This window comes from Akebia trifoliata, chromosome 12 (genome assembly GCF_017979445.1).
Source record: "Akebia trifoliata isolate Shusen 1 chromosome 12, ASM1797944v1, whole genome shotgun sequence".
Lineage (NCBI taxonomy): Eukaryota > Viridiplantae > Streptophyta > Magnoliopsida > Ranunculales > Lardizabalaceae > Akebia > Akebia trifoliata.
In genome coordinates, this window is record NC_141386.1 from 36,174,157 (window position 1) to 36,303,159 (window position 129,003).

Consider the following 129,003-nt stretch of genomic DNA (forward strand, 5'->3'; position numbering starts at 1 on the left):
ATCCATCATGGAATTCACTAAGTTTGCTGGCCCACATACTGCACCTGTTTGATGGTCACAATCACAATCACAATAACCATGATCGATCGATCAATCATTAATAGGATATATTTTTATATTATCGACACACTGTCGATCATGTACAATTATGGATATCATTTTAAATAGAAGCTTCATGCAATTTAATAAGATATTTTATATAAATGGGGCATAACTTCTTATCCGGTCTAGAATTAGATCCAAATAAATAATTTATTTCACCGAAAAAAAAAAAAAATTTTAAGATAAAATCATTTAATCTGTTTATTTTGCTTGATCACCAATAAAATGAATTAGACCAACTTAGTAAGGGAAATTTAAAAAGCCTCATTAACCATCAAAAACAAAATCTCAAAACACTCTCCATTAGATTACAATTGGCATTTTTTTGAAGGGGTGTTTCAAATTTTGCAGAAATCAAAATGCCACGTGTCTTCTAATGAAGAGGGGTTACTTCAAAATTTTCCTACGGTGTCTATTCTTCAATAAATTCTAGTCAAAGGCGATGGCTGAAAATGAGAGGAGAAGAATCTCTGGGAACCTTTTGTTTTTTCCTCCCATATTATTGTTCGTTTGAGGATAAAAAGGTCCTTCGGGCCCACATGGATGGATTCAAATCTATGAGGGAAAAACTCATTAAATCCAAATAATACCGTGACTTCTAAAAGCCATTACTCGTGTCTGGTAGTATTAATGGTGGGCCAGGCCCATGATCCACGAGGAAGATACGAATCCTTCATCAGATCTGATGACACTCCCATCCATATTCGACATATTTTTTTGTGGCTTTGTTTTGTTTCTATCTTAATTAGCCTACCACGTGCGACATAAATTTCAGGTCATTTCAGATCTTACTTGACACGTGTGCGAAAAAGAGGGGTATTCACTAATAATCAGTGCACGTGAACATACCTGCGATGATGTCTGCTCCACCGCTGATATATTTAGAGATACTATGGATCACGACATCTGCGCCGAGGCGTGCGGGAGACAACACCATGGGAGCGAACGTATTGTCCACCACAACCTTCACTCCCTTATCGTGCGCTATCCTGGACAACTCGGGCACGTTGGCAACCGTTAGTGTAGGGTTTGACATTGACTCCACGTACAACACCTTCGTCTTTCCCTCCACGATCGACTCCTTCACCATCTCGAGATCTCTAACGTCCACAAACGTTGTCGTTATGTTACAAACCCTTGGAAGAAAATGGGACAGCAAAGCATGGGTCCCACCATACAAGGTCCGTGATGCAACCACGTGTCCACCGCTGCTACACAATTGCATCAACACAGATGATATGGCGGACATCCCACTGGCTGTGCAATAGGCGGCCTCTGTACCCTCCAAGGCAGCCATCTGACGGCTGAGATTTAACACAGTAGGATTAAAGTGACGGCTGTAGATGAAGAAGTCTCGATCGGGACCCAACTCGCCGGAGAACATACGACGCATAGTTTCCGGCTCCATAACGGTGAACGTGGCGGAAGCTTCGATCGACATGTTGACTCCACCATGTTCACCAAACTCGTGACGCGAAGTCGCTAGAGCCGCCGCTGGATCATCCCAAACCCACAGGGCCGCCGCCGCCGATTTCTTGGTCACAATGTGATTTTCTCGCTCAAAATCTTCTGTTCCGCTTCTCTTCTTGCCCAAAAGAAGCGTGTTTCTTTGCTCTGTTTCGGTCATTTTGTTGGAGAGGAAGATGTGGTTTTCTTTCTATAAAAGCTAAAGAGCTTCTTTATATGTATAAGAGAGAGAGAGAGAGAGAGAGAGAGAGAGAGAGAGAGAGAGAGAAAGGAGATGGGGACGGAGATGTTGTGGTGTTTTTTTCCCAACTGAAAGAGCTTCTTTATATAGAAATAAAGAGAGATGGTGGGGAAATTGGTTAAAGAGGGTCTCGAACGTATTTAGGACAGAGTATACGTTTTCGATGGCATGAGTAAGCTATTACGTGTCAAATAGACCTCCATAGGTACAGTGAATCTGGTCCTTTTCTTAATTGGACTTTTCTAATCAGACGGACGATTGAGATGAGAGGAAATTACAAAAAAATTCCTAATATCACCGGACAACCTACATTAAAACTAAATATAACCCGATATATGTTCGGTATACAAACACATCATCTGTTGATCAAGACAGGCCACATTCATATCTCGATGAACGTGGCCTCATTTGTGAATGTGTTACATGGCATGTGGTCTAGGGGGTTAGAAAACAAGTTTTTATCCCAATATATATGTATAATGTTATTGTTAATTTTATATTATTTTAAAATACAAGAATTAAAATAGGCTCCAAACAGGAATACAAGTTACCAAATAAGTGTATATGTCGAGTCTATGTAGTTAAAAAAATAGAATAAAAAGGAAACTTTATCATTCCTTAACATTGGTTCAATGTATCTTATAAATAAAATAAGAGTCATTGTTAGTGAAAGATTTGACAAATTGTAAAATTTATTAGAAATCTTATGAAATTAATGTATCAAATCTGTTGTTTCTAATTTTAGTAACAAATCTTTTGTTTTTTTTTTCTTTTTTCATATAAACCAACCCCAAACAACTTTTTAGTTTAGGAACACGTGAAAATAAAGACTATGCTTATCTTTGAGATCAAATTTTGAGATAGGTCCAACTTGAATCCCAAGGTTGATCCAACATGTGTCATGAGTTTAAGATATAACACAAAACTACCAAATGTGCATGATCAAAGAAATAAATTAGACTTAGTTTTCTTTCATATTTGGAAATACCAATTCAATATGGAACAAAGATTTAATGTTTTGAATTTTATGTGCTAAGTTGATGAGCCATTGACAATCTGCCACGCCACGTGTATTGGAAAGAAAAAAAGTGATAGTGATTGGTTAGTGGAGAGAGAATTTTGGAAGAAAATTTCTTAGTATATAATTTTATATTTTTCAATACATATGACGGGGTGCCATTGTGTAACGGCCACATCATCTGTCACCTAGACTTAGGTGTAAGCTCGCCCCGGAGCTACCCGGGAGCACCCATGTAATACTATGTAAGGCTCGTTATGAAGCCATGTCAGCCCCCGTACCAGGGCATATCTGTTAGCTTAGGGTACGTGTCAGCCCCGTGCCAGGGCACACTTGTTAGCTTAGTAGCATTTTCGTAATAAGGGAATATGACCGGCCTCTACTTTTGATGTTTCCTTCTGGAAACCTAGTAAAGACTTAGCATACACTTTGTAAGAAGGGTGTCAGTGCTATCCCAATCCCCGGCCTACACCCACGTTGTTGAAGCCCTTGAAGCCCAGCTCCGTGGAAGTCCCGCGTGTCATAGGATCATCATTTGCTTGTAACGCATATATTGCTTTTGTAACGCGTTGCACCGTGTAATTTAATATTATATCAACAAAGTTGCCTCCGGGCTTTATCTCGTGTTGCCTTGTTTACTTGTTTGCTAGCTACGTGTGTGTGGTGTACGATCATTTTACAAGCTTGCAAGTGGATTTGACCCCCTTGCGCCGCACGACCCCGCTTCGAAAGAATAGGGCCATGACAGTTGGTATCAGAGCAGCAGTTGTTTGAGCACAGTTGATATTCCCCCTAGCTATTCTCCCGAGATTTCATTTAGTTCACGCGAACGATGGTAAGAGGAACTACTAGTACCGCAGACCAACCCGCTCCAAACACACCACCACCACGTACAAACAAGGAACGCATTGAGGTATTGGAGGAAAAGATAGGTATGCTATCCGGTATTGTTGATGGTATTGCGCGAATAGATGATCGCCAGAGCACGCTGGAGGAAAGATCCAAGACATTCAGAGCTAGAGTGACAGCCCTTGAGGAAGATACCCGAGACAACCTAGCCGTCTTACAGGAACAGATTACGGAGCTCACTACGAATGTAGGTCTCCTAGTCCGTGCCGTCGGTAACGAACGGCCTACCAGTAGTGATGCTTCTCCCTCGCGTTTGCGAGTACCCGATCCACGTACCTTCGATGGTGTTCGCGATGCGAAAGAGCTCGAGAATTTCCTGTTCGACATGGAGCAGTACTTCCGTGCAGCTCGTCCGGATTCCGAAGAGGTAAAAGTAACAACTGCTTTTATGTATCTTGCAGGTGACGCCAAGCTATGGTGGCGGACAAAGCACACCGAGATGGAAAGTGGCAAATGTTCCATCGATACATGGGAGGACCTCAAGAAAGAATTGAAGCAGCAGTTCTTACAATAGAACGTGGAGTTCATTGCCCGCAGAAAGTTGAGGCAACTCTAACATACAGGTACAGTTCACGAGTACGTCAAGCAGTTTTTCGCCTTGATGCTTGATATCCGTGACATGTCAGAGAAAGACAAGTTGTTCTCGTTCCAAGAAGGACTCAAGCCTTGGGTTCAAACAGAGCTCCAACGGCAACGTGTGGAAGATCTCGCGTCTGTAATTGCAGCAGCCGAGCGGTTGACTGATTATACTCCCGCGGGAGGGAGCCAACAGTATGTACATCCTCAGTCGAAGGGTTACTACCAACAACCTGAGTACACAAAGAAGTCTTCGAGTGGCAAGAATGGAAGGCATAGAAAGAGTTCCAGTCCGGGATCCTCACGGAACTCCTCTCATTCACAGAGCAGAAGTACCTCGCCAGTCAAGCGTCGTCACAAGCATGGATGTGTTTTGTGTGGTGGGCCTCACAAGACATTCAAGTGCCCACAGCGAGCCAAACTGACTGCACTATTAGCTTCCCAGAGTGACCCTAGTCACGAGAGTAGGAATGGACAAGATTATGAAGATTCTCCTCATATGAGAGCCTTGCATCTTTTGAATGCAATGAAGCAGACATCTGAGACTTAGAATAGCCAGAAACGGAAGGGTCTTATGTATGTCGATATTGAAGTTGGTGGGAAGACCACCCAGACAATGGTTGATACAGGAGCTACTCACAGTTTCATTACCCCTGCAGAGGCGAAACGTCTCAATATCCGGCTCGATAAGGGTTCAAGCCGTATGAAAGCTGTAAACTCCCAAGTCACTCCTATCCAAGGTTCGGCCAAGTCAGTGTCCGTCAAGATAGGTACGTGGAAGGGTAAGCTTGATTTACTCGCAGTTCCGCTCGATGAGTTCAGAGTTGTCATTGGGATGGATTTCATGCGACAGAACAGGGTTGTACCGATGCCATTCGCCAACACCTTGGGCATGTTAGGTGAATGTCCAAGCTTTGTTCCCATCTCCACAGGCAAGGAAGAGGGAAATTTGATTTCAGCCATTCAGGTGAAGAAAGGTAAGCAACCGTACATTGCTTCCTTGAGAGTTGAAGCCGAAGAACAGGATCATAGTTCAACTCCCACACAAATTACACAGGTTTTAGCAGAAGTTGATGACGAGATAGCAAATTTGCTTCCGAAGACACTACAACCACGTAGGTCAACAGATCATCAGAATGAATTGCTACCTGTTGCCACACCTCTTATAGAGAGGCCTTACAGGATGAATCTTCCAAGACTAGCTGAGTTGAGCAAGCAACATAAGTATGGGTCTTCGCGACGTTGTATCGATTATCGAGCAGTGAAGAAGATCACCATCAAGAACAAGTATCCTATCCAGCAGAGTGCCGACTTGTTTGATAAGCTTGGGACAGCCAAGTATTTTTCAGAGTTAGGTCAGAGATCAGGTTACTGTAAGTTTCAAGTTGCAGAAGAAGCCCCTCAGTTACTTCGTCAGAGAGTCAGCAAGAATTGTGATGTACCTCAGAGTGTTGTCAGCGTCAGAGATTCAAGAATCACAGGGAAGTTATGGAACGGACCATGCAGATTACTTAGATTCCAGCTTGATTTTCCGAGCAGGGTACATCGTCAATCAGTTTGGCCAACGGAGAGATTCAGTTCTGCGTTGGAGTATTTTAGGCATCTTGCCAATGCCGATTATCAGAATTGGGCGAATTTGTTCAATTCAACCTTTCAAAAGAACTCTTCCTCCAACAAGAGTACTTTTGAACTTACATCAAGCCAACAGTATTTAACTTCTCACACTATTGTTTCAGGCTACAGGAGACACAGTCCAAGGACGTACAGGTTTGCTAAACTCTGGTTACCGTACAGGTTACACAGCATCTACTCTGTCATCCATGCAAGAAGTTTCAAGTCGTACCAAGCAGATCTAGGAGATCCGGCGCGCAGCATTCCAACACGTACCACTTCTCATTCAGCTTTTCAGCCAGAGCGTGTTGTCGACAAAGTTCTCGAAGACGTCATTTCAGCAGCAGTTCCATTCAGCAACAACAGCAGCAGCACGTGGAGTACTTCATCACACAGAACATGCCAGAATTTGAAGCTACACAGGAGAGTGCAGAGAACCTACAACCTTTCAAGCAGCCGATTGAAGAGTTTGTCAGGTCAATGCGACGAGGACGTCTACAGAATAGGTGGGGGAGACTGTAACGGCCACATCATCTATCACCTAGAGTTAGGTGTAAGCTCGCCCCGGAGCTACCCGGGAGCACCCATGTAATACTATGTAAGACTCGTTATGAAGTCATGTCAGCCCCCGTACCAGGGCATATCTGTTAGCTTAGGGTACGTGTCAGCCCCGTGCTAGGGCACACTTGTTAGTTTAGTGGCATTTTCGTAATAAGGGAGTATGACCGGCCTCTACTTTTGATGTTTCCTTCTGGAAACCTAGTAAAGACTTAGCATACACTTTGTAGGAAGGGTGTCAGTGTTATCCCAATCCCCGGCCTACACCCACGTTGTTGAAGCCCTTGAAGCCCAGCTCCGTGGAAGTCTCGCGTGTCATATGATCATCATTTGCTTGTAACGCATATATTGCTTTTGTAACGCGTTGCACCGTGTAATTAATATTATATCAACAAAGTTACCTCCGGGCTTTGCCTCGTGTTGCCTCGTTTACTTGTTTGCTAGCTACGTGTGTGTGGTGTACGATCATTTTACAGGCTTGCAAGTGGATTTGACCCCTTGCGCCGCACGACCCCGCTTCGAAAGAATAGGGCCGTGACACATTGACTCATCAATTTAGGACATGAAATTCAAACATCAAATCTTGATTGTTGTAAACGAAATAAAGATGAAAGCAAAAGAGTCCTAAACATTTTGAATCTGTCATAGTCGAAAATTCGAATCCGATTCGAATTCGAATTCAAAAAATAGGATATTATTCGAAAATTTTAGATATCGGATTCGAATTCGAATAGTTTTATATATTTGAATCCTTATCGAATACGGATTCGAATATTAACATTTCGAATTTGATAATATCCGATTCGAAATAATATATAATATATTTGATTTGATTTGATTAATTTATTATATAAATAATGTAATATATATTATTTATTTTATTTATTTTATTTATTTATTATATAAATAATATAATATATAATAAATTTTTATTTAATAATGAAAAATCACTTCGATAAGGAAAAATTATGTTATATATATATATATATATAAATTATTCGAATTCTAATCGATTATTATCTGATATCCGATAAGATAATCGGATTCGAATTCAGATAGAATTTTAAAATATTCATCGGATTCGAAATTTCGAATTTAAATTTGGATATCATATAAAAATTTCGAATTCGAATTTAGATATTACTGTATCTGAACTGATAAGTATCCATTGACAACCCTAACTTTCATAACCCAAGCCTTAATATCCTAGTTCATATTTCTCTCTCTCTTAAGTCCATTTATTCATCCGTACGTTATTGTTAAATGGTTCCAAGAAAGAAACCTATCCTACAGTTAGTTTAATCTAAACATTGATAATTTTTTTTATCAAAAAGTATTTGGTTCATTCTAATTTTGTATGATTAAGAATGTCTATTTTGTTACTTAAAGAGACCTCCTCTTATACAAGGAGAGGAACAGAAAAGGCCCAAACTGTGACTAATAAAGAATGTCTTTTTAATTGTACTGTGATATATAGCGAATCAACTCTCATGCATAGCGGGATCAAGTAGTTAATCTATGCTTCTTGTTGTCATTATTTTCAGTGTACGAGGGTGTGATGGTAACAAATGAATCCAACCACAATTAATTACTTGTTGGAGGCTTAAGACTATCCTAAAGAATCAACTATTTCCTAAAATTCCCTTACACTTAGGTGTAGTCCTTTGCATTGGAGCCAACTTTCTTTGGTACATAATGAGAAATTGATTTTTTAGCTGACGCGGCAAAATATATGCAGTATGGATGCAGATGACATGGCAAGGGCACTGAATCAAAAGATCTTTTCTTCGGAGAAACACGTGGTAAAGATCAATGGTCCTGTGCCCTTACCCCTTTAGCCAATGTACAAAATCGTATCAATTTATCATTATTTTATTTTTTTAATATTTGAATTTAGATTTTATTTGATAAATGGTTGTTGGCCGGTCAATGATAGCCGAAATCCGAATTTGAATTCGAAAAATAAAATATTATTCAAAAAAATTTAATATTAAAGTCGGATTCAGATAATTTTAAATATTCGATAGAGTTTCGGATACAAATTCGAATATCGATGAATTCGATTCGATAATATCAAATTCGAAATCGAAAATAAATATTATTTTATTTTTATTTTAAAATAAATGATTTTTTTTAAGGTTAGAACAATAGAACAGATTACTGACTTATCTTTCCCATTCAAGTCTTCGGGACACAAAGACCTCAGTCCTAAAGGCCTTCAACGACCTCAGTAGCTTAGCCCCTCATCGTCTCATGACCTCAGTCCCTTGCAGTCACAGCCTCATCTTTGGCATTGACGTTGGAATCTTTCTCTCTCTTCGAAAGCTCGTAACAACTTCTTCTCACTCTCTCTTCAAATTGATTTCATCTCTCTCAACGATCTTAGCAACTCAGCCCCTCATCGCCTCACAACCTCTCCTCGTCCTCATGACCTCAGTCCCTCGTTGTCACGGTCTCACCTTCGGCATCAATGTTGAAATATCTATTTCTTTCTGAAAGTTTTTAACGATTTCATCTAGGTTAAATTTCTTCTTCTTTTTCTTCTCTCTCTCCAAATTGATATATTCGTTTTTAATTTCTTTGATCATCATTTTTTGTTTAGTTGGATGACCTGCCCAATTGGAGTGGTGTTAGAAAAAGTTGGTGTGACAATATAATTTTTCTAAATACATTTAGGATAGTTTTCGAATAGTAAATAAATTTTGGATAGTTTTCGAATTCGATTTATAATCAGATTTGAATTGAATAATATCGGATATCCGATAATTTATTTAGATATGAATTCGAATTCAAATTTGAATATCACTATTTTTTTTTATGAATTCAAATTCAAATATAACATTATCCGATCGGATATTTATCTATTGACAGCCCTAAATGGCTGAATCATTATTTTAAAAAGTGAGAGAATCTCGAAAATCCAAATGTTCTGCTTTTCTATTATTTTTAGGTGAAGGGATCTATAGAGTTTGATTCTCACTTTTTATGGAAATAATTGTCTAATTCTTCAGAGATTGAGGCCATGAGAGTGCGTTCAGATATCGCTGGAACTCCCACTACCAGTTGGTAGAAAGTGTTCATACAATGGCCAGCAGGTCTTATCTGAAAAGTGGCACGTGTTCACTGTGCATTCTTATCGTTATCTTGTAGACGTGGTACAAGATAGCCTCGTGAAGCTTTGTTTGTCACTCGTGTCGATAAGTCCATCCACTCCAAAAATATCATTCCAAACACGTTTGGATGTCTTACACGTGTATATTGGGTGATATAATTCAGATTCGTCACTACCACGTGACAGACCACCACCGATATTTTCCTATGTGGGACCCAGCACTCCACCTCCTTGATATCGATCTATTCTCTTCCTTACTTTGAGGTGCACCTACCACCGCTGAGAACATCCTGATTATCAAGATGACGTCAGTGAGGATGTTGGCTCACGTTTCGAAAGAATATTAATTTATCTAAGAAAAGCTCGTGATTGCAAAGGAAATTTTGAAAAAGAGACATTAGGGTGATTGATTCAAATTTTAAAATCTGATTCTAAAATCTGATGTATCGTTTGATTCGGATTATTAATCTGATTTTTTCATAATTAAAATCAAAATTATGTAGAATCAGAAATAATTTTAGATTGTTTACTCTTGATTCTCACAAATTATCTACTTATGATAATCTTAAAATTTATCTTGTAAATATTAATAATAAAAATTATTATTATTATAATGATATTAATAATATAATTATAATTATAATTAATAATAATATTAATATTAATAACAACAACAACAATAATAATAAATATTAGGGACCGACTAGTTACTCACTACTAGTAGTTAATTGCGCATCAACCTTGAAAAATTACATTTTATTTATATAACTTCTATTTTAACCTACTAATTGCACTTCATTATCAATTACGTTGAGATTTAGTGTTATTCACTTACTCATGACTTTGTCTTCTCTACTCGTTTAAATTGTAAATATGTTTGTTATGTGACAAAGTATCCCTCACAAAAATTATTGAATTAACAATAATTTCTGTGACCATATGATTGAAGAAGAAAAACGAGAAAAAAAAGTGCAATTTTTTTATTTTAATTTGAGTGCGATCATCCAAAGGGAGAGTAAAGAGAAAATTTAAAGTGATGGTATGCAATTAGTAGATCCCTAAATATTATTATTATAATAACTAATATATAAATATAATTAACAACAACAATAAAAAAAAAAAATTTATACAAATACAAAATCATCATAATTTTTTGGGTAATTTTACTATTTTTTTAAATGTATAATTAACTTGAAAATTAATAGAAAATGACTTAAATGTCAACTTATTCAACTCTCTCTACGCATCTTTGATTTTTTTTTCTCTAAAAATTCATTATCTTCAATTTCTGGGACATGTTTTTTTACTCTTATTTTCATTCTCAAGAAGTACAATTGAGTAATTTTTCTACAAATTAAAATCAGTTTTCAGAAATAATGTTAGTCAAACACGATTTTGGAATCTAAAAATCAGTTTCTATAATCTAATTTTTAAAATACATAATCAAACACCCCATAGCTTTTAATTTTGGGAGGGATAATTATATATAAAAAACCAATAATAACAATAGACAAGCCAAATATCATTTTTTGTGGTTGGATTGTAGGATATTTTTCATTTGAGATAGAAAAATTATTTTTAGAAAATTATTTCTATAAAAATATGAAATTCACACTGTTAATCATATACCACTAGATGATTAGCAAAACATAGAATTCCTGAGATCCATTTCAATAGCAAGGCCCGAAGTTTTATTTGATGGTGTAAATTTTCTATTTGTAGTGCTCCCCATATTATGCTAATTAAACGATCACTTGAGTTTACATCAAAATCTGTTGGCCCTACTTGATGCTAGCATTTTTGGTATTTCTTATCATGATTTATTGATGAGTATCTTTCACACATTTAACCCATTTAACTTATGTAAATATTTCTATGTAGGTGGGACCTATACCCATATCACATCACATTAGTGACTTACTTGAGAATGTATATGGTATTGCATCGTCACAGTGACTGTATTTAATAACAAATTGATTTCTTTGCTCTAGTCCTCATCATGTGGGACTATATGGACTCATTTCCAATGGGGGTGGACCCATTTGAAAATAACTTCTTGGACATTGTGGTCCTTTTGTGATCTTAAGATTATGCTCAAGTGGTCGCCAAAAAATTAATGTTTTAATCATCTACTTTGGACATTTTCTTTAGTGTCACATTGCCACGTTGGATTAGATAAGGTTGGCGTGATTCAGGCCATGGGCCATAAACCCACATATGGGTTTCATGGGCTATAACTTAGATGTTTTTTTTTTTTTTTTTTTTGGGTCCAAAACTAAATCTTCTCTGAAAAAAAACCCATTGTGTCTTCAGCTTTCCCAATTCTATCTCACGTTAATTCCATTTAGTATCAATAATTAGATTTTTCATCCTTATATAAAATTAATCTCACTTTAATTATTACATGTTATGCCGATCTTTTTTTATTTCGTATTCTTTTGGAGTGCATTTTCATCTAGACAGATACTTCATTAATGGTGCTGGCTGCAATGGTGGGTTGTCGAACCTTGAGTGGCAACTGATGTATCTTAATTGCTTCAACTCTTGGAGTGTCGGTGGCAAATCCTACTTTAAGGATGATGAACCAAGTCTATTCTTAGATTTACTTAAATGTCCTAACATGTGATAGGGTGGGATGGTGTGTGCTGCCAAAGGGAAATTAGTCTCACTAAAAGGTGGGGATACTTCCTGGGGGCCCCAAAAAAAAAATGATGATTTTCTACAAAGGTTTAAAGAGAAGGTAGAAATCCTTGGACTAAAAATAATGTTGAGTATATTAAATTAATTTACTATTTGAGGTCAGGTTGAAAAGCCTAGTCGATTTGGATTAGAGAGCTAACTAGTTTGGAAAGAAAAATCAGGGATTTTAGGTTGTTGACGACAATAATATTTTGGTCTTCTAAGTCAAGGGAGGGATGGCATCTGTTTCAAATTCAAAACACAATGGGGGATATAGCTCAGTTGGTAGAGTTCCAGTCTTGCAATTGGGTTGTTGCGATCACGGGTTGGATGTCTAATTGTAATATTTTACCAAAAATTGAGGGGTCAGATACAATTGTCTTAAAGTTTTATGTGTTTTCAACACGAATACGCTTCTTTGGTCCGAGATATATATTATCTTGCAAGATTCTACAAAGTTGAGACTTGAGACACTATGTATAATCATCTTGTTGATGCACCATACCGAGATAACTTGATTGAGTCATCTTGATATCTAACGAGATTTAAAACCATACCGTAATTTATCTCTTATTGGACTTAACACCACCTCATCAAGTTAAAACTAATAAATGGCAAGCTCGAAGGGCTTCCTGTTGTTCTTTCGTCTTGGTATCTTTTACCAATGAGACGGATTGACAAGTCTTCCTTAGAAAAGACTAGAGTGTTTTTCAAAAGTCACTAGTTCATGCTTCTAGTTTTGCTTGACTTCTAAGAGCAACTCAAACTAAGAGATTTAAAAAATGTCTTCAAATTGGTATCTACTTCAAAAAAAAAAAAAAAAAAAGGCTTCAAGTCACTTTTCTATTCTAACTGGTTCCGCTTTCAAATCACCATTCATTCCTTTAAAATACTATTCAAACACATTTAAAAATAAAAATAAAAATAAATGTTGCTATAGGCATTCCAAGTTTTACTTATTATACTCCAATTAAAAGAAAAAGATAAGTGTTATTGGCACCTTAACTTTAACTTATTGCATCCCAATTTCTTAAATTATTTATCACACCCCAATTAAAAATTAACACTCTTTGAACATTACAAAGGTCTTTCTCAATTTGATTGGATCATCTTATGTTTAATAATATACATATATAGGGAAGTGTTCAAAGGCCTTAAAGAGAGCTGAACATTTTTCAAAATAGGAGTTATAAGTCTTGAAATGGATTGATTTTTTGTAAGGATGATCTCTATGGTGAAGAGATTATCCTCACCAAAAATCATCTCATTCCCAAATTTCTAGCCCTAGTTTACAAGTTAAAGACTTATGGACTGTTCGATTTTTGTACACCACTTTTGATGGGATTATAGGTTTCGGAATGGGCTGATTTTTTATAAGGACGATCTCCTCGTCCTAGAGATCATCCTCACAAATAATCATCCCTTTTTAAAACTTCTTACTCATACATTGAAAAAATGTTTGGCATAATGTTTGACTCTCTTTAGGACCTTAGTAACATCCAACATTCAAAATTTCAATGATGGGGGATAAGATTTGTCTTATGTGAGTAAAAAGTTTCACATTGAACTGATATTTTGTGAGGAGATCACCCTCACAAAAAATCATCCCAATTTGAAACTTTTAACTTTAACAAAAATTAATGGTAAAAAATTGATGGTCCACAATTCTAAATAGATTTTGATGGGGGTTAAAAGTTTCAGATTGGACTGATTTTTTGTGAAGTTGATCTTCTCACCATAGAGATCATCTTCACAAAAAATCAGCTAAATCTGAAACTTCTAACTCATATAGGATAAATATGTTGGTTCCATGTTGGTTGTGGAACGGCCCCAATTTATTTTAAAATATTACCATTTTGATCTTCTCACCATAGAGATCATCCTCACTAAAAATCAACTAAATCCGAAACCTCTAACTCATATAGGATAAACGTGTTGGCTCCATGTTCGTTGTGTGATTGCATCTTGTATTTGATTTTTTCAATTTGTTTTTTTGTTTTGATTGTGCCTATTTTCTTAACAATTAGGTGTTATGGTTCTTTTTCAAATGATATCAAAATGGTTTTTGGCTTGCATCTTGCATTTATGTGATTGCATCTTGTAAAATCTCTGTTTTTTTTCTTTGTATGATCGCATCTTGTAGTTGGTTTTTTTGATCTATTTTCTTGTTTCGATTGCACCTGTTTTCTTAACAATTAAGTGTTATGGCTCTTTTTCAAATGATATCAAAATGGTTTTTGGCTTGCATCTTGTATTTGTGTGATTGCATCTTATAAAATCTCTGTGTTTTCTTTGTGTGATTGCATCTTGTATTTGATTTTTCTGATCTGTTTTTTTGTTTCGATTGCACCTGTTTTCTTTACAATAAGGTGTTATGGATCTCTTTCGAATGATATCAAAATGGTTTTTGGCTTGGGGTTTTAACTCTATTGGTTTACTTTCTACGTCTTAACTAACCAATCATGGATTTGGTCACAGCTTTCCTACCGAGAATAATAAAAGAAAAGATTAAAGAGATATGAAGGCACTTTCAAGAGTTCCATTCTTCCTACTTAAGTTAGTGTGCTTGAGTTGTATTAGTTGTTTACGTCATTATTAAAATGCGTAAAGTCACAAAGTTTTTCCTTTGTATGACAGGTCCCAATTCCTTCTGATAATATTAATGCCATTAATGGTACTCTCTCTGCTGAGTGTGCTGCTGATGATTATGAGAAGCGTATTAAACATCTGGTTGACGCAAATGTGGTGGATGTATTAGCTGCTACTGGGTTTCCAAGATTTGATCTCATGCTATTGGGAATGGGTTTAGATGGTCATGTAGCATCTCTTTTCCCAGGGCATCCTCAAACCCATGAGAATAAGCGATGGGTTACATTCGATAAGCACCCAGCGCAACCTCCTTACCTGCCGAGGGTAACTCTTACCTTCCCGGTCATTAATTCATCTGCGAATATTGCACTTGTGGTAGCTGGATCTAGTATATGTGGAGTAATTAAAGGAGTGCCGAGGACGAACACTGATTTGCTTCCTGTTGAAATGATTTCACTCAAGGATGGGGAATTTACTTGGTTTTTGGACAATTCAGCAGCTTCAAAGCCATAGGACCAATGCCTGCCTTATAAATATGTATAATGAATAAATAATTATCATCTCTGCATCTTCAAATGTTTGGCTTATAGTCAATGTTGGCATAGATGCACTAGATGGTTCTGTAATGTTTATGGTAGAATTATGTTTTATTTCCTAATGGTTATGGTTTGCGGTTAGATTTCCTTATCTCTCTATTTTCTGAAGTTTCCATATTCAAAATATGGTACATCATCACGTGCCTGTATTAAGTAACATATTGATTCCATGGTTCTATTTATGATCATATTGGACTTTTTGGACTTATTTCTTATGGGGTGTAGGACTCATTTTGCAAATAACATTTTGGACATTGTGGTCCTATGGTGATCTTAAGACTCATTACAAGAAATGAATCATATTATTTAACTTAAAAGCAATCGCTTAAAAATTGCTATTTTATTCATTAATTTTTTTAATCCCACATTGCCACGTTGGACTAGATGAGGTTGGGGTACGTTACATGATTCAGGCCATGGGCCATAAGCCCACATATAGGCTTTGTGGAAACCATTATTTCCAAGTTTTGTCAAATCCTCTGCTAGTGCTTGCGAGCATTTTTGATAGGATTTTATTCTAATGATCGGCTTAATTATGAAGTCAATTACGATGGATATCACAAGAAGCCAACCATTTGGGTGACTTGATATTCTCATCAACTAGTGTCTCTCAATTTGATCACTTGTATCTAAAGGACTCCACGAGTGACACACTTATAATCTAGGAAAGTATAGAGAAATCTGATTTTCTTATGCGAACCCATTCAGCCCTGGGTCGCAAAGACGATATTATTTAGCTCTTATTATCTTCCTTTCCTGCTCCTTCAAAACTTCCTCATTCAATTGTGGGTATATAAGATCATTGGATAGAGTCTAGATTTTATCAAGTTATTCAGTTAATGCTCCTTATTTATATTTCTTTTCCATCCAACATATGAGCTTGGCTTTGGGTGTAAGGGGTGAATAAAATGCCTCAAACCAATGTTTTGAGTACCAGGCCCTATGGTGCTGAAATAGCTCATGTTGTACTCCCAGAAAAAGCTCGAAAAACTTCCAACAAAAGGATTCTCAATCGTACCAAAACCAACACATGTGGGGGAACTCCATATTTTTAATTTGTTTACATTATTTATTGAATAATATTACAAAACAATGTTAAAGAAACCATTCATGAAAATTAATTTTTGAATAAAATATAACCATAAGCTTTGCTCATATGTTAAACAAAGATAAAAACAAAATGGTTGGTGATGGAATCTTTGACAACCCCACGCTAAGGGCAGCGGGTCTTAGATTAAAGAAGTCAGTCTTAGTTTCTTGTGCATGCATGCATAGGGGTGTCAATCCGTACCCATTTAACTGAAATCGGAATCGAATACCCCGATTCCAGATCTCTTTTTATTGGAATCGATTAGAGCTAAGTCTAAAATGGCATTGATCTGATAGGAATCAGAACTGTTAGTTTCTTTCTAATGGATACCTACGGGACTCGGAATCGATTTATTTTGTCATTTTTTTCATATTATAAATGATTTAAGGTATTTTTTATTAAAAAATAAATACATGTTATATAAAAATTTTCAATTTTTCATATAAATTATCCATTGAATCTTAAAATTAGTTACTCTTATAATAAAAAAATATTATTTTTAACAAAAATAAATTTTTATTTTTGAAAAAAATAATTAATTTGTATATTAAGTATAACAAATTATAACTAAGTTAACAATTTTGTTAATAATATATATATTTTAAAGAAAAAGTTTTTTTATAATGATTTGAAATACTTTTTTTCTCCTTCGAGATTTGAGAACCAAAACCGATGATTCCCCTTGATTTTCGATGGTTCCAATTCTATTTATTTTATAAACGAACTAATATAATGATTATAGTTTTAAGTTCCTTAGAAACCGAATCGGAACCGACCCATTGACACCCCTTTGCATGCACTTATGAAAGATACAATAATTAATCTAATTATATAATCAACCAAAGTAGATCAGATCGATGCTAACGAATCTCACCACCAACTCATATCGAATGTAATGGATACAACCTCAAGAACGATCATAATCTAGATGAGGTCAAGAGGTAGGGCTTTCAATTGTTTTAAAGTTTTATGTGTTTTCAACACGTATATGCTTCTCTGGTCCGAGATAGCTATTGTCTCGCAAGATTATGCATAGTTGAGGCTTGAGGCACTATGTATAACCGTCTCGTTGATGCACGATACCAAGATAACTTGAACAAGTCATCTCGATATCTAACGAGATTTAAAACCATACTGTAATTTTTCTCTTATTGAACTTAACAACACCTCATCAAGTTAAAACTAATAAATGGCAGCCCGAAGGGCTTTCTGTTCTTCTTGTTGATTTGGTACATATAGAATTACATGGTTTAACATCTTGTCTGAGACGCTTGTCCAATTCGTCTTCATTTCTTCAATCAATGAGACGGATTGACAAGTCTTCTCAAGAAAAAACTAGAGTGTTTTCAATAGTCACTTGTTCATTCTTCTATTGTTGCTCGACTTCTAAGAGCAATTCAAACTAAGAGCTTTAAAAAATGTCTTCAAATTGGCATCTACATCAAAATAAAGTCTCCAAGCCACTTTTCTATTCCAACAGGTTCCGCTTTCAAATCACTGAACATTATTCAAACACATTTAAAAATAACAAAAAAAATTAAGTGTTGCTATAGGCATTCCAAGTTTTACTTATTATACTCCAATTAAGAGAAAAAGATAAGTGTTAATGGCACCCCAACTTTAACTTATTGCACTCAAATTTCTTAAATTATTTATCACACCCTAATTAAAAATTAACACTCTTCGAACATTACTAAGGTCTTTCTATATTTGATTGGATCATCTTATGTTTAATAATATACATATATAGGAGTTCAATTTGAAGCGTTCAATGACCCTAAAGAGAGCCAAACATTTTTCAAAATAGGGGTTATAAGCTTTGAAATGGATTGATTTTTTGTAAGGATGATCTCTATGGTGAAGAGATTATTCTCAACAAAAATCATCCTATTCCCAAATTTCTAACCCTAGTTTACAAGTTGAAGACTTATGGACCATCTGATTTTTGTAAATCACTTTGATGGGGTTATAGGTTTTGGAGTGGGCTGATTTTGTAAAGACCATTTCCTCATCATAGAGATCATCCTCACACAATCATCACTTTCTAAAACTTCTTACCCATACATTGAAAAAATGTTTGGCATAATGTTTGACTCTCTTTAGGGCCTTTGTAGCATTCAACATTCAAAATTTCAGCGTTGGGGGGACAAGATTTGTCCTATGTGAGTAAAAAAATTTAGATTGAACTGATTTTTGTGAGGAGATCACCCTCACAAAAAATCATCCCAATTCGAAAATTTTAACTTTATCAAAAGTGATTTGCAAATTCATGATAAAAAATTGATGGTCCACAATTCTAAATAAATTTGATAGGGTTAAAAGTTTCAAATTGGACTGATTTTTTGTGAGGATGATCTTTTCACCATTAAGATCATCCTCACAAAAAATCAGTTAAATCCGAAACTTTTAACTCATATAAGACAACGTGTTGACTTCATATTGGTTGTGGAACACCCCCCATATATAAGGAGCGGTTTAGTGGCCCTAAAGAACGCGTAGTTTCCTACCAAGTTTTGTACATCATTAGATCTGATCAGATCCGACTGTTGATATTTAATTCATGATTTTAAAGTTAAAATGTAATGTAATTACAATTGACCCCCTTTTCAATTTTACTTCTTTTACAAATCCCTCTTAACACATTCTCTCTTCTTCAAACTCTATTTGTAACCAAGTTACAGAGGCCCTAATGAAAATCCTATCTTTCTCTCTCTCAAGTTTCAGATCGAAACTCCCTTGAAACGAAACTCTCTCTCTCTCTCTTTCTCTCTCTCTTGTCGTCGTCGCATTCTCGCCATCGTCGTCTCTCTCTATCAAGTTGCAGGCCCTTAGTTCGAACGATTCGGAGCCATCATCGTCTTTCTCTCAACCCAATCGATTTTCCTAAGAGTCGAAAGTAAAAGAAATATCCGTTTGATCGAACTTAAGAGAAATTGACGACAACGGCGAGAGGGTTGAGAAAAAGATGATGATGACTCTGAATCATTCGAACTAAGAGCATGTAATTTGAGTGAGAAAGAGATGGCGATGGCGAGAGAGAGAGAGAAAGAGAGGGTTTCATACCAAGGAGGTTTTGATCTAAAACGAGAGAGAGAGAAATGATTTTCGTTAGGGTCTCTATAACTTGGTTTATAGACAGAGTTTGAAGAAGAGAGGGATGTGTTAAGAGGGATTTGTAAAAGAAATAAAAATTGAAGAGGGGTTGATTATAATTACGTTACGTTTTAGCTTTAAAATCGTGAATTAAATGTTAATCGTCGGATCTGATCAAATCTAATGATGGGGTTAGAAGTTTTGGAATGGGCTGATTTTTTGTGAGAATGATCTCCTCATCATACATTGAAAAATGTTTGGCTCACTTTAGGGACTTTAAACGCCACCCATATATATATATATATATATATCTTAATTTATTTTTATAAATAAGAAAATCTTGTAAAATTGGTGGTCCAAACATAATTTGTGATAAATTTGGTCGAGCTTAATACAAATAATTGATTTGATTTTTAAAATATTAAAAATCTTAATTTTAGATTTTAAATCTTAAAAAAATATTGTGGGATCCACATGGATTATCATATTGACAATCAAACACTACATCATTCTAGATTTCATGAAAAATCTCATGATAAAGAAGAATAAATTTTTTTCAGCTTAATCAATAGTGTTGAAAATAGATGACTACCGAGAATACACATTTAAAATTGAAATGCAACGGTGAAAAATAACTTAAAATATATATATTTTGAAATACTTCAAATTACCCACGTTCTTTACAACACTGTTGTAGTGGATATAGGAAATTTTGATTGATTTTGATTGAGGTCAGGGATGAGCAAACAATCAATCAAAGGTAGATAAGGACAAAAGTCGAAAAATTATTTGCTCAGAAAGCTAACAGAAATAAATAAATGTACCTACTACATGTGTTAAATGACATTCATAATTTACAAAATACCCTTGTTAATTACCAAAGTGCCCTTGTATATGATTGTGGCAAGCAACGAGTAGAACCAATGAATACTGATTTAAACGTGTTTTCTTTAAGAATCGTGCCGAAGTAGCATTAAAATTTACATTGATTTTTACATTCTAGTGGGGTGGTTGACACAAGAGGACAATTATCCAGTTTTCACTCGTCTCTCGATGAAAATTAACGTGTGCACCACCACATCAGATACATTGTAACCTTACTTGAGCATTATAGCCGGAGCCTCTATAAAAGACGGTTGGAGTTGCTCTAAAAGAACACACATTTCCCATTCGAGTCGAACATCATATCTCCTTCTCTGAGCTACGATTCTCATCCATGGCTGCGATTTCTTCCGAGAAAGTGAAAGAAGTGGTCTTCAAAACTGAAGATGATCTCGCGGTGGCGTTAGCGAAATACATAGCTTGTCTATCCGAAAAGTTCGTGAAAGAGAGGGGGGTTTTCACTGTGGTTTTATCTGGTGGTGGTCTCATTGATTATCTCAGGTGCTGTGCCGTCCCGTTCCTGTGCTAAATATTATTTCTTTCTTTATTTATCTTTTTAAAATTTTACCAGATCGGTCCTTTGGTAATTGAAATTTCAGGAAATTAATCGAACCGCCTTACATAGATTCGATTGCTTGGAAAGAATGGCATGTTTTCTGGGTCGATGATAGACTCGTCCCCAAAGATGACGAAAACAGTAACTATAAGGGCGCTTACGATCTTTTTCTCTCAAAGGTAAATTAAAATTATACATTTAAACAAAAAAATACTTTGTTTTAATTATCTCTCATAAGTCACAACCTTATTAGGAATTTAGAATTGGGCACCATTGATCATTGTTTTAGAGAGTTCCTTTTGCCACGCCAACTTTTGTTAATGCCTATTCCTATGTAAATCTCAAAAGAATTGCAACATTTGGGGTGGCGTTAGCAAAAGTTGGTGTGGCATTTAAATAAATTTGGGAGAAATTAATGTTGTGGATTGTGGAGCCTGATAGTAATGGTCAACAAGGAGATACTATAAATCAAGCCACGTACCTCAATCTAGAGGGAACCACGTAAAATCTCTGTGTGATTGCATCTTGTATTTTATTTTTTCGATTTGTTTTGATTGCGCCTGTTTTCTTAACAATTAGGTGTTATGGTTCTTTTTCAAATGATATCAAAATGGTTTTTGGCTTGCATCTTGTATTTGTGTGATTGCATCTGGTAAAATCTCTGTTTTTTTCTTTGTGTGATCCTATCTTGTATTTGGTTTTTCGATCTGTTTTCTTAACAATTAGGTGTTATGGTTCTTTTTCAAATGATATCAAAATGGTTTTTGGCTTGCTTCTTGTATTGTGTGATTGCATCTTGTAAAATCTCTGTGTTTTCTTTGTGTGATTGCATCTTGTATTTGATTTTTTTGATCTGTTTTCTTGTTTCGGTTGCACCTGTTTTCTTAACAAATAGGTGTTATGGTTCTTTTTCAAATGATATCAAAATGGTTTTTGGCTTGCATCTTATATTTGTGTGATTGCATCTTGTAAAATCTATGTGTTTTCTTTGTGTGATTGCATTTTGTATTTGGTTTTTTTGATCTTTTTTTTTTTTTTTTTTTTCGATTGCACCTGTTTTCTTAACAATAAGGTGTTATGGTTCTCTTTCGAATGATATCAAAATGGTTTTCGGCTTGGGGTTTTAACTCTATTGGTTTACTTTCGACGTCTTAACTAACCAATCATGGATTTGGTCTCAGCTTTCCTGCTGAGAATAATAAAAAAAGAGATTAAAGAGATATGAAGGCACTTTCAAGAGTTCCATTCTTCCTACTTAAGTTAGTGTGCTTGAGTTGTATTAGTTGTTTACGCCATTATTAAAATGTGTAAAGTCACAAAGTTTTTCCTTTATATGACAGGTCCCAATTCCTTCTGATCATATTCATGCCATTTGTGGTACCCTCTCTGCTGAGGATGCTACTGAGGATTATGACGTGCGTATTAAACAGCTGGTTAAGACAAATGTGGTGGATGTATTAGATGGGTTTCCAAGATTTGATCTCATGCTATTGGGAATGGGTTCAGATGGTCATGTAGCATCTCTTTTCCCAGGGCATCCTCAAACCCATGAGAATAAGCGATGGGTTACATTCGATAAGCACCCAGCGCAACTTCCTTACCTGCCGAGGGTAACTCTTACCTTCCCGGTCATTAATTCATCTGCAAATATTGCACTTGTGGTAACTGGATCTAGTAGATGTGAAGTAATTAATGGAGTGCCGAGGACCAACACTGATTTGCTTCCTGTTGAAATGATTTCACTCAAGGATGGGGAATTTACTTGGTTTTTGGACAATTCAGCAGCTTCAAAGCCATAGGACCAATGCCTGCCTTATGTATATGTATAATGAATAAATAATTATCATCTCTGCATCTTCAAATGTTTGGCTTAGTCAATGTTGGCATGGATGCACTAGATGATTCTATAATGTTTATGGTAGAATTATGTTTTATTTCCTAATGGATATGGTTTGTGGCTAGATTTCCTTATCTTTCTATTTTCTGAAGTTTCCATATTCAAATTATAGTACATCATCACGTGCCTGTATTGAGTAACATATTTGCTTCCATGGTTCTATTAATGATCATATTGGACTTTTTGGACTCATTTCTTATCCGGTGTAGGACTAATTTTGCAAATAACATTTTGGACATTGTGGTCCTATGGTGATCTTAAGATTCATTACAAGAAATGAATCATATTATTTAACTTAAAAGTAGTTGCCTTAAAATTGCTATTTTATTCATCATTTTCTTTAGTCCCACATTGCCACGTTGGACTAAATGAGGTTGGGGTACGGCGTCGCATGATTCAGGCCATGGGCCATAAGCCCACATATAGGCTTCGTGGAAATCATTATTTCCACGCTTTGTCAAATCCTCTGCTAGTGCTTGCGAGCATTTTAGACATGATTTTATTCTAATGATTGGCTTAATTATGAAGTCAATTATGATGGATATCACAAGAAGCCAACCATTTGGGTGACTTGATATTCTCATCAACTAGTGCCTCTCTCAATTTGATCACTTGTATCTAAAGGACTCCACCAGTGACACACTTATAATCTAAGAAAGTATAGAGAAATCTGATTGCTGCAAACTAGCTAGCAATCGTCCCATCAGTTTAATTTCTTATGCGAACCCATTCAGCCCTGGGTTGCAAAGACGATATTTAGCTCTTATTATCTTCCTTTCCTGCTCCTTCAATACTTCCTCATTCAATTGTGGGTATATAAAAGATCATTGGAGAGAGTCTAGATTTTATCAAGTTATTCAGTTAATGCTCACCTTATTTATATTTCTTTTCCATCCAACATTTGAGCTTGGCTTTCGGGGTAAGGTGTGAAAATAATGCCTCAAACCAATGTTTTGAGTACGCTGAAATAGCTCATGTTGTACTCCCAGAAAAAGCTCTAAAAACTTCCAACAAAAGGATTCTCAATCGAACGAAAACCAACACATGTGAGGGAAGTCCATATTTTTAATTTGTTTACATTATTTATTGAATAATATTACAAAACAATGTTAAAGAAACCATTCATGAAAATTAATATTGAATAAAATATAACCATAAGCTTTGCCCATATGTTAAACAAACAGTTTAAACAAAGATGAAAACAAAATGGTTGGTGATGGAATCTTGATTTTTCTTCAAGTTATTATCATCTATCTAATAAAAAAGAAAAGATACTCTGTATCAAACCTCTCTCATGTCTTTGGGCGTACTTGTACATTACCAGCTGAACACATCCATGCTATGGATGCAAGGATAGATGATAAATAAATAAATAAAAAGTAGATAAATTTCCAAATCCCTTCAATGAAATGTCTAGTTTTCATCCTCGGTTATACAAATGCCTTGGTATTAACACGTTGAAGTCAGTTTCCCCATCCCCACGGTAATGGGCAGCGAGTCTTAAATTAAAGAAGTCAATCTTAGTTTCTTGTGTATGCATGGATAGGGGCGTCGATGGGTACCCATTTAATCGGAATTGGAATCGAATACCTTGATTCCAAATCCTTTTTTATTAGAATTTATTAGAATCAGGTCTAAAATGGAATCGAATCGATAGGAACCAGAACCGTTAGTTTCTTTCTAATGGGTACCTATGGGACTCGGAATTGATCTATTTTATCATTTCTTTTCATACTATAGATGATTTAAGGTATTTTTTATTTAAAAAATAAATGTATGTTATATAAAATTCTTCAATTTTTCATATAATTATCTATTGAAACTTAAAATAAGTTACTCTTCTAAAAAAATATTATTTATAACAAAGATAAAATTTTATTTTTAAAAAAAATATTAATTTGTATCTTAAGTATAACAAATTATAACTAAGTTGACAATTTTGTTGATAATATATTATGTTTTTTAAATAAAAAGTTTTTTATAATGATTTGAAATACTTTTTTTTCTCCTTTGAGTTTTTGAGAATCAGAACCAATGGGTACCCTAGATTTTTTATGGTTTCAGTTCTATGTTTTATTTTGAAACCAAATTGATATAATGGTTATGGTTTTAAGTTCCTTAAAAATCGAACCGGAACCGACCCATTGACACCCCTATGCATGCACTTATGAAAGAAACAATAATTGATCTAATTATATAATCAACCAAAGTAGATCAGATCGATGCTGATGAATCTCACCACCAACTCATATTGAATGTAATGGACACAGCCTCAAGAACGATCGTAATCTAGATAAGGTCAAGAGGTAAGGCTTTCAATGGGTGGGTTTAGGCCATGCTTTGTTGAGCCCTAACCTTTCCCTATAGAAGTGGCCTCTACTGAGACCAGCCCTGTTCTCCTATTGGGCCTAATAAGACTAGGCTCTAGCCGACCCTAATGGTTTTGGGTTTGATTCGGGCCTAAAACATGACTAGACTGTGATGTTTTTAATGAAAAAATGTAGTTCTCAAATAATTTTTGTTTTGTATGTTTGAAGATTATCCAATAAAATTCAAAATACGGTTTTATTAACCTATCATTATTAGAGATGAGTTAAATTGAAATTATATAGTATATTTTACTTTTATTAGAAAATATACATCTAATTAAAAATATTGTGTATTGTTTTATAAGATATAACACCAGGCCGGACTCTACACTGTTAGGACCCAGCCCAACCCTGATTTGATGGGCTGAAATTTTTTTAGCCTGGCCCTATCATTTTGGGCACAATATGAAGTCCCAAACCCTTATTTTGTTAGTTGGGCCAGGCTAACGGCCCAGCAGATCAATTGATACCCCCGTCATGAGGAAAGTTCATCAGTTGAAACTCAGGCTGTTACCCAATAGAGAGCAATGAAAAAAGATAAACGATGGCTCTATCTATTTCTCTACATATACAAAGCATAAGGAAGCATTACTAATAATAAAAACAAGTACAAATTGATGAATATCTTTATGTATCAATCCAAAGAGAAATTGCTTCTTTATAATAGATTGCATTGTAAATTGAAATTGATCCCAGATCAATAAACCAAGACAAACTATTTAAGTTCTCATCCGATTCTCAAATAATAGCGAACCCTCTATTCCCCAATCTGAAAACCCTCAACAGCTATTATGGCGTGCAATACAAAGATCACACCTAATTTAACTCCTATTGGACTTAACGCCACCTCAGCAACTTAAACCCAAAATGGCTAGTTCTAAGGCCTTCGTGTTCTTCTTGTTGATATTTGAATAGTGTTGCAATACTTATGAGAATGGGACCTTCTTCTGCTGTTGCTGCCTTTTCACGCACATTTCCCATTCGACTCTATTCCTCAGATCCGCTATCATATCCTGAACTACCTTTTATTGTAACCAAAGCCCTACCTTTCTCATTCCAAGCAAAAACAGTTAATCTAACCCCCAAAACCCTCCATAGATCCAACTGGAAATTACACTCATCAATGGCTGAGATTTCATCTGAGACAGTGAAACCCAACTCGCAGATCTTTGAAACCGAAGAAGATCTCTCGGTTTCGTTAGCGAAGTACACATCCGATCTATCGGAAAAGTTCGCGAAAGAGAGGGGTGCTTTCACTGTGGTTTTATCTGGTGGTTCTCTCATTAATTCTCTCAGGTAATATTTGTTTGTTTCTAAAAATAAAAATAAAAATAAAAAATTATTGAGAATTTGTTCTCCAGATCGTTCGTTTGGTAATTGAAATTTCAGGAAATTAATCGAACCGCCTTACATTGATTCGATTGATTGGAAAAGATGGCATGTTTTCTGGGTCGATGAGAGAGTCGTCCCCAAAGATCACCCTGACAGTAACTATAAGCTCGCTTACGATCTTTTTCTCTCAAAGGTAAATTAAAATTAAACATTTTTTTTTTTAATACTTTGTCTTAATTATCTCTATTAGAAATTCAGAATTGGGTGTTTTCAATATTTTGTTGTTGACCATAATTTTAGTGCTATTGCTTCAAATAATATATTCATTTATGGGGGTTGATCTTCATCGAGTCAAATGATGAAAGGCCTTTTTCTTGAAAATAAATTGCATGTTTATGATTGCTTTTCGTCGTTGTTTAATAAGAATCTTTGGAGCAAATTCACATAGAGTCTATTTTCAAATGTTGCATATGTATATACCTAGGCAATCCCCATGCCCAAGGTGGTTAGAGTCATGGATGAAGGACCCTTAGTGTACATGGGGAACTAAGGCAAATAGAGCGTTACTAGAACAGTGCTTGTTCCAAGCGAGTATTGGGTTCTTGCAGTTCTTTAGTTTTGATTTTCAGGAAAGTCTGCATTCATTATGTTCATAAATGTGTTGTATTGTGGCATTTGAATAAACTTGGGAGAAAATTGAGTGTTATAGTTCTTTTTGAATGGTATAGAAAAAAATCAGCTCGAGGTCGTAGTTCAATTGGTTTACCTTCTGCATCCAAACTAACAGATTACAGGTTTAGCTTCGGCTTTCCTAATGAGAAAAAAAATAACAAGATTAAAGAGATATGAAAGCACTTTCAAGAATTACATGAGTTGTATTGTTCCTACTTTAGTTGGTTTGCTTGACTTGTATTAGTTGTTTATGTCACTTTTAAATTGTGTAAAGTCAATTTTTTTAGCCTCAATATGACAGATCCCAATTCCTCCTGGTCATGTTTATGCCATTAATGATGCCCTACCTGCTGAGGGTGCTGCGGATGATTATGAGACTTGTCTTAAACAGCTGGTTAAGACAGGTGTGGTTGATGTATCAGCTGCTACTGGGTTTCCAAAATTTGATCTCATGTTGTTGGGGATGGGTCCAGATGGTCATGTAGCATCTCTTTTCCCAGGGCATCCTCTCATCAATGAGAATCACCGGTGGGTTACATTCATTAAGGACTCACCGAAACCTCCCCCAGAGAGAATAACTTTTACCTTCCCGGTCATTAATTCAGCTGCAAATATTGCACTTGTGGTAGCTGGAGCTGGTAAAGCTGATGTACTGTGTGCCGTGCTGGGGAAAGAGAAAAGCTCTGATTTACTTCCTGTTCAAATGGTTTCACTAACTGATGGGGCATTTACTTGGTTTTTGGACAAACAAGCAGCTTCAAAGCTGTAGGACTAAGGCCTGCCTAGGCAAGGTTAAAATAATAAATTATTATCATCTGCATCTTCAAATGTTTGGCTTAGTCAATGTTGGCGTGGACACTAGTCGATTTTGTAATGTTTATGGTCGAATTATGTTTTATTTCTTCATTCTAGCAGTGAAGAAGGATTTCTATGAAATTAGTTTCCTTATGGGTATGGTTTGTGGCTTGATTTCCTTGTGCTCCTATTTTCTGAAGTTTCTATATTCTAAACTGTGGCAAATATACAATATAAATCTTCACACTTGGCGGTTATTCATTTATTTAATGAACCTACTATGTCACTGCATCTTGTTGTACAACTCAATGTCTATTCCTCAGCTGATGTGTTCCTATCTGATGGAGGATTGGGGATAGATGGCATTTCTCTTTGTTTACCTTTAGAATTTAAAAATGATTGCATAGAAATAAGAAGCCCTCCACACAGGTATGCGTCGTCTTCATTGGTAGACTTCTTATTTTTGTGTTGCTTTGTGGCATAAAGATCGTGAGACATGGATTGGTGGTGCCTCGTGAATTTATAACGCACTGTTTGGACTTTGGATCAGGCTGTGAATCACTTCGTCCTTTTTCGTTGGGCCACCTGATGATTATAAGATTGTCTTGTTATTGGTCTTAGCTTTGGGTTTGTTCGCTTGTGCTCCCCTATCTTGTTGTCCTCAGAGGATGGTCTCTTATTTTTTGTTAGAAATAATGGCTAAAGGTGATGGTGGAACCGGGGACCGCCTTCAAAGTTAAGATATTCACATTCTTTGTCCATGGTGTTTCCTTTCATCTTTTTTTGGTGCATCTTCTCTCACGAAGGAGCTCTAGGGAATAAAAATCCTCGTATTGCCCTCTTTCGTTTAGTTAGAAATTGTGAACATTTAGGTTTCTAAGTCTAGGCCTGTGGTAAGAGTGGATGAGACTCCTTAGTTGGTTGTTGTTGGTGGAGTCGGTGCTAGGACCCTCATTGAATTCCATGTGAAAACTTCGTAGGGAAACAACACTTGAGAGATAGTATTCAATAGTCAAGCAGGATCATCCAGGAAGATTAAAATGGTATTATTGAGGGGTAAGAAGTTGCCTGTAATAAACTCTTACGTGAATTGGGGAACCTAGTGCCATCTGTGAACTAAGGTAATTAATCACTATCAGTAACATTGGTTCAAAATTCTTTAAGAATGTCTTTAGAGGCCTACTAGTTATTGTTGACCACAACCGTGTTTGATTGCACCAACCAACTGGGAGTTGTGGTCGGCCCAGATAGGATGATTATGGCCTTCAGAATAGCTGCCCACCTTGCAACTGGAATTCGGAGGATTTGGGTTGTGTGAAATTTCTTCTCATGGCTTTCCAGTTCACATGGGTTATGGAAATGTTTATTTTCACAGAATCATCTAGGAAAGCCATCCTGGAGGAACTACTTTCAGCAAGAATGAACTCAAGTGAGACGTGATGTGTTCATGGTGATTTCAACATTTGTCAATTATCAAATAATCTGAAAGAGAAGAGATTTGCCAGGGATCATTTCAGCTATGGAGAGATTATAATGATTCTATATTAGATATGGAACTTGTTCATGGCTCCCTCAGAGGAATACTTGTAATGGCCAACATCAGAAAAGAGAAGAAAATAAGAGGGGAGTTTGGTTCTAATATTGAAGTGTAATAATTAAATTTTCATAGTGGTTTCTAGATTGTAGAATCTGGTTTGGTTTAATTATTAATGGAAATTGTTAGGATGCCATTGGTTGACCTTGTTTTGATATTTGTGATACAAATATCTTATATTTTTATGTCCAGAAGTATCACTTCAATGGTGAAAACAATTCCGGCCTTTTTCATTTGTTATTTTAGAAGAGTCACTTTTATACTCAAAATCAAATAAGCCATGATAAATCACGCGGCAAAACATAGGCGGCCTGCACGTAGCTGTCGTGGCAAGGCCACACAACCATCGATATTTTTCTTTCCTTGCCACACAATCATAGATCTTTTTCTTTGGGATACACAAGAAAAAGAAAAGATCAATGGTTCTATGCCCTTGCCAAATGGCCATGTACAGTCCACATATGTTTTGGCACATCAATTTATCATTAGTCTTGTCAAATGTAACACCTTATAGGCAAGAATTTCCTCACACACAGTAGTACAGAATAGTATGAGCGTCAAAGAAGATCTGGTTCAAAGCATGGTTTTAAAACTTAGTTTCGCGTCTCATCTTGTTCATGTCAGATACTGAGTCATGTCGGACGAGTTTTTCGATACGTTCGAGACGTTTTGTCCAAAAATTTGAAAAATGAACGTGGGGTATTAAATCTCATTCTAAAAATTGACTTGTGTGTTCGTCTCATTCATGCCTGACATCGAGACAACTCGGACGATACGTCTCGGTCTCGGACGAGTTTTGAAACCATGGTTCAAAGTTAATACTGTGTAGTTTGAATGAGAGGTGCTAAAGATCTTATCGGATTGTGGGTGCTTAAAGATCTTAGGTGTGATAGAGTGACCCAGTAAATGGTGTGTCTGCTTAACAACACTCTGATATTTATGTGATATAAGAAAAATAAATAGAAAAATAATATAAAATAAAGTTATAAATACCATAAAAATACTATCTTAATGTTGAAATGAGTGAGACTTGTATTGAATACAATAGTTTTAAAGCAGATTTCGCCCCTGTGATGTGCTAACAATTTTTAGACATCTGTCTTCTAAGATACAACACTTCACAGGAAGGTACTATGCAGATAATAATTCAAAAATTGAATTAATGCAAAAGAGGGAACACTTGAGAAGTTATAAAATTAGAACTGTCTCTCTGTAGAATTGAGACATTATTTGTTTTTCTTAGAACAGAGCCAAGTTGTAACTCATTGAATTAAGAATTCAACTCGATCCAACAAAGTTGTGGCAAAAGTGGGTCTTTCAAGCGCACCCACGTGGTTTAAATCCCTCCATGCACGCTCATTGCATGTGCATACAAGCACTAAGATTTTTCAGACCAATGAGCCTAAATCCCTTTTAGAACCCATGGGCTCTCACGTGTGCGTAGGTTTGACCTATCTTTCTCACATTTACTACAATATATGAGAGCTTTTATATAAGAGTTACATTTTTTAGTTATTTCTATTCGATATGAGATTAAAATTTTACACCACAACTTACAAACAAACACTTAACTCTTACTTTCACTTTTTTACTTTAACTTTTGCTTTTATTTTCATTCAAACATTATAATAAATCCCACATTAATCCTACACATTTGTCATCAATACTCTTAGTAAATGAGCAAATCCAATGTTGGTCATAAATGTTGTATTTTTAACCCGTGCCGGATCACTGAGTTGCCAATTTATAGATTTTGGATCTAATATCAATTCCAATGGTTAGAAATCCTTTATCAGGCTGGTGGATAGGTATTTACGACCAATGAATGCATATGTGTTAATGAAACTTGAGCCATAACAATTACCTTATCAGGTAAAGAAGGGTATTGGTATTTTCTAAAACAAGGGTATCTAAAAAAATTCATCAAAACCCATAGGGCCTCTCTAAATCACCCTATACAATGATGAGGGTTTCGTGAAATGTAAAAGATGATGGATTACGAAAAAATAGTTTAAGTTTTATTAATGGGGTATATGATCAAATTTCAAGGGGGACGTCTAAAATATTAAGAATATTTTTTGGGAGGGGCAATCTTATTGACACTCTAAGAATCCTTGTATTTTATGAGCACTTTTAAAAATAAAAATAAAAATTATTTTGAGCACTTCATGTCAGAAGGTACTCCTTGCACTCCTCCTCATCCATTAATGATTCCATCGAATCCGATAATGATCGAGGGGAGAGAGATCGGGGGAGGAAGAGGAGAAGAAAAAAAGGAAAAAAAAAAGGTACAACGAAAGAGAATAGGAAGAAAAAGATAGAAGAATGATCGACAGTGTGCTTGAGGTTCATCGAAAAAGACGTAGAGGTGCTGGAGAGGGGGGTTAAGTTCGAGTGTGCCCATAAAAAGACAAAGTTCTATTTTCTTTTTCTTGAAATTTGATCAGTCTTTAAATTTTTATTAATTTTTTTTAGTAGTGGCAAAATAAATTGTGGAGGTGTATTTCATGCATCATAACGTGTGCCCTTAGGGCACATTTTAACGACACCCCTCCAAATATTCACTTTTGAAGATTTTCAAGAGGTGTGAAATGCACTGGGTCAGGTGGCCGTGGCTTGGTTCTCTTAAAGTCTAAGGTCTTCGATTCATCTGAGTCCCCTCCCTTTCTCACTCCCGCGTCCCGAGGGTGATAAAAGTTGAGAGATTTACTATCACCACTTCGAAGAAGATTTTTAGAGAGAGAGAGAGAGAGAGAGAGAGAGAGAGAGAGCGAGAGAGAGAGAGAGAGGAAAAAGAGCCAATTGGGGTTTCCATTGGTAATGGTGGTGACGGTGAAGAAGGGCATAAGCGCAGTGGCGGTGTTGGTGCAATCGATGTTCTGGTCCGGTGGTAATGGTCGCAGAGGAGTTTTATTGGTGGAAGGGAGCATTGGTAGTGTATTATTTGGAGGCGGCGGAGTTCGCGGCGGAGGCTTCTGGTCGACGATGGCTCCTTCTAATGTTGGAATGGCTGTTGCAGTGACGGCCATGGCTGGCATCGCCTTGGCCGTCACCCTCGTCTACTCTCATCGGTAAAAAAAGAAAATTTCACCACACTTGTTCAATAAACCCTAGAAAGTATATTAATAATGACAACTCTCAGACGCACTCACACTTGTTCATCTTTATCCAACTTCTCCCTCTCATCTTCCTCCTCTTCACCATCTTCGCCTTCGTGGACTCACTTACCATCGCTTCTTCACGTCTCCTCCTCCGCCTCCTCCCTAGTTTCCTCCGATCGGTGAGTCTCTCTTTCACTCTCAATTCTTTCTTGATTTTTCTTTTTCTTCGATTCTTGTCTTTTTTAATTTTTTTCCCCAACTTCAGATCCGATCTCAAAGTGTTTGATATAGTTCTATCTCGAGTCTTCACCGCATCTATCTCAACTTAACTGTTGTTTCTTCATGATTTTGATACCTCTTGTTGCTTAATTTGGTTTTCATTGTTGTGAATTTGGTAAGCTTTTAGTTTTAGGCAGAGATTGGTGAATTAATGGATGAGTTTTCTTTATTTCGTTGGCTTTTTTATAATACTTAATTTTACATGTAAAATTTTTAGCAGTCTTATGAATCTTGATAGTTTCATGATGATGGTGATCTATATGTTGTCTATAAAACGTCACAAAGTGTCAAAATTTCAAGTCTTAACTGTTATTCACCCTTTCACCAATAAAAGAAAAGTCTGTATTTGACGAATCTTCTCTGTCGTGTGTTCCACTGCTCAATGGCATGTACTTTGGAGTCATGTTGTTCCTAGAGCATGTTATCGTGAAATATGGGATAATTTACCTATGTCTACCTTACAAATGTACTTAATATTTGTCTACATTAGATGCATTTATGGTCATGGAAATCTGTATGTTTTTATTTCACTTTACTGAGGAATGTACCACCATGATTTTAAAACTCGTTTTGACGTCTCGTCTCGTCAGTGAACGAAACCGAGTTGTCTCGGACGAGTTTTCTGATATGTTTGAGACGTCTTGTTCAACAATGAGAAAAATGAATGTGGGTTTTAAATCTCGTCATAAATTGACTCTTCCGTCCGTCTTGTTGCTGGGTGATACCAAGACAACTCAGGCGATATGTTTCGGTCTCGAACGAGTTTTGAAACCATGTGTACCACGGGTAGATTCTGCAGTTAATCGTATTACTTAAGGTTTGTGCTGAGCATTGATTCCCTATAGATGAGACAGAATTGCAGAATATGATTAATGTTGCCAACTCAAATAGATGGGGATATGACACTTATGATGGTGATTTTATTCCCTTATAAAATATTGAACTTTGTATATTAAGTTTTATTACCCATTATCAGCTTTCTTATTTGTTTGGAAAATTGATTTTGAATTTTCTCCTTTATTTTCAGGGGTAGTCTTAAATCACCATGGTCTCTAAGGAGAAGAAAAAATGCCCTTTCCCCTCAGCAGTGGAAAAACCTATTTACTCCAGATGGAAAGTTTCGTGATGGTGGGGTGAAGTTTTTGAAAAAAGTTCGCAGCGGAGTGAGTTATTTGTTACAGTTGAACTATATGTTGTACTTCACAAAATATTATCAGTGCATTTCTTTCCAATGTTCCTTTGACTCAGCTATTCTGTTGTCTGTACTTTTAACTGTTATTTGACATTTTATTCTTATTATTTTAAAATGCAGGGCGTTGATCCAAGCATCAGGACTGAGGTTTGGCCATTCCTCCTTGGAGTGTAAGCATCTTCAGCTCCTGTAGATTTTTGGATTTTTTTCATGTACTTGAGTGGATGGACCTTGCAATATGAATCCCTAGAATACATGCCAAGTTTGCTTGCTTACAACATATAAGCTACATGATTGAGTTAAATGAAAAATGAAAAAGTAGAATTCATGTTACCGGCTCAGTAATTGGGATAAGATGTAGATGATGGTGATATCATGTCTATGATGTCCATTTGGCATTTCTATAATCTACGGCTGATTCTTGATCTTAGTTCCATTAGACTTATGAAGATCCTTGATTAAAGGGAAGTAAGATATTTGAGTTCCAAAAATTATGTTTATGTTATTGAATGAACTTGCACTACATTCCCTTCAACAATTTTTGTCAAGGTTAAGCTATTTATGGTTACAGATAATGGAAGTAGCACAATTCTCCATGTTAATCCGTACAGAGTTTTCTGTGCTAATGGCCTTCAATTAGAAGCTTTGGAACATATGTTGTTTCCCATGTCTCATTGTTTTTGTCTATGATGCTGTGAAACACCAAGGAGCGGATTCCTTCTCATTTTATCAGTTGTGCTCTGTTGAATTCAAATTCAGGATGAAATCAATCTCGATATACTTATAATCATAACTTATAACCTGAGTGGTCTAGATGAATAACCACGTGGCTACAATGGTCATGGAAGTTCTTGGTGATGATTTCTTTAGCATATACTTATACATCTTACATCTTCCTCAGTATCTAAATGATGTGGGAGTGTAGCTCTAACCGGTAGGCTAATCATCTGAGCTGTTAGATATTTGGGTTTGTAGGAGAAGAGTTGAACATATCTTTGGCACGAGAGTGAAAAACGTGATCTGCACATTGTTAAAATTTTACCCGTTTGCTTTAGTGGATCTTATTCAAGCCATCTCATCTTTTCTATGGAGTAGTAGCTTGTGTTTTATAGGAGGTTCAAGGTTTTTAAACTTGAATATGACTGCAAAAAAAAAGTGCCCCTGTAATTGTGTGAGTTGTGTTCTCAATTCTGCAAGTTAGAAGTGGAATGGTACAAAACACAATATGGGTGAAAGGGAAAGATCAGTTAATGCAAATAAATTTAGCAAAACAAAAGGAGGGAAGATAGAGAAGTTTAGACAACTCTAATGTGTTAATGTCCAGTCCATTGCATCAATCCATGATCTTTCTGGTTTTTTTATTCTTGTTCTTTTAGAACCTTGAACTTGCACGTTCCTTATAAATGGGGTTGTAATCAATTTTCATTGTACACAACCAAACCATTTTAATTGACTTCCCTTTAGTTTAACATCTATTAGTGTTACTCCTTTTTTTTTTTTTTTTTCATTTTAAGTTTATTTTATCTTTTTAGTTTTTCCACTCATCCATGCATCCTTATAATTTCAAACCTCTACTTTAACCCTCAATTTCTATTCCTTTGGACATCCTCCACAATCTTCTTATCCTTGCGGATAATAGAAGCAGGGTAAAGAAAATGGTCACATCAGGGTATTTTCAGGCCGTCAATTTTTTATTGGCATTCCTTTTCCATGGGTTTCACTATTAAAGTTGCACTCAGCATACTTTGTGTTAGTTCTATTTATTTAAGAGCCTTTGGACTCTAAATATACCCTCTGTATTCTGATTTTGAGTCACCTTGGTTCTACAGATATGACCTGAACAGTACCAAAGAAGAAAGAGATTCCATCGGAACTCAAAAGAGGTAATGCCTAGTACCTCTGAGCTTCATCCTATCTGAATCTACTATTCAATGTTATTGGTTAGAAGAGTAGGTTTGTTAAACCTTTTCTTTCTTAGCATTTTATTTCTAATCATATTTTACTATTTGTTTTTTTTTTTTTTTTTTTTTATAACTATTTTTTCTATATTTATTATACTTCGTAATCTGAAGGATGGAGCTTCTATTTATTTTTGGTACAGAAAAGAATATGAGAAACTGCGAAAGCAGTGCAGGAAACTCCTAAAGCGCAGTGACGAGAGCTTTAAGTTGAACAAAAACAGTGGGACCAACAGCAACGGAGACTGTGGGAGTTTAATCCAAGGCCAGGATTCTCTTGGCTCAGAAGATGTGATTAGTGCCAGTGAGTCCCTCTCCATCGACCAAGGGGACCAAGAGTACGAGGAGTCTGACCACCTGATTCATGATGGTGACTCTCATGCTCCCAACCCATTGGTGGAAGAAGATGAAGAGCAGAGCGGAATCACTCATGTGGATGCCTCTTCTGTTGACACAATTTCATCTGATTCAGACTCTGTTGAAGAACCCAAGAGCATGCAGACTTTCACTGCCGTGGAAAGGAGCGAAGAAAGTGATCCTAACAAGTCCACCAAGGAAGATTTGTCTCCCTCCAACACAGAAGACAAGTCCAAAGCCCACAAAGCTGAAGATTTTGACACATGGCAGAGGATCATCCGCCTTGATGCTGTGCGAACCAATGCAGAATGGGTTGCATACTCCCCTGCGCAGGCCCAGGCTTCTGTTTCAGAGGCCAAGGCACAGCATTCAGCTGAGACCGTCGGGTTGAAGGACTATGACCACCTGGAGCCCTGCAGGATATTCCATGCAGCTCGCTTGGTTGCTATCCTTGAAGCCTATGCAATTTATGATCCTGAGATTGGGTACTGTCAAGGAATGAGTGACTTACTCTCTCCCATAATTGCAGTGATAGAGGAGGATCATGAGGCGTTCTGGTGCTTTGTGGGTTTCATGAGGAAAGCCCGACACAATTTCAGGCTTGATGAAGTGGGAATCAGGCGGCAGCTGAACATTGTGTCCAAAATCATTAAGTCGAAAGATTCCCAACTCTACAGGCACCTTGAGATGCTCCAGGCTGAAGACTGCTTCTTTGTTTACAGGATGGTGGTGGTCCTGTTCAGAAGGGAATTGAACTTTGAGCAGACTTTGTGCCTGTGGGAGGTGATGTGGGCTGACCAGGCAGCGATCAGAGCTGGAATCAGCAAGTCTGCTTGGGGGAGGATAAGGCAAAGAGCTCCACCAACTGAAGACCTGTTGCTTTATGCAATTGCGGCGTGTGTACTGCAGCGTAGAAAACAGATCATAGAGAAGTATAGCAGCATGGATGAGATCTTAAGGGAGTGCAACAGCATGGCCGGGCAACTGGATGTATGGAAGCTTCTAGATGATTCCCATGATTTGGTTGTGACTCTCCATGACAAAGTATAGAGGTTTAAAAGTCCCAGGATGTCTTCTATCACTTTATTCTTGTTTTCTGTTTTTTTTTTGGCACTCCCTCTTTATCTGGGGAAGGTTTCAAAGTCTCTTCAAACGACTTGTAATCAGCATTCATGATAGCAAATGCTAAATTGATTCACTTTGGGTTGTAAAACTATCTCATCAAGTCCATATACTACAGATAAGAAGTGACATCTCAAAAGACAATATTATTGTGCACAAGATCTGGGCTGACAGTGGGATGGCTGTTGTAGTTTTTGCAAGTTGTGGGAAGCCTGAGTGGTTCCTTTTCATGAGTTGAAAGCCATTCATAATAGGTCGGTTCTTGCTTCTGAAGTTTGGGTATATGAGATTGAGAGATGCTTTGGGATTCTCAAGTCATGGTTCAATCCCTTTTGGGTTATTTGCCTTCAAGGGTTGCCCGAAGATTGTTGTTTAATGCAAATAGAAGGTTCTAAAAAAGCAAAAGCAAGGGAGGGTCTGACCGAAACGAATGTGGATGAGGTGGTGAATGCGGATATAAATACACTTACAATAACATTACGCATGGATCTGGACATGATGGCATGAGGAATAGAGTTCGTGCATGTAGAAATTATATTATTCAAAATGGCCAAGGTCCAATCCTCTACATTTATTTATACTCTTAACATTTGGCCAAGAACACCAAATCTTGAATAAATAGGTGGTGGTTTGTTCATTGTATAAAAGATTGTGTGACCTGCAAAATTTTCATTACAAACAACTAATTCAAAGGAACAATAGCAATGTTAGTAGTCAAGCTGCAACTGACATGAATTTTTGAAGTGCCTTGCTTTTATTATCCCATATGATAGCATTGCTGAATGACAGTTATTAGCATTCATTGGTGCAGACATACAACAAGAAACTTGAAAACCACAATAGCCTCTAATGGAATATGCTATGAAGTGAAAGTCTCCCCCACCAGAATTCTCAAATATGAGGTAGCAATAGATACTTAACAAAACAAAAATACATTGGTCTAGAACACTCCCAAATTATTCCATCTACTAATTTACTACTGTTGGAGAACCCATGAACTTCACCCGGATGGATAAAGAAGAATGCTTTGGCTAATCCTTTTGGGTGTAGTGTCGGACGACAAAGGCTAAACCCAAGATCAAGAGGGGTACCACAAACTGTACAATCTTCATCACAATCCCAGAAGATTTGTCATGATCGTAGGATACTTGCTGAGGTGGATTGTATGTACGTTTGAGTGGAATAGTTGAAGTGTCAATCTCACCGATGCAGTATTTCTTCATCAGCTCTCTAGCAGTATCACTGTGGCCAACATCTTCAAAGTCATTCGTTGCATCTTTTCCTGTTAAATTTCAGATGGACTTCATGAATCAATCTCACATAATGTGTTGAATGCAGAATTACTTGCATGATTAGCTCCATGATGTGGAGGACAAAGAATATAAACCAGGGTAAAAGAAAGGCATAATCACAATGTTTACCAGTCGCTGCTAGCAACACCTCGTCACCTCCAGGATGATCATCCATAAATGAGGTTACATCATAGACCTGAGACAGTAATTCAAGATAAATATTAATTGATGGTTAAAGTAGTTGATGAATAATGATCACCACAGTTGTCTACGCCATATACTAGTTACTGAGGTTGGCAACGTGGATTCTATTTCCCCGTTATAACTCTATCATGATACACAATGAATAATGAATTTACAATGTTATAATCTCATCCCAACTCAATAATTACACTTTTGGTGAAATAATTCACACTTTTTCCTTTCAAAGAAGAGAAGGCCAACCAAAAGTAACACTTCCAATATGATGAAATTAGAAGACCTGATGGGTTAAACTAGATCAGTAATATATGTGGTGCAATAAATACAACTGAACAACACATTCACCAAAGCATGGCAATCGTTTCTGATTTCGTATCCTCAAAACCAATTAACACCCCAATTATTTTTATTTTTGGATTGGTGAAAGAGGCCTCAATGCCTAACGTAAATAATACTCAAAACAATATATGAGAGTTGGATTCATGAACGCATTCAAAAAATGAACTATAATACATTCATCCCCGATCCAAATCCACACTTTCAAGAAAAGACTTCTCTTTCCTTCACCTCCACGAACTTAACAAAACCTACAAACTTAGTTCAGAAACATTTGGAACCTGGAAAAAAGTGTTCGATAATTTTTTTTTTTTTAAATCTATGAGTAAAAGCTTTTACAATTGACATGTGAATTACACAATCAAAAACAAATTATATGAAGAGGAAGGAGTTGCCAATGGCCTAAGACTGAGATTTTAAGATAACATGTAAAAGCAAAATCTTGGTTTGAAATGACAGACCATGCAATTAGAAAATTGTACTTCGTATTCTAGTTCAATGGAAGGATTTGAGGGTGGCAGCGGTCAGGAAATATCTGAACAGAAAAGATGCTGAGATACTTTAATACCCAATCTAGCTTTTGGGTAGTATCCAAGATATAATTGCAAATACTTGATATGATATTGTTCAAATATTATTCAATATCAAATAAATAAGGCAGGAAATCATGGAAAGTAATTTCCATCCAAGACCAGAAAAGCTCTCAAGAGGAGAGCAATACATTTTTCTCTTTTACTAGGCAAGCAAGAGTTAGTTAGTAGTCAATGTGAAGGTGGGTTTAACAGATTTTGTACCCAAGTCATGGGATCAACGCGATCTCAAGCTCTCGATTGGAGATAGATACATATTCAATTATACCAAAAGTAACACTTGTAATTATTTTATATATAGTTTGTTAAGGTATGCTAGACTTGAACTCACGACGCTTTGCAGTTTGTCAACCGGGATATGGGTCGAAGCCCTAAAATTTTAGGGCCCGTGTGGATACAGGAGCCAGAAGTACTTAGAACATAAGTACTTTTTGAAGTACTGTCTAGAGGAAGTGGATAACTGTTGTGTGTTAGGATGCAGGTTCTAAAAAGTACTGTCAGAAGTACTTTTGATAGAGTTTTGTGTTTGGAAACTATTTTGGATTCTATTAAAATGATCTGAATGCTCTTATAAGTATTAGTTACTATTTTTAACATTATAACTAAACAAATTATGCTCCAAAAGAAATAAAAATTATTGTTTTTATTCATAAAAACTTATATAAACACCCAACAATTATAAACAAATAGAAGATATTGTGAGCAAATATATACAACCACTAAAAATTTGAAGATGCTTTCACCACATCAATGGATAGTAGATTTGTGTGCAATTATTCACATCAATCTTGTAATAAGAAACTTTCAATCATGGTTGAAACGCTCATGGATAAATCATTGAGTGAGCAATTGGGGGAGTTAGAAATCCAAATTCAAATGCTACATTAAAAGGCAACCACCACATCAATGGATGGTAATAAAATATTATTTAATTGCATTTTTTAGGGTATGTTTGTAAGTTTCAAAATTTATGAGAGGCATACTTGTCCCGAATGTTACACCAAAAAACTACCACCACATCAATGGATAGTAATATAGTATTACTGCAATAGCATTTTTGAGGGTATGCTTGTAATTTTCAAAAAATTTGGGGGGTATATTTGTCCCAAATGTTATACCAAAAGGTTACCACTACATCAATGGATAATAATATAATATTATTTCAATTGCCTTTTTGAGGGTAGGTTTGTAATTTTTAAAATTTATGAGGGACATACTTGTCCCAATCCCGTCATGTTGACAATGTTTTGTGGCTCCGCGCAAAAGTAGTTTAGAGAAATAGCACTATCGGTATTCCGTGAAAAATCACTAAAATGACTCCACAATAAAGTAGTTTTTTCCAAGAGTTATTTATCCAAACACCTTTAAAGTGCTTCTGACTCCTCGCAAGAGTCAGAAGTACTTAGAAAAGTCAATCCACACAGGCCCTTAGGTGTTGCCACCAGTAATCCATGGTGGGTTTTGACCACAGATATAAGGTATCAAAACCCACAGATTTTACCAAAAAATGAAGGTTTTGGTGTTCCCACCCGGTTATTAGAGATTTAAAATAAAAAAAAAAAAAAAAAAAAATACAGATCTCACAAATTTTTAATTTTTAATTTTTTACCAGTAAGCCTTTTTTTAGAGAGCTCAATGACTCTAGTGAGGATTAGTTTCGAAACCACTATCAACATCCACACTTTACCAACTAAGCTAAGCTGTATGTATTAATGTATGTTTCTCAAGAACATATGTACCAATTCTTTGTGTGCAAATTATAGCTATCCAAACAGGCCCCAAATCTCAATTAATATACAAATTCCCAAAATTAACATCTTGAGATTTGAGATTAAGTACCGAAGGTAAAATAAAAAAAACCCAAAACTTCACAGTAGTTAAAAGATAGAACCATTAAACACCAAATGGGAAAAAACGAATTAAAGTTGACCTTTCCAGAGATAATAAGCCAGCAATCCTTGGTTTGATTGTGCTTCGAGACCTCCTCAAACTTATGGATTTTGCCCATTTCTATTGCTTGGCTGCTCAAACGAACACCAAATTAAAATTTCCAAAACTTGTCCAATCGAAATCTATCTTCGGAGATATAAAACAAGAGAAAAATCTGAAACAACACAAAACAAATTAAAAATGGAAATTTTACATACATAGATGAAGTGTTATTTGTATGAGAAGCGAAGATCTTCGGCCAACCCCTTCAGTACAAATTACAAAGTACAAAGTACAAACCACCAATATATATGGGAAAGAACACACTAGCGTCAACTAACAGTTAAGGGTCTCCATCAAACAGACAGTTGACATTTCCTAGAAATATATATATATCGGTAAAATATTGTACTGATGTCTAGAAAAACAAACTGATCTTTAGGAAATCCGTCTATCTTCTCTTATCGTAGCCGTGAGTTTGATGGAGATCCTCAACCTTGGGTTGAGGTTAAAAAAATCCGGAATTGGACATCAGAGTCCGCTCTGGCGTGCTATGTGTCGTAGCGCCCACAGTTTGTTAAAATTACAAGATTGTCCCTAGGAAAGTTGACTTGGATTAAATTTTACTTTGACTTAAATACTCTGCCCTGACCGCCAGCGCTATTATAAGAAAGAAAATGCTGAAGTGACCTTGAGCCGAACCTCATATCGCATTTCTGACGATTTCGATGAAAAGTATTCATACACTTTCATGTTAAGAAGTGCGATATAAGTTCCAGCACGACTCTTCAAGACTAAAAGGAGAACAGTGATTAAAGTTGAGTGTTGACGCAAATCCATACTAAAACCACATAAAAAATGGTGATTATTGTTAATTCAAACTTACATTAAATAAAGAGTTATTTTAAACTAACTGAAAAAATGTTACTCAAATCCACTCAATTGACGTGGAATGTGCATTGAATCATTGATTTTTCTTTGAAATAAATAAGAAAAAAATCTATGGTACAATGCACATTCCATAACAGTTGAGTGGATTGGAGTATTTTAGAGTCCGTTCACTATTATTCTTAAAATAAAAAAAGGAAATTTTTAACTTCAATCCACAGTTGAGGCTCTCCATCGAAATGATCATTGTTACCCTTTTGTGAAAAATGAAGATTTCCTAGAGATCATCCAATCTTCTAGAAATTAACACGCATTGGATACAAATCCTAACTATCATTTGAGAGTCGAGACTGTCATTTTTCTAAATAAATTTTTAAAAGAAAATTTACTAAAATATGATTAAATATTATGATATTTATAAAAAAGAATATATATATATATATATATATATATATATATATATATATATATATATATATATATATATATATATATATATATATATATATATATATATATTTTTAATTATCAAAAATGAATTAAGTCAATCTAGCATTTTAGTAATTTGTTGGACTGTACAACATTTTAACATGTTAAAATACATTGTCTTACCAAAATTGTCCTCTAATTGATTAAAATGTTAGATTGTCCAATGTTTTAATATCTTGCTTTAACAACCCAACAATTTGGCCTCCACCTAAAATGCTGGATAGTCCAACTATTTACTAAAATGCAGGACTGCATAATTTTCGAAAATATTTATTCATCTTTTAGTAATTTTTCAATTTTAAATTATAAAATTATATGTAGATAATTTTATATTATATAGATTAGAGAAGGGCGGTCCTTGTTGACCAAAATATACATTAAATAAATTTGTTTATTATAATATTAACCTTAAATAAATACGTTAGTCAATTTAAAATAATATATATATAATGATATAAAATAAAAAAAATAAAATTATATCTGTCAAGATAGACTGTTATGATTAGAGAACGGATGGTAAGATTGAGTCAAATCTATATTAATTAATATTTTAGATAATGAAAGTATTCATGAATAAATTCATTACTGCATTTCAAATAAATTTATTATAATAATATGAAGAAAAAAAAAACAATTTTATTGCTTTTCAAAATTTTATTAAAAAGCAAAAAAGAAAAATAAAATAAAATAAAACCAACATAATTTTATTTTCATCTTTTTCTATTTTTTTCATCTATGATCAAGGTTTGGAGTCCCTTATTGAGAATTGAGAAATCTGATGGGATAGGGCGTTATCGTAATTTAACCAAATTAAAGAGTAGTTTTTTATAATCTTGGTAGGTAGCTAGGAAGGACGACTTTAACATGGCAGTCAGATCCTATGGTGAGGGATTGAAATCTCCTCCCACACCTCAACACGTGTCACATAGTCCAAGGATTGTTACGGAGAATCACTAGACAACAAGATTCAAGTTAGTGTGTTGGCAACCACGTGACGACGCAGGAGTGGTTGGTGTATGTGGAATAGTGGATCTTATTTTAATCTGTTTCGCGTTTAAAACGCTAATATATTTTATTTTTTCGTAAAACATATAAACTGGCAGCTAACTTTAAGAGAATTTATTGCCATTTGTCCAACATTTCATCAAATGTCGTATTCAGATTTTTTTATTTATTTAGTTTTTTTAAGTTAACTTTGAATTCAATTGTATATCAGGAATTATTCAACACACATATTATTATATTAATTATAAAAATATATATTATTATTATTATATTCTTATTTTTCTAAAATTTTGACGGAGCCACAGATGAAGATTTGGACTTTGGCCACCACTAAGGACTGACAAACCACGATTTTTGACTAAAATCAAAATATTGATTTTTCAATATTAATGGACTCATACACTAAAAATCATATTCACCGTTGATTACTGAAGAGAAAACGGACTCATGTTTTATGCTTATAAATCACTCGTGAAAATTAATATAAATCCATTCTGATGAGCTAATTATCTATTGCCAAGACAAATCTTTGAGATACTTCATAGACTTGGTAATATAATTTATAAGATAAGCCAAAAATCTCCAATAAGACCAGCAAGCCAAATGTTCTCCCCTGCCAAGACAAATCATTGAGATACTTCATGCACTTGAGAAGATCAATCATTTATAAAATAAGCAAAAAATAAAGCTCTAATAACACCATCGAGCCAAAGGTTCTCCCCTGCCAAGACAAATCATTGAGATACTTTATGCACTCAGAGAAGATCAAGCATAAATCTCCAATAAGACTATCAAGCCAAAAATTCTCCTCAGCCAAGACTAATCATTGAGATAATTCATGGACTCAAGTAGACCATTCATAAGATTAGTGAAAAATCTCCAATAAGACCATAAGGCCAAAGGTTCTCTCTAAGGGACTTTGTTAAATCGAAAGACCCTATCAAAAGATTTGGCAAGCATATGAAGCCCTATCAAGGTGTAATGTCTTTCTCGTCATGAGTGACGAAATTTCCTCAAGCTTGAAAAAGCTAAACAAGTTGGTAAGGATGTCAAGCGAAGAATTTTTATCCCCTTGTCCCCCATTCATTCTTTTCACAGATTGGTTCTTTATAGTAGTCAAAAAGTACATGGCACGAAAACAACACCATGGAGATAAATCTACACACTACCAATCTGCCCAGAATCGCACCGCATTTCCTTGCCCACTCTAAAACTAATGCCTCTATTAAAATCATCGCTATTATTTAAGATATCTGTCCAAACATCACATCCATACAGGGCTCTAGTCCGACCACTTTCCCACCACCCTATTCTATTACAACCAAATATTTTGGCTATGATTTTCATCCACATACTAGAATCCTCCCCAAATTTCCATAATCATTTGGTGATAGTGGAGATGGTAGTTGAGGGCGTGGAATTTTGGTTTCACAAGAAATTTTAATGATTGGGAATTAAGTAATGTGGGGTAACTGTTAGACACTATCGAGAGCACGATAGTTGGGACATAGGCAAATGACCGTCAGCTCTGGGATGATAAATTTATTGTGCGCTCAATGTTTGAGGCTAGGTTGACAAGGTCGATTATATTTTTTCTAGCATCTTTCATTTGGGGAGCTAAAGTCCCATCTGGAGTCTCAGTGTTTGTTTGGCTAGACACATTGGGAAGACTAACTACTCTGCATCAGTAGATCTTAAGAGGTTTCCAAACTCCCAATTATTACTTGTTTTGTTCGAACAGTGGGGAGACGGTCAGTCACCTACTTTTGCATTGTGCTCTTGCTCATGAAGTTTGGTGTCATTTCCTTGACCTCTTTGATTTGGTTGGATGCTTTTCAGGGTCTATTAAGGAGCTTTTAGGTACTTGAATGTCCCGGGGTTTTGCTTTTAGGGCCTTCAAACACATTCTTTGGAGTCTCCTACCCTTTGCTATATGTTGGGGGCCATGGAAGGAGAGGAACATATGCACTTTCAAGTTGGTTTGTTGAACTTCCCTTAGAATACTGAACCACCAAAATTATGTTTTTGCAGCTTAACATATTTGAGCAAAAACAGTTGTCACAAAGCCCTTCTAGAAGGTTGGTAGGTGCAGTGAACACAGATAAATCGACTAATAAAGTTATTGTTATGTATCAACATGTTCAGATCTTACATTAATTACTACATGGTGCAGGCCATTGTATCAATACAACTCATCATGGAACAGTTTATTTGGTAAGCATCTACTTCTCCAAAGCAGTCTGAAATGTAGTTTCTTCATACCTGAATTATAAACTATTCTTAGCCATGTGAGAATCAAGTATTAGTAGACCAATTGTACTTCCCAAGTCTGAAAAATCGTCTGTCGTGTCTCATGGACTTGCTTTATTGGTGAGTGGTTTATCTTAATTATCATAAGATATACGATAGGGTAAGATGTCCTGTTCCTATAGACAGGAATAGTGTCTACCTGCCACAATTTAATTGGAAATAAAACACGTCGAGCTATGTGCCACATAGAGAACAGCTTGGTTAGGTACCTGATGTTTAGAATGTGCCATGTAGACACCGTTTCTATTATATAGGAACGGAACACCTTACTGGATCGTGCTTCTTATTATAAGACTATTTAACCAAGATGATCTCTTGGAGAAATCCAACATTATATGGTCTATTTGTAATGTTGAGAATCTATTAACTTATTTAAATCAAGAAGAGAAAGAGAGTCCTATTGCACATTCATATCTTGACATTTTGCCTTATTCAAGTCTAGATTAGATTAACTTCTCTTGTAGGCCAAGTTTCAACTTTTAAGTTCTGTTCGATTCAAGGATGTTCTACCTAGGCTACATTGATGAGGTTGGGTTACAATTTAGTTGTGGCCTTGTGGGGTGAGTTGGGTATCATCCTTCATGTTCAATCTTTACCAATTTTGTACTAATTTTCAGATGTTGCATCTGTGGGTTAGCTTTGTAAAATCATATATAGTTGGCAGGTTTCCTAATCAAGCTACAAATTATGGCTAGGTCTAAAAATGGGTCTTCACCACCAAGCACCACATCTTGAACTTAAAGATCTCCATATATTAAATATTATTTCTATTGGCCTTTGTGGAGTCTAGTTATGTTTAATCTTGTTGATGACCTGACCCGACTCGAATAATGTTATGTGAGTTTTTTATGGGAGATTTTCTAAGGCTTTGTGAAAAAAAAAAAAATTAGCCCGTTTTGTAACCCATTGTAAATCATGTGCGCAGTATATAGAAATCACTTTTGGTGATTAGGTTTTTTTTTTTTAACGTAGTTTTGGTTGTCATTTTTTTTGAGATTGTAACCGCACATTTATTTTCTTCTTGATAATAGTGAAACCCCTACAACTCTATGGACGTAGGCAAATTGCCGAATCACGTAAATACTGTTTTGTGCATGTGATTGTTTTTTTTTTCAACGTGTGTTTTTTCTCTATTTTTGTTTCTCACAGGTTGGGAATTTCGGATTGAATTCCCTACAATTTTCACTATATATGTTACTTATAGAAGAATAAAAGAATCTTAAATATCAAAATTGAGTCGTAGATGAATCCATTTGAGTCAAGATTTTGGTCTTCGTTGCATGTGGTAGGAGAGGAAAGCATGGACCATTTCAATCTGCGAGGAAGATGGATACAAAATTTTCTCTTGATTGTTTTTCTTTTATGCAATTCGGTGAACGATGAATATTATGATCCTTTTTCGACAAAAAACATTTCTTCCTTCAATCGACATTATTCTTATTCTGTAATTTCTATTTTATGATCATCATAGGTTGCCGACACATGGGAGTCTCTTGATGGGTGGCTTGGAACAGAGATTTGTTGTTACAAAATTTTTGTGCCAAGTTGATGAACTAATGGCATGACACCACGTGTATTTAAATAGAAAAAGTTATTGGTTAATAGAGAGAAAATTGCCAGAAAAAATTTATGGATGGTTTTAAGTGCTTGCATTTTACTTGCTTTCTCAATGCACATGACATCATGCCATTGATTCATCAGCTTATTACAAAATTTTCATAACAACGCATTTCTGTTCGATTGCTTAACACTATTCATCTTGTTTACGTTACACAATATTTGGATGGGGAAGAAGAGCGATATTCTTGCTGGCATCATAACAGGCTGATTCTATCATCAATGGCATTTTTTTTAATGATACATAAGAGAATCGAATAACATAGTAGTCACGAACAATTTTTTGTAGCAGTACCCCAAATTATTGGGCTCATTAGTTTGCAGCCTCATTATTTGATCTTCTATATATTTAAAAAAAAAGGTGGTGTGGCAATACTCTCTTTCTCTCTCTCTTGTTTTTTAAGGTAGAAACAATTGAGCCCTTCCAATCCTTTGTGATGGATGCCCAAGTTGACAATTGTACAAAAGTATCAAACATTTTAGCTACCATCAGCAAGAAATGTCCATTTCAAAGTACAGATGCATGGCTTATCCCCCACAGACCCCACCAACAAAGCAATATCCTCCTCCAATCTTCTTCCTTGTATTTTACAAAATAAACTTAATTAAATTGCCAGATCTTTCTAGCTATGGCTCTGTCTCTCAAGTTCGAACTTTCATCCCAAAGGATTGAATTAAATATGAATCGATACAGTAGATTAATATTCTACTTCTAAGATGAAGAATGAATTTCCTCCAAGTCTACTTATTTTTTTCCCACTATATTTGGAAATTTTTGTACCAAAAAGAGTGATACATGTGATGTTCTTTTTGTAATTTGTAATTTCTTTCTTCGACACAAAAATGTTTTTTCTGAGTATGCACATCAAGAAGCCATCTTTGGAAATGTTTATGAAAAATTATGTGAGTGCATCTGTAGCACTTTTTTTTTTCCTCAATGTTAATTCCGAAAGGTTGAGAGAGTTTTAGGTTGTAGATGTGAATTTGAAGATACTTGTTCAACACAATTACAGAGAAATTAATGAAATAAACTAAAGAAAATCAATATTTATGCGATTCAGGAATGATACCTATGTCCACGAATAGATCTAATCTTCTTCACTAAAAAAATCAAAAGATAATGGCAAGAAAACTCAAGATTTTAATCCTAAATCCCCTGAAATCCTCATATATCTCTTTTCCTATTTCTCTCAAAACCTAGAAGAAAATCGTAATTATGAAAAATATCTCATAACATTGCTATTTATTGGTTTATAATATAGAAAAACTTATCTGCACCGTTAGAATAAAATATAATCCAATAGCTACTATAAAAGATACATAAATAATAATAGGGGCACCAAAATTCTTTTGTATTGAATTCTTCATTTTCACAGCTTTGGAGTAGATTAAAAAGAAAGATTCTTTATAATAAAAAAATCTGATCTAGACTATGATATTTAGATGCAGGGGCAAATTCATAATGGATGCACTTGCCCCCACAAGAATTTTTGTATAAAAGATCTATGAGCTTATTATGACAGATAACATTGGTGTTTAGAAGTTGAAGAATCGTTGATCATCTATTTTTTGTAAATCAATTTTTATTGAGTTAGAAATTTCAGAATGGACTGATTTTTTGTGAAGATGATCTCCTTATCATAAAGACGAACCTCACCAAAAATCAGTTAATTTCAAAATTTCTAACTCATGTAGGACTATCATCACCAAAAATCAGTCCATTCCAAAAATTTTAACCCATGTAAGATAAAACACATATCGTAAAACATAGGGTAAATAATAAGGTGCCGAACATACCCCTATACTTTTATATATATATATATTTTCACTTTTAATTGCCTTCACATGGGCAAAGCCCTGACTTCGCCCACACTAGAGGTTTTTTTTTTTTCCCAAGGTGAAACTTGAAACTAAAAGAGTAATCCAAAAAGATAGGTGCTACAGACGACCTGTTCACGCAATAGATTTATTGGTAAGAGTCGCGATCCAAGACGGTGTCCCGTTCCTGTAGCAACATATAGTGTCTATTTGATAATTAAGGGAGATAAGCACCGTCACCATGGATTGGGTTGATGGCCCATCACATTGATAAGCCCCTCGCATTATTGAAGTTGCACTGCCTCATTGGTTTAAAGCACTAGCGGACAAGTAAGGCTTCGTCACTGGTTGTCAATCCTTCTTATCATTCTTTCTTTAATAAGTACCAAACCTTGATTCATGTTCATTTTTCCATTCATAAAAGACAACCATGACTTCATCTTCAAACACTACAAATTGATTTTTGTACGTTTCTCCACATTGAGACAAAAGCTTTATCAACAGCCCATGTCAGCATTGTTTGCTGAAGATTAGTCTCAACCCATAATACATTTCATCTATTAGTTGAATTCATTTACAACTTAATTATCTATTTAATAAGATTAATCTAATCATTTTCCTTTCAATTTTTATCGTAGTGTCACGTCCGCATTAATATCATATTGAAAAGTTCAATCCTTACAAATATAATTGACTAATGTTTCTCATAAAAATCGTGTCACACAAATTAGTTCATTACCACATTTCTAATCTTATACATAAATTATCTTAAAATTTAAATTTAAATTTATATAATTACTTATATTCAAATGAAATGAAATATAATGGGACAGTTAAATTATTTAACATGATCTCAACGTGTGTATATATATATATATATAATAATTTAATTCGTATTATTTAAAGAGAATAACATGATATTTTCCATTATGACATGATCCGATCATCAATTTACTCATTGATTGTCCAAAATGCAAAATGCATGTCAATCATTAGATCTTAATAATTTGATCAATCATCCACTTTTCATTGGCTTGTTTACAAATAAATTCTATTTATATCAATATTTAGCCAAAAAAAAATATCCATTCATGTCATGGTTATAACTTATATATTAATCACGTGAGTCTAAACATTGCACCAAGAATAATGATTTTCTAAACATATCTTCTATGTCCATCACAGAATCATAGATCATTGATCGTGATACACATAATTATAAAAAAAAAATTTGTGCATCCCAAGATAAATGACGATTCTGTGATGTGATGGGGGTATTAAATTATCACTATTCTTAAACTAATTGGGCCACTTCTATTTTTTTTTTTTTAACGAAATCGTGATTTTTTATGCTCATAAATATGTGCAATTGTAGATCCCAAGAAAAAGAATTTATGATTATAACACATGCCTTAGGACCTGTGTGAGAAAATTATTATTATTTTGTAACAGTTTTCTTGGGTTGAAAGCTATCCCATGCATGTATACCACTTGTAGAAATATGATAATGATTTGCTATAATTATAGTACAGAACAGAGGCATCCACAGGACGTCTAGTTGGCCATATGAAAGATGCGCATTGCACTCTGCGGGTATTGTAGTACAGAGAGAATCTTACTTACAAGACACCACTATCTCGAGTCGAGTTCCGGTTCCACCACCTTTTTCTCTCATACGTCACACTCCACAATCCTTAGTCCACGTCATCATATATACCCTTTATAAATGTCCTCTCATATTAACATATACTGACGTGGATTTTCGCCTAAGAGATTTTTATAGGGCCACGCGTCGTCGTCGTCATCGTAGCTTTTGGGAGAAAAAGATCACTCTCTTTCTCTCTCTCTCTCTCTCTCTCTGGTTGAGAACCAGAGAATGACCAATCCCTGACCCTAATCTCTTAATAGAAATCCCGGATTTCTCCCATGGAAGAAGAGGGGCGATCGCCTATGGTTTCTCTCCACAAGAACACTTCTTCTTCCTCAACAATCCGATTTCTTGGTCTTCTAAAACAACCAGATTCGGATTCAAGCCCATTCGAATTGGAGGAGAGCGACGTGATTTGGTCTCCCGATCTCAACGACTCTCCAAACACTGATTCCGTCGATTCGAATTCTCCGGCCTTATCGACGGTGTCAAATTCTTCGATCAATCACCGGCACTCCTTCCGTCCTGAGAAATTTGGTCTCTCAGCTGCACTGAGCGACTATAATCTCCCTTTCGTGCAGCGAAAACCATCTCTGAATCCATCTTTTTCTGCCGCAAGTGCAGCACGAACGATTCCTCCCGTGCCGATCCCGCGGTCTGGTTCGAGCTCGGACGATTTCTCTGGCTCGTATTCGGGGAAATTCCACCAATCAGCTCCTGTAAATGTACCTGTATGGCCTAAGGCGAATGGTGCCAATGGATCGGCAAAATTAGGGTTTTTGGATGAGGAAGATGTGGAAACAGAGGAGGAAATGCTTCCACCGCACGAGATCGTGGCGAGGTCGCATACCACTACGTGTTCGGTGTTTGAAGGCGTCGGGCGGACGCTCAAAGGGAGGGATCTGCGCCGCGTCAGGAATGCTATTTGGCAGAAAACAGGTTTTCTGGATTGAAAACCCTTCTTCTGTCTCTCTTTGTTTATTTATTTAATTTTCCCTGTTATAATTGTTCCCATGAAACTCTAATATTCTGGGCTTCTCTTGGTTTCTATTTTACTAGGGCTTTGGGGTTTTGTAGATTATGTTAATAATTCGTGGATAACCTTATAAATATCATTATGATACATTCTCAAAATCTCAAGTTGTATATATTAGATTGGAAATGAGATGGAAGGGAATGGGCTTTTCAAGAATTTGGTATAAATAATGTTGGTGAGGTTCTTTATCTTTGATTTCTGTTTGGATTTTATGTAAAATAACTTTCTTAATTTTCTAATGTTGAAAATTCTTCAACCAAAGTGAAAGCTTAGACATGAAGTTCTTTCTAATCATTCAAAGGGAGCCTTGTTTGTTTGATGATGGGTATGATATCTAAATAAATAATGATGGTGGAATGCTTTATCTTTGGTTTTCATTAGGATGTTGTGTAAAATATTGTGTCAAAAAAAATATTCTTGGAAGGGAAAACTTAGATATGAAGTTTGTTTAATTTAATGTTGCACTCCACATATTACACCTTACTGCAATGCAACTGAACTACTACTAATCTCTGCTGGTTTTATCGAGGAATATGGTTTCCTTGCTCATCTTCGAGTAAGCATCTGAAGATGGACTGAATTAGGGTTGATTTGGTTGCATAGAAAAAATTATGCAAATTGAAGGGGAATGGGGTCTTGAAAATAGAAAAACTTGGTTTTTGGTTATCGAGAATGAAGGAAATTATTGTTTGTGATCTGACTTCATTGACATGATTGGCTGCTCTAGATGGCAGTTTTTTTTAATAATGATAAATTTTATTGAGAATAAGACATCTTGGAGGTCGAGATGGTCCCCATACTAGAAGACACAAAAAAGAAAGAGGAAGATACATACAAATCCTAACAATCAACCCAAACCAAACTACGAACTACCCAAAGACTCCCAGTAATACAAAATCCTTGAAGAAGACTCCTTCAAAATATTTGCACAACTTGCTCCAATAGACTAGAAGGCCCAAAATTTTCAATATCACTTCTTGAGGAGAATGTTCATCTCCTTGAAACACCTTTTTGTTCCTCTCTTTCCATAACCCCCAACACTACAAAAGGAAGAATAGCCCACAAGTATATTTTCTTGTTAGAGAATACAAGATGAGTCCACCTGAGGAAAAAAGAAAGAACAACATTAGGGAAGACCCTATCAATCTAAAAAAGAAAGAGAAAAATAAACCCAAATTCCAAGAGAGAAGGGATAATGAATTAAAATGTGACACATCGATTCACCATTTTCCTTACAAAGGAAACAAAAGTTTTGAAATGGCACACCACACTTTATCAGGTTATCTAACGTTAGAATTCTCCCAAGGGATGTTAACTTGCAAAAACATGCAACCATGGATGGGAGGAGATCAAATTGCATATTCCGAGAAGACTAAAACGAAGGAAGGCACTAATGCTTTGTGAAACAAGCGCACGGAAAATCTATTTTCCTTACTCACACTCCACTCACTTCTGTCCTCATTCTCAACAAATTGGTGAGGAGTGAGAAGATCAAGGAGAAATGCAATCTCATTGATTTCCAGTCATTAAAAAATTTTCGAAAGCCCAGGTCCCCAGAAAAGTCAAGCCCATTGTGAATCAGACAATCCTGCACAACTTTTTTTTATTTTAAAGAAGCTGCATAAAGGGAAGGATAGTGTGTTCCACCCCACCACTTGTCTTCCCAAGACCTCACCTTCATTGTCCTTTAGATTATAGTTTGAAAGGCTAGTATTTCAAATGGAGTTTGCTTCATAAGAAAATATTTATCTTGAGCCAAAGGATCCTTACATTTTACTTTTTTGCTTTTGGATCATATGCTATGAGCTTAACTTTAAGAATCCTAGTCCTTCATTTTTTCTATGTTAAACTATGTATCCTATTAAGTTATGCCACTTCAATTTTGCTTCAATACCTCAATCATTATTTTTCCCTTTTGCTTTCCCTTTTAGTATCTTCAATCCAAACTTTCATTTCCATTGGTGTTTTATCCGTCTTCATTGCACATGGCCAAACCATTTATTACTTATTGGGGATACTATATTTTTACAAATGCATTCATGGAACTTGTCTACATTAACTCTTTTCTTGACTACATTAACATAACTAGTACTATTGTAGCCTTATAAAGTTATTATTTTTAATTTGATCGATATGCCTCAGTCACATGGCACTTGGGAAGCACATTTCCGCTGCAATCATCAAACTCATCTTTTATGGACCACATCTCCCTTATTTTCTTCCTCTTTATGGAGAATGACCTCAAGGTGCAAAAAGGTTTGTGTTCTAGTATCTCCGAAGTGTCAATCTCAACTAGCTCATCCTCACTATGTGTTTTAACTAAAGTTGTAGTACACGTACTTCGTTCTGTTCAAGCTTATTTTAAATCCCATAATAGTTAAAAGCTTGTCCTCTCTGGACTTCTAGTTTTGTATACAATCACTTCCTATTGTCATCAATCAACACTAGGTTGTCTGCAAATAGGGGACGGTTCGAGAGATGTTTGAAAAGCAGCGTTGGAAATCGATGTTTCCAACTCGTTGGATTTGATGGTTCGAACGGCTGAGATTATCGTTTGGGAAACAGCTAGAAAGAAACATGATTTCTAATAAGAGTTCATATAATTATAAAAAACTCTCTCCATTACGGAACTTATTAAAACTCAAAGTAACTAATTTCTATTAATCTTTCTCTCTACAGAAAGATAAACCCTTCGTGTGGGCATAAGAGAGAAACTTTCTCTCCGTTGCTGATGTGATTCACACCACATGTAAAATGGTTGTTGGGCTATTGTGAGAAAAAAATCACTCGTTACTGGAACCTTGTGCCACATAGGATCTGCTTCCCCTCCAACTTATGGCACCCGTAATCTACAGGTAGTTCAGCCCCCCTACGTAGAACTGTAGAAGATAACACAGTATTTTTAAAAAAGAATTAAAATTTTTGTGGGGGCCAAGGCCCCCTTAGTCTTTGTGTACAAATCCGCCTACCCTGTCCTGATGTAGAGCTGTAGAAGATATCATAGTATAAAAGCATGTTTTTGAACAATTTTGTGGGGCCACGCCACCCTCGTGTTATGCCGCCGCTGTCCTTAGAATCTCAGCTAACCCCCGGTGGGTGAAGGTTAAGAAATTGATATCAACCTCTCTTGACTCCCTTTACATCGTAATCCCACTGTGAAAAAGAGCCTATATATATACATATATGTAATAACCTCTCAGAACACTTACAAAAGAAGTAGTGAGTAAAGTAGACATGACAATGGTGTCTCTTGTTTTTCTGATTTTCTCTGCTTGTGTTTGTAACTTTGTCTTTTTTCATGCCATCGATCCCGATCCACTTCAAGACTTCAGTGTTGCTGATTTGAACCCGTTGATCGAGAGAGAGAGAGAGAGAGAGAGAGAGAGAGAGAGAGATGTCCCTTGAGTTCGAAGGGTTCGAAGGATTCGAAGGCTTGAAGAAGGTTTGTTGTTTTCCAAATGAAGGGTTAATCTTTATGTAGAGAGAAAGATTAATAGAAATTGGTTGTTTTGAGTTTTAATAAGCCCCGTAATGGAGGGAGTTTTCTGTAGTTATATGAACTCTTATTAGAAACCATGTTTCTTTCCAGCTGTTTCCCAAACAATTATCACAGCCGTTCGAACCGTCAAATCCAACGAGTTGGAAACATCGGTTTCCAACGCTGCTTTTCAAACGTCCCTCGAACCGTCCTCCTGCAAGTAACATACATGATGGGCATCCTCTTTTGATGTGGGTATTTATTTCATCAAAGCTAGAGCAACAATACATAAACCTTTTGTAGTTGGAACTAATTTGTCTCACCACCATTTGTTTTACACGAGTCACCAACCTTTAGACATGTGCTTAATGATGTGAATATATATTCATTTGGTTCTCCATTATTTATTACTCAACAGATGCCAAATTAACTCTTTGAGTGATTGCTCTAAATTAAAATTCAAGTGGAAATTCTTCTTCGTTTTTCTGAACTTCTCTATCACTTGTCTAAGAAGGTTGCCTTGATGGTTGACTCCCCTGGTATAAAACAAAATTAGTTATTTGGTATCCTTATTTTTATCACTATCTTTGTAATTGTTTCTGTCATGAGTTCAATGCCATGATAATTGGTGCAGCTTTATACGTGGCTTCTGTTTTTGTATGGCTATGTCTGCTATTGTTGAATAAGAAATGGTTGCGCCACTCAGATTAAGCATGGTCTTGCAATCACTACTGGTCAAAGACAACATTTAACTGAGTGGAGATGCATGGTCCTAGATAATAGATACATTCCTAGCTTTAACACTACTGTTCCAAAGAAATGTGCATTAATAATAACAACTTTCTATGAGTGCTTTGCTCAATACATCTTTCATCTGATGATGCTCATAATGCCTACTCTTCATGGGTCTATAAGATGATTAACTTTGATCCTAAGCTGTCTTCCCTTGATGCATAGAAGATTTTCTTCAGTGTGCCCCCTAAGACCTAAACCCTTATTTATTGGTGGATTGCAAAAATTCTCCTCACAATGATCACTCTTGCAAAAAACAATGGGGAGAAAAAAGAAGTGAATCAGAACAGGTGAACCTTGAGAAATGGAAGGTTAGGAGTGAAAATGAAGTTGGCATATTATCTGAATATGAGCATGCCATTATTATGGGGCTGATTTCTCAAGGCCTTGACATCTTCTGGGCCAGAATAAGGAATCTTCTGAAAGATAGTGTGGAAATTGAGAATAAGACATATATTAGAAGATTGGGAAGCATGGATTGATGAGGAAAGTAAGGTGAAAACTGAAAAGGTGAGATTTGATAAAAATTTGTATTATGTTCACCACCAAGCTGTTATGCAGTACAGTAAACAATTCATTCCTTTTCCTCGAGATAGAAATGAGGAGAGCTCATCTCATACGGTGATTTTGGAGATTTTGGGATTACTCTTCTTTTGATCGAAGGAGTTCGAGGGCGTGTGCTTCCAAAATTTTGTTTTCAACTGGGATACCGTTTGTGACTCGTAACCTCCCTTCGGGAGTGTAACTTTATTTTCCTTTGTTCTTTCTTTTATTTTTAACTTTTTTCTTTCTTTGCTTTTGGCTTCTTGGTGTTTTTTTTTTTTTTTCGTCTTACTGCTTGGGGGCTATCTCAGCCTCCTTTTCTCCCTTATCAATGGAAAATTTTATATTTATCAAAAAAAGTGAAAAGCATCTATGGTTCTGTGGACACCTCCATCTCAGCTCAGTGTCCAACGTAGTGTCTGCATAGTTACTCTTGGACAATTCTAATGGTAACCGTCTTTCGAGAAAATTCTCAAGTCATTTTCCCCCAGAAGTTTTTTTTTTTTTTTCTTTTTCCAACAATAATTTCCTTGCAAAACAACCACGCACAAGGAATTTCTGACCAAATGGCCAAAAGAGGCAGATGTACCTCTTGAGCTAGATATTGTGTGCAGGTTGATAAGACATGCACACTAATTTTTAAGAGATTCACCATACCACAAGCTCCTATACTTGGTGCTTTAAAGCCAATGCTTCAGCCTACTTTAGTGGTGGAAGGTTTTTTTTTTTTTTTTTTTTCCCCCTTCTGCTCAATACCCCAACAACAATTGACTTGCACGAGTTAAGCATACAAATTGTGTTTGTCCTAAATCAAGATCAAGATCGAACTCTCTCTCTCTCTCTCAATATAATTGAGCCCTGTGATAGTAAAGCCTAGTGAACAAGGCACTTTTTGTAATCAATTTCAAAGACTTACAGGCGGTGAATATTTAAGATGAATCGTGATCCCGAACGTGTCCCGCTCCTATAACAACATTGGGTGTTTAGACGGCACATTTTTATTGGACATGCACAGTTTGGTTAAGAGCTCTAGGTGTTTCAAACTCCAACAAAAACATGTCATGGAGACACCTTACCTTTATTATAGAAACAGGACACCATATTGGATCCTTTGTCATTTAAGATACCCTCTGTGCCAAGCTGATGATACTTTACTTGACCACAATCTTTCCTAAGACACTCATTAGAAAATGAGCTAAAAGTTCTAATTCTCAACATCTAAGTAAAAAACGTTCAATTTTTCTTCAAACCATGTATTATCTTCAAATTCCTCAACCAGTAGAATAAATTTTAAGGGAGTAAAAAAATAAAGAAACTGTCAAATACCAACAGAAAGTAAAATTATCAATTTGATTTATGTCAAAACTTGATGTCAGTCAATGGTTGTAGTCATTTAAAGTTAGTAGCTTCCTTTGTTTATGGTCCTCGATGAACAGGGAGAGGGGTCTTCTGTGGGCATGTCCATGAGAAGTCCCCTACTTCAGTAAGCTTGTGAGTCGTGACATAAAAAGTATCATCCTCACTCAAGGATTTCTCAATTTCCTAACATTGCAAAGCACGTGATGCTATGAATCGACGTGATTAAGTTGATCTGATCATCATACTATCTATTGATTGTATCAAATACAAGTTGGAGTTTATCATTTCAAAGACATCAATTTTGATGCCAATTTATAAATGATAATTGAGCATTGGAGAAGATTTTGTCAACGTCACGACTTCAATGTATTATTTAATGAATCATGACTAATTATAATCTGACTTGAAAATTTTCACTCGGTCAATGAGAAAAATGCACAAGAATACAGATCTTTTTCTTTAGGTATCCCGAAGAAAAACATCTATGGTTCAATGCACCTTCCACATTGATAGAGTGAAAATTTTCAAGTCATGAGTGACACTCATTTCATTTGACTAGAAGAGTGATTTATTCTTGGATGTTTTCCAAATAATTAGAATTGACATATACCCGTTATTCTTGTCTATTCTGATTTTGATTTCATTTATTTTATAAATGGAATCGAAAATCTTAAAAATACGATGATTTCCAATTCTATGTATGTACGTAACTCAGGATCCAAGTCACAAACACCAGTACGTAGTACGTACGGAGAAAACGAGAAAAAAATTCTAAAAGGGAAAGAAAAGGTTCGTGACAAATGGGCCCCGCTGTCCCTTATTGTACGATTCCACGTGGTCAATAATCGAACTACAGAAACTTCTGTGACGCATCAGCAATCGGTGATCTTTTTCGCGCCGTTTCTAATGGTGGTCAACGGAATAATAAAGGTCGAAACTCGAGATCTCCGCGAAGCTGAAAGAAACCCAACACCAAGAGTGGTTTTCAGAGTAGTCCAAGGGCGTATTTTTACTGTTTTTTAGGCTGTTTACAGGGAATGGGAAGTATGGGAAACGGAAGGAGAAGCTACTCTTTGAATCCGACAGACTACAAGCTCCTTGAAGTGGTTGGCTATGGCGCCAGTGCCACTGTTTATAGGGCGATCTTTCTTCCTTCCAACGAAGTCTTCGCTGTTAAGTGTTTGGATCTCGATCGATGCAACAGCAATCTGGTTTGTCTCCTTCGTTCTCTATTTTTCTGAATTCTAAGCTGAATTACGCGAGATCCCGTTTCGATCTCAGGTTTTTGGATTGATTGGGAACTGCCATTCGATTGTTTTGATTTTACGTGTGCTTAAAAATTAGAAAATATGAGATTTGAGATTGAAAGATTGTATAGTTGTGTTATTGGGAATGGGAGGCAAGGGGGATAAGCATTGCTGAATTTCGATTCAGATAGGGAGAAAAAAGGGAGCTTGCATTATCCAAAGCTTTGTTATTAAAATTTCATTATCAAAATGCAAACTTTTGTAGTTTTGAGTATCAACAATTGGAATTGTAAATGAATGACTAAGAAAGCATGTTTTGACACAAAGAACTAGTAATCTGATTACGGAAGGTTGAGGACTTCTTGAAAACTAAAGAATTTTTTTTATTAGTTGGAAGCTCTAATTGCTTTCGTGTTTGGGAATAGTATAGAAAACCCATCTTCAATATCTAATCCAACTATGGTTTTTTTTTTTTTTGAAGGATGGCATAGGAAAGGAGGCTCAAACAATGAGTTTAATAGATCACCCAAATGTGATGAGGGCATATTGTTCATTTGTCGTTGAAAGATGCGTCTGGGTAGTAATGCCGTTCATGGCAGAGGGCTCCTGCCTCCATCTCATGAAGATAGCATATCCAGAAGGATTTAAAGAGTTAATAATTGGTTCAATTCTTAAAGAAACTCTCAAGGCTTTGGAGTACCTCCATCGACATGGGCACATCCATTGTGATGTTAAGGTCGGTATCAAATTGAATCAATCCCTTAGTAATCTAATTTGAAAAGGATAACAATACTGATTGGTTTAACGATGTATGTCTTTCTAGGCTGGAAATATCCTGCTAGATAGCAATGGAGTGGTAAAGCTTGGTGACTTTGGTGTTTCAGCTTGCATGTTTGACAAGGGTGATAGGCAACGTATGAGGAATACTTTTGTAGGAACTCCATGCTGGTAAAACACCAACTTTTTCCTCAACAGTATTCTATTTTCTAACAAGTGCTTTTCTCTTCTTCTTCTTCTTCTTATATATTTATTTTTAAAAAAAATTCTACTCTTATTAGTGATTTACATGACTTAAATTTTTTTTATGGTTTGCTCTTTTTTCCATTTTACAGGATGGCTCCGGAGGTGTTGCAGCCTGGAAGTGGATACGATTTCAAGTGAGTGTTGATCAATCTATAAAACCTAGAGCATGATCGGAGAACCTAGATTGCGCCTTAGGTTCATATATTTATTGAAAGCTAAATTTACCTAGAAAATTCCTTCATTATTTATAAATTATCATTGTGAAACATTAATATTTTCTTCTGAACAATTTTGACTCTGTTCAAGCAAGTATGTATACGAAGAATCCGTGTAATTTTTTTTTTTTTTTGCTTCTATCAAATTCTTTACTGTAAAGGCTTTTACTTCTGTGTATAAATATTTTGTAGACGTCATTTACAGCTAAAACACCATTGGAAGCAACAATTTGGGTGCATGAACCCATACATATATGGTTCGTGGTTGTATGAACTTTGTCCCTTGACGGTTTCTGCACCCACCCAAACATTTGTTTGTATCTCATAGGTGTAATTTATTCACTAGTTGGCTATGCTGCTTTGTCTCGCTGACGCTTCTCTCTATCTTTTTCACCATCTTTAAATTCCTTATCTTCAGTGATGATCTTAAACCATCTGTGGTTCTGGTTTTTTTTTTTTTGAGAAAATATTTGGCGGTTTACTTTTGAGTCCATCTCCGACTGTGCGAAAGTTGTTCATATACAACTTTAAGTTTGTCCTTATCCTTAGGAAAAAAGAAGAAGAAATCCCTTGTTTCATTACATTTTAACTTCTATTTTGTTGGGTTGAGCCCACTATATTTCTTGAGAAATAAAACAGGATTACATTTATCAGAAGTTCAAAGAATGTTCATATGCAATGCTTACCTTCATCAAAATTTTCACAGAGCTGATATCTGGTCATTTGGGATAACTGCACTGGAGTTGGCTCATGGTCATGCTCCCTTTTCAAAGTACCCTCCAAAGAAGGTATATACATCACTGATGAATATAGAAAGCTTATGATAGTCGACACATAGAACACAGTTGGTAAAGCTTTCATGCAACTACTGTGCCAAAGCCTCTAACTTGTCTCTACTCTCTTCTGGCCGTAGGTTCTTCTAATGACCATCCAGAACGCTCCTCCTGGACTAGATTATGATCGAGATAAAAGTTTTTCCAAGGTATTACTTGTCTTTTTGGCCAGTGAATTGTTGAGAGGATCAACTATATCTATGCCATTGTTGAGTTGTTTCATCTCCTTTTTCTTCATTGACTAATATACAATGTATGACATACATGAGGATGTGGATCATCTGATCTTTATATGTCCTATAAGTAGGTTTAAAGTTTCCAAGTATAGGTTGCAATGTTATATGCTATATATTATTAATGTTGAATAATGTTCTAATTAGAGGATTTCCAGTTGTAATCAGTCTTTTAAAGAAATGGTTGCCATGTGCTTGGTGAAAGATCAAACAAAGAGGCCAACAGCAGAAAAGTTATTAAAACACTCTTTTTTCAAACGTACAAAACCTCCAGGGCTTTCTGTGAAGAATCTCTTGGTTGACTTGCCTCCACTTTGGGACCGCGTGAAAACCCTCCAGGTTATCCACCTTACCCATGTGTTGTAGAGTTCTAACATTGTCTCGTACTGATTTTTGGTTAATAATATAGAGAGCTTATTACCTTATTGCAGCTTAAGGATGCTGCACAACTAGCTTTAAAGAAAATGCATTCAGCAGAACAAGAAGCAATATCACAGGTTAGATGTACTTATCAAAATTATTTTAGTGTTTGATCTGATTTGATTCTAACATTCTCAGGGAGTGTATTTATGATGATTGTGTCTTCCTTTTCAAGAAGTCTTGGACTATTTGATGTAGCTGTGTTTTCCATATATGGATGAATAATTCCATATATAATTCATCCATATATCTAGTATTCTTTATGAAATTGACCAGTTTTAGTTGCTTTGAATAATTTTAGTTATTGTAGATAGTGTTTTCAAAGGTGTGAGGCTCATTAGAGACATCCTAAAGCACCAAACACACACACACACACACACACACACACAAACGTAAAAATAGCCAGGCATAGAAATTGTTAGATTAAACAAGTTATCATGACCTCCTTCAAACATCCTTAAGAAATGTTGTTTGTCATGGGTTAAAAGCTTTTCTAGTTATATATTATGAATTCAAGTTAACTTTACTTGTATAAGGTAGTAGTCTCGATCACAAAAGCAATTTGAAATTTTGGGAAATCCTATTCACTTGATTTAAGTCAAGAAAAGATCTAGTGACCTTCAAAGCTTTCTGGATTTCATGAATGGAGAACAATTAGAGGCCAAAAGTTGAATCACTGTTATTTTCCCACACATTTTAGGGTCAGCTAATCAAATCCTGTTCCTCCAAACATTTTGGGCGAAGGCTGCCTTATCCCAAACATTTTTTGGTCAGCTGAACAAATCCTGTTCCTTAATTAATTTCTTTCTAGAGCCATGTCTTCTTTTCCTCCAGAGATTGAAAACAGTCTGAAGAATTGTCTGGTTATATCCAATCGGGTTAATCAATTAATTTCCTTTTGTGAATAGGAATCTGCTAATTTTGCATATGTAAATAGCATTCTTTTGGTTCCCCAACTTTTAAGGATTGAAGATTGAACGAAATCTTAGATTTGATAGTTTTCCTTGCTAAGCCAATTTTAATAGCTTTGCAGACCAGTGCTGTCTGATTGTACAACTGTAGCATAGATTGACTTATGATAAAAAATTGTGTCCGTTCCTATGTGCATTCAGTTGTTATGCACTTTACCATATTTTAGGTGCTTTCAAAACCCCATACCATGTAGTTTCCAACCTTGTTTTGTTGTATCCTTACTCATAACGATTTGCATGACAAGTTGGTGTCTAAATTTTGTTTTGTGGATAGGAAACTGTATTTTCTAAATATCTTTTGGATAGTATCCATTGTGTCATACCATGTCTCTCTTTTCAAAGAAACCCTAAATGGAGTATTTTTATGCTTGTGGTGACTGGTCTTATAATCGAGTTTTTGACACTTTTTGATGTTTTTTCTTTCAGAGTGAGTACAAGCGAGGTGTAAGTGCATGGAACTTCAATGTTGAGGATTTGAAAGCCCAGGCATCACTGGTATGTCATATTTGCATTTTCAAATATCTATGTGGTATATCCTCCTCAGTTTACCATTCTAATTGGACAATTTAGAATCACATGCCTTGTTGGGAATGGTTTGCTGATTTCACCAGCTTCCTGTAGGTTCAAGATGAGGACGATGTTCCTGGAATAAAGGAGGAAGATGAAAGCACGAGATTATTTGCTAATGATAAGGTTAACCAAATCTTCTAACCCCCTTAGACCTTAAAGAGTTCTTATGCTCTCCCTGTATACCAAGCTTAAAAACTTCTATGTTACTGTTTGCAGGATGCATCTACTTCTAGATCTAGTTTGGAGAAATTTATTTCTATAAATGACATTGATTGCAGGTAGACCTTTTATAGGGCTGATTGTATTAAAATTATCTGTACTTTGGTGCTCTTTCTTGTTCATTTAAAATTACGTCACTTCATACTTTCCATCTATGATTTGCCTCACATTGCTTATTATTTTCTCACATACTTTGCTTGCAGAGGAAATACAAGTTGTGCTGAATTGTCATCTGCTGAGTCTATGAGTGCAAAGGCGGAAATTTTAGAAAATGGTTTACTTGATTCTGGAAATCAAGAAAAAAATGATAGATATGAGAAATATGGATCAAGTAATGAGCCAGTATTGTCAACATCAGACAAGGACATGGTGAAAAGCCATCTTAAAAGTCAAACAGGAGAAATCCGCCAGACTCAGAGTGGTCCACTTGTGCCTAATATAGTGCTTAGCCATTCATTATCAGAAATGGGGCGTATCTCTGAACGGTATGCTTTGGTCCTTCATTTATACATTTTTCTCTATCCCACCAAAGTATGACCGTTTGAAGCATAGTAACCAAGTTCGGATTCAGCAATTTTTGGGTGAAGTTAGTGCAGTTAATTTGGATAAATCGGAGAAAAAATTTCAAAGAACATACAAATGATGTTTTTTGGTCTCTTCCCTCAAACCTATCATTTTTTACCGCCCTAAAATTTCTATCTATTCTTGAGATTTGGAGGTTGTAGAAGATAAATGTTGAGGTTAAAGGGTAAAAATTTCACCAGGTTCTGTGATTAATCCATAAATTGCTGATTAGTTCATCAATTTGTTGATTTAATTGGCTGTAAATCCACCCACCCCAGGCCCCAGTAGGTGGTAATGGGAAAGCCATTTGAGATGGTTTGCTCATGAGCAATAAAGGCCGATTACATCACCAATTAGAAGGAATATGCAAGTTAAAGGTTTTATGAGTGCGAGAGAAATACCAAAAACAATGTGGGTGGGTAGTGACAGCAAATATTTAACACACTTGCATTGAAATAAAATTGTGAGATAAGGCTTTCATGATGACGATGTTTGATTGTTTCAATGAGAGAAATAACGTACAAGAGAGGCCAAACCGAGTAAAATACCTAAGAGATGACCTTAGTAACTGAAGAGAAAACCGGCTACAGATAGATCTCAGAATGATGTCAATGAGTCAGGATGCAGGAAGGATTTGGGAAAACCAGTGAATTCTCTTCGTAATAGTTTCAGTAGGATGGCCTATCCTATTATTAGCATCATTTCATTGTAGTAGTGGTAATCCAATCCATGCTGTTCATGTGAATATGTTCTTGTAATCCTGTATAGACTATTTGCTAACAATGTATATACTTCATAATTGAGCTTTTATGACCTGGACTTGTAAAGGTATGTACTCAATCACATTATAGATTGATCACGAGAAGCTGATAATTGCAACACTCGAGAAATAACCAATGTGTTGAACTAATCAAAACCAAGTTAATCTAAACGTCTTGGCTACATACACAAGCATTTCAGATTGTTGCTAGTTAACCATCATGAGTAAAATACACACAGAAAAAAAGGGTATCTCATTGTCACTATGTGCCAATGACTGATACCAATTGAACTAGAATGTCATTTCAAAAATGAGCATCTGACCTATGGATAGGGTGGTAAAAGCTGAACAAAATATTTTGAGTGGCAACATTTTCGTATAGAAATTCACAAAATGATGATTCGAGTTTTTTTGTTTTTTGCATATTAATATTCAATAGGAATGACCTAATCGGTGCATCAAGTTCCTTAAGATTTAAGGTTTGTCATCTTTTGATTTTGACAAATTGAGAGTTGGAAACAAGTTTGAAAACTGGATCTCACAAACCATGCATGAAAATGGGACTAGGGGATTTCACTAAGCACTCCCTAAAGAGTAAGAAGAAGACAAAAAAGTTACATGAATTTAGTGAGAATAGGTCTGAAGGCACTTGAACTAACAACAAAAGACATGGCTTTTAATATAATTGAATGGAGGAACATGATTCGTTCAATCAACACCAAACTTTTGGGACAAGGGTTTGATGCGGATATGATCCTGGATTTTGCAAAGATGAGTGAGAGAGAACAATTATAGATGAATCGAGTTAGATCATGAAGAGCAAAACCAAAAAATCTTGACAAGGACATTAAAAATAAAGGTGGAGGAATTATTTTTAGAAATTGCTAATGAAGATCACATAGGGCACTTAAAATTAGAAATTACTAATGATTTTCATCATATTTTCTGCACTTCTAATTGTTATCAGGCATGAGAGTGAAAATCAACTAGCAACAGAGAAAAGTAAGTGTGATATGCGAAGAGCACCCAGCTTTAGTGGTCCATTGGTTCTTCCTAAGCGGGCTTCTGCAAACAGTTTGTCAGCTCCCATAAAATCTTCAGGAGGTAATTGTTGCAATAAAGCACTTTCAAATACACTCTCCTTGATAAAAGCAGCACATATGCGTAGGAAACCTCAAATATTGATTTTCCTTGTTATACAGCATTTAGAGATTCTTTGGAGGATAAATCAAAGACCAATGTGGTGCAAATAAGAGGCCGGTTTTCAGTAACATCTGAAAATATGGACCCTCTAAAGGTACATCTTTATTCATTGATCTTGCCCTAAAATATACTATAATCACTAATGAAATATGTATGACTGGATATTCCATTACGTATAGTACCAAGAAGATTTTCACCAGTTAATATTCATTCCATAGAAGGTTTACTATGAATATTTATGGTAACTTCTCTAGTTCCTTTTTCATGTATTAATATTGTGGTTGCAGGGGTCAACTTTAAGAAAATCTGCCAGCATGGGTAATTGGCTTGTTGATTCTAAACAAACGGTTAGTCTACTTGCTTCATTATTCTTTATTTTCTTTGTAGAGTTTCTAACAAAAAAACAAAAATTCTGCACTAAACATTTACAAAAAAGAAAACATCCCTTTCGAAAATAGTTATCCAAGGGTTTCTACTTGTTCGTATGCTGTAAGAGAGGGAGGGGAGGGGGGGGGGGGGGGGAGGGGGGCTTGGATGGTGAAAGGCACCTTATCATTTGTTAAGAAAAAAACATAAAATGTAATTTTTTTTTTCCAGTTACCTGTTTTCAATATTCTTACGAGGAAAAGATAAATTGCCTCTCTATGTTAGATCAAAGAGGTTTGAAGAAATAAAAGTTGGGGGCACTTTTGTCATTTGAAATTAAACATGGTAAAATATCAGTTATCAAGGAGGCACATCTAAAATTTTCAAATATAGGGAGGCATATCTAATTTCTCTAATGATGAGGGAGATAAGTTAAAAATACAAAATCAAAATAAAACAAAGGGAAAAAAAACATGGATGTGAACATGCAAAAAAAAAAAAAAAACATGCTTGCATTCCAAGAAATATTTTCATAAGCATGAATATCTTCAACCACTATAACTAACTTACTCTTCCATTACTTTATTTTATTTTTGGGTTGACAAGATACCTGTTCAATTATCATTGGATTCTCTTTCAACGTTTTGGTAATTTACTAATAAAAGATGTTCACTGTATTTATGAATGCATGATTTGTTTTGCCCATTTTTAAAACCAGAATCCCTGCTATATAACCTTACCAATCTCATTTTTAACTGTTTTCTCAGCCTATCAGTCAGTCACCCAAGGAAGTTAGTAACCGTGCTGTACCTTCACTTCTCATGCCTCATCTTCAGAATCTTTTCCATCAGACCTCATTACAACAAGTAAAGAAGGAATAAATTGATTCCCCCCCTCTTTTGTATTATTTGTTGCCACGGGAAAATTTATCAGATGGAACAATAGGTTAGGTTGTAAAACTCTTGCTGTTCTAATACATTGTTTGGTTTACTTCCAGGATCTCATAGTGAATTTGTTGAATAGTTTGCAACAAACTGAGGTAGTAGATGGTGAGTGGAAGATCTCTTACATCGTGGTTCATTCTAATAATTAATGATATGAGAGTTTGATTGACACACTAAAATGTGTTTCAGCTTTTCAAACTGGAAATTTGCCTCCATTACCTTTCAATTCAGATAATGATGCAACTGTAAGAATCTTGTTTATATTCTAGAGTTTTGGTTTGTGCTATCAATGGTGTTGTAATATGGCTAATATTCTCCTGCCTCATGTTTTCTGCAATAACAATACCAAACAGCTGATTTCCTATAAATAGAAAGACTGCTTCGTTGATCTACCTGCATACAATCAAATTGGTTCTCTGATGTAATTTTTTTCAAACCTTTGATCGTTGTATATCCTTTTGGAAGGGAATTAGCCTCATAGCTTCTTATTCTTCTACATTCTCTATGAGCTGCTTGGACTAACCGTCCTTTAAAGATGGATCTTGCTTAGAGACAAGAATTCAATGCTTGATTGTGCAACTGAATTTTTTTCCATTCATCTTCTGCCGAGAAATTCTATTTCCTCTTGGAAGATTTTCATCTTTTGGGCAGAAGAGTCTTTTGTACAGTTCAAGTGCTTTTCTGAAAGCTTATAGATACTCGAATATCCTTCTGTCAAGGGGTGATGGGTCTGTTGCTCCTTGTTGTAACATTGTTTATAATTCTAATAAGAGCTAATGCATCAAAGTAGAATATTTCAGATGCATTAGTTTGAGAAAAAGAGAATTCAAATCATACGTCCCCCATTGACTTTCAAAAGTATGAACATGAGAATCATTTTTATATTTGTTTGATTGAAAGGTTACATTATTGATTCCAGTATATATTTGAGATGGATATACTTTTATTTAAAAATGCTTCGCAGAATGATCTATAAAACAATTGTTACAGTTTGATTTCTCAAACTCACAATTGATACAGTTTGAAGATTTTTGAATTCTTGTAAAATAGTTACATGTATTCTTATATGGCCATGGTCCTGACTATATTTGCAGATACAATATTAATATCAGATCAAACAACAAACTATTTTCTCAATATTCTTTATAAACATTGTATGCTAGTTTTGACTGCTTTTTCAAATGTAGACAGAGTCTTTAAGTGAGTTTTTCTCTGTCAGATGTTTCAAAGCTGAGCAGAACTGTTGGGCCCTTTTGTTTCTAAAGCAGGCTTTCTCTTTTCATACAGTTTGTAAATATATTCCTTGAAGATTTTTCTGATAAAAATTTGTTATTTCTTGAAAAATGTGCTTCATAGCCATTTATAAGCTCCTCGGTGTGGATAGTGGACTGACTGGTATTGCTGATGTTTTACTATTAACAAAAAATGTGTGTCCATTATTTTGGCAGGTTGAAACAGCTGCCACTGAAAGAGAGCGATTATTGCTTCTCAAGATTTTAGAATTACAAGCCAGGTAGGTCATTATAATGTAAATCAAGTCGCTCGTTTTATCATTATGTTTCCGTCTTCTCAATTTTGTTGCCCCCCGCCCTTAAATTTCTCTGGAAGAAATAGAACTAAGAATTTGGATTATAGACAAACGAGTATGAATTATATTTTAATATTTTTCATCTTGTTTTTTTCTCCATTCTGCAGGATGACAAATCTAATTGATGAACTTACTGCTGAAAAGCTGAAACACATGCAGGTAAATTTACTGAAGATGGGTTATATCTAGTTATACTTGCTCTAAATGAATAACATACTATTTAAACTTTTTGTGGGTTAACTCATGGACATGCTCCAATACAACATTATGAGGATCGTAGGGTATCTTGTGTTACTTCGTAATTTACTTTTTTGGTTTCAGAACTTGCATGGATTAATTTGTCTAATTTTTACAGTTACAACAGCGGCTTAGTGTTGCAAATGGAGGGGAAGGAGAATGGATCAGAGAAGAATAAGTCACTTGAAAAATGGAATGCTGTAAAAAAAAATTGTAATCATAATAATTCTTGTAAGAGAGATGTTATTGCCATGCCAACTTTTACTAATGCCACACCATTTCCTATGTAAATCACCAAAGAATTGCACCCAGTTGGGGTGGTCTTAGGGTGTGGCAATAGCAGCTCTCTTCTTTTAATTCGCCAGCAATGTCCCTAATTTCTTTACTTCATCTTACTCTTTCAGCACCTGTAGAAAGAAGCGGATGCAGATCTTAGCTCCTTGGATCATACTTCTTAGCTATTTATTTCTCAGATGAAAATAAGCAAATGATCGGTTCCTTTTTCATTCATTTGGGCAAAATGGAAATGTGCTCACCCTGATCTGATCAGTGAGCGAAATTTGTTGTACTTAGTTGGCAGTTTTTTTTTAATCAGTCACCTGACCTGGAATGTGGATGCGGTGGTCACGGCGGTGGTGTATTATATTTATGTTTGAACATATTATTGGTATTGGTTTTTTGTTGCTTTAAATTCCAATTTCTTCTTGGACATAACTGTTTACTCAACATGCAACTTCTTGTTGACTCTGCACAGCAAACTTTACATTTTTATATATTAATAATTATGTTAATATGTTTTGTTGACTGGCCTAATTGGTCCTACTTGATGGACATTAATCTGAGTTGAATTTCAGAGTTTTAAAACAGGTTTAAGAGTGAACTGCTGAGATGGTTCAACAGATGGCTGAGATTTGAAACTGTGAATCCACCGTGCCTGATTAGCAGCTTCACTTTTCCTTTTTTCCCATCTCTCTCTCTCTCACACACACACACACGCGCGCGCACACACACAAATATCAAAAGCTGCTAACGACATCCACTGTTTAAAACTGTAAATACTACGATCATAACCACCTCCTTTGACCAATATTTTATCAAATACCTTTGGAGGGAAAATTATAAATAACGTCTTTCTCTACTTACTACCAAATGATCGAGTGATGTCAAAGGTTCAGTTCCAGAGGAACTAAGGCACAAACTCTTATTGCCAATATATCACCTCAATGGTATCAGACTTGTCTTCTAAACCACAACTAAACAATGGTCTTCCAAGTTAGATAAGGTGCGCAAAGGTGTTAAAACATGTCAGATTTTGGAAAGCTTAAACCATGATTACAAAATGTTATTAATATAATCCAAAATTTATCATTGATTATGTAAATAAATTCTGCATCATCATCACATCAAATCCATATCTAAAATAGTAGTGGTCTGCCAAGCAAATCATGTTCAGTGTTTTATTCTATTGAAGTCATGGCTTTCACTATCTCAATCCATGTTCTTTTGGTCCAAGCTGGGTTATCTAATTCGTTATTAAAGTATCAAACCTTGAACTGGTTTGAATTGAACCAATTCTCGGTTAGGTTTGCTCTGGGTTTCTATAATATATCAAATCTGACAAACCTTGTCATTTTACATTGGGAAATGCTGAAATCACTTCCAATGTCACATCAGCACAGTGTTGACCACAGCGTGGAAGGAAGTCAGTTTAGAACAACTCCGTCTACCCCTACCAATCTGGTTCATTATTCATCGGTGAACCATGAACCCAAGTTGAAACTGAGTGAATCCACGAATCAGGTAACATAGGGTCCATGTCTTCACAAATAAATCTGTAAGATTGATTAAATTGTTTTTGTTTAGTTGGATATACTTTCAAAATGTTCCCAAGTACTATCTATTCATTTCCTTTGAAGCAATTATTATCCATATATCACTGCAATAGCAAGACTGAAATTTGATCATGCCGAGTCAAACCCGAAGGCTTGTCCGGCTCATTGATATCCATTCAATGGGCTATCAATGGGCCGGATCCAGACTTAATTATTGTAAATTTTTTAATAGGCCCGGACAAACTCAGAACCCACATGAATGTCCCTTTTATTCCATCTGTATAAACGTACTTACGTACATACCACGAAATTCCAAACCGCGCCACCTATGTAAAACATCAAGAGGTGAGGCTAGGTGGCACTCCCTTAGGCTGCGACATCACTCTTTGCTGTCGCAGTGCATCGGCCAATTTGCAGTGGGCGTCCTCACCTTCCCCTTCCATTGATTTAACATTTGTTTGTTTTAAGTATTTCTCGTAATCTCCACTGTTAATCTGTTTTTGCAATCTCACGCTTCCAGGTTAAGGTTTTGGGGATTATTAAAGAATCTTGTTCTCGAGGTTTAAGGTATTTAAGGTATGTCGTTTTCCCGATTTCCTTCTGTTCAGATCCAAAGTTATGTTTTTTATCATAAATTTCTTCGTATCATGCCATGCAAATTGATGTTGATTTCGTCTTCTTTGTTGGAGTATTACGTCATGTAGTCTGTAATTAATTCCATTTTCACGTCTTTATCCGTCTTTTTTTGGTTTTAGGAATGATGGTTTGGATTATTGGAAGAAATCTCGCATTTAATTTCTAAGGTATGTTTTTCCCCAATTTTAATCTTGTAATATTCACCACTGAATTTTCAATCAACATCTTTTATGACAGTATGGAGACCATGTTGTAAATCCTAAAAATAAATTTGATAGTTGTATTGCTTCTGTGTAAGCCTATGATCGAGGTCTTTGTAGTCTTTTGTTGATCATCTCGACGACTTACTAATTGCATTTGCCTATTAAAATAAATAAATTTGGTAGTCATGCATATTAGTTATTTTAGTTTCTTTACGATGGATGCAAAATTGATTGCTTTTATGTTTGTAGGTGTTTCTTGCAAAATAAGACCTTGAATCACAATTTCATTGTAAAAGCATGGTAAGTTCTCACCGACACTTGATCATAGCCATAATGCTTCCTTTGAGTATTCAGATTTGCATCTTGTTGATATTCTAGAATTGGAATCATTTAATGATTAAGGATTTTTTTTTTCTTTCTTTCTAGAATTACATTATTGGAGCTTTCAAGCCACCATGTAACATTTCAATTACATTTGCTGATGGAAAAACTCGCAAACAGGTATCTATTTCAAATCTTTAACTATGTTGTACAGAAGTCCAACTTTATTTTTTGTGAATTTTCGGCATCATTTTGAAAGGAAACAAAAGTAGTTTCATGAGTCCACTGATAATAAAAGTGTGTGTGGAAACTTTTTCTTATCTGTTAATATTGAGTGAATGTTGAAATATGAATGAAGAGAGCAACAAAGTAATCATTTTTCTTTTATGGAAGCATGCCTGTCATACTGCTAATTAATGTTTTAAAAACCACAAAAAGTTTTTTTTTTTGCTTCTGTGAGGCAAGGTAGAAGAAGCCTTGATGTGGTACATTAGTGCTCAGTCCATCACGCTTTCTTGTATGTTTTCCACAGGTTTCATTAAAGAAGGAAAATGGTCAAACTGCAATGGTTCCACTTTTCCAAAGTCAAGAGAACCTTGTCGGGGAGGTATTGTACTTGGCGTTATGGTTATGAATATTGACAAATTTCAAGTGCATGCATCATCAATGTTGTTAAATAGCATATGCGTCCATGCGACCAGCACATGCTGTTCGCACATGCGATTTCTAACCGTTGGACAGTATGCCATTGCACATGCTGCAAACAAAATTTATGACCGTTGGATGGTGTGCCATCGCATTCTACAATATGCATCACATATTATAGTATGTGATTGCATATGTCATCGTATATTTGTCAAATAGCATATTTTTGGATATGCGATGGTAGCATATGCGATTTTTGTTCTTGTAGATATTTTAAACTGAAATTGTAATATGATGTCTTGCCCAGGTTTCTATAGAACCAACTCAAGGGAAGAAGGTTGAACACAATGGTGTAAAAATTGAGCTCTTGGGTCAGATAGGTGTGTTATTATTTGCTTCTAATTCCTATACTAGTTCTTTGCTCGTTGTTAACCGTAGGATACTTTATTTTTCTTGTTCTTGCATGTAATATTAGTTGAATATATTTAATATAACACTGGAGAGAAGCTTGCTTTCCTTTTGGAAAATGAGTTTGCTGAACTATTTAGAGTTTTTTCTTACATTTTATTGTAAAACTAGAAGCATTGGTATCATCACAAATAGTTGACTTTATTACACTATTTTCTTTCTTTCTTTATTTTTTAAGTTATGTTATGTTCTTATTAGTAGAAGACTAGAAGCATTTCATTTTTTCGCAAATAGTTGGCTTTCTTGTGCTATTTTTTGTGGAAAAGATTGAATCAAACATGCATTTTTCATGTTTCTTCTGTGATACATATATTGGAAGCTGACGGGATCATGTGCAAAACATAAAGTTGTTTCATCACTGTCTGTCAGCAAACTGGTTGATATTTACCTATGTGGTACTAAATTGTCTCCGAGGACCCTTTAGATATTACCTTATTTATTTGCTTCAGTGTTTTCCATTTCCTTTCCTGAAACTAAATCATGTCTTTAATGTTCTCCTTGTCAGCCGGTTTTCATATTGGTTACAACTATTATTTTGCTAGTTTAATTGATTTGTTCTATTTTGTTTTTGATGGGTAGATTATTGTAATTCTCTTAGTCTAACATCCATTCAAAATTGTTTGTTCCGTTATTCCCTGAAAAAATTTCCACGTGATGTCAATATCCCCACTTGTTCCACATGCCATTTTTTTTTGTTATTGTTTTATCTGTGTTTCATGGCTAGGATTGTCTTTTTTCACTTGAATTTTGCCGTTTTGAATTTTTTTATCTACTACCTTTATGAACACTGGGATAAGTATAGTACTAGTCCTGACCAGTGCGTCTATTAAGCAATTTACACATCTTAAGCATTCATATAATATTTTATCCATCTTGTGCAAAACACACCCATTGGTAACTAATGGGACCTTCATTTCATGTGCATGTGAATGGACCCTTGTTTCTGCTATACTTTGTGTGCTTCTTTCGACCTGGTTTCATATCTTTGGTTTTACTTGGATACTAGGCAATATTTTTGGTACGCAGCACTGTCTCAAGTCTCGACTTCTATATTTCAGTCTTTTTTATTTATTATAATTCTTTTGGCATTATAATTATGTTATTCTTGTTTTTCCCCCTACCGATTTATTGTGGATGCTTTCAGTCATTAGTCAAGAATGTCTACAAATTTTAATCAAAATTTTATTTGCCTTTGCAGAGATGTACTTTGATAGAGGAAACTTTTATGACTTTACCTCACTCGGTGAGTGCGTTTCAGCTTGGGTTCCTATACTTAGAGTGATCAATAAATTCTCTAATTTTGTGGCAAGTCATCTAGTCAAATGGTTGCTGCATTTGGTTCTCAGGAAATGGATGGAAGTCAAAATGTTTTCCTGGAAAATTCTTGTTTGGTTCTGGTTGTTATAAATGGAAAATGGCAGAAATGGAAAGCTGACTTCTCATATGGGATCTGGATAATTGAAAAAACTAGTTTTAAAATCCAAATGTAGTCATTTTTCATTACTGTCCTCTGAACACTTTTCATCAATTTGGAAGGTTGATTGATTCTCCAACAAATTTCCCTATGGCATAAATGGGTCTTGTCGACCCACAATCCAACTTGACCCAAACTTATATATGGCAAGGGTTGGATATTAGGTATACCCCAATAGGCAACCAAGTCAGATATGGTTTGGAGGGTATTGACTGGATTGAGCTAATGTTGAATATGATTCCAATCCTAGATCCAAATCCATTTCATTTTTGTATGAGTTAAGTTTCCTCTAGGCTTCTTTTAGTACACCTATCTGGTTTGGTTGAATTTAATATGGGTGGGATATGGATTCAGGCATTAGGATCTGAGTCAGATCCAGGTTTTTGTTTGAAACAGAAAAACAAAATGTGTTTTCCATCCCTTTCTTGATAAGTGACCATGGGAAACCACCTCCAGAAAAATGAGTTTCCATAGGAAGTGATTTCCAGCGAACTGGATTCAGCCGGTTCCTGCAAGTTCTTGCTTCTTTACCCTTCTATATTTTTTACCATCTTCATTTTTGTTCTTGTTCTCTTCGTTCTTATTATGCTAAACATCGCTTCTTGTATTGATTGCCGTTCTCGATATGAAATGCTATTACCATCAGTGTCGATGACCATTATTTTTCCATTCAACTAGTTATTAGAAAGTATCTGGTTTTATGATGGATCTAATTTTTATAATTGTTGTGCAGTGCGAGAACTGGATGTGCCTGGAGAAATATACGAAAGGAAAACATATCCATTTGAATTTTCTAGTGTTGAAATGCCATTTGAGTCATACAATGGAGTGAACGTAAGGCTTAGGTAGGCTACTAATTAATCTATAAATCTTGCTGGTAAAATATGTTTTCTTGTTCTTTTGTACTAGCCATTCCTTTGGAATTTGTATTTGTTTAATATCTATACATCTTAAGACAATTGAAATAATCATCAGCTTTTGATGTGAAATCTTATTGAAAGTTTTTTTCTTGGTCGTAATGCACTTGATTTTCGTATAGATTCAGTTCAATCAGACTGTATGCTTTTGGTCCACCAATAGGTTTATCAAGAGACTGTTCATGGTATCACAAGAGATGGCCATTTGAATAGTGCATATTCATGTTTGATATTTTTAGATTTTGCTTTTTTATTTTTTAACCTTTAAAGAAAAAAAACAGAAGATTTGGAGGGTATCATCAACAGAAAATTCTCTATGACACATTATTATCCAAACCTCCTTTATTCAAATTATGCTAGAAATAGAAATGATTGAAAATAGTAGACTTAATTTACTCTTAAATCCCATTTTCATCACACTAGAGCGAGGCTTATTTGCTGGATTGAACTTATTGCTCCACTCAATTAGCTGGTCAAGCTTTATATTCACATGGTCAAGCATGGGCTTAGGCTTTGCTTGCCTTGTGGATGTTTTTATCTTTGTTTCTTGGCAAGTTTTGAGGTGCATTATTTTTTCCGTACATCATATATAATGTTATTATTTCTTTTTAACTTACTTTAATTTCTAATTTTAAAACGATCATCCATAATTCCATGAGTTCTAGACATTAATTATGCTCTCCTAGTCAGTGGAATTTTTATGTGTGTGATATAATTAGTTGTTAACTCAAGTGACTTTTTCTTGCAACCGTGCAGGTATATTCTGAAAGTGACAATAAGTCGTAACTATGTCAGCAACATTGTGGAATACCAGGATTTTGTGGTAATCTGTCTGTTCTTTTTCTAATAACTTTACGCTTGAGGTTTCATTGAATTACTGGGGTTGTTGCAATGACTGCACTACATTCGTCAATATTTGCTAGCCCCTCTTTTGGCTTGGAATTTTTGTAATGCCTTGTGGGAAATCAATGAATGGAGAAGAGATCAAGAACAGATGCATGCATTCCATCTACTATATTGTGTTGTAAGGTGCAAAAGTTGATACTGTACGAGTAATACATGGTTCTACATATAATGATGTTTCTTTTCATTTTTCCATGCATTTTTTGAACTCTCTATATTCTCCCTATTTTCTGTTCTTTTGGTATGAAACATTATAGATGCTTACATACTCCCTTTATATCATTCAATATTCAGGGCTGTTCATGTTTCCGATGCTTCATATATTAACCTACTGGATGTGGGGTTGAGGATTGACTTAAATGTTGTTCCCTGTTTGAGTTGTGTTCATGTGCCATATTTTAAATCATCTTTTGTCTGATATTGAGAAGATAGAGGACTACTCTTGGAGGCAGAAATATATCTTTCTTTTTCTGTTTAGCTTGTTAAGCATAGGCACACATACAAAAGCATGGATATGAAATGAAGTAGGGGAGGAATAATAGTGCTATATGATTTTAAAGGAGATCTACCTTTGAGGATGTTTGACCATTAGTTCACCAATCAATTATCCGTGGCAGTAAGAGAAGCTGATAAACCTATGCGTTATGGTGGAACTAGAAGGCTGGAGACCATGACTTATAATTTCATGGATGTTCTACATAAAGATCTGCTTTCAAAAAATGCAATGATATCTGCTTCTTAGATGAGTCTGATCATTTATCATAAATAGCTTATTGTTGGAGCTTCTGCTCCAATACCTCCTCTTCTTCTTGCTTTCTTTTTCCACTAAGTTGCGTGACCCTAAGACTTCCTCTACGATCTTATGTATATAGGAGATTGCTCTTTTTAAGTTCTTTTCTTGCATTGATGTCTTATTTCTGCATCAGGTTCGCAACTACACACCGCTTCCACCAGTCAACAACAGCATTAAGGTCAGTGGAGCTTTTATAGCATTAATGATGTTCGCAATGTTTATAGCTTCTAGCAAGTGAAAAAGTTGTGCTAAACAAAATTTGCTATAACCCTTCTGATTGGCATTAAATTATTTTCTTATATCATATGCTCATGAGTCAAATGTGTTGAACCAGTTTTGTCATGTTCACTGGTATCTCAGTTGGCTACTTCAATGACCAATCCCTTGGTTACTAACAATTTGGCAGCTTCATTGAACTGACTGAAGCATTTCGTTTTAGTTCTTGTGGCATACCAGAATGCATAATTTCTGACTTTATTATATGTTCTTTTGTTTTAGTTTCTGTGCAGTCATGCACAAGAATCTGTTTATTACTTAAGCTTGTCAATCCTCTGTCCTGATATTGATACATTGTGTAGATGGAAGTTGGAATCGAAGACTGCCTACATATCGAGTTTGAGTACAATAAAAGCAAGTAAGTCACAATATATCTCATTCTGAAGCGGTAGAATGCACATTTAATGAATACTAGAATTATGGGGGTCAAGTTCAAAGTGAAGATTGCCGTCTTTGTTAATTGAAGTTTAAAATCCCCAGGTACCATCTGAAGGATGTGATCATAGGCAAAATATATTTTCTTCTTGTAAGAATTAAGATCAAGAATATGGAGCTTGAGATTAGACGTCGAGAATCAACAGGGTCAGGCCCTAATACATATGTAGAGACAGAGACCCTTGCGAAGTTTGAGTTGATGGATGGTGCTCCAGTCAGAGGTATATCCATCTGAATATCTTTGGTGCCTCAAATAACTATTTTGAAAGGCATAGATTTCATTTTTCACAGCTTTATATGATATAGATCTATTATTTGTCGAATCCTAATGATTTACTAAGGGCTTGTATTCCGTTTGATGTACCCCACCCATTTGATGGGTCCAGAGGAAATCTTAATAGGCAGAAAACATATATATGCATGGGATTGTTGAACTCATAACTCCCACGCAAAAAAAATTTGATGAGATCAGATTTTTAGGTTTATCTGATGGAGTCAATTTCTGGCCCTGGTCCTAAGGGGAGGACCCACAGATGGTGGGTTGACCTACACATGATCATGCAGGCAAAGACCCATGTAGTCCGTTTGAAATCAGGCTACGTCATCAAACTCACATCTGTTTTATGGCATTAATTTTTCAACTAGAAAACTGTTCATTTGTGTGTCTATTTGTGCATTTGCAGGGGAATCTATTCCAATCAGACTGTTTCTGAGCCCTTACGAACTGACTCCAACATATCGCAACATTAACAATAAATTCAGTGTTAAATATTATTTGAACCTTGTTCTTGTGGACGAAGAAGACCGACGATATTTCAAGCAGCAAGAAATCACAGTACTCCGCCTTTTGGAAACATCTTGATAGCTCAGCTTAGAGTTTTCATAAGGCATAGGGGGTAGGGGTTGGGGGATCTTAGTTGGCCTTGTATCACCTTAATGAATTGGTTGGTAGGTTTTTCAAAGGAAAAAAAGAAAGGTTTCATATCTAGGGTTTCATTTCATGACTTGAAAATGGAAGGAAAAAAAAGAAGAAAGGTTGGTTTTGACATGACAGAACAGCATGGTTGATTATGAATAGTTGAAAGCAGTACGTTATGGAACTCTCAAACTCTTTTTTGGGTAATAATTGTGCTTTGTACTGTAACATTCTTATGCTTTTGTGGGGAATAATTGTTTCAACATGATTCCCTTTGTCCTTATATTCTACTCTGTAATTTTAAATTTCAACAGGTGCTGCTTATCCAACGATGCATCTCTGGCCCAGCCTTAAGTCCTAACTAGTGTTAGTAATGCAATGTAGCTCACTAACTTAAAACCTCAATTCAAAATTTTAATTATTTTTTGCCGAATCTGAGTTTTTCCAAGCAATCTAGAAGTCTATGTTGTTGGATTTGCTAATTTGATTGTCCATGTGTCTAGGTAACAAACTTGATAAACTAAAGGAGTTTTTGTTATAAAATTGCAACAGGTCTGCCCAGTAAATTTCTCAGATAGCTCTTTACTTGTACCAATCCTAAGATTCGGTGCACCTAAAATTTGAAATTCCCTTTGCACCCACTTGTTATTTTTCCTCCCCCTTTTCATTATTGTTCTTCTTCTCCTCTGGCCTTCGCCTCTCTTTCTAATTTTTCTTTGCATTCAACGAGGATTTCATGATAAAAGAATCAACATCTTAAAACTTGTAAAGTATTTTGAAATGACTGAAAACCTAAACTCGTGTAAAGTATTTTGAAATGACTGAAAACCCTAACTCCTACCCCATAGTAGTTGTTAGTAAATCTTGACAATTAAAAAAAAAATCAAATAAAACTTCATTCGAACTATTTTCTATTGAATTAATTAAAAAAATGGATAAATTCTACAATGTCACACTTGAGTCGGTTCCAATTGAATATTTTCAACTAGATTTAATTGACATTTTAAGCGGAAGCAGACTGTGGAGGGTGGTTTTTGTTAAGAGTTGTGATTTTTTGATCCCCCTCTAACACATGCCCCATATGCCCCTTGACATGGCATGGGCTAAAACCATAGATTTTGCCCTCAAGATACACAAATATACATCTTCATAAATATGTGTATTTGTTTATCTCGAGGAAAAGAATCTATGATTCTAGCACATGCCACGTTAGGGGCGTAGGGGGGGGGGGGTGTTAGAAATCATTATTCTTTTTGTTAAGGTCAATTTCATCATGAGTCGTGTTGGAGTGACCTCAAGCTGGAACATCATATTACACTTCTTGACGTGAAAGTGGATAGGAAAGATAGATGTTTTTCTCTCGTATCTTAGTGAAAAGTATCTATGGTTCCCATACACTTTCACATCAAGAAGTGCGATATGAGACTCTGACCCTGAGGTCAATTTAGCATTATTCTTTCATTATTTCACAATTTGTTTAGAGAACTTCTATTAACATACCAACATTTACTAATACACACCAATCTTCAAAAGGATTGGTATGTTGTTTGTAAAAGCTGGTGTGCCAATAGAATCATTTGATTCTTTAGGGTGGTGCAGTGAAAAAAACGGTGGGTGCAAATCGAATGCCCCATGCTGATGACGCCGCCCATTAGGGTTTAATCCATTCACGTGATCTCTACCGTCAACTAGAGAGGGAATACGATACGCTATAATGAATAATGATAGAGAAGACGAGGAGTTGTTTCTTGCTGTATTTAAGCATAACTGAGTAATGTTCGCTGTTAGAGGCTTGAATCAGAACCTCTTCTTCCGTAGAAGCATCGTCCATCTTCCTCTCATGGCGACCTCTCCCAGTAATTCTAGGTTTTCACCTTTCTCGACGGGTTCCCCTGTTAGTACACCTCCCAAGCGAGTTGGCACTCACAATGGTAGCTTTCACTGCGACGAAGCTCTCGGTTGCTTCATGATCCGTCTCACTGATAAGTTCTCTGGCGCTGAAATTGTTCGCACCAGAGATCTTCAGGTCTCGATTATGAGCTTTTCCACCCCCAAAGAAAATAAAATGATTTTTTATTCTTTTTTCGATGTAAAGTTGTTGGTTTGGCTGAGAATTGGATTGTTACGGTGCTATATGTAGGTTTTGGAGACACTTGATGCGGTACTCGATGTTGGAGGCGTGTATGATCCAAGCCGTGATCGTTATGATCATCACCAGAAGGGGTTTAATGAGGCTTTCGGTCATGGCTTCAAAACCAAACTCAGTAGTGCTGGGCTTGTCTACAAGGTATTCTAACATTTCAACATTTATGTGTGTTTTAAGGGGTTAAAAGTTGGGCCCCATTATTCAGAGTTTCCATTAGAGCAGATTTTTCTCTTCTCTCTGTAACTATCAAGAAAGGCTTGGACTTGTTTCAGTGTTCTTTGAAGTTCTTTGACCAACACAATACTACAAGTTGAACACTACATTGAACATGATCGGGTTTCAGATTTGGTTTTCTTAAACACTATGTTGGGATTGAGAGAAGTGGAGGGAAGAGAAACTCAGTTTCTCTCCACCATCTTTGGACTGACAGGAGAGAAATTGGGATAGCTTTGGAATTTTAAAATGTCTTAAAAAGCAGAGTTGGAATTATAAAATATTTTAAAAGGGTTTCTCTCCAAATCACTCCACTTTTGGAGTTTGAAGTTGTGATGAAAATTAATTGTTTTAAACGAATCAAGTTCTGCCAAAGAATAAAACATAACTAAAGACATAATCCAGTTGTCCATTAATTAAGATGTATGAGATTCAATTCACTCTATTTTAAAATCATCCTTTGTGTTACCTGAAAGTCCAATTTATGTTTTCTTGCTTTAGCATTATGGGTTGGAGATAATTGCAAAGGAGCTTCAGCTAGATCAAGGACACCCGGATGTTCATCGGTTATTTCTAGCTGTCTATAAAAGCTTTATGGAGGTATAGAGTTTATATGCCGCTAAATTTTGTAAAGTTTTGCCAGCTGTTTTATGTACGGATTAAATCATTTCATACAATGTAGATAAATGTGTTAGCTTGACTCATGGTGTGTGATACTTTTTACTTGCAACAGGCGATTGATGCTATTGACAATGGAATTAATCAATATGATACAGATCTGCCTCCAAGATATGTGAGCAACACAAACTTGTCTTCAAGAGTTGGAAGATTTAATTTGGACTGGATGGATCCAGATCAGTCACCTGAGAGAGAAAATGAGGCCTTTCAACGTGCAATGATTCTCGCAGGAAATGAATTTTTAGAGGTTAATTTTTCTTCAAGAGCTTTGCATATGATAGTGATGTTCTTCTATACTGAAATTGTTTTCCTAATTGCCTATTTCTCAATAGAAGACTTTTTTAACTTTAAACATCTCTGAAAATTGTAATATTGAAGGTTGAAAGGCATCAAAGGGGATTATTACTAACAAAAGTTTTCTATTCTCAGAATGTCCGATTTCATGCAAAATCATGGTTACCGGCACGGTCAATTGTTATGGAGTGCCTCAAAGCAAGAGGAGATGTTGATCCCAGTGGAGAAATCATGACATTGAATAAATTTTGCCCTGTAAGTAGGCATAATATATTTGCAATTTATATGTGTTGTTTGGTATAAATTTATGTCAATTTATATGTGTTGATACCAGTGGAGAAATCTTGACTTTGTCTGGGGGCAAGTGGCTGAAGTCATTCATTTAGGAGTGGCTGAAAATGCACAAGTCATTTTCAAAATGGTGATGGATGAGTCTCCCACCCAAACAGTTTGTGCAATAAACAAATACATAGGTTTCTCCTTGTTTACCTGTTTCAAGAATCTCACCTTATGTGGTTGTCTAGAAATATGATCTTTCATCTTTCCTGTTAGTTCTTTTAGAGAGTTGAAGTTGTTTCTCAGGGCTCTTGAAATGTTGGGTCTTTAACCAGTGTAGCTGTATCTCTACAAAAAATTCCTTAACCCTTTTAATTTATTGGTCTTAACACCAAATAAGAGAGGGTACCTTTGACAAAGCATATAATCATTGATGAGTTTTGAGGACACTAAAGCATGTTCAGGCTTTCTTGGTTTGTTGCTCCAATTTATTGGACACTCCTCAACAGGGAATTGATCTGCTTACAATATTGAGTACATGACACTATATCTAAGTTTTTTCAGTTTCATTTTTCTGCAAGTTCAACACAGGTACAGTCTAAACAGTTGCGCACCCTGTAAATGTTGTGTCATCAACATCATCATCATCATCAAAGCCTCATCCCTAATATTTGGGATTGGCTGGACTAATCCTGTTTTTCCATTCAATTCTGCCTAAAGTTATGTCATTGAATATACATAATTGGTTTGCACTGAAATGCCCCTTCCTATTGTAAAATTTGTCCTTCAATATCTTATAATGACTCATAAAAAGTACTTATATAGCTGATTTTTCTTAATGTTCAGAACATTCTTATAGAATTTGATTTGTTCTACAGTGGAAGCTCCATTTATTTGAACTTGAGGAGGAGATGAAGATCGATCCTTCCATCAAATATGTTCTTTATGAGGTAATCATATCTATTCTCCAGCATAATTTAGTATTGTTCATATGGACCAACTGGTATTTTCAGTAACTTCCACTAATTTTTAAATCATCAAAGATTCATTGTCTCCTTATGAAAAAAGTCCAAGTTCTTCTATATGCCACTTTGAGCAAATAAAAAAAAGTTGATGAATTTTTTTGGAAGATTTGCATTGGAGCCGGGGTTTTTTGGTTTCTTTTTTTTTTTTTTGTTTGGAGGGGTAAATAAACCCACAGCCAAATAAAGATCACTCCACCCCTAAAACCCTCGTTCTAGATCGTAAAATCCCTCTTCCAGCATCTTTCAACCCTTCTTCAAACCCAATAAAAGCTTTATCTAATCATCATTCATCAATTCGGCATCAGAGCTAGTTGTCTTGCATCACATGTCACTTTTTGGCAATGTGGTTGTGACAGCCTTATCCATATGCCTACATATGAATTTCAAATTTTCTTTTATAAAAATAGCCTGTGTATTCAGTTTGGTGTCGATCTGTAGGATGATAGGAGCAAAGGTTGGAGAGTACAGGCAGTGGCAGTATCTCCTGATAAATTCGAAAGCCGGAAGCCTCTCCCAGCTCAGTGGAGAGGTTTGAGAGATGAAGAACTGTCCAAGGAGAGTGGGATTCCTGGTTGTGTGTTTGTTCATATGAGCGGATTCATTGGTGGAAATCATAGTTATGAGGGAGCTCTGGCTATGGCAAGGGGTGGCTTGAAGCATTGATTACAGAATATGATGGTATCATTGGCATTTTAACCAATAGCGTTCTTGTTTGTAAGTGGCAGTCAGAGTGCCCATGTTCTTTTCAGTTATTGGTTTAACTTGCATGCTATTGTATGCAGTTTTACCGTGCTTTGGCAGAAATTTTATTTATCGGATTGGGTTTTTATCAATTTTGGTATGATTTACTACACTACACTACAGAAAGTATTTTATTATGCTGATCTGTAGTAGACTTGAGATTTTTATTGATTAACCAATTTTCTTCACATTAAATTTGTTATACTTCATTGGTATTCCCAATTTTGTATTCTATCCTAGGCACTGTTTTTGACATTAATGTTGAACATTTGCATTATTTCTTTACTCGGTATAATTCATCATCTTTAAGCCTTATTCGAAAAATTAGGGTTTGATCTAACTTTATACACCATTTATGATTGAGCATGCATGGTGTTTGTAGGTTGCCAATACTTCCAAGTTCAGTCACTATTGTTTGATTACTAACAATCTGGTTTTCTGTTCAAGCACCCCACGTGGCAGCCTAAGGTCCTAATGAGGTGGACAAACCTGAGTAAGGTACTTTTTTACTGTTTTCCATTCCACCATCTCTTTATTTCTTAATATTACTGGGCTGGGGAAACTTTATAACTTATTTAGTGGATCTAGAATTAGATTGCTTGCTTTATGAGAAGTATACGTAAAGTAAATATAAGAATATTACACTTCAAAACAGTTAAAAGAGGAACACAATTTACTATTATATGAAAACAGAACTCCTGCAATCATTCAGCATCGCCAGTCAAACCGAAAATTCATAGTAAAATAAAAAAAGAAAAGAAATGGGACGAAGCGAATATCAACAAGAACAAGACGACGCTTTCTTCAACTCACTCATCTCCAAATCAGCCCCTGAAATAACATCAATCTTTGATCCTTTGAGCATCAACACCACATCATCACCATCAGTTTTTCTTTGCTTGCACTCCAAGGCCTTCTTAGACACCACTCCGTGGATCTCCTCTAACAGCTTAAAGAAGGCACTCTCCACGTTGTCACCTTTGAGTGCGGATGTCTCTGAGAAGAAGAGCCCTTTTTCTTGTGCAAACTCGACAGCATCCTCAGTAGGAACTGCTCTGATGTCAGTGAGATCAGCCTTGTTTCCAATCAGCATGATCACAATGGAGTTGTCAGCGTGAGACCTTAATTCCTCCACCCACCTTGCTACATTATCAAAGCTCAGCCTCTTGGTGATGTCGTATACCAACATTGCTCCTAGTGCCCCCCTGTAGTACGCACTCGTAACTGCTCGATACCTGGGCCCATGAGGGAAAAAAAACACTGATCAAATGATCCTGATCGCTTATCACTCAAATTGATTTAATTGGTTTACTTCTTTTGGTTGGCCACCCAAACTTGGCTAAACCATGCGAATACATATGGCATCACTATTCCCCAGAATACCATCCCAGAATCTGCTCTATATCTCAAACTATAAATACAGTTTCATATATTATGGAATTGGAAGGTGATTGATGCATTGGTAGGTAATTATTGGATAACAAAACCTTATTCCAAAAATTAAATTATTTTAAGGGAGATTTAGATCTATTAAAATTCCTACAAGTATTGTGAAATTAGTCCCATTTTAAATGCAAGAGAAATAGCCAAAGTGTGAGCCTCACGAGGGCTTCTTTGGGATAAATACTAAAATTTTATTTTGAATAAATTAAAAGGGCTGCTATTGGCACACAAACTTTTAATTATTTCAGCCCAATTTCTTATATTATTTATCACACCCCAATTTCTTAGCTTATAATCTCAATATAATAACACTCGTTCAAACAAATTTCAATAGTTGTTGGTTTACAATTTTCGTTTGAAACCCTAAACTCCAAAAATAGAAATTGTGCACCAAAAAAAGAAGAGAGGGACCTTCTATATTTGCACCCCAACTTTTACTTATTATCAATCATTCATTTAGTTTCTTTAATTTTAATTGGGCTGTAATAAGTAAAACTAGCTGTGCCAATAGCAGCTCTCTAAATTAATACATGGGAAATTGTGTCAGTTGTTTTATGATGGTGCCTCGTCACCAACCACACCCAAACAGATTATGTTAAAAGATGGGTTTAAATTATAATTTTAATAATATACTTAATGTTTTTCATCGAGATATTGTATCTCGATGAAAAGCATCTATGGTTGGTTCTTATACACTCCGCATGTTACTTTAGCATTACCTTAACAACAAACAACAGACAAACAAATATTAATGCTGGAGTGACCTCAGTGGGGACACATGGGGTGGGGGAGGGGTTGCATCTTGACGTGATGGGGGCGTGCATTCCCGTAGATGCATTTTTTTTTTCAAGATACAGAGTAAAATGGATCTGTATCCCCTGCTGACGTCAATCTAGCATAAGAAAACCCATGCCTAAAATTTCTATTAAACACAAATATTCCTTTGTTTTTGAATCTCTCAAAACACCAGTGCTCGCTTATACGATGAACCCACACATTTTTGGGATGGACCCCCACACAAATATAAGTTGGTAATTAGATTAGATTAGATTTGGGGGAAGGCAGGTGACACTTGAGATTTTACGTATGTATTCCGTACGTAACATCACAATATCTTTGGGAAATAATGCTGAATCATGCATGCATCATTATCACTTATGATGATCAGAATGTTTTTTAAGTATGTTGGTCTCTGTACACAGTGTAGTCTGTAGTAGTACATCCGATGATCTTATATAAAACATCATCAATGTCCATTTTATTTAATTAATGAAGGTTAAGGATTACCTTTCTTGGCCAGCAGTATCCCAGATCTGAGCTTTGATGAGTTTGTCGTTGATGATGATAGTTCTAGTTTGGAACTCTACCCCAATAGTTGACTTTGAGTCAAAGCAGAACTCGTTCTTTGTAAACCTCGATAGGATTTGTGTCTTACCCACCGCTGAATCCCCAATCACCACCACCTTGAATACGTAGTCTATTTTCTCTGCAGGAGGAGGATGACCCCCCACTACTCCTACTCTCACATTCTCTTCTCCTTCCTCCTCCAACCCACTCTTCTTCATGTCTTCTTCTTCTTGCATCTTCTTTCTTTTTCTTTTTTTCAACCAAAATTAACTACAGGCCCCTAAATGAGCCAGTCTGGGTTGCTTCTTTGGTTTCCTTGCACTCCAGCTTTAAAATGATGTACTGAGACTGAGACAGAGAGAGACTGGACTTTATTAAGCAGTAAACACTGTCGGCGCTATAATTGTGCTCTCTCTCTCTCTCTCTCTCTCTCTCTCTTTGCTTACTTGTACCATATAGATTATTGAGGGAAGAACAGTGCCCTTGATTTAAGCATGAAATTTTGGTACCCACAGTAGAACTACGAAAATGCCCCCTCTCCATGTTGAGAACATAAAGACTTTTTGAGTTGGTTGATATGTAGGAACATTTTAGTAACATTTGCTATTCGGTGGGGGTTGGATCGTAAGACCAAAACAAAAATCTCAAACACCAAAAGTTGCTTGATTGGATGGATGTCTTTGACCCAATCATCCCATTCTACTCTTTGAGAAATTTTTTCCTTACTAACCTAGTAAAATTTACTCACTAAAGGTTCTTTTCCTCAAATGGACTATCACATCAGCTATCCCCTCTAAGTTTTTTTTTGAAAAACTCAGATTTAAAAAGAAAAAAAAAATACATTAAATACACATGGGTAACAACCACTTGAAGTTATTTTTGATCAAAAAAAAATATTCTTTTGAGGGCAGTTTTGGTACAAAATTCAAATTACAAGATGTATTTAATGCAATTTAACGTGTGCTCTTAAGATACAAATTAACAAAATCCAAAAAACCGAACAATTTATTTTGAGCTTATTCAAGATTTTAAAAATAATTGGTTATTGTATTCTATACGTAACACCCAAACTTAAAATTGAAATTTAGCAAGTAAAAATAATTTTACTTTGAAATTTTTTTTCTCTTGAAAATCGGATCATGTTTTTGGATGCTACGAGGTGAGTTCAAGGACCCTTAATAAGGGGTGGAATCCTTACTGACCTAGCAAGGTTAGTCTTGACTCTTTTACATTTTATTTTTATTTTTTTCTTTTTAAGATTTTCCGCATCACCTCAAATGTATTAAAGTTTCTTAGGGATCGATAGGGTTAGTTGTCTTTAGAATCCCTTTTTCTTTTGGACCATTTCATGTTCCACTCATCATGATATTTTGACCCTAACAAAAATGAAGAGTCTAGGTCCTGTGTGCCTGGGAGTGTCATAGTTCCGTTACTCTCATCCTTTTTTGCACCGTCATGCAAGCTTTTCTCAAGTTCGAATCCCACTACCCATAAAAAAAAATCTTGGTGGCCATGCACTAGTCTGGTGTAGGGACTAGTTTAGTGCGCGTAAGCTGGCTCGGATACCCTTCGTTATCAGAATCAAAAAAAAAAAAAAAATGCAAACTTTTCTCGACCCTCTATCCTGTTATATTTACCTACCAACTAAACACAAAATATCAACATGATTGACAAGTTTTATCTGTTGGATTTTAGATAAATATCAATCAAATCATTCATGTTTTCTTATTTTTGCAAATCTCGAAGACTTATTTTATAAATCTCGAGATCTTTTTGACAGTGGATGAGATTTAGTGAGATCTTTTTTCATCATTATATTAATAAGACTAGTCAGAATCATTAAGGATAGCTTAGCATTACAATTAGATAAGTAAAAAAACCTTATGGTCAAATAGAATCATTAGAGAGGAGACTACATTTACCATAATGAATCATGACTTTACTATGAACTACAGAAATATCATCCGAGGTAAGGTGATTTAAAATGATTGCTACATTTCAGCATCATTATGCTACAAATCCTGAAAAAAGAGAAAAAAAAAAAAAAAATACCCACACAAAATTGGTCAAGAGTAGGAGGCCATCATCCAATCAGGTTTAAGTGGAGTAAGGTAGAACCACACCCAAAATACTCTCCTGACATGGCATGTATTAGAATCATAGATTTTTTACCTCGGGATATACATAAGCACATCTCCATAAATATTTACAGTTGTGTATCCCAAGGCAAAAAGATATATGATTCTTGCACATGCCATATTAGGAGAGTATTTTTATTATGTCACGTGAGGGAGTAAAAAAATCACTACTCCATTTAAAAATGAATCTTAGATTGAAAATTACTTGGAGGTTTCCCCAACTAAAGCAATGATAATTGACACCCCCCTCGTGGCATACTCATGATACTCCGATGTGCCACAACCATAGATTTTCTTTTATCAAAATACACAACTGCAAGGATTTATGGGGATGTGCAATTGTGTATCCCAAGCATAAAGTCTATGGTTCAGTGCATGCCACGTCAGGAGAGCATGCCACGTGAGAGAGTCAGATTATCACGACTCTATACGAGAACTCAAATCCTGTATTAACGGGTTGGGTTAAGTACCGCATTTGGTCCAAGAATACCATTAAGCTTTACATCATAGAGTACCTTATGGTGAGAATCTATGGATTATACCAGTATGCATCACCAATGTAACATGCTTAAATCATATTTTTCCTCCTCAAAATCTATTTCTAATTGTAAATTATTTTTATTTTTTTTTGTATCCCTACTCCTTGACCATCTGCTCAGCTTATGCTTCTAAGAATCTATAAACACGAATACAATCCGACGATCAAGTTAATTATCGCATGCATATTTGGGCAGTGTCATGCAATCATTTTGCAAGTATGATTATTTGTTCAGGAACTAATAGCTACTATCATTTTAGTTCATGTGATGTTGAATTCACACTTGATAGACTTTCTACTTTGGGATTTTTAAGATCCACATGTTGCTCTTGACAAACTCTCGATCAACATGTGACACAAATTAATGCAGAATAATTCCCATCTGTCCCCACACTAATATACATTCAGACACAATGTATATATAACCATATCTACTCATAATTGTTGGAGGTAACCTTATTCAGTTTTCTAAATTGCTCTATCATGGTATATGGAAGTAGTTTATTGATGCAAGACTCAGATTGTGATTAATGAACCACATGCTGATAATTTTTCTTTTTGAAAAAACCGATTAATTTTTTAAATAATCAAATAGACCATAAGTGGTGAGATATAAGGATATCCATATCTAATTATTTATCCACTTTTTAAAAGATGTTTTTATCCGACTTTTAAACAAATTTCAAACAGATATCCAAGTGGATATATAAGTTTCGTTGTGAAGATGATGGAAAAATCTTAATTTATTGTGAATTTACCATATTAAATTCAAAGAAACGAATTTTCAAGTTAGATATGACACATATCTATATTCGATTCTAAAAATATTTGATTAAAAATAACTACAAATAAGATTATCAAAATTTTTTACCGGATAAAAAATTTGTATCCATACCCAAATAATTTAGGTAGGATAAGAGTACTATACGACCCATTGCCAGCCCTACTTGTGCACGTCCCATCTCCCTCTATTTCTTTTAACATCCAACCCAAGTGTCGGTGGATCGAGATCGCACCCACTACTTCATCTCTAGTGGCCAAACCATCTATTTAGATCATCAACACGATTTGACCATTTTATTGTCAAACTAAAAAAAAATTTTAAATAGGCAAGTTGAGACATGACATGTTACATTTGCATCCATCGATCAATCAGGATCGTTGATATAGTCAAAGTATATTAATATAGTGTGAACACAATGATAAACTCACTGTTGACCTAGTCAAATTTTCTTAAGAATGATATTTGTCTAAAGTTGGCAGCATGTTAATAACCATGCCCATTGGTTGGACCCTAATACTGTGCCATGTGCTGCGACATGTTATGTGGAGTCGTTTAACAACCCAACTTCTTTAAGTACTGGATGGTAGAATTGAAAGAATAAGGCCCTTATATTGCAACAAGTGACGTCACACAAACCATAACATTTTTGCCTCTATTTTCTTTCCCACTCATTCTCAATTTCGCTAAAAGGAGGGACCCAAGAAAGAGTTGTCATTCTCTCTCTGTCTCTCTTTTCTCTTTCTCTGTGTGTGTGAGAGATCGATCTGCAACAATGGAGATATTCTACTTCCTCGTTTTCGGGTTTCTTTCGGTGGTGGTTGCAGCCTTGGAGCTCAGCAAGAGCAACAAAGATCGCATCAATACTTCCACGGCCTTTAATTCATTCAAGAACAACTATGTCCTTGTCTACTCTCTCATGATGGGTAAGCTAGATCTGACATTTTCATCCGAGATTCAAATCTGGGTTCCTTCTTTTATGTTGATTCTAATGTGGTTTGGATCCGTTTATCTGTAATTTTGTAGTTATAAGTAAGTAGATAACAGATCAATGCTTGGGTTTGAATATGATGTTACTTGAGTAATTTTTTTCATTTGAGCTTGTTAGTATGTTGGGAATTAGGGTTTTGGGGCTCCTATCTGAGTCGTTAAGATGTGGGATCTGGATTTTTGTGCTCTTTTCTGTTATGGGTGTGAAATGTTTGTTTAATTGGTTAGTTTTAGGGTTCTGATTAGCCAGATTTCTTGTGTTTGTTGTCTTGTACGGCCATTGATATGTTGATTGTGATCGCATCTGTGTGTGTGTGTGTGTGTGGATAACTCTTTTCACTAATACTGTAATTAATTTCTTTGAATCTCTGATTTGGCTTCTTGATAAATTTCCTCGATCTTCCATGTTGCAAATTTAAATTGAATTGTAGATCTTGTCTTCCCCAATTTCTAGAAATCAACCATTCTTATAATTCTTGACAAACAAACTCAGGATAGAAGTCGCAAGATCGGATTTCTTTTTTTCTTTTTCTAACTAATAACTTGTGTTGGTGTGGCAATAGCTGGGGATTGGTTGCAGGGTCCTTATGTTTACTACCTGTACAGCCAATATGGTTTCGGGAAAGGAGAGATCGGACAACTTTTTATTGCCGGTTTTGGATCTTCAATGTTGTTTGGGACGGTCGTTGGATCCCTGGCTGACAAACAGTGAGACTTCCTTCAGAATTTCATTTATCATTCTTTAACGATAAACCAACTCATATTTATTCCTAATTTCAATACCTTTATGCATCAAATTCAGGGGTCGGAAAAGGGCATGTGTGACTTACTGCATTACCTACATTTTGAGTTGCATGACTAAGCATTCTCCTCAATACAAAGTCTTAATGATTGGTCGTATATTGGGCGGAATTGCCACTTCTCTCCTGTTTTCAGCATTTGAATCATGGCTTGTTGCAGAACACAATAAGGTGGGGGTCGTAACTCTTTCCTTAAATTGCATTGTACACTGGTTACTGATTCATCCGTCCTCTAATTGTTTGAGAATCAAATGGTTCTATTGGTAAACTCTAGGAACGGCCCAACAATGTAATTCTGGTGCTTGTTTTGCACCTCCAATTGGGTAAAATTGGGTCAAGATTATAATAGGAAATATCCCGAGTCCCATGTGGTAACTTTCTAATTGTGGGTTTGTCACATTTACTTGTTTTCCATTGACCGATGGTCTTCAGGTTCACCCTGACTGGTTCATGGATTTCGTATTGTATTTTGATACCGATAATTTTTTTCTCAATTTATTTCACCTGTGCAGAGGGGGTTTGAACAACAATGGCTCTCCCTAACTTTCTCCAAGGCGATATTTTTTGGCAATGGTCTTGTTGCCATTATCTCTGGGTTGTTTGGGAATGTGCTAGCTGATACTCTTGGATTTGGCCCTGTGGCCCCATTTGATGCCGCTGCATGTTTTCTTGCCATTGGTATGGCCATCATCTTATCATCATGGAGTGAAAACTATGGAGACCCTTCGGAGAGCAAGGACTTGCTTACCCAGTTTAAGGGTGCTGCAGTAGCCATTGGTTCAGGTGAATGTCTAACCACATTTTAGCTTGAACACCTTTATCTTTATTCTTTGATGAACTTCAAGTATGCCCACATTCTAGACTCGAAACAACCATCCTCTAATTGCATACTAATATCTGTGCAACAAGAACAGTGATCAGACTCAAAACATTTGATAATTTTTTGTGTGGTAATTCCAGATCCGGGATAAGAAACTTGCCATCATCCTTTCACTTATCAAAAATAAAAACATTTGATGGCTACCAAGGTCATCTACTATTCTAAAAATCAATCTGATTGGATGGTCATAAATAACTTTAGATAAATATTATTTTGCTAGGTCAAAAAAATGGTGAAAGACCCGATAGAATGTTCATAGCTTGTATGATTAAGATCATCCAATTGGGTTCATTTCTTCCCTAGGAGATGTTCTGGTCCCACCATGCTACTTATGCACCCATTGTATTGTTTGTAAACCATTTTTATGGTCTATCTGGATGATGCCTTGGATATTCTTTCTTTTTCCTTTTTACCTTGGAATCCCTTTTAATATTATCTGGTTTGTGGGTTCAGATGAGAAAATTGCATTGCTGGGTGCAATACAATCTTTGTTTGAAGGTTCAATGTACACATTCGTGTTCCTTTGGACCCCTGCTTTGAGTCCTAATGAAGAGGACATACCCCACGGTTTCATTTTTGCGACATTCATGTTGTCTTCGATGTTGGGAAGCTCCATCGCATCACGGCTTCTTGCCCGTGCATCCTTCAAAGTTGAGAGCTACATGCAGATTGTGTTTTCAATCTCCGCCTTCACTTTCCTCTTACCCATTATCACCAGTGTACGTCACGGTATCCCAGTTCCTCCACACTCCATAAAGATATCTGATTTCTTGATCCAATCATTTACGAGAATCATGGGGCCCACTTCTTTCTAACTTTACCTGCTATCATGGAACAGTTCATCGTGCCACCCTCTAAGGTCAAAGGTGGAAGCATCTCATTTGCAGGTTCTATTCAGCTCTTTGGCTTTTGTGCCTTTGAGGCTTGTGTGGGGATATTCTGGCCATCAATCATGAAGATGAGGTCCCAATACATCCCAGAGGAGTCCAGAAGCACCATTATGAATTTCTTCCGCATTCCTCTCAACATCTTTGTGTGCATCGTGCTATACAATGTAAGGACAGAAAATACACTGCATGAACTCCCCCAGGAACCCCCCTTCCCATCTTCCAAAAAAAAAAATTTACTGTTATTAACAATTTATCTAATTTTTGTTTGAAGGTTGATGCATTCCCCATCACTGTGATGTTTGGCATGTGTTCTTTTTTCCTCTTTGTGGCATCGCTCTTGCAGAGGCGGCTCATGGTGGTTGCAGAGAACCACAAGTCAAGTAAGTTACATACCAGTATTGAGACCTTGATGTTGGACAAGTTATGGACTTAAATAAGTTAATTTAGGCCAACTTGGTCAGCTTTTCATACCAGTATTAGACCTAGATGTTGGACAAGTTATGGACTTAAAAATAAAGTTAGTTTAGGCCACCTTGGTCAACTTTACTTACCAGTATTGAGACCTTGATGTTAGGCAAGTTATGGACTTAAAATAAGTTTATTTAGACCAACTCGGTCTACACGACTTGTGACACGATACCTTATGTGTTATGATATAATGCATTTTGAGGCAAAAATTGATCCATGATTCTCAGAATTTTCCCTCAAGAATTTGTTGATACTCCATATATTTATGGTATTTTTGTTGCATGCTATGTTTCCTCTCATCGTGGATGTTTGCTTCTGCGTAGAACCACAAGATTGGACATCAATGAAGGACAGGGACACCGAGGCGGAACCATTGAATATCTGATTGATTTCAAGAAAGATGACACCAATGGGAGCGAAAGGAATACTATCTTTTTATTTTTCACCATGATGGCTTGCAGTTCTGACCTATCCTATAAATAAGGGAGGGGATGCATATGATGTTTCTTGATTCATTGAAGTGGAATTTTTAAGGGTGTAATCAGCCGGTAAAGGTCTTGATGCAAAAGATATATTGATCTGTCCAATAAAGAAAGGGATGGAGACTACTACTTTAGGATCTTTGTGTGTGTTTACAAAAAAAACTGGGGTGCCGCAGGAAGTAACAGGTATATGGCAGTTGTTATTGTGAGAGTTAAATGTTCTCTTCTGTAATTTTGGTTTTTTTCTTTTTCTATTCCAATTCAAGTTAGTTAGATGTGACTATTTTTCATCTGTTGGGGAATGTGGCCTTGCTGCAGCACCCCTCAGGATTATGAGACTCATTGATTCCTAACAATTTTAATGTGCAGCATCTTCTATGCATGTGTGCGGTGCCTTTTCTTCCTTCGTTCCACACTGAATTGATGTGGTAGTGGGCGGAGAACCATATATTTTATGAGTCGTGCTCAAGAGTGACCTCTTGACGTAGTGGTGCGCACATGTCCCTAGATGCGTTTTACTCGTTTATCAGAGACAATGCATTTATGTGCACCACGACATCAAGATGTCCCCCCACTGAGGTCACTCCAGCATTAATCATATTGTATATCAATGGGGAAAAAAAATTGACTCTTCTAACCACTGCCACATCAGCAGTGTTGTGGACGAAGTCAGTTTAGAACTGCTGTTCTTTAAGTTATTCATGGATGAACCAGGTACACTACAGCATGTGGTAATGGCTACTTATATTTCTAGGTACCTGGTATGGTATGGGTTCAGGAATCGGATGCATATGGACCCAAGTGTGTCATGTCAAAACACATGATCCAAAACTTGCAGACACGAAATCCAATTGTCAGGGATTGTGTGTATCCCAATGCACCCATCTCCATTGGAGATGCTTATCTCAAGGATAAATTTTGATCATTCGAATGTGTTTACTTGATTGGGACCATGCATTTTTTTTTTTTTCTTTTCACAAGTCATTATTCATGAGTCATCAACACAGCATTTAATGTTTTGCTTTACCTACTTCATCAATAACAACAACAAAGCCTTAAGAGCAAATATTTGTTATTGTTTATTTACTTGCTACGTTATGACAATCTAGTAAAACAAATTCATTTAATACGTGAAATTGGTAATCTATAAGAAAGTAAATCTATTTTATTTTATATAATTGAAAAATGCCTTGAAGACTAAACAAGTAAATCCTAGGTATTTTTCTATTATTACTCGTTCCATCGGTGAATTTTAATATCTTTTAAGGAAAAATTGATTTTTTTTTTTTATAAATATAAATTTTAATATTGAAGAAAACGGAGAAGAGGAGGTTGAGATAGCCTCCAAACAACAAAACAAGAAAAGTTAACAAGGCAACAAAAAAAAAAAAAAAATACATGCCCGACGGAGGACTACAAATCATAAAAGGTTTTTCAATTAAAACTAAAATCTTGAAAGTATATTCCCGCAAAGTCTTTGCTCATCTTTGATCAAAAGAAAATAAATCTCAAATCTCTAGAATCATCTTGTGAGACGAGCTCTTCTTATTATAGAACATCTTGTTGTTACGGTTTCTCCAGAATCCCCAAATAATGACAAAAAAAATGATAATCCAAAGATATTTTTTTTCTAAAAGAGAAGATATTGAAATCTCAATCCTCTAAAAGTGCGAAGAAAGATAAAAGAAGAACCCAATCTACTTGGAAATGAGATAAGAAGAACATCAAAATAGCACAAGAGAAAGAACAATGAATAAGAATGTGATTGACGAACTCTCTATCCCTCGAATAAAAATGACAAAAATTTGTGATAATCCACCTCCGACAAATCAAATTATCCGAGGTAAGGATTCTACCCAAAGAGGCAAATCATAAAAAGAAAGATACCTTAGAGGAAACAAGAGATCAAATGATACTCACTAAGAATTTTCTATGAAATGATAATAATGATGATAGAAAGTATCATTTGATAAATTGAAAATGATTTGCACTCCAAAAAAGAATGGATATCAGAGAAGGCTAAGATTAACAAATAAAACTCTCTTAGACAAGTGGCTTTGGAGATTTAGAGAAGAAAGAGACAACTTGTGAAAATGGGTGGTTCAAGCTAAATATGGGTAGAATTCTCACCTTTTTATTAGCTTTAAATCACTGGAAGTTAAAGAGTTTATTAGCTTTAACTTGCATTTCTATAGGAAAATAATACAAATAATGCATGACTTTCTTTAAATTTTTATTAATTATTTATACAGCGGGGGCATTATACACTCCAATATGGTAGTAAATAAAAATCAGTTGATAAAGAACCCTACTTATAGCGGCGGAATTTTCCACTGTAAATATTTAATTTTTAACAAACGAAACGGATACGTATGGATGGAATTATCCGCCGTTATAGAGTAGCAATTTTTATAGAGTAGCAATTTGATCCTCACAAAGCATGGCCTATAGCGGCGGCTAATTCTGCTGTTAAAGAATTCAACTTATAGTGGCGGATGTTTCCGCTGCAATATTTATCATACGGAAGTGATCTACTAAAAATACCGCCGCTTCAGAACCCAACTTAAAGTTTTTCGCAGTAATATGTAATTTTTAACAAAAATAAACTGATCTACATCGATGGAGTTATCCACCAGTATAGGGTAGCAAATCTGATTCTGAGAAAAAGTTACCTATAGCGGCGGAAAATTCTGCCACTACAGAACCCAACTGAAATTCCGCTGCAATATTTTTTAATTTTTAACAAACCCAATTCAATGCCTATATTTTTCTAATCAAAACTGCTCTCAAAAATATTTTCTATTTCGGAAAAATAAAAACCCTCATATGCACATTTGCAAGGTGTCTTTCATGCGTTCTCAATTGTTAAAATTTATCATAAATTGGTATTTTTGGAGGAATTTCTTAATATGTCATTTTTTTTTCTTAATGCTTTTTTTTATAACCAGATATTCTTATAGACAGTGGACCAGGCCTGTATTTGGGCTTTGCCCTGTACATAGACATGGTCTTGTCGATGCACTTTCACGGGTGGCCCTGAGGAATTAATGCTGAGAACTCAAGACCTACAGGCATTAAATGCTTATGAGTCCAAGATTGCCATTGAGCCAACCCATTGAGCCAACCCCTTGGTGTTTTTTCTTAATGTTGTTTTCTACTTGTAATAATTAATGAGAGTGAGGAATTAATGCTGAGAACTCAAGACCTACAGGCATTAAATGCTTATGAGTCCAAGATTGCCATTGAGCCAACCCCTTGGTGTTTTTTCTTAATGTTGTTTTCTACTTGTAATAATTAATGAGAGCTAATATTGGCAACTTCTATTTGTTATACCCCAATTAAAATAAAGAAAATAAGTGAATTATAGAGAACAAATAAAAGTTGGGGTGTCAATAGGAGCTCTCTCTTTTTTTTTTTTCTTTTTTTTTTTGGGTCGAGGGTACACCCTGAAAGAAGGGTATCAAGCGTGGATCCAGACAGAAGGGTTGAAAGATTAGGATGACTAGTAGTGTCTTACAACTGTTAAATCAGAGGAATCAGGTATTGCAATGGTCACATCTTCGGCGCAACTAACATTGGCTAATGAAAATCTGTGTGCATTGAAGCTTCTATGCGATATTCTAAGAAAAACAGACTTGGTGAATATTTAAGATACCCCTTTTTTCTTCTTGGACTGGAGTATTGCAAGAGACTAATAGATCCATACATGCCCTTATTTTAAACCTCATTAACTAAAAAATCCGGATTTTTCCCAGAAAATTCTGCCATTGAACCTCCAGAAAGTTTTTTAAAAAAATGCGCCAATTTCTACTTCCTCAACAATCCTGTATCATTCTTGATACTTGAGGGATGGAGAGAGAATTACCTTCCCAAAATCCAAAACAAGGGGAGAGAATCAAAAGAAAAGAAATCAATACACAGACGGGCTTCGAGGGGAAAAAAATCCTTGGGACTTTGGATGGAGATTGACTCTTAATTTAGGACATTTTCTGGGTCACAAGGGATATGTCATCAATTTGAAAACAGTGGGGGTACCTAATATATAATAATAACCAAATCCCAAGCTTTATGGCAACATCATCCTCATTCTTCTGCCAGTGACCAAGCCGGACATTAATTCATCCAAGAACGTTCTGTCCCTCTCCTGGTAACTAGGTGCTTAGGTACCTCTTCTGTTCTGAGACAAGTAAGTGGCAGCATCCAGTCACAACAATAATCCGAAGGGATTCAGTGCGCCCTTACACCGACTCCTCCCTGATTTGCTTTCTCTGAGCTGAGCCACGAAAGGGCTCTTAATGGACACCCACCAAACTAGTTTGGAATAAACTGTAGTAAGGTTTTCACCAAACCATCTAAAATGAAATGAAAAGTTCTATTATGAATTACAAAGCAAAAAAAATATGTTCCTCAATGACTATTCCAACAGTCCAAATAAATAAACAAAGATGGGAAAAACTACGGACGGGAATGGTCTTTTTTAGTATTCTTGTTTCCAGATGTAACTCTAAGAGAACACTGGGATGCTGTGGTTTGTCTAATCACATATACCAAAGTTAAAAGAATCCAAAGGTCTATATATGAACTTCATTTTTCACCAGAAAATACCCAAACTACAAAGATTCATAGGCTCTGCCACCGAAGATAGAGACTTTGCCCATTAAGACCTCATCTTCTGGGCCTCCTTCAGGCTGACCAACCCAGTTTCTCCTCAACTTACATGCAACTACCAATGCTAAAGGCTTCATGTGAAATTGAGATTACCTTATAACCTGGTATGGATAATAAGCACCTAGTGTTGCCCAGTAGACAGAGAGGTCAGGTCATTTCTCAGACAAAGCCAAGTTAAGAAACGGCTTCAGCAATGAGGCTTGCATCCTAGATTAATTCAGTTCTGTTCTTCAATTGGAAAACTCCCACCACCCCAAGAGCATTGATAATAGTTCATCTTCCTCAGCCAAATAAAATGGACTGGTGGGTGTTTGATCCAGGGACCTGGACAAATTGTATGAAATCATAATCATGAAAAATAAAATAATGAATAAACAACTTCTTGAAACATGAATGCTGAAGTTACCCATTTGATAAGTTATTGAATGTCAAAGACATACATACATAAGGAGTCTAGCTAGCAAACAAAGTCATATAATCAAAAAGTAAAAGTGTCGAAGGAAATTCAAACATGCAGATGAGATTTAAAATGCACGCCGCGGTGAATATTGTTGTTTCATTCCTATAGTACGTATGAACACAGACACAGGCCAGGAGGTGCATCCAAAGAAAATGCAATTAGCTTAAAATAAGAGGAATATGCTTACAATTTAGTAATAGTAATACCGAGGGGCACCACCTCCAGACAACTGCCGACTTGAATAACCCGCACTATTATATCCAGAGCGGTCATCCGGCATACTCCTGACAGAACATTGATGGGTCAGTCAGCAAACAAATCAACATAGGTCTATACTTCCCTGTGGTACACTGCTACAGAAAGAAAAAAGGAATTGCCAGTTGGGGTCATTAGCTACCACAGAATGGTACTGCAGCTTTTAATATTGTTGATGATCCTACATTCTCCAGTTTTCTTAATATGTAATGCAAATAATTCACCATCTGTCGCTTATCTTAAGTCTTAACAACAAACAAACACAGTTTACACACTGGGTTACAGGATCAACAGTGCTGGATCCAACAAGACTACCTAATATGATAGCTCATGGACTACTGAATGTTTTACAGAGCTTTACCTTGAATATTCCTCATATGAGGAAGCAACACGTACTGGATAAGCATCCACTTCTTCTGGATAAGCATCAATGTCTAGACCCGACCCCCTACTTCTAGTACGCCTTGCAAGAGATCTTGACTCCAGCAGGTCATCATCCTAGACAGGAGGAATTACTAACAAACAGCGCCAACAAAATAAATCTGTAAACCTTGGGCAACCCAGAATTTTAAAGCACTCACCACAGTAGAATACGGGCGTTTCAGTCTAGATGAAGTGGGAAGATCGTAAGCATCTGTTGGACTGTTCTCATAATAATCATGTCGAGGATCATAACCATCATCATCATAGTGTCCATGAGAAGGAACTCGTGAGTAGGAAGTTGGAAAATCCCGGTAACCCTCCACAGAACGTCTACTAGATGAACTGCTCTCAAAATATTGGTCTCTTGATCTACTGGGAGCAATTGCTGGAGCTGAAAGTTTAGCTTTGAGGTTTTAGAAAGAACAAACAAAATAAGATTGTCTTAAAAATCAAACTGTGAGGGAAAGAAATAAGCTTACTGGGCACTTGCCGAATGGATCTCCTTCTGAACTGAGAACCATATTTCTCTACAGGGGACATTTCTGTTTCAAACTCGTCTCCTCTAGTTGAGTATCGATTGAAACCACCAAAACTACGATCTCGATCCCGACCCCGACCACGACCCAATGATTCGAATGTTCTGCTTGGTCTGGTGGGGTATGAACGCCCAATTCCACGTGATCGTGTATCCCAACTATCATGACTTGTACCACTATACCCTCTCCAACCACCCACCGTTGAAACTATCCGTTTCTGCAGAGGCTTCCGTAAAGTGGCCCTCAGTAAAACCTGTATTGCGGACACAAGGCATGAAATAAGTAATGGAAAAAAGAAATAGTAGGTGGAGTGCAATATGATTGACAAAATACATACCTTCTGAGCTCCCTCGCCAATGCCATCTTTGTTTACAGCATCAATGCAAGCCAGTGCTGCCTCCCGAGTTTTAAAAGAAATGAACCCAAAGTCCTTGCGCTTGGCAGAAGGCATATTACGAGCAAGCTGCACATTTTCAATTTCACCATACTTCTTGAACTGTTCTTGCACCTGTTCCTCATCCCAGCTAGGTGGCAAAGCGTCCAAGAAAACTGATTTCACCTGCAGTAAAACATTATTACAGTAAAATTGTACATCAGAACAATATAAAATACAACAAGCCACTCGGATATCAAAAATTTTAGCACCAAATGCTGAATCATTTAACTTATCAAAACGATTGAGACTTCCCAATATGAACTTATAATATATAAAAATTAAATAGATGCTCCCACCTGGGCCATAATCTCCTCATCTGGTTCTACAGCAGATTTAGCAAAAGCAACATCTGCCTTAACGGGTGTACCAAAGAACACATCTCCTTTCTGTAGTTTACTACAGGCAGCCACAGCATCCATATGAGTGCTGAAATTAAGGAATGCATAGCCTCGATTTTTTCTTTTGTCATTTGGGTCATCAATCAGATGAACATCCTCGAGATTTACTAACTCAAAAGCCTTCAATTTTTCCACAAGCTGCACAAACAAGGTGGAGACTTATAAACAACTTCAGTTAAAACATGCAGTCCCTGTAGAAAATTGCCAGTGCAACTTTAGCAGCGACTGCTTATGAATCATCCAAAAGTAGCATTCTGTGCAGTGAGGGCTGTGGTGGTAGTAATACATTAGGGTGGATTAGTAGAAATATACTTTATCTTTAGTCCACGTAGTGCATATGTTTCCCAGATGGAGTGTTTCATTGTCATTGTTTCGGGTTACCTCACAGACCTTTCCTCGTATCTGTAAAGAACAATTGCATGTGTTAAAATTACATACAAGATATGATATGATATCTCAAGAGGGGTATGGGGCTTTAGGTGTAAGCTTAGAAAATGGAGAAATGCATCTTATCACGAATTTGAAAGGGTCTCACTTGTCTAGAATCTGAAATCAAGTAAAGCAGGAGAGCTGACAGCCACCGGTAAGTATTGTCAATCACAGTAACAAGGATTCAAAGTTGATTCATTATGTGCTCTAAGACGGTAATCATCAAAATAAACTTTTATCTGTTGTAATTGTTGGGTGGGATAGTGATACATGGACCCGCTTTTTCATCCTTGTGGAGTTAAAGTTTGTTCCTCCCTCAAGATAGACTTGATTAGTCAGTGTTATTTGGGGTCCATAAAGAAGTGTGGCCATAGACCATGGTAGTCCTCGTCTTCTAACGGGAATTTGAGATGAGAGAAGAAGATGAATTCTTGATGATGAATTATCGAGTAACATTCTCATCAATGAAAAACTAAAGGTGACAATCTCTCACTGGATTTATATCCAAATGAGTTTAGTGGAGTGAGTGTCAATGCAATTTTTGTGAGAGTTAAGGGATGCCGGTTGGGTCTTTATCATCTTTTCAAGCCTCCCATGAAGCGCACAATACTCCAAAAGAAGAAATCAATTTTAATTTTGATGGAGGCCTGGGTCCTTAGGTTGTGAAGCTAGTGGCAGAGAAGAGGTATTAATGGTTTTGTAAGTTTGTTAAGGGAATGGAAACATGAATAAAATGGAATCATTAACTTTTGTTCAATACCTCAAAAGATCTTTGAGGGGTTACATGTAATGAATCTTATGATTTTGGATGATTTAAGCAACATCATCAAGTGTATGCTTAGAGTGCCATGTGAGCAATGCACTCCAAACAACTACTAAAATAATTTTTTTTTATAAAATGTCAATACAACGCTCCACCCTTTATGGAGATGAATGTTGGACAATTAAGAATAACTGGTTAATCAAATGAACATAACATGGATGAGGATGTTGAGATAGATGAGTGTGACGATTAATAAAGAAAAAAATGAAAAAAATTATGAAGAATGTAAGAGTTTGTTGATGATTAATTTAGGAAAAATCGATTGATATAAATTGGTTATGTGCAGTAAGATCAATGACCACCAGTGACATAGAATGGGTGCATTTTGAAGGTTATTAAGTACAAAAAATACCAAATGGATGTGGATTGACGTAGTGTGAACATATTTGGAAGACGTGAATTAACAAAGGACATGGATTTAGATAAAATTAAATGGATGAATATAATTTTTTTAGCCAATATCAGATATCTGCGATAAGAATATTTTTGATAGATAAAAGATGTTATTGGAAAGAAAATAAAAGTAAGCCGAGACGAGCACCCAACAATACAACAACCAAAAAAAGACAAAAAAGGGTCAACCAAAACTACACAACACTCGAGCATCGAGTAATAAATCCCACCTAAACAAAAAGTCTTCAAAAATGACTCCTAAATTCTTCGAAGATCACGCTCTAATAGAAGATTAGCCCCATAATGGACATAAAAACCTCATGCAAGGGATACTCTTTCCATTCAATGATCCTATCGTTCTGCTCTAGCCAAACACGCTCAACACACTGAAAAAGGGGTTAATGACAATAAGATTCTTTTTTTTAAAAGAAATTGCTTTGATATGCCAACTTTGAAACAAGGCTAAATTGAAGACGGGAAACAACAATGAATTTGGACGAACAACGATAGAAAATGGGACCCCACTTCTCTCGCAAAAGTGTAATAAATGTGTGAATCAAGCGGGCAATCCAGGATAAGATTATGGTGATGATGATGTTGATTTTTTTTCCTGTTTTGCACTTCCTTCTTTTTCTAATACAAATGCCCAATCTGATCTCTAAAAATTGGGGGGAAAATGATTTCCAACGATTTATTTTTTCACAACATTTAACAACACATTAAACTGGGTGTTTTTGTAACTAAAATTTATGAGGTTCTCTTTTTGACTATCTACACCATGTCCAGACACTATCACTTCCCCTAAATATCCCTATATCCAATACCTCTCTATGAGAATCAATATTTTCCTATTGGCATTGTCCCCGAAGAGAAAGTTTAATAATTATATCAGAGATTTGAGCAGTAAAAAATAAATGATTGAATGTTTCCATCTGAGTTCAATTGATGACGGAAGACAAAATTGTACCAAAATAAAAGAAAAATAAATAAATAGAAGACATACTCGAGTGAAATTAAGCTTAGAGCAGCATTCTTAGCTTGATCTACAGTAGCAAATCTCACAAAAGCGAAACCTTTATTCTTCTGCGAGTGTTTGTTCTTGACTAACCTCACTTCCACTACTTCACCAACCTTCTTGAACACATCCTCCAAGTCCTCTTCCACTGCATCTCTATCCAACCCACCGACAAACACCTCATACTCTTTCTGCTTTTTTTTTCTCATTAATCGGCTTCGGATCTTCTTCAATCTCCTCACCTTCGTTCATCTCAACTTCATTTGCTTTCTTTCCATCATCGATTGCAATTTCTTCTTTAAATTCTGCAATTCCTTCAATTTCATCTGTTTCTTCGGCCGATTTACACCAAGGTTCTAAACAAATCAATAGATTAGAACTTGAAAGATTCAGAAAAATAAAAAAGCAAAGAAATTGTAGAGATGTACCATTGAGATCAAACGTTTCTCTGCCACGATTGCTGATTTCAAGCTTGATAGAAGCAGAAGGATCGGATTTGGGAGCGTTTTCATTTTCGAGATTCGAAGGGTTTTCGGGTTCTGAGGGCTTCTTTAGGGATTTTGGAGAGGATTTAACAGAAGGTTTGGTGGAAAGCTTTTTCAGAAGTGGTCGAGGGGGCATCTTCAGACTTGGGAGAGAAGGTAGATAGCAAAGAACGAAGGAAGGAAGGAAGGAAGGAAGGAAGGATACGGATACAGGAAGGGTTTTCACACGAGAGAAAGAGAGAGACGTATATAAACCGCAAAATGGTCTGTAGATGCGGCACGTGGAGAGTGGAGACCACCAGTGTAAGGGTCTTACACAAGTACATTCACAAGCAGGGCAGTCAATGGATGATCCGGGCTCGACTGGAAATTAGACCCGATAATCTAGGGTTTGGATAAAAGTTTTGGGATCTAATGCATACTGGGGATCATCCTTGTACACATTTTACATTTTACACTAGACTCTTGAGTCTGTAGTGCATTCTCTTTTTATTATAAGATGGTTGAAGAGGAAAGACAATAAAATTAAAGGGCATAGAAGATAAAAATTATAATAAATCTAAATCAAACATGTGTATAGATCAAACAAGCATAACTCCATGTAAGTGATACCCAACTCGATCTTGCTTGATTGTAAGATAGAGTATGGTCATACTCTTGCTCTTAAGTCAAGAGCATGTAAAATTAGCATGTTTGTGTGGATCATACATTATGACCTCTGAAGTATCAGGAGAAATCCCAAGAATCTAGAAATGTGAGGAGGAATAATTCTAATTCAATTGAGACTTCGAATATTAAGGGATTCCCCATGATTGAATCCCAAATTGAAATAAATAAAAAAGAATCCTCCTCCCCTCAACCAAAAATGGAGAGACTTATTTATCTTTGGAAAATCTAACTTATAGTTGATGAATTCTTGACATTTATCACATTAGTGCCATCAAATAATGAGAGGAGCAATAAACAATTCATTGGAACAGTAGAGCAGAGTTCTTAAAGGTAAGCCTAAAATTATCCTTATAAAGAGTATTCTTGAAAAAGGAGAGACGATAAAATTGAAAGTTAGCTAGGAAATATATGCAAAATTGGATCTGAATCCCTTTCTTACGGGGATAAACATTAGGAAGACAAGGATTGTATTTTACTATTTTGATTGTGTTTCTAAATCATCCATTTTAGACTAAATTACTCATCACAAGTTCAACTAAAGGACGGATTGCGTCAAGTTCATGTTGGTATAGAAATCCATCACCCCCTAATATTACATCGTGTTTTTAGGATTCTCGATAATGGATAGGGATCTGAAGGGGGTTCGAATCACGAGCAGGAGAGGTTGGAATTGATGGCTTCAGACACTTAATCAACCCTAAAATAAGCCGGTTCCGAACCCGCAATTCAAAATTAGAGAGGGTCGTGTTTTTAGGATTCAATCATATCTAAAGTGGATAATCCAACTAGTATCATTTAAAGGTTTCAAACAAGGTTTTGATTTAATATTTTGTTTGATCCAATGAGTCCAACACCATGCAAATTAAGATTGGCTTTGACTTAGTATGACTCAAGATTGACAAAGGTTCGACTCTACTTTGAATTCATTCATTACGATTATCAGAACTTTGGATCGGGTTCAAGTTGGATTGGTGCTTAAATTGGTATCAATTTTATTAACTGACTTGATTTCATAAATGTAAATTTTAATTATTTTGAAATTACAAAAAAAAAAAAAAAAAAACCTTAGATAGATTAATACATTAATTTATCAGCAAATATATTTTGCTATTAATTCATCCATCTATATCCGATTATTATGATAAGAGAAGGGTAGGTATTATTGACACAGATCCATATTATTTATTAACTCTTAAATTACAAAAGCATCTCCACTTAAACAACAAAAAAATATAATAATTTACAAAGGCATCCTCAGTTAGATCCTACATGTATTTTTCTATAATAATATATAAGAAAAATTACTAAAAGAGGGTTAAATATTTTTTTTTTAATTACCAAAAACGAATTAAATCACTAGACTTTTCAACATTTTAGTAACTCGTTAAACTATCCATTGTTTTAATAACTTGCTTGAACTCTCTCTTAGTAATTTTCCCTAATATATAAAAATAATATTTATTTTTTTTAAATTCATGTGACAAATAACAAAATGTACAGTAATTAAAACCCACCATTCAGTCGAACTACCAGCTATACATATAATATCTTAATAAAATATTAAAATATAAGTGCATAATTTATATATGTTCTAAGATATTATACAAGATCGATCAATCCAAAAACCAATCTCATGAATTATCTAATTGGATCAGACATGCCAATCCTAAACCTAGCCCCGGCTCAATGTTTGGGATCATCCAAGAGGCCAGGAACCACATGCTGATCCCATTTCTTTGTGTCCTTAACTATAATACTATGCAAATACTTTCTAAGTTTTGGATGATATCTGCCCATCACCATATAATCATCATCGACGACTCACATTGAAACGCAATTCATGCCATATGCCTGTTTGTACCATATCAAATCCAGTTGAACACATCCAAACATCATATATTAGACACATTTTTCAATGTCTCAAATCTATTTTACAGACCGTTTGAGAATGGGCTACCATACATACCCAATGCACTCCGATACACTGAATAAGCTTCAGAAACTACAACTGTCTAATTCTTTCTGATCAAAATTTGGTTGAGTAGCAAAACCGATCAAAGCCCCACAATCAAAGGGCCCGTGGTATGATGGTGAGGTGTCGTCACAACTATCAGTCATGATGACAACAATGGTAGAATCAGCCTACCATCTTGACATCTGTAGCCATCCGTTTCTCTTCAGAAGCATAGGGCTCCGGGGCTGATGCAACAGGATCTGGAAATTGGTTCGATGTAGACTTTGATTCTATTCCCGTAAACGGACTCCTTGTTTGAGCAGTACTTGAGTCTATATCCATGGCAGAAGTTCTGGGAGGGGATGGGGGTTGCACCTCAACATCAGGGTAAGCAGCCTTGAACCTTGCTCGCAACCCTTCATCAACCAGTCGCACCCCACTCAATTGGTTACCAAGTGATATCCACCTGGATAAATTGATTGACAAGGAACAGATAGCAAACCTGATTAAATTAATCGGGAAGGGAAGCTACACAATAAACAGAGACAACAGTTGCATACATACACATGGAATTTTCTGTTACACTACGTTGTGTTTTCATACCCAAAATGTATCACAGAGATCAAAAAGGAAACTATAGCCAAAGGTTACTAAAGCATACCCTGCGTGTGTGTTGTGCATTCGAGCAAACAATTCCAGCTTTCTTGTCCTTGGACTTATCCTCTCCAGTAAAGGGTACATCTGCAACCGCATTTAAAAAAACTTCAGTTTGCACCAGCTACATCTACTCTAGATATTTTCAGAACTACTAGTACGGGTCAACAAAAAGACTTGGCATCCTAGTTACCTCATCTGGTTTACGACTTGTCTCTCGAACCTCAGCTACAATGACATCTGTATCTATGTTCCTGTTTACTTCTGGGTTCCCCTTAACCCCAACAAGGCAATGTTCCTTGCTGTGATTGAGCCAATGGCCTGTGCGTCCCGTTCTGATAATTCTTTGTAGTTGATTAGTCTTCACCCAAATGAGCTCCTCGATGTTCTTATATCCCCAAAGTTCTAAACTGAGGAACATAATCAAATGTATGTCAGATTATATGAACTTTACAAACATAAAAGAATGGATTTCAAGATAATCAAATTAGTATGCAGCATAAATAGGATATCCCTCTTGCTTAATATTTAAATGAATATCAATAATCTTAACTAGAAAATCATCATCATCAAATCCTTGTCCCAAAAATATGGAACCAATGTTGCTCCTCCATTCAATTCTATCTAAAGCCATGTCTTCTACATTTTTCTCTCTTGTTTCCAATTTTTTCCTCTTTTTTGTAGGTTCGAGTGTGAAGGATGGATTTTGATCCCAAGTCAGTATTATTACAACACCAATTCTACAACCTCATCCAGATGGCACCTTCAAAGCCATGTCCTATATTAACCCAAGAAAGTTCATAGCTGCTCTCACTACCTCAATTCACACCCTTTTTAGTCTTCCTCTTTATGTCTTAAAATATTTTCCTTATAATGTGGACTGTTATCTGTCTTCTTTGCAAATGACCAAACCATCACAATTGATCTTCCCTTGGTTTATCACCTATTGGGGCAACTCAATGTTACATTTTGCGCAATTGAGTTCATTTCTAATTTTGTCTTCCTTAAATGACTTCCCACTAAATGAGATATCCAAATTAGACAAGCACAGAAACTCAATTAAGAGGATTAAGTCATTTTATTGCTCACCAACAACCACCCATCTCCATCAACAACTGAAGAGTGGTTTATAAAGACAGTGTCTCTGTTTGTACTGCATTTAAAAATATTAAAAAAAAAAAAAAAAAAGGGCATGGTGTTTGATATTCCCAGGATAGACATGAGTTCAATCTCTTCAGGGATATAGTCACCAAAAGTTGCCAAGTGGTTATGTTTTTTCAGGCAGAACTGTTTAATCCATCCAACAATCCTACAATGTTAAAAGATCACCAACTAAAGATCCTAATCACAAGATAGTAAAAGCTAAGATCTATTTATCAGGGAAAAAAAAAGATAGTAACAGATAAGCACATACCAGTCACGCCCAAGTTCCATTGAACGGCCAGTGACCCAAAGAAAAATTAGACCATCTGTCTGCAGTGCAGGAACATTAAGATTCCGCATTTCATCATCAGCCATCGTTCCATAAGGCAGCTCCATATGAATATCCCAAGGTGGATCAGCCATGATAACGCCAAACTGCCCTAAAATATCCATTCTAAATGACCGGATATCACAATGAATCCATTGTGGCTCACCAAGCTCTACCTCCGAACAATATTCAGCACGTTGCGATTTAATTGGTTTAGGGGGAGGAAGAGAAGCAGCTCCCATCATCATGGATGGTACATCTTGGGTTGAGTCAAGCTCGTAATGAACGTACTTGCACGTCTGTCGATGGGAAAAAAAAGAATCTATATAACTACAGGCTAGGAAACCACAAAATCATGATGAACTGTGGAGATACAAATCACCTTCATGTGGCGACAAGTATCCAGAAACGAGCAGTCCCCTAAATTAATATCAGTGTGTAGAGCAATTATGCGCCGAAAATGAACCTGATAACATGAAGTGTGTCAATCAGAACAACGTTAAGTAATGCTATCATTCATGTGCATATTATAAATATGTGCCCTTTCCCTAATGAAATTTAAATGAACAGAACTAGAATCAGCATTGGGAATGTGAAACTTCTGTTTTAACTTTTAAGACTATGCAAGCTAAAAACATTGAGCTCTATAATTCATAATATATTGCTCCGATAATTAATAATGTATACCATGCGCATAATAAGCATGACTAGAATCATCATTGAGCATGTAAAACTTCTGTCTTTAGACAAAGCAAGATAAAACACAGAGCTCTATAATTCATTATATAACGCTACAAACTCCAAGCCAATAAATAATTTTAGCATTTTATGAATAAAATGTAACCCCAACTTTTGCATGGGGCAACTTAATTAATGCCATCACATGGGCATATAATGCGTTCTTCCCCTAATGCAAATTAAAATAAAGATAACTAGAATCATCATTGGGCATGAGAAACTTCTGTTTTCAGACAAAGCAAGATAAAACATGGAGACTCTATATCTCATAATAAACGCAACAAATTCCAAGCCAATTAATTATTGTAGCATTTTAAGAATAAAATGTAGCAGTGATATGCACAGACCTCCATATTTGGGAGAAGTTATTTATATGATAGAAGAATTTTTTTTATCAATAATATGCCAAAGCAAGGGACTAATACAAATTTATGATGCCGTAAATGAACATAAGTGATCCTTAAGCCAAAGCCAAACACTGCTCCTATTTTCATTTTTATAGATGATAGAAACCACCACCAGTTCTTACAAACCTTCCCACATGCAACATATGAACTAGATTGTCGTCGACAATCTTCTTTAGTTAAGGCCGAACAGTACTCCTTTACTTGAGAACCACCTTTGCTTTTGAACTGAAACAAAATTCAAAAACAATTTTAAATAAATCTTTGGAGTCAAAGATGAATACAAACATGAGACATAGATACCAATCAAAAAAACATGAGATATAAGCATTCTTCAATACATCTATAAAGCCACTACCCACCAGAAACACAGAATCTGAAATATGAAATAGAATAAGCTCTAATTTCATTATTAGGAGACACGGAAGAATGAGAATTTACTGTAGAACATGATTTTTTATATATAAACCAAACTTATTTGTATCCATAGAATAAGAACACATATGAATCAGAAATTTCAAAATATAATGAAGTATTCTAATGCAAAGAACAAAAATTGGAAGACGACTTTGTAGATTGCTTTTGTTCACCAAGATTCGGTTTCTCAATTTTCAATCTTATATGAATCTGAAAAGAAACTGTAAGAATTCTAAATAGGGGTGGAAGCTAACTTATCAGGATCCTATATTACTTTAACAGCAAACTCATTGCAGTGGGCCTAGAATTTCCAAACCTTGGCAGCCACAGCAGTTTCTTTGGCAGTTGGTCGGTGGATGAGGTCCAAAAGCTCCTCCCCAGTCTTAGACTTCTGCAACTCCCTGAACGATTTCTTACTCAGCAATGCCTCAAGATCCTTCATATCATCTTCTTCAGTTCTTGGCTTCAAAGTTGTCGAATTATGGCCACTCATTGTTGCATTCATTCCCAATGGTGGTCTATGAAGAGGAGGAACACCACCCATTACTCGAGGAATCCCCGCCAATCCCATACCTCGTGGACCACCTCTCGGGACCATCATCTGTCCTGGAGCTTGAAACATCTGCGGCAACCACATCTCCGGAGGCCTAGGGATAGCTCCTCCCATCCCGAAAACCACCCCATTACCATCGATTCCACTTGTCATTGTCAATTGTTGCATTTGATTACCATCAACCTGATTTAATTCTTGTTGCTGATGAAGTTCGGAACTTTCAGGTAATTCCTTAATGAGTCGATTACGATCGATCGCCAAAACCATAACTCTTGATTTCCCACTAACCACAAACTCCTCTAATTCAACTCCACTATTATCATCCGCCATAGATCTCAACGCCATTTCGACTGCTAATATGGCACCGGTCTCTCCTCCTAGCTCGAGCAATGCAGATTTCTCAGACGTGGTAGCTGACTGATCATTCTCCAGCTTTCTTAGCACTGCAGCCGAATCGACCGGAGTAAATGGTACTCGTTCCAAGAGGCAAACAGCAACCATCGATCGAACAACTGAGAGAGAGCTTCCACTCCCATCGAGGACGACCGACATTTTCTCGCTATCAGATCGAAGAATTCTAGGGCTTTCAGGCGAGTGTTTTGAATGATTCTTCGATACTGGGGTTTTAGGTTCGACGGAATGACGTCGAGAGAAGTTTTCAGGCATGGATGGGCGGTTATCTAATGGATTTTTAGGGTTAGGGTTTGGTATTGGAATTGGGGTTGGGTTGTATTCACGGCCATTGAAGGCTGAGACGACCTTGAGAGAGAGATCAAGAGATGAGACGAGGTCAGGAACTAGGGTTTGCAGAGATGCTATACGTTCTTGTTGAACGAGGCGTTGGGTTTGAATGCGAACTTCAAGCCTCTGTCGCATCTCTTTAAAGGAGGCGATGTCATCGTTACTGTGTGATTGGTTCTCCATCTCCACCCTCCTTGCTTCTACGTTCTCTGCTTCTACTTGGAACTTTTGAGCTATAAAACGTTGGGAGACACGGCTCACACTCGTTGCACCCCATTTTTTTTAAAGGCTCACCAACAAAAAGTTGGAAATCTGGTCCGAAACCGAGACGACTCGTCTATACGTCTCAGCAACGTCCACAAACGATATGATAGACAAATCAAACGTATCTGTCAAGATTTAAAATCACAGTTCATTTTTCTTATTATTAAACGAGACAATTCGAGCATATAAAAAAACTCATCCGAGACTACTCGATCTCATTCATGGATGAGACAAGACGTAAAAATAAGTTTTAAATTAAAACTCAATCATGGTTTCAAAACTCATTTTGACGTCTTATCCAGTGCATGAACGTAACCGATTCGTCTCAAACAAATTATTTAATTTATTTGAGTCGTCGCATTCAACAATGACACAATGGACTGACTTGTGAAAATCACATTAAATTTGAGACAACTTGTCAATCAATCTCGTTAGTGGGTGATATCAAACACCCCAAATAGAAGGAACATGCTAGCGGATGCACCCAAACACGTAATCCGGACTACTCATCTATATGTTGGGTCAGCAGATTTGATGAACCCAAGCTTCATCAATTAAGAACATAAATGAAGGTGCTCACCAACATTCAAATTATAAGGAAAGCTAGAGATTAAAAAAAAAAAAAAACTAATGATAAAATGACTCAAAAAAAAAAAAAAAGCATACACAATATGTACTTGATTGACGTGGCAAGTGCACAGAACTGTAGACTTTTTCTATGTATCCCGAAGAAAAAGATTTATGGTTTTGTGCACTTGCCATGTCAGCTGAGTATAAACAAAGTACGGTTTTTCAAAGTTAGATTATCACATTATCTCGACTCTAAAAAAATGAGACGTTCTGTGCACTCCATATCTTATGTTAAGTGACTAAAGCACAACCATGAGCTCACAGACCATCTTCTCTATTGTAAAATGGTTTGAGGCTCCAACCTTGTTTCCTTATGACTTCGAAATCTAACACATTTTCATCCAATCTTAAACTTGAAGTAGTCTAAATAGTAAATACTCTCTAATCTATCTGTAATCAAAAGTAGATCATATTACCAAAACAAATAACTGAGAGAAATCTGACATTGTTCTTTTCTTACTACTTCAACACCATTTTAGCCTTTGGTAGGCATATAATTCAAAACTCAGCTCATCCGTCTCTGGTTGAGATATATATAATTGAAAATGGGATATAGTTAGATTTTGAGTTCGATACCCAGTATGAGCAGTATTTCCTCAGGGGACACCCCGCAAGGACGCCTCACTTACCTGGCCGTAGCTTCGGCCCTGGCTCTTCCCGTCCCCCTAGTCGGATGTAAGTTCAGACACCCTCAGTAATAAAAAAATAAAAAATGGGATATAGTACAAGAAGACCTAAGGCAGATGCAATGAACCTGAAGAATTTCACTAAGAACACTGGGAATTTTCCAATTTAAATCAGGTGTTAACACCTTACAAATTACCACACCAAACATATTTTAGTCTTCAGCGATGGAGTGTTTGGGAATTGGGATATCATTCGTATTTGAACTTTCATAAAGAAATTATTTACAAAAGTAAAGTAAAACAAATAAAAAGGAAAATCTTCACCAGACATTCCTCCTCTACTTCCATTTGAACTACTAAATATTGAATTCATCGTGAATTATAGACAGAATTATTCTTAAATAAGTTGCTTCTATGTAAAAAACTACATTTCCTTGTTCTGGGGTTTAATTAGACAGCAGGGCAGCCTTTAGCAAGAACTCCCTTGGCAGTTGGGCAAGAAGCCAATGGGCAACCATCTACGTTGGTTCCCCACCAGTCAATACTGGTTGAACCCAAGGCGAAGAAAAGTAACACTCCCATAAATGCAAGGCCTGCATCTAGACCCCCAGATAGAACATAATTGTGGCGACGCCACCATTCTTGCCGATACCTGAAGACAACAAAGCCAGAGATGAAACCAAGGAGGATCCAGCTGGTGTAGTTCACAGCAGTTGCTGGGGGTATCATTCCCGTGGCACTCAAAAGTACGGGCATGTTAATCAATCGGATCCAATTCTGTTTTGGAAAGGCCTTGTGAGCAAACCAGACTAAGATAGGGGCAATAGCCCCAACTAAGAAAAACCAATTGATGGTGGAATAATGGCCGAGATCGCCAAAAATTCTACGGGGACCAATCAACCCCCAGATGACGGATGCATCATAGAACACAGTATCCATTGGGCAAGTCCACGGGCTGTCTGGGGGAAGCAAGGAGGTGTCACAAATATGAGGGACAGCTGACATGAGCCACCATCCAGTTGCCAAGTACACGATCGTCGCTAGAACAGTTCCTACCACCTGCCAAACAGATTTCCACAATTCATTCATCATTATTCCTTCCCGTCGATGACATACATAATTATATAAAGATGAATGTTGAACGAAAGTAATCTATCTAAAGGGAAGGGAAACTAACTTGTGCCATGAACATTGTTCTAGGAGGAATTTTCATGTAGTGACCGAGCTTGAAGTCCGAAAGAAAGGTGAGGCTCTGCGTCATACTAATGTACCCATACACCTTGAAACACATGTTAGCAACAGGGCGCCCTGGATAAATGTACCCGATGATATATTCTGTGATGACATTCAAGCCTGGCACCTGTTTATTTGCAGGAGATAAGTCACAATGGCCAAATTAAATGACATACATGAACCTATAGTAGATCATCTAGTGAGTGGTACACTAGAAAAAAAATATTACTGGTGTAAGTGGAAAGGAAAAATTACCTGGCCTGTAGTAGCACAGAGGATTCCGATGGGCAAAGTGTAGAAAAGAGCGATGGCAAAAGCTAGTAACACCCCCCACCATGGCAACTGAACTTCCTCCTTGTAAAAAGAACAAGCGAAAATGATGACAGCTAAGTTCACCACAAGGATGATGGAGAACCACCACTCAGGAACTTGCTTATATTTGCTCATAAGCCTTGTGTGCACATCCATCTTCTTCTCATTCAAGGCAGATTTGGTCAATGCCCATATTTCTCTGTGTTGTACATCCAAATGAATGAGCTTAATTAGCTTGGCAGACCAAGACAAATTGCAATGGGTGTGTTTGGGTTGAGGGGGGATCTTATCTCAACAGTGTCCCATTCCTATAGCAACATATGACGTCTGCGTGACACGTTTTTATGGGAGATTAAATACATCAGGCTGCATGCCATGTATGAGACAGCTTGGTTAGGAGCCCGATGTGTTTTAAATTTCAACCAAAATGTGCCAGGTAGATACTGTTCCTATTCTCCAGGAACAGAACACCTTACCTGATCAATATATGTTTTTAATTGGGATTGACTTATCCATTCTAAGGAAAGAAAAATGGAATAACAATCCTTTTGAAGGATAAGCATTATTTCCACACCCTACAATCCCCTGTGCAACTTAAACTATCCAGGATGTGCAGGGTCTGCAACCAAACACCCCTACATAAGGTTCCTACCTATATATCATCCTCATTTCAGTATTTCCACTTGTTAGAGGTTTCAATGAGTAAAACTACATTACATTATTATTAGTACCTTCCATGAAAGATGCCGACATGGACGATGGTAGCAGGAAGAGCAGCAAAACCGATACCATAGGACATGGCAAATAAGGTGCTGAGGTAGAGTGGTCCACTACGCTTATAGGCATTGAGGTCAATGTTGAAGTTGGAATTGACGATACTAGAAATGTCATAGCGAGACCCACTTGATGTGAACATATGGTTGGAGTATAGAGGAAAGGTTTTAGCCTTGAAGATGTCAAGCCAATATGTTACAGGTACCATGACGTATATGAAGACAAAAAACCCGGCCGCCACATTGGCAGTAGCAAACCATGGGCTGGCAAGTGGGCTCCCTAGGTAAGACACAACAGTGGACCAGTCGAGCCCAAAGGCACCAATACCAAGCCCTTTCGAACCTGAGCCTAATTGATGGACCAGGGTGGACTTGGGCAATACCCAACAGACCCAAGAAATAGATGTTAGCATTGGGAATAGGTAGCCTGGAAAGACATAGTAGGCGAAACTGCACGTTAAGACGATCAAGAAGAATTGGGTCCGCGATACTCCACCTTTAGGCCTTTTTTCTTTCTCATGTAAGGCCCTGTAACAAAATATTTGTGATTGATCAGATCATTTTTGGAGGAACATAACAATACCATACATATCATGCACCAAAAACTGGATAGTCAAAGTAAAGACCCACTGAATAGCAAATTAATAGTTTCTCTTCCTTAGTATTACCCCTTTTTGACTTTAGCAAACAATGCCATAATGCTTGCACCCTCATCATGATATCATATAGTATGTGCCATCATCCCTGGACAGTCATGCCAAGGTACACCATTGGATGGTCTCAAGATTTGAAACAATTTGAACGACAGTTTGCAACCTTTACTCTATGAGGGTGTTGAAACTGACTTAGTTTTAGTTTCCACACAGGGATTTACTGTGATTCTCACATTTCTGACGTGGAGGTGGCTACATAACCCTAGATGCTTTTTACTCATATATCAATGAAAGACATCTATGGCTATCACATCAATGCAGTGAGAATCACAGTGAAAAACAAAGTCCCCCAAGGATTTTCCCTCATGGTAAGTTCCCACTAAAAAAACGGTTCATGAGTAGCCAAATATAACACCAACAGAGTGTTTTGTGCAGTCCAATAAAAGTTTTGGTCAAAGTATCTTTATACCCCTTTGATTTTAAATGGGTATAAAGGTAAATTCATGACTAAAGTTTTTATTTTATTTTATAAATGTATTCTCACTATATCTTTATATACACTAAAAACCATATAATTCTTTTTTTTTTTTTTTTTTTTTTTAAATAAGGTTCTTAATTTACGATCTTCACGGTTTTGAATGGTCCTTAAGTCAAATGTAGCACTTAGAGGGTGTTTTTATGCAGTCAAATAAAAGTTTTGGTCAAGTTGTAGATGTGATTTTGAAATATTTAGCTATGAAAAAAACAATTACATACCCCTCTCTAATCTTTCTAAGATGACATTAGCTCTACACTGAGCCCTCTCTCATAGACTAATTGGAAATGACCTAAATATCTTCAACTTCTAATCAAAAGCCTAAATAGTTTGGCCTCACTGCAAGAAAATCTTGACTTCACCCTTTATATGGGCAAATTCACGACTAAGGGTTTTTTTTTTTTTTAATGTATTCCCACTATATCTTTGTCTACTTTGAAAATCATCAAAAAATTCTTAATTTATGATCTACACCGATGCTTTTGAATGCTTCTTAAGTCAAAATGTTAAAAATTAATAATTATGAAATTATAATATATTTTATTGACTCAACAGTGTTGACTCATAAATCAAGGAGTTGACTCGACTAAATGAACAACTCGAAAATACTTTTGGGTGTAAAACATGGTTGTTCCCAAAATCTTATCAACTACAACACACTTAATGTAAATACATACCTAAATAACGAGACCTGAACAAGGTTGGACGGCCACCACATCTCTGCTGGTTGGACCAGATATCTCCGGAAAATCCCAGCAAATCCAAATCCCAAAATCTGTCATTAATTAATTAATTCAACATAAGCCAAAGTTATCAAAGTTCACAAAAAAAAATTATTTTTAATTAGACCAACTATTTCTAATACTATATATATATATGGGTCCCCGTTCAGTAACAAACATTTTGGCAAAACATTTTTCAAAACATGGGTTAGAGGTTTTGGAATGGGCTGATTTTTGGTGAGGATGATATCTACGGTGAGGAGATCATCCTCACCAAAAATCAGCCCATTCCAAAACTTCTATCCCCAGTTTACAAGTTGAAAAATCGTGGACCGTCCATTTTTTATAAACCATTTTTGATGGGGTTAGAAGTTTTGGAATGGGCTGATTTTTGGTGATGATGATCTCCTCACGGTAGAGATCAGTTTCACCAAAAATCAGCCCATTCCAAAACCTCTAACCCATGTTTTGCCAAAATGTTTGTTGCTGAACACTTCCATATATATATTACCAAATTATATATGATTTGAACCAATTTACTAACTAATATTCAAACAAATTACTAATTTAATTCCAAAAGAATAAAAAAAAAAATTATTATCATTCGATAAAGGTTGTAAGTATTCCAATCCCATAATCGAAAAAATATCACTGAATCCTATGGTTAAAAATCACCAATCAATAGTTTTAGCAGTTCTAGTAGGTGGGCCCAAAAAAAAAAAAAAGTAATTTTGTTTTAATAAATAAGTATACCTGAGTAGTCATCATAAGGATGAAGGCCACAAAGAAGGTGAGTTTCCTTTTGTAGAAAAGTTTAACAGCACTCATGATGTGAGTTGCATAAACAGACCCGGCGCCAGCGTTAGCAAAGATTGTGATCAAAACGTGTTCTTTAACATTGAACGGTCCAGGATTCAAAGTAAACTCCCATCGTGAACCCTTTAAGAACACACGATCAGTGATGGTTTTGGCCATTAGATGACCTAATGGAACCACAGCGATCTGTGCTGATATTGATGTAATGCTTAAAGGATTGCTTCTGTACCAGAAAAACTGATTTAAGAACGATAATAGTATACACGAAACCGTTCCAAGAACCCACATTCGGAAGGTTAAAACGGGAAGAGAAGGATCATCTGTCGTAGGTACTGTAAGAGCGACTTGCTTCACCGGAGAGTTGTCAGATTCCGGTGAATCTACCGGCGGAGACTCAGATTTTTCGGCCATGGTGAGGCGTGAAGGTTATAAAGAGTGTTGTACGATTAGGTTGTTTTAGGTTGCTTTCTATAACAAATGAAAATACTGACAATCATGAACTAGGTTAAAGAGAGCGAGAGAGAGAGAGAGAGAGAGAATCTTTTAATTAGACAACACTAGTGGGAGAGATGAGTAATGCTGGGTTGACTTTAGAATGTATTGCGACTTCAAGTGGAGGTGTACACATAACCGTAGATTCTTTTAATACGTATCTCGAGGAAACTATTTATGGTTATCACATCAACGCATTGAGAATCACGGTAAAAAACAAAAAAACAAAAAAACACAAAATCCGGGTGGAGATTGATGTGATGCGAAGGGGATATCTTCCTTTTAAAATATCTTCTTATCATTATATGGGATAATAGACAAAGGGGAAAATAGAATTTTGATAGATAAAAAAATTTATACAAAGAATTAAGTATTAGTATTTAAAAAAAAAAAATGGATTGAAAATATATAAGTTTCCAGTTTTAAAGATAATTAATTTTATTTTTTTTGGAAGAAAAATCAAAATAGAATTTTGAATGAAAAAATCTAGTATTTTTTAATAATAAGAATAAATAAAAGATCCTATTTTGAAAAAAAAAATGAAATCAATATAAATTATTTGTGGGTAATTGTGTCATTAATATTACACGTGTGAGATTTGAAGTGTCGAATACGGTAAACAGTTATTTATACTCAATTTCCTATAAAACAATCTTAAAAAGATGATCAGTTAAGATTCTAATGATACGTGGGCGGAGGACTTACTGGAATCTAGCTAGCATTTAGGTTTGCAGGAGAAAATCACGCCCAAGATTGGCTTTTTCGTAGCTGGATTCCAGTTTTCTTTTGGGTACCGCAATCAATCCTCTTTTGTGGGTCCATTAAGGATGAGAGAACATCATCCCATCTCTGAACCGTACGATTACCCCTTTAAAATTAGAAGTTCTAACTAACTTTTTAATAAAAATAGTAAGTTGCACGTGAGTTTAAACAATAAAGATAAAAAAATTTGGTAATTATGTATACTTATGTATCTTACAACTATTTAAAAAAATATATATTCAGGAAACCTTAGTTTATGAAGTATGTTACCGAGCAACCTAGAGTGGGGGGATACACGTCATAACATTCAAATTGATAATGTTGATTTGTTAATATTCCTTTAAGTGTATTCTACCAGCATCAATTTGATGAATTCAAAAACACGATTGGATGTCACGGCCAAATGGTTATTAAAAAATAAAATTTTAAGAATTTACACAAAAAAAAAAAATAACTAATTTTCAATGTTGAATTTTAGTTTTAAATTTAAGAGTTTAGTAACCATTCATTTTCAACACCTGCAATCAAGTTTAAAAAGAGATTTTTCTTTAGAGGAGTTTTTTTATAAAATTTAAAAATCTGTGGTGTTGAATTTTTAATTTGATAATTCATGTGGTCCAACTATCCTCAATAACATTTGATATCTCACTAACTTAGCCATGTTGGGTTGCTTCATAAAGTAAGGTTTGTTTAAATAACAAACTTGATAAAGAGAGGTTTTTTGTTTTTTGATAAAATTGCAAAATATTTTTATAATTTAAAATGTCAATTAAGCCAATTTTATATTATCTATGGTTCATACACACTTCCACATCAAGAAAGTGTGATGTGAGGTACAATCTGTAGGTCACTCCAATATGACTTTATGAATAGGGGTGTCAATTGGTACCCAATACCCATTTAACTAAAATCAGATCAAAATTGGAATCGAAAACCTTCGTTATGGGTTTGATTTTTATTGGAATCTATTAAAGCCGAATCAAAATTGGAACCGAATTGTTAGGTCCTATTCAACCGGTTAATACCCAGAACCAATTTATTTGGTCATTTCTTTTATATAATAAATTAGTTAAGGAATTCTTGTACTTTAAAACTAGTGTATGTTACATAAAGCTCTTTAATTTTTTAATATAAATTATGGATCGAAGTTTAAAGTGAGTTATCTATTTTGAAAATTTATAATTTTAGAGAATAAAAATTTTAATTTGTAAAAAAAAAAAAAAAAAAAAAACATTAATTCAAATATTTTCTATAGCAAATTATGATTAAATTAAGAATTTTATAGATAATATATCAATTTTTTTAATTATTACAAATTTTATAATCATTTGAAATATTTGTTCTCATTTGATTCTTAAGATCCGGAATTGATGGTACCCTTATCTTATTGTGAATTTGTTCTCATTTCAAATCCGACAAGTAACCCACTCCGCGTTGGAGTCTATCAAAAGTGATGTTAATATCTTCATCATTAAAGGAATTTATGATTTCAACGCCTTTTTGAGAAATATTTGATATGTTCATACCATTTCAAGTTGAAGAAGTAACTACTTGGCAGTGGCTGTGTACTTAATAATGGTTGATCAATCAATTATTTTACATCTTTTAAATGAACAAGTAGGTGGCACGTGCAACATACGTGTATCATACGGATCTTTTGTATTTAATTAACAAAATGAATTTTAAAGATAAAATACAAAAAGGGATGTTTTTATAATTTTATTATTTCTACAAAAATAACCATAATTGCATTAAGTTTAAATATGAAAGTGAGGCTATTTTTTATCGTTCAAATTTTGGTCTGGAACTACTTCTATTCCTACCACTTTAGTTACAATAGTGAAAATTAGAAGAAAATAATTAAAGATTTTATCTTATAAATGAAGGTTAAAGAAATATGAATTTTGCGTAAAAAAAAGGGGTGTAGGTTTTTTTTCAAAAAAAATAACAATCTTGTCAAACAAATCAAACATTTTTTTTATAAGTGATCAGAGTTTGAAAATTATGGACTTTTTAAGGAAAATCAAGAGGTTTTGGCGAGATTGAAGGTGAGGATATTTGGATAATTTTTAGAAGTTTCTCACCAAATGACACGATGAAGTGCATACGTTATCAGTTTAAAAAGGCTCAATGATAACTTACATAAATATCAAGTGGTATGTAAAAATTATCCAAAACCTTTTTGGACGCAATAATTTGGGCTGGGCCACCACTTCTAGAAGGAGTGAGTAGTGGTGTAAGATAAGGTCAAACATTGTATAGTTGGGATTGGAAAATTGATTCAGTATTTAGGAATCTAATTATTTCTTATAGGGACATTTTTTTTGTTTTTTTTTGTTATTTTGTCATCTTGTTTCAAGCCACGTTTGATGTGCTAGAGTTTAAAGTTCTAAGATGATGTACTACAATAAAGTGCAGTAAAATACATTGTTTCACATTTTTATAAAGTTTAACATTTAGAATCTCAGACGCATTCTGAAGACTATCACTAACCATTAATCATCACACAATTCTTTATCTTATCGTCAAATACCATTTAATCATATATTCACATTATAAATATCTTAATCCATATTAATCCTTACACTAGAACAATTTCTACTTTCATTCTTGAAGTCTCAACACTTCAATATTAAGATCAAAAGGACCTTTTTGAAAATTAAAAGAAGAAAAAAAAAAAAAAAAAGTAAAAACTTCAAGGAGTTTAGAGTACGATTTTTATTTTTATTCTCCTTTCTTCCCTCTCCATCTCCTTCTTCTACCTCTCTCCTCATTTATTTAATTTTATTTAGAAAGTCATAAGATGATGGAAATAAAGAAAGAGAGAGAGAAGGGTGCCTAACACATTCACCTTTCTCTAACCAAACCCTTATGTAGATCCCTAGGTAGTCTGGTACTTTATCCATACAAGAGTCACGATGATGCCAAAACAATAATTTTTTTTATAAAAAATACATTATAGGTGACCATTCACACCACTTTTTTTAAAAGAATGGTGACAACTCTAAATCCACATAGTGGTGATTTTCGGATTCGAAAATCACGTATCTACACAAGTCATTAAAATCAAACGTCATCCACCTTTCAAAATTAAAAAATAAAACTTGTAATGCATTCAACTAAGATATTTTTTTCTTCATCAGTATTTTTATGATAATTAATTATAAAACCGGTTTGATATAATATTAAAAATATAAAGTAAAAAAAAAAAAAAAGATGATGAATAAACTAATTTCATTTGTTACCTATTTTATTGTAATTATCTCATCCAAATCCATTTTTTTTAATTTTTATAAGCACATCCAGGAGGGACTTTTATCCCCAATATAACTATCAACTAGATATGCATATTAGGAGACAAATAAATCCTGATCATTGGATTTTGTCTTTAAACAATCAGGATCATGTGCTTTTTCTTGAGTCGTACTTGACCCTCTCTACATCTAGATAATTAATTTTGTTTTCAAGATTGTTAAGTAACATAAATTATAGAGAAAATTACTTAATGAACCACGACGAAAGGATTTCTTTCTATACATCCTTTACCTTTTGAATGATGATGTTAGCAAATTTTTTCTTTCATAATGTCCCTCACCCCTTTGAATCATCAAGAAGATTGGTGATTCAAATTGATGTGGAGACCTGTCTTTTACAATAGTCAAGATCAATGAGAATAAATCATTGATCTCAACACTTTGATTTTAATGTTTTAAAGGAGTGGGGGATTATTAAGAAAGATGTTTTTTCACCAACTATATAAGTGATTAACCTACTGAACAAAAGTTAATGTGCATTTAGAAACAAGTCCAATCGCTAAAATAGGGATTAAAATGTGTTAGATTGAGTATATCCATATCCAAATCCAAATTTTATATTCGGATTTGAATCCGACTCAGGTTCTATTTGCTAAAATAATATCCAAACCATTTTGCTTTCATTAAATCTTGATTCAGATCCAACCTAACTAAATTGCTTGATCCAGATCAAATGATTCTGGACCGTTCAACATTTTTTTTTTTGCTATATTCATTTTCTAATTACTAAGCTATTCAATTTTACCATTCCAATTCTTTTATTTTATAAGAATTCATGTTACATTAAAATAATTATTAAAAAAAAATACTTTGAAAACATAAAAATATAAATTTTCAAATAATATATCATTCAAATTTAGACAGATATATGAACATAATCATATCCGACCCAGATCAAGGGACATCAACCCATAATTTTATTCGAATCTACTCCAAGTGTTCAAACCAGCTTAATTCAGATCCACATCACTCAAATTTCTTATAAAATCCAACCCATTTTATGTCAAACTATTACAAGATCCATTAAATAGTGTCCCCAAATTATAGTGATTCACAAAGTAGCACATGACACGATTCTAGCACATGCCACGCATCAGGAAAATACTTTGACTATGCCACACTATTTTACATCAGTGACATCGTAACTTTCCATAGGTATTCACGGGCCGATCAATGAAAATGACCAAAATTCTCTCAGCTTCAATTTTTCTCTCCCAAATTGACTTACAACATTATGGGTAAAAAAATTTACCCTGGTCAACACCTAAAGATCAAAATTTAGAGCATCTCCAACAGGTCTCAAATTTACTGGGGATTTGCAAAATCCAACTCCAACAAGTCTCTAATTTTAGAGAGTTATTATTGACACTTCAACTTTTACTTATTACACTTCAATTTTTTAAATTATTTATCACACTTTAATTAAAGATTAAAACACACCATTTAAACATTATAAAAGTTTGGTTCAATTTTTTTTTTATCATCCCATCCTGTCACGTGTTATAACAGATAAGAAATAATCTTTTTATTAAAGAGACATAAAGACTTGAAGTCATGGCTGAGCAAATTTAATTAATCTTGTCATCTCAACTAATCCTTGTGAGTAAAGTTTGTTTCAAGTTATTACTTTTAACATTGCAAATTATTATAAAACATTCAAACAATTTTGTTTACAATTATGTAATCCTAAATCTAAACACACGTACACATACAAAGAGAGATTTTATTGGCATCCCAACTTTTACTTATTATCAATAATTGACTTATTTCTTTTTTATTTTAATTAGAGTGAATAAGTAAGAGTTGGATTGCCAATAGCAACTCTCAAATTTTAAATGCCCCATCTACATATCTATTCTTGACATCAAATATAGAAGGGGGAAGAATTATATTAAAGGAAAATTATTAAAAAATAATATAAATTTTTTATATAATTAAAAAGAAATAAATTGGTGCTTTAATAGCCAATTTTCATAAACTGGTGGTTGGAACGTTTTTTTACTGTGAAATTTTGTGTTTTGGCAAAAATGACCTTTTGACCATTGAAAACTAGCGGTTTGATGACCGCCGCTTTTCCTACGTTAAACTTAGCGGTTTGACCGCCAGTACCCAGCCACTCATGTTTAATGTAAAAGTGGTTGTTTGACCGTCTTTTTTTCGTCTCTACATACCCACGTATTCAATTTTGTTCGCATAATTTCAACAAAATTAGGTAAGAAAATTTTGTTTTTAATATATATATATATATATATATATTTAATAATAGTTTAGAAATTAATTTTTTATTTTATTATAATTCTGTTAAAATCATTTGTTTCTTAACGCTGTTAAAAATATTTATTTGTAATGTGTTCTAATTAATATTTATTTCATATTTTCTACCATTTCAATAAAAAAATGTACACTTATCATAACAACTAACTTTCTATTTGAATAATAATTTCATTCACTTCTAATAGATACTTCAAAGTAGATTGATTATAAATATCAATTAAAATTGATTGATAATCAATTATAATAACTACCTCAATATAAAATTGTTATGATCTTGAAATTTGAAGCATTCATCGTACGTAACTCGAACAATGTAATCTCTGACATTACCATTAAAATTTGAGTATTACCATCAATGTACATCATATATTCACAAAAACCTCTAAAACAACATACAATCATTCTTTGAGAGGCCATCTCGAAAATTTAAATTTCTTACAAAAAAAGTTTATTAGAAATTATTGAGTAAGAAAATAGGAAAGACTAGTCAATAGAATTGATTGATAGATTTGTGCAAAATGGGAAATAAATGAATATGTTATTTATAGTAGGATTATTTATGATTGTTGGGAAGAGTGGAAAATATGATTGTTAGAGCATAATAGGAGATAACATATAAATTTGACCGTTATAGCGAAAAGTGGACGCTTCAATTGCCAGATTTCGGGAGGATAATGAAAAGTGATGTTCCAATTGCCACTTTTCTTGGGGTCGCTCGAAAAGTGGTGTTAGGTCTTGGGAGGGTAATTCCATCCATTTGAAAGCTGGGACTGCTAGATTATTACTCTTTTTGATAATTTTGAAAAAAATTATTATTTTAATAATTAATAATTAATAATTAATTTATTATTGTTTAAATAATATTTCCTATACTAAACAAGCCCAATGGGCATCATTATATTATTAATTTATTATTCATTCATTATATATTCAAGGAAATTGATGATTCTATGTAAATATTGGGTAGTCCACATAAACCTATGCTATTAATGGGGCGGGCTTTAGCCTGCTCCAGTCCATCCCATCATCAATTGGGTTTGGATGTTTGGGTTAGGCCATTGGTCTGGCCTCTCCCGATTAATAATTTGAAAATAATTTTGTATAGAATTATAAAAGAGTGATGCTAAATGCACGCTGTTTTGTGCCAACGCTCCAATGTATATTTTCTCTCTCCTGCCCATAATGAAAAAAAGCAAACTTTCTGATTTGATCATGTTAGTGACATTCAAAAACATGATCCGATGCAATGGAATTT

At 35.6% G+C, this 129,003-nt stretch overlaps 14 protein-coding genes across 20 annotated transcripts in view; 8 read left to right on the top strand and 6 right to left on the bottom strand.

Moving 5' to 3' along the window:
• Positions 1 to 1,803, bottom strand: part of LOC147389975 (methionine gamma-lyase-like) — a 2,453-nt gene extending 650 nt beyond the window's left edge. The window contains exons 1-2 of the mRNA XM_086417971.1: positions 952 to 1,803; positions 1 to 44 (exon numbers count right to left, since the gene is read on the bottom strand). The exon at positions 1 to 44 is cut by the window's left edge and continues 650 nt beyond it. Coding sequence (XP_086274097.1) covers positions 1 to 44; positions 952 to 1,729 — 822 coding nt within the window. The 5' untranslated portion in view covers positions 1,730 to 1,803. The remainder of the gene's footprint in view (positions 45 to 951) is intronic.
• An 18,977-nt stretch (positions 1,804 to 20,780) lies between these two features.
• LOC147389976 (putative 6-phosphogluconolactonase 4, chloroplastic) lies at positions 20,781 to 23,040 on the top strand. The gene is made up of 3 exons (XM_086419232.1): positions 20,781 to 21,024; positions 21,123 to 21,258; positions 22,420 to 23,040. Exons 1-3 carry the CDS (start codon positions 20,858 to 20,860, stop codon positions 22,876 to 22,878), a joined length of 762 nt encoding a protein of 253 aa, XP_086275358.1. The 5' UTR covers positions 20,781 to 20,857; the 3' UTR covers positions 22,879 to 23,040.
• A 3,041-nt stretch (positions 23,041 to 26,081) lies between these two features.
• On the top strand, positions 26,082 to 28,303 carry LOC147389977 (putative 6-phosphogluconolactonase 4, chloroplastic). Its single transcript, XM_086419116.1, has 3 exons — positions 26,082 to 26,641; positions 26,735 to 26,870; positions 27,651 to 28,303. The coding sequence occupies exons 1-3, from the start codon at positions 26,274 to 26,276 to the stop codon at positions 28,116 to 28,118; spliced, it is 972 nt and encodes a 323-aa protein (XP_086275242.1). The 5' UTR covers positions 26,082 to 26,273; the 3' UTR covers positions 28,119 to 28,303.
• A 4,210-nt stretch (positions 28,304 to 32,513) lies between these two features.
• LOC147389978 (rab GTPase-activating protein 22-like) lies at positions 32,514 to 38,760 on the top strand. 2 transcript variants are annotated; one of them, XM_086417935.1, is made up of 5 exons: positions 32,514 to 32,809; positions 34,146 to 34,281; positions 34,431 to 34,480; positions 36,140 to 36,193; positions 36,412 to 38,760. In XM_086417935.1, exons 1-5 carry the CDS (start codon positions 32,559 to 32,561, stop codon positions 37,673 to 37,675), a joined length of 1,755 nt encoding a protein of 584 aa, XP_086274061.1. In that variant the 5' UTR covers positions 32,514 to 32,558; the 3' UTR covers positions 37,676 to 38,760. The 2 variants fall into 2 exon arrangements, with proteins under 2 accessions (XP_086274061.1, XP_086274062.1); XM_086417936.1 differs by lacking the exon at positions 32,514 to 32,809 and adding an exon at positions 32,844 to 33,018.
• LOC147389979 (cytochrome b5-like) lies at positions 38,481 to 42,532 on the bottom strand. The gene is made up of 4 exons (XM_086417937.1): positions 42,314 to 42,532; positions 42,097 to 42,187; positions 39,169 to 39,235; positions 38,481 to 39,029 (listed from the first exon to the last, which is right to left on the bottom strand). Exons 2-4 carry the CDS (start codon positions 42,172 to 42,174, stop codon positions 38,779 to 38,781), a joined length of 396 nt encoding a protein of 131 aa, XP_086274063.1. The 5' UTR covers positions 42,175 to 42,187; positions 42,314 to 42,532; the 3' UTR covers positions 38,481 to 38,778.
• Positions 42,533 to 52,013: 9,481 nt separating this feature from the next.
• On the top strand, positions 52,014 to 53,094 carry LOC147389980 (uncharacterized). Its single transcript, XM_086417686.1, has one exon. The coding sequence runs from the start codon at positions 52,149 to 52,151 to the stop codon at positions 52,821 to 52,823; it is 675 nt and encodes a 224-aa protein (XP_086273812.1). The 5' UTR covers positions 52,014 to 52,148; the 3' UTR covers positions 52,824 to 53,094.
• Positions 53,095 to 59,770: 6,676 nt separating this feature from the next.
• Positions 59,771 to 71,273, top strand: LOC147389981 (serine/threonine-protein kinase BLUS1-like). Of its 5 annotated transcripts, XM_086417684.1 has the most exons (22): positions 59,773 to 60,289; positions 60,807 to 61,061; positions 61,149 to 61,273; positions 61,438 to 61,482; positions 62,270 to 62,351; positions 62,477 to 62,545; positions 62,798 to 62,968; positions 63,061 to 63,126; positions 64,447 to 64,515; positions 64,642 to 64,713; positions 64,807 to 64,868; positions 65,013 to 65,294; positions 67,101 to 67,237; positions 67,336 to 67,430; positions 67,624 to 67,683; positions 68,470 to 68,568; positions 68,700 to 68,751; positions 68,836 to 68,891; positions 70,095 to 70,159; positions 70,342 to 70,393; positions 70,590 to 70,671; positions 70,876 to 71,273. In XM_086417684.1, the coding sequence occupies exons 1-21, from the start codon at positions 60,116 to 60,118 to the stop codon at positions 70,647 to 70,649; spliced, it is 2,148 nt and encodes a 715-aa protein (XP_086273810.1). In that variant the 5' UTR covers positions 59,773 to 60,115; the 3' UTR covers positions 70,650 to 70,671; positions 70,876 to 71,273. The 5 variants fall into 5 exon arrangements, 3 of the variants coding, with proteins under 3 accessions (XP_086273811.1, XP_086273810.1, XP_086273809.1); XM_086417683.1 differs by having other exon boundaries at positions 70,590 to 71,273; XM_086417685.1 differs by lacking the exon at positions 68,470 to 68,568 and having other exon boundaries at positions 59,771 to 60,289; positions 70,590 to 71,273.
• A 1,398-nt stretch (positions 71,274 to 72,671) lies between these two features.
• LOC147389982 (vacuolar protein sorting-associated protein 26A) lies at positions 72,672 to 80,573 on the top strand. 2 transcript variants are annotated; one of them, XM_086417491.1, is made up of 13 exons: positions 72,677 to 72,870; positions 73,059 to 73,106; positions 73,392 to 73,442; positions 73,569 to 73,643; positions 73,996 to 74,070; positions 74,416 to 74,488; positions 75,775 to 75,819; positions 76,784 to 76,895; positions 77,724 to 77,790; positions 78,797 to 78,841; positions 79,242 to 79,297; positions 79,420 to 79,595; positions 80,058 to 80,573. In XM_086417491.1, the coding sequence occupies exons 3-13, from the start codon at positions 73,440 to 73,442 to the stop codon at positions 80,234 to 80,236; spliced, it is 906 nt and encodes a 301-aa protein (XP_086273617.1). In that variant the 5' UTR covers positions 72,677 to 72,870; positions 73,059 to 73,106; positions 73,392 to 73,439; the 3' UTR covers positions 80,237 to 80,573. The 2 variants fall into 2 exon arrangements, with proteins under 2 accessions (XP_086273618.1, XP_086273617.1); XM_086417492.1 differs by lacking the exon at positions 75,775 to 75,819 and having other exon boundaries at positions 72,672 to 72,870.
• Positions 80,574 to 81,959: 1,386 nt separating this feature from the next.
• Positions 81,960 to 85,867, top strand: LOC147389983 (uncharacterized). The gene is made up of 7 exons (XM_086417490.1): positions 81,960 to 82,316; positions 82,431 to 82,577; positions 83,151 to 83,249; positions 83,383 to 83,574; positions 83,757 to 83,876; positions 84,776 to 84,847; positions 85,361 to 85,867. Exons 1-7 carry the CDS (start codon positions 82,065 to 82,067, stop codon positions 85,583 to 85,585), a joined length of 1,107 nt encoding a protein of 368 aa, XP_086273616.1. The 5' UTR covers positions 81,960 to 82,064; the 3' UTR covers positions 85,586 to 85,867.
• A 455-nt stretch (positions 85,868 to 86,322) lies between these two features.
• On the bottom strand, positions 86,323 to 88,881 carry LOC147389984 (ras-related protein RABA3-like). Its single transcript, XM_086417493.1, has 2 exons — positions 88,394 to 88,881; positions 86,323 to 86,898 (listed from the first exon to the last, which is right to left on the bottom strand). Exons 1-2 carry the CDS (start codon positions 88,687 to 88,689, stop codon positions 86,442 to 86,444), a joined length of 753 nt encoding a protein of 250 aa, XP_086273619.1. The 5' UTR covers positions 88,690 to 88,881; the 3' UTR covers positions 86,323 to 86,441.
• A 3,700-nt stretch (positions 88,882 to 92,581) lies between these two features.
• Positions 92,582 to 96,693, top strand: LOC147389985 (uncharacterized). The gene is made up of 8 exons (XM_086418572.1): positions 92,582 to 92,836; positions 93,464 to 93,608; positions 93,703 to 93,871; positions 94,213 to 94,483; positions 95,034 to 95,299; positions 95,419 to 95,634; positions 95,742 to 95,850; positions 96,262 to 96,693. The coding sequence occupies exons 1-8, from the start codon at positions 92,686 to 92,688 to the stop codon at positions 96,321 to 96,323; spliced, it is 1,389 nt and encodes a 462-aa protein (XP_086274698.1). The 5' UTR covers positions 92,582 to 92,685; the 3' UTR covers positions 96,324 to 96,693.
• Positions 96,694 to 100,757: 4,064 nt separating this feature from the next.
• Positions 100,758 to 106,953, bottom strand: LOC147389986 (uncharacterized). The gene is made up of 10 exons (XM_086418622.1): positions 106,685 to 106,953; positions 106,245 to 106,612; positions 103,909 to 103,998; positions 103,495 to 103,734; positions 103,100 to 103,321; positions 102,706 to 103,015; positions 102,385 to 102,617; positions 102,165 to 102,301; positions 101,736 to 101,832; positions 100,758 to 101,412 (listed from the first exon to the last, which is right to left on the bottom strand). Exons 4-9 carry the CDS (start codon positions 103,615 to 103,617, stop codon positions 101,739 to 101,741), a joined length of 1,119 nt encoding a protein of 372 aa, XP_086274748.1. The 5' UTR covers positions 103,618 to 103,734; positions 103,909 to 103,998; positions 106,245 to 106,612; positions 106,685 to 106,953; the 3' UTR covers positions 100,758 to 101,412; positions 101,736 to 101,738.
• Positions 106,954 to 109,285: 2,332 nt separating this feature from the next.
• Positions 109,286 to 114,655, bottom strand: LOC147389987 (N(6)-adenosine-methyltransferase MT-A70-like). Its single transcript, XM_086418288.1, has 7 exons — positions 113,365 to 114,655; positions 112,761 to 112,859; positions 111,872 to 111,955; positions 111,433 to 111,788; positions 110,212 to 110,428; positions 110,026 to 110,105; positions 109,286 to 109,830 (listed from the first exon to the last, which is right to left on the bottom strand). The coding sequence occupies exons 1-7, from the start codon at positions 114,523 to 114,525 to the stop codon at positions 109,548 to 109,550; spliced, it is 2,280 nt and encodes a 759-aa protein (XP_086274414.1). The 5' UTR covers positions 114,526 to 114,655; the 3' UTR covers positions 109,286 to 109,547.
• A 1,343-nt stretch (positions 114,656 to 115,998) lies between these two features.
• On the bottom strand, positions 115,999 to 121,438 carry LOC147389988 (oligopeptide transporter 7-like). Its single transcript, XM_086418365.1, has 6 exons — positions 120,844 to 121,438; positions 120,046 to 120,143; positions 118,139 to 118,708; positions 117,351 to 117,606; positions 117,040 to 117,222; positions 115,999 to 116,921 (listed from the first exon to the last, which is right to left on the bottom strand). Exons 1-6 carry the CDS (start codon positions 121,315 to 121,317, stop codon positions 116,313 to 116,315), a joined length of 2,190 nt encoding a protein of 729 aa, XP_086274491.1. The 5' UTR covers positions 121,318 to 121,438; the 3' UTR covers positions 115,999 to 116,312.
• Between the last annotated feature and the right edge of the window lie 7,565 nt (positions 121,439 to 129,003).

Coding starts and splice junctions, on each gene's coding strand:
- LOC147389976 (XM_086419232.1), top strand. CDS start 20,858: ATGGCTGCGATTTCTTCCGAGAAAGTGAAAGAAGTGGTCTTCAAAACT. Junction 21,025..21,122: donor GGTCTCATTGATTATCTCAG/GTGCTGTGCCGT, acceptor TTGAAATTTCAG/GAAATTAATCGAACCGCCTT. Junction 21,259..22,419: donor ACGATCTTTTTCTCTCAAAG/GTAAATTAAAAT, acceptor TTTATATGACAG/GTCCCAATTCCTTCTGATCA.
- LOC147389977 (XM_086419116.1), top strand. CDS start 26,274: ATGAGAATGGGACCTTCTTCTGCTGTTGCTGCCTTTTCACGCACATTT. Junction 26,642..26,734: donor TCTCTCATTAATTCTCTCAG/GTAATATTTGTT, acceptor TTGAAATTTCAG/GAAATTAATCGAACCGCCTT. Junction 26,871..27,650: donor ACGATCTTTTTCTCTCAAAG/GTAAATTAAAAT, acceptor TCAATATGACAG/ATCCCAATTCCTCCTGGTCA.
- LOC147389978 (XM_086417935.1), top strand. CDS start 32,559: ATGGTGGTGACGGTGAAGAAGGGCATAAGCGCAGTGGCGGTGTTGGTG. Junction 32,810..34,145: donor ACCCTCGTCTACTCTCATCG/GTAAAAAAAGAA, acceptor CTTTATTTTCAG/GGGTAGTCTTAAATCACCAT. Junction 34,481..36,139: donor TGGCCATTCCTCCTTGGAGT/GTAAGCATCTTC, acceptor TTGGTTCTACAG/ATATGACCTGAACAGTACCA.
- LOC147389979 (XM_086417937.1), bottom strand. CDS start 42,174: ATGGGCAAAATCCATAAGTTTGAGGAGGTCTCGAAGCACAATCAAACC. Junction 39,236..42,096: donor GGCTTATTATCTCTGGAAAG/GTCAACTTTAAT, acceptor TTACTGTCTCAG/GTCTATGATGTAACCTCATT. Junction 39,030..39,168: donor GGTGTTGCTAGCAGCGACTG/GTAAACATTGTG, acceptor GAAATTTAACAG/GAAAAGATGCAACGAATGAC.
- LOC147389980 (XM_086417686.1), top strand. CDS start 52,149: ATGGAAGAAGAGGGGCGATCGCCTATGGTTTCTCTCCACAAGAACACT.
- LOC147389981 (XM_086417683.1), top strand. CDS start 60,116: ATGGGAAGTATGGGAAACGGAAGGAGAAGCTACTCTTTGAATCCGACA. Junction 61,483..62,269: donor GGAAGTGGATACGATTTCAA/GTGAGTGTTGAT, acceptor AAATTTTCACAG/AGCTGATATCTGGTCATTTG. Junction 70,394..70,589: donor AAAAGCTGAAACACATGCAG/GTAAATTTACTG, acceptor TAATTTTTACAG/TTACAACAGCGGCTTAGTGT.
- LOC147389982 (XM_086417491.1), top strand. Junction 75,820..76,783: donor TTATGACTTTACCTCACTCG/GTGAGTGCGTTT, acceptor ATTGTTGTGCAG/TGCGAGAACTGGATGTGCCT. Junction 79,596..80,057: donor GGATGGTGCTCCAGTCAGAG/GTATATCCATCT, acceptor GTGCATTTGCAG/GGGAATCTATTCCAATCAGA.
- LOC147389983 (XM_086417490.1), top strand. CDS start 82,065: ATGTTCGCTGTTAGAGGCTTGAATCAGAACCTCTTCTTCCGTAGAAGC. Junction 82,317..82,430: donor TTCGCACCAGAGATCTTCAG/GTCTCGATTATG, acceptor TGCTATATGTAG/GTTTTGGAGACACTTGATGC. Junction 84,848..85,360: donor TCAAATATGTTCTTTATGAG/GTAATCATATCT, acceptor GTCGATCTGTAG/GATGATAGGAGCAAAGGTTG.
- LOC147389984 (XM_086417493.1), bottom strand. CDS start 88,689: ATGCAAGAAGAAGAAGACATGAAGAAGAGTGGGTTGGAGGAGGAAGGA. Junction 86,899..88,393: donor GATACTGCTGGCCAAGAAAG/GTAATCCTTAAC, acceptor TCATGGGCCCAG/GTATCGAGCAGTTACGAGTG.
- LOC147389985 (XM_086418572.1), top strand. CDS start 92,686: ATGGAGATATTCTACTTCCTCGTTTTCGGGTTTCTTTCGGTGGTGGTT. Junction 93,872..94,212: donor TTGTTGCAGAACACAATAAG/GTGGGGGTCGTA, acceptor TCACCTGTGCAG/AGGGGGTTTGAACAACAATG. Junction 95,851..96,261: donor TGCAGAGAACCACAAGTCAA/GTAAGTTACATA, acceptor GCTTCTGCGTAG/AACCACAAGATTGGACATCA.
- LOC147389986 (XM_086418622.1), bottom strand. CDS start 103,617: ATGGATGCTGTGGCTGCCTGTAGTAAACTACAGAAAGGAGATGTGTTC. Junction 103,016..103,099: donor TTGGCGAGGGAGCTCAGAAG/GTATGTATTTTG, acceptor TCCGCAATACAG/GTTTTACTGAGGGCCACTTT. Junction 101,833..102,164: donor TCATATGAGGAATATTCAAG/GTAAAGCTCTGT, acceptor ATGTTCTGTCAG/GAGTATGCCGGATGACCGCT.
- LOC147389987 (XM_086418288.1), bottom strand. CDS start 114,525: ATGGAGAACCAATCACACAGTAACGATGACATCGCCTCCTTTAAAGAG. Junction 112,860..113,364: donor AAACTGCTGTGGCTGCCAAG/GTTTGGAAATTC, acceptor ATTTTGTTTCAG/TTCAAAAGCAAAGGTGGTTC. Junction 109,831..110,025: donor ATGCACAACACACACGCAGG/GTATGCTTTAGT, acceptor CAATTTATCCAG/GTGGATATCACTTGGTAACC.
- LOC147389988 (XM_086418365.1), bottom strand. CDS start 121,317: ATGGCCGAAAAATCTGAGTCTCCGCCGGTAGATTCACCGGAATCTGAC. Junction 120,144..120,843: donor TCCTTATGATGACTACTCAG/GTATACTTATTT, acceptor AATTAATGACAG/ATTTTGGGATTTGGATTTGC. Junction 116,922..117,039: donor GAACAATGTTCATGGCACAA/GTTAGTTTCCCT, acceptor TCTGTTTGGCAG/GTGGTAGGAACTGTTCTAGC.